This window comes from Colius striatus, chromosome 11 (assembly GCF_028858725.1).
Source record: "Colius striatus isolate bColStr4 chromosome 11, bColStr4.1.hap1, whole genome shotgun sequence".
In the NCBI taxonomy this organism is placed as follows: Eukaryota; Metazoa; Chordata; class Aves; order Coliiformes; family Coliidae; genus Colius; species Colius striatus.
Window position 1 is genome coordinate 20,597,724 of NC_084769.1, and position 126,013 is coordinate 20,723,736.

Sequence of the window (126,013 nt, forward strand, 5' to 3'; positions counted from 1 at the left end):
TTATAATAGTAAGCATGCTGGAGGCTGGGGAACGTGACCAAACAGTTTTTCAGCCTTAGAGGTACTTAGTGTTTATTTCTACATGTAAATTTTCCATCTTAACCTTTTTATAGAAGTGTAACACTTCAACATTAAAAAAAAGTGTGAGCTGTTTCTGAGAGACACCAACAAAAAAACAGTGGGCATATAAATGCATTGGTGATGACTGAGGGTAAAGAAGGGAGAATCCACAGCTAAATATCCTGTCAGCTTTTACCTTTATAATGTGTCCTAATAATTTAGAAATAACACAATCATGGTGCAAAATAATTTTTTTCTTGAGTATTAAAAGGCCATCGGAAGAAATGGCTTTCTAACCTTTTTGTGTGCCATGTAATGTAGTCTAGTGGTGTCAGAAGTTTAATTGTCTGAGTCCTAGAGAGGTTGGTGGTTGCTTTCTCTGCTTCTTAGACCACTAGTGATATATTTTTATTCTGCCAATCCTGTATCTAAGCTTGTCCTCGATTTCTCCATATCATTGAATCATAGACTTATAGTTGGAAGAGACCTTTAGAGATCATCTACTCCAACCCCCCTGCCAAAGCAAGTCCAGCTAGATCAGCTAGATCAGGTCACACAGGAACGCATCCAGGCAGGTTTTGAAGACCTCCAGAGAAGGAGATTCCACACCCTCCCTGGGCAGCCTGTGCCAGGGCTCCCTCACCCTCATAGTAGAATAGTTTTTCCTTATGTTTAAATGGAACTTTTTGTGTTCCATCTTCTTTCCATTACCCCTTATATCCTGTAGGGCTTGTAAGGTTCCAGTCCTAGGAAGATTTATTTGTGTGGTACTATATATAAAGTAAGTTATTTTTGTGTTGTCCAGTTGAGCAGCCTTGAGATGAACTTGCTTAAAATTTATGGATCTGACAGACATCATTAAAATTTATAATATATCCCTTTTTTATAGCTAGATAGAACTCTTGGATCTGACTTTTAGACTCCTGAAGTTACTGAAGTCTGTTGTTTGCTTTAAAATGTGTAATTTCTTTTGTAAATTCTGCATTTAAAATTCTTTAGCTTATAGAATTTAACTGCTTGTCACTTAAGTTTAAAAGATTAAGGACATAGGCATCCTGGGATGCATCAAGGACAGTGTGGCCAATAGGTCAAGGGAGGTTCTTCTCCCTCTCTACTCTGCCCTGGTGAGGACTCATCTAGAGTACTGTGTCTAGTTCTGAGCTCCTTAGCTCAAGAGGGACAGGGAAGTGCTGGAGAGAGTCCAGCACAGGGCCACCAAGATGATCAGGGGACTGGAACATCTTTCATATGAGGAAAGGCTGCAGGAACTGGGGCTGTTTAGTCTGGAGAAGAGGAGATTGAGGGGAGATCTTATTAACATTTATAAATATCTAAATGGTGAGTGTCAGGAGGTTGGGACATCCTTTTTTCTATAGTAGATAGTAACAGGACAAGGAGTAATGGGATGAAGCTGGAACACAAAAAGTTCCATTTAAATATTAGAAAAAACTATTTCACTGTGAGGGTGAGGGAGCCCTGGCACAGGCTGCCCAGGAAGGGTGTGGAGTCTCCTGCCTTGGAGGTCTTCAAGACCCACCTGGACATGTTCCTATGTGACCTGATCTAGGTGGATCTGCTTCTGCAGGGGAGTTGGACTAGATGATCTCTAAAGGTCCCTTCCAGCCCTACCATTCTATGATTCTACGTCTGATTTATTTTTTTTATGGAGTAAGATCTGTTTGTAAGTGTTTTTTCAATGTCTTAAGAATATTTGTAAAAATGAAATTTGCATGTGAAGTTAATACACATTATATAACTTATGGTGCCTTTTTTCCTTAGGGCCTTCTAATTTATTGTCAAAGTGAATTTTGCAATGTAGATTTTTAATACTCATGCTTAACTTTTATACTCTGAAACTGAAACTACTAGCAAAGTTGACTCTACGTGTTGTCTCCAGACTGTAGCAGAAAGTGAGTGTTCACCTGCTAAAATTATGGGCTCTAATGTAAGGAGAATAGGGAGAAAATAAAAGGATCATGTTGACAGTCTGTCAGCTAACCCAGTAAACAGGGATATAAATGTCAGCAGCTTATCTGCCAGGAGGGATGAATCACTTGTCTCCCTGTCTGAGGAGAATCAAGATGGAACAAACTGGCTTGCCAGACCATGTGCCTAGAGGTGCTATCCTAGAAGGGAAGCAGTCTGCTGGCTAATGGGTTCTAGGATGTTAAACTGTAATCTTTTCTCAGATGGTACAGTAAGCAAATTATTTACTTAACAAAATGAGGAAATGGTAGAAGAAGAAATCCAAACTAAGTTTCACTAAGGCAGAATTCTTCAATAACAAGATATATATTATTTAAAGAAATGTATTCTAAGATATGAATCTGTAATAATGATGAAAAGGATACTGGAATTTTAATTCCAGTGTATATAATCTCAGTGTGTATGTTAACACTGTTAACACAGTGAATCTGAGGTCAAGTTTTTATGACTTTGATTGGTTGGTTGATTTTATAAACTTCTATTTCTTGTTATTTTTGTGTTTCTTTAGGAGGTTTTGAAATGGAAATGCTTCTGTATATTAGTAGCATCTCATGCTTACCTTTAGATATCTTTAATTTATCTAGATATAATTGATTTCAGACCCTATGCAGGTTGGTTTTTTACAGTATTGTTTTGTGTTTTTTTGTCTTGGAATGACATGTAAGCCTATTAAAAGGCTTCTGCAAGACATTTGATGACAACACAGTTACTTTGATCAAATAAACCTGTATTCAAAAAAAGGTGATGTTTGGCAAGATTTAGTTCTCCTAAAGCTGTTCAAGTGCTCATCAGTTGTTCTAGCATCTCTATTTCTAAAGTCATTGCAGTCTTTATTTTCCATTCTGTGATTTTACCCAGCATCTGTGTCAAAGTAACCAGCATATGTTTACATAGTTGTTCTCTTGCATCCTTTGAAAGTACTTTATATTAGCAAGAGAAAAAGGTCAAAGGTTGTAATTAAAAATAAAGAAATCAGATCAATTTGAGTAGTGAATTTAAGAGAAATACAATAAACGGAAAGAATATAACTGTGCAGTGAGAAAATACTAATACTGAAATTTCTGCAGTAATGACAACCTTAGCCTCTAGTCTTCTATGTTCCTTTAATACACCTGAGATCAGATATTTATATAATCAGATAGTTAATCTGTATTTTGAATAATATTTTAGCTTTTAAATGCAAGTTCATAAAGAATAGCAATGTATACCTAATTTTAGAGGAGATTTAATTTCCTGTGACTATTTTCCATCCATCTTTAATTTATCGTTATTTCTTTTGCAAATACCATATTTTGTGGAAGCAGAAATCTTGTTTACTGTATCTTGTTTTGTCATCAAAATAGTTTCTATGCCTTACATCAGGAAGTTTAATGACAAAAGTCTAGAACATTTGTTTATATAGATGTTAAAGTGCATTTGGCATGACATTTGGCATCTTAATGGAGAACGAAGTAAAAAAAATATGTAACAGTCTTAGCCAAAGGTATGAAGTTGTATGGAGAAGCTGATAACAGAATATAGGGTTTTTTACTTCAGCATTTGTGCTTTAACTAAAAAACAGTGGACAGGGATGGAGCTCTATTTGCTCAGAATAGTTCATTAGTGTAATATACAATAAATTCTGAAATGTTTGTCTTCCAGAACGTTTTTCAGGACACCGAGAGTTATAAATTATTTGTGTTCTTCAGCTTCCTTGAAAAATGTGTCCTGTAATGCCCATTGGTCCTTTGATAGTTTTTCCTGTATCCCGTTGTTTCCTTGGTTTACAAAGTCATTGAAACAGAAATTGTTTTGGTTTGTGTATCACTTTTCAGCTTGTAATAAGTGACATATTCAATTAAAAGCAGTAAATCCATCCTAAAATGTGTAAGTAAATAATAAAATACACAAATTCAATGAAAAAAATACAAATAGGAGAAAACAGAAATAAGTTTGCCTACGTAAATACTTACTGACATTTAAAAGTCACCTTTCATGTGAAGTGTTTGTGTGTCGCAAATTGAGTGCCTGGATTTTTAATTAATTCCATACTAAAATATACAGGTCCCTTTTTTCATCAGCTCAGAGCTTATTTCTTACCTGAAGAATGTTCTGTGGAATTACACTTCCTTTACATGGTTTATCATTTAAGAGGAGTTACCCAGTCAAGTCTCCTGAAGTATTTAACACTACTGTTCTTGTATATTTCTGCATACTTTTTAGTATCTGTCTGTGATTTGTTTTACTCTCAAAGAATACGACTGTCAATAATTTTTATTTTGAATTCTGATGTGGCTATGTATTGAATATTAGTTAATGCATAACTGTTTTTTTTCCCATAAATTCAAGGAAAATAAGGGTTTGTTCTTTCACACTTGTTTAAATTTTAATTGCCTTCTCAAGTAACAAACAAGCTTCAAGCTAAGACTTGCAGATGTTGAAAACTAGGTCATCTTGTTTATGCACAAACTCTACTTGCTCTGCTGCAGAGTGATGGTCTATAAAAACAAATCCAAAGTCAGTAAGAATATTAAAAGTATCCTTATTGCATTTTCCTTTGAACTACCGTTATCTTTCTAGTTATTCATCCATTAAACTTCTATTTTTTACTTGGATTCACTTTAATGATCATACTCTGGATGAGTAATTTTTAAGGAAACTCTTCACCAAAAATTTAACCCTTGGAATCAAAATAAGACTGGTATTTAACCAGGATTGATCCAGTGCTGTCCATAATTTGTTCTCCTTCGTAGGGTAACTTGCCACAGGAGTGTGACCATGAAGAGAACAAGATTGTGCCAGATTACATAGTCATATCACCTTTTTAACCATGAGATTAATTTGAAATGTGGTGACATAAAACTGTTTCCTTCCTTCCCTTCATGTTAGTCATACTATATCCCCAGTAAGCTATTCAGTTTGTTGAAGTGATGCACAAACAGGCTAATAGTTCTTGACTTCACTGCAAAACCTTACTATTTAACCATTAGTCAGGAGAATGAGGCTAAGTGGTAAAATGCTGACATCGTAAGTGTTTATGTGGAGATCACGCATGAAAATGTTTTGTGTCATGGTGACAGTTTATACTTGTATGATTTTTTGGATTTGAACTGTCATTTGTTGAGAGAGAGTAAAACTTTCAGGATCACATGTGGTGACCTAGGGTAAACACTCAAAAGGCATATTTGAAAATTTTACTCTGTCATATCTATGCTACTTATTCACAGCCAGTATTGTCAGTGTGCTGATCCTAGTGAGTTACAATGCAACCTGGCTTCATAGTAAAGACTTACTTGTAATTCCAGTTTATTTCCTTTTTCTGAATCTCTTGCCCCTTTATGGAAGTAATATTAAGAAAATTTTATGAAATTTCAGCGCTTTTTATGTCACCTTGGTAAATAGCACAAGAACAGTGCTTCATTTACCCCTGCTAGTTTCCAGTCATGTTCAAAACAAAAATGCAAAGTTTCATGAGAACCGGCAAAAAATTGTTAATGTTTTATTAGTCCCTATGATTTATTTCAGCCTCTGTAAATGAGTAGAATGCTCATGCTAAAGTCCATATTAATGCCAGCCTAAAACTGAGAGTTTGTCTGACATACCTTTCTTTTACATTAGTCACCTTTTATTACTCACAGAAATAGTATAGAAATAGATATATTAGAATCTTACTGCAATGCTTAGTAAATTGAGTGAATTTACTAAGAAAAAACTCATTATATCTTTCCATTTCCCTGACTCTTCTTTTTCTGTCTGCTATCTTCCCACCTGCTTCTATTTTAGAAACATGAGTATATGTAAATACATGATCTTGTACAAAATGTACTTTAATTATTGATTCCTTCACTTTCTAATAGCGTGTGAGGTTTACTCAAAACATTAGCACTTAAAGCTCAGAGGGGTGATAGGGCAGAAATGGAAGAAGAGGTTTTTTTTATTTAGAACATTGCTTCACTTGGAAGATTTATTATTTAAGATTAAATTTTAAAAAATGACTAGACTAGATTGATAGTGTTCTGTTTTTCTCTTGATGACTGGGATTTTAACAAAACCCTTTCTTTGTTGTAAACGTCTAACTCCTTCAGAACTGAGTAACAACTGAAAGAGGTCCTGTTTTCATCTGAAATTTTCAATGTATCAATGTGAGTAAAACTGTAGTAAGTAAATAGTTAAAATTTTTCATGTCACTGCTTTCACTTTTCTTGGTACACTGTGTTCTTTAACTTGGCCACGTGATCCACTATGCATATTGAATCTTACTTTCTCTTCTTTCTCCCACTTCACTATGAGGGAAGAAACAACATTTTCCAGTTGTTTTCTTCATTGCTTCTTTACAGATCGAGATGTATTATAAAGGAAAGCTTAAGGCTTGTGGCAAAGAGCACATTCAATAGCAGCCCTATGACTCAACTGTCCAAGGATTAAAACAGAATTTAACCCTTTCTAGCATTTTATTGAAGTTTTAACTTTTGTCTTTTATTTATTTATGCACGAATGTCAGTTGCATTACTTGAGTAACTATACAATGCAGTCTGTACACATGCCATAAAACAACTGGATATGATGTGTAAAGTGGGGTAGTGATGTCTTTATCTCACTGTCTCATTCTGAATTATTAAAACAACTATACAGAAGTTGTTGATGATATTGATTGCACGTGCCTTATCCACCAGATGTGAGACTGGAATTCTAAGTACAGGTGAAGTGATTTCTTGGAACAATTAGTACAGTTGGACAGTGGCATTTGGGCACAGAAGCTGATATTTTGGATCTGAAATAGAAACAATGAACTTCAAAATTAAATACTGTTGGGAATAATCAGTTTCAGATTATATGGAAAAGGAAATAGCTGATTCGTATGGAGTGAACTGGGAAGGGAGGGAAGAGAAGTGCTAAGGTGACCATTTACTTGGGGAAAGTGATAGCTAAATTACAGGCTGTGGAACATCTTTCAATCAGATACAGTAAAGAAGCGAGAAATAACTTAGCTTAACCTTCAAATTCAGTTTCTATAATTTGGATTTGGAAGGGAAGGGAAACAAGCTGACCAACACAACTTAGTGAATAATTTACTTCACTTTACTTGATTTGCAAGTAAATGTAATATAAGTCAGAAGCACTGATGCAACAACACTATTTTTGTGCAATTTTAAAGGCATTTTCTTCAGAGGAGGTTTGCAGTTGTTCAAGTTGATCTGAAACATCTTTTCATGTATTGTGTTAATTTTTTTGCAATTAAAATACAAGAGTATTGAATAGGCTAGGCTGTTGTGCTGACATTTTTTTTTCCCTTTTTAGTATCCTATCCTCTTATAATACAGTTTCCTTGCTTTAGAGACTGTATATCTTGAGTATGAGTATTACACACAGACCCCCTAAAGTCCTTTGAAATCAAAGTACTTAATATTTAATGACAGTGTGTTATGCATTGTACTGTAATTCTTACTGCTGCTTGCAGAATATTTGGGTTTTGGGCTAAAACTAACTAACTGTATGAACACTCTTGGTTTTCCTTTCCAGCTGTTGTGGTATTATGTATTTCAGATATTCATGATGTATTTTAAAAGGTGTTAAATTAGAAAGTACTTTATCGTGTTCTGTTTTGATACCGCTCTTCAAATTTTACTAGTGTTGTTCTACTGTCTTGTTCATGGATAATTCACTTTCACTTTTTTTTTTGACTCAGTTTCATACCTTTTTTAAAAAACAAAAAAAAGAAAAAAAAAGTGACTTCTCTAGATAATTTTCAGATTCGGTGTGCTGGATGTGGTCAAGCAAATTGTCTCTAGAATATACCTACAATATTTAAGAGAAGTATTTGTGAGAGTGATCTAGTATTTTTGTGGCTCATTGGTATTAAAACTTACTGAACCTACAGTATCTGTTGTTCAAAATGCACCTGTGAGGTACATGGTGTAACTTGCTGATTTGTATAGCACTGGATTAATAATACTTGTGGAAAGAAAAACCACAGTGTACGGAAGATAGTGCCTAGCTATTTTGGAGATTATTTCTTTTCTATTGATTCATACAAAACTAAACTCACTACCTGTTTGCCATGGCAACTATCTCTTGACAAACCTGTTGCCTAGTCTGTATGAGTCATTCTTGACAGGTGTTATCTGACTTGTCCTAAATGGTGCAGAGACATCCTTACTGTCTGTGATAGGTAGGCAGGAGGCATACTCACAAGTAGGTGGCAAGGAGAACAGAATCCATACCTCCAGTTTACAGATTCAGAGGTAATATCTCTTTTGATCATGGGAAGACGTATATATCCATATAATCTCTAGTGTACATAAATGAGACCTAGTTGTCACCTTTGTGTAATACCGCTGAATCCTTTCAAATGAAGTTCTCGGAACTGCATTTTGTATATACATGTATACATAATGTATATATGTATGTAAACTTAATAAGGAAAGACAAAGTTACAGATAACTGAAGAAATTTACTTGATTTGATACTCGGTGTCCCTCTGTGAAGCATTTTTAGAATATATTTATATTCAGATATCACACTGAAATCAGTGTAGGATGCCAGAGATATGGTAAGAATTTTTATTCAAATCCATGTCCCATATCTAGAAGGTGGATTTGCAAATAATGCTTAATTTGGAAGTGAATGGAACCAAAGTCTTGGCAATAATTCCTCTGAAAGATTAGTAGCTCAAAAATCCATGTCTTAGTTTTGTGGTAGACTCCCATTTCTGATGATATTTAACTGAAATTAATGCCTCATGATGTAACTGATACAACCCTCAGAAGTTGTAGCAGAAGCAATCCAGGGGGACTGTACAAATAAATTCCAATTTTTTTTGTCTATATCAGTGTCAGGCCTGAATTTGTATATCTGATAAAGTGCTTTCTTTTTAACAGTGGAAAAAGACATTCTTTGACCTGATGACTGTAAGTTTTCATATAGGTAAGGTAGGATTTTGACTCAACAGGCTATCAAGGTAGTCTGCCATGAAAATATTTAATGTCATCATTAAATCAAGCTTATTATATTCACCTGTCCCACCACTCCTCTGAATCAACAACACCAGAGATGAGAAGTGACAAAAACCAGCTCTTGGACTGATCTTATTTTCCTTTGGTGTTATACCCAGCCAGATTCTTTCAAGGACTTAAAACCAGCAGCATATCTACTATATTGTTTTGTCTATCTACAGCTAGGGTTGTTGTCTTTGAGTACACAGCCAAAACCTCTGTAGACTTTTTCTCAGTCTGAAAACATATCCCAAATGTTCATTACAATATTTTTTTTTTCTTTTTCTTTGGAGGGACATAGTAAACTACCAAGCCATCCTTTTTCTCACTTTCTTGAGTGAAGATGGCCATTTTACTTTAGCCAGCCCATAAGAATTCCCAGTTTTGAGCCCAAGAATGAAGCTAATTCCTCAACCCTTCTCAAGAAAAATGTTAATCTCTTCCACAATATTTAAACAAGTGACACACATCATGGCTCTAACAATGATGGTTTAAACACTATTTGCCAATACTTTAAATCCTTTTTGTTGTATTTATTAAGGCACTATATAACCATAGTTTAATTTCTAATTGTTCAAAAAGTTAAATGTATTAGTCATGTGACATCTCCATACTAAAGTATTGCTATCCTTCATTAAGACACTTTTCCTCTGATCAATATTTGCAAAGCTCTAAGTCTGTAGTGCTTTCATAGAAGTATTTCTGTCACATAGGAGTGATATTCTAATTTATCTGTAATAAACTGCATAGTAGATATTAAAAAGCAGTGCATTGTGGTGTATACCCACAAGATGGCAGATTAACTTTAGCATATGTGACCTTCAGCATTTGTTGAATTTTGATTTTAGGCATGAAGACTTCATGTTTTATTGATGCCAGAAAGTCTCTGCCTGCCTCTTAAATGAGTATATGTTGGAAAGAGAGTGACTATAGGCAGAGTGCATAAGCACCACCCCTTGCTGCAGTGGTAAGGATTAGTCAAAACTGAACCAATAACGTATCTGAGAGCACTGAACCACTCTTCATTTTTCCCGACTTTATCAAAACTCTGTCTACTCTGCTGACCATTTGAAAGCTAAAATATTTACTGTTTACAAATGATATAGTAAAGGATGGAAAGCTATATAACCTGGTCTCCTTCTATGACAAGGTGACACTCTTAGTGGATGAGGGGAAGACTGTGGATGTCATCTATCTAGAGTTTAGTAAAGCCTTCAACACTATTTCCCACAGCATCCTCCTGGAGAAACTGTCTGCCCATGACTTGGACAGACCTACTCAGTGATGGGTGAAAAACTGTCTGGATGGCCAGTCCCAGAGAGGTGGGGAATGGAATTAAATCCAGTTGATGGCTGATGACCAGTGGTGTTCCCAAGGACTCAGTGGTTGGGTCTGTTCTATTTAACATCTTTATCAATTATCTTGATCAAGTGCACCCTCAGTAAGTTTGCTGACAACACCAAGCTGGGTGGGTGTGTAGACCTGCTTGAGGACAGGAAGGCTCTTCAGAGGGATCAAGACAGGTAGGATAGATGGGCCAATGACAATTGTATCAGGTTCAACAAGGCCAAGTGCTGAGTCCTAAATGGGTCATAATAACCCCATGCAATGCTACAGGCGTGAGGCAGAGTGGCTGGAAAGCTGCCTGGAGAAAAAGGACTTGTGGGTGTTGGCTGATAACATGAGCCAACAGTGTGGCCAGGCAGGCCGATGGCATCCTGGTTTGTATAAGAAATAATGTGGTCAGTGGGACCAGAGAAGGAATTGTCCCCCTGTACTCAGCACTGGTGAGGCTGCACCTCTACTGTGTTCTGTGTTCAGTTTTGGACCCCTAACTACAAGAAAGACTTGGAAGTGCTGGAGTGTGTCCCAAGCTGGGCAACAAAGTTGGTGAAGAGTCTGGAGAATAAGTCTGATGAGGACTGGCTGAGAGAGCTGGGGGTGTTTAGCCTGGAAAAGAGGAGGCTGAGGAGAGACATGATCACCCTCTACAAGTACCCAAAAGGAGGTTTTAGCAAGGTGGAGGTTAGTCTCTTCTCCCAAGTAACAAGTGATAGGAGAAGTGAAAACTGCCTCAGGTTTCATCAGGGTAGATCTAGATTGGATATTAAGAAAAATGTATTCACTGAAAGGGTTGTCAGACATTGGAACAGGCTGTCCAGGGAAGTGGTTGTGTCATCATCTCTGGAAGTATTTAAAGATCTGTAGATGTGGTGCTTAGGGACATGATTTAGCGATGGACTTAGCAATGTTAGCTTAACTGTTGGGATGACGTTAAAAGTACTTTCCAACCTAAATAATTCTATGATCTTCTACACTGAAAGAAGTCATCTGCATCTGTAGTGGGAAAGCAAGGCCATGTGGATGGATCCATAGGAGGTTTATTCAGCATTGCAGCCTCTGGAAAATCTACATATGGTCTCTGCTGCTAAAAGTAGTCCAAAAGATGAACAATTCTGCAGCCTTCCTTCACTCACTTATTTCAGGGACCTTGTTGAACACTGAAAATCAGCACCAGCTTATGTTTCTTTGCTGTGAAAACCCAGCGTGCTGAGAAGAAAAAAAGAGATGGTGTGTCTTGCCCAGAGTAAGGTCAAGCTAAGGTAGGGGCATGCACTTACATCTCAGAGCTGTGAAGCGCTGCCTGTTCCACAGTGTATACATAGCCTGAGTGATGGACTAAATATATGCGATGAGAAGGAAGAGCTCCTCTGCTCCCATTTTGTTTAGGCTGTCTCCTTTCTGTTTCGGAATGCATTTTGCCTGCTTATTTCATTATTTATACTATTTACTTCTTCCCTTCACAGAGTAGTACCATGATAGTAGTTTAGCCAGCTTCTTTGTGAGTTTTTCTGTCAGCTGATGTTTAGAATCTCATAAACTGTCAAAATGCTTCAAGCTGGACACCATTAACTGCAGGCAAGCAATAATAAACTGTGTGCATTTCCCCTGGAAAAAAAGCAAAGTGTAGTAACAATTGCAGTTTTTGTAATGCCTGGCTTTGCAATGCCTGCATTTTAGATTTTTTGGATGTAAAGCATCCCTTTTGTGATTTTATGCTCAAAATTGCAGTATGAAGAAACAACATCCATTCATGGAAATTTTTGAGCCACTGTTTGTTTTATTGGTTCATTTTCATAAACCTGTATTAATAAATCTGGAAGGTTTTTTTCAAATTTTGTACTTTGAGAGCTATTTTTGTTTTCTTTGGTTTCTGTTAGGATCAGGTTATTTGGACACGTGCTGTCTGCATTCAGCGGCAGCAAAACAAAGCTTTGTATTCTGGCTCATCGCCTCCATTGCAGGGGCAGACAGGTGGTGATGTCCTGTAACCATGACTACATACAGCCCTTAGGGAGGGCTCTTGTAAGATGATAGTAATTCTTGAATGGGGGGCAGGGCAAGATATACTCCTTCTAGCTATGGGTTCTTTTGTATGGATTGCACTTGATTACATGCCTACTCTGTTGCATGCTTATGTGCTTCTTGAAATGCAGCAATCAGAATACGTCACTGCAGCCAGTGTGACAGAGACTGCTGACATTCATCATTTAAAGCCTTTACATGGAGTAGAAAGGCAAAAGGATGATTACAGTCAAACTGCCTGAGTTTCTGCATCATTTTGACCATAGGTTTTACCAGAGTTAGGCACTTAAGGAAAGGCATTCCTGTGCTGAAGTGAAAGCAGGTTAATGTGATGCCAGGTTTAGGGTATTGATCTTAATGGGAAGGAAGGGCACTGTGGCTGTGACCACATCTACTGACAGAAAGTGGACATGCTGGGGTGGGAAGTGTTAATGAGAGGAAGTGGGAAAAGTCCTTTAGCTCTATCTTCCATTAATATCTCCCAGCAATTTAGCTAAGTAGAATTAAGAAACTGGACTGCACCTGGCACACACAGACCACCAGCTTTTCCTTGTCAAAGAGGTCTAATAGCTTTTTCAGTGATTAAATGTGGTTTGACCTTGTTGATGTCATAGCTGAAAAATGGGATTGCAACGTCTTTGGCTTCAGGTTAGAGTGACTCAAAAAGTGCTACCTAGTGAACTGTCAGTATTTTCCCTTTACATGCTTTTTGGTGGACTGACCTGTCATGGCCTTCTGGGATCTGCCAAGACCTCAGCTGGAGCTGGTGTTGCTGCAGGATACTTGTCGTTTTAAATTCCATTCAATACCTTTGCAGCAGCAGCACAGGTAAACATCTTTGCAACTGGAGCAGTTAATATGTTTCAGTAAGGAGACAGAAACTTAAGAGGGATGTGCATCAGTTAAATAAAGTGGTAAAGGACTATCCGACTTGAAGGGGCAGAACAAGCTAAATGAAAGCTTGCCTTGCGATTGAGAGGAGAATTTTTTTGTTTATATGACCAAAATTTTACTTTAAGGATCGTGCAGCTTTCACTCTGTATTTCTGCATGCAAGACCTGGTGAAGACGAATTGTGGAAAAGAGTTTGGAAAAGAGTTTGGAATCTGTGATGTTGCTACTATAACTCAATGCTGGAATTTTCAGCCTAAAGTTCAGCCAGGAATGCTGTACAGATAACAGGAAGGTCTCACTGTTTCCAGCTTAATGTGGAATGACAGGAAGGAGAGTGTAGTACATGAGGAGAGTAAAGATGGGAAGAAACTCTTCCTTTTAGAAGCAGGATTACTTTGAGAGAATTGGCTAAATGGAAGAAAAGACTCCAGCTAGTACTTCCTTGAAGTGTGTTAGTCCCCATGGTGGGTGAATGAGAGTTACCACGTGTATCTTAGTTTCCCAAGGGAAGAGATTGTGTATGTTTTCAGTACTGTGGGGGAGTGCAGGAGCAGTGGTGAGCAGCAATGAATGATTGGTCTCCTTTTACTCCATTTTCAGATGCAGCAGTTCCTTCAGTTTGCTCCTTGCTTCTAATGATACAGGAATAGAGAGAAGCAGTGACCTAGAAAATATAGAGATATTTTACTGTAAAATATTTACAGTCTCTAGCTTCAGCTAGACAAATTCCGCAGAATGATGAATTTGGAGCAGCCATGCTAGTAAACTGCATTGTCTTCCAAAATTCTCATTAACATATTGTAATCTGAAGTACAAGGAGCATTCACATATATACATCCAATATGTAAAACAGAAGTAGAATGGTTAGAACAAAAAATACAGGGTTGCAAAATTGCTTTGAAAATTTACTAGCCCAGCCATCAAATCACCCTGCCTGCTCCATTGACAATTAAATGACATAAAATGCCTTGCTCAAAACCATTTTGAGCAAATATTCTGAGATTAATAAAACAGTGGGGGGGATTGTATTTGTATTTTAGTTACCTACTAGATTTTAGGACTTATTCTTGCATGTTGATCGTGAAGACATACAAAGTGTCAGCATAAGAGTTATAACAAACTCAGATCAACAATTTCCCTATAGGGTTGTCTACTGGAGGCCAAGTGCCCCTGCAGGCTCTTTGCAGTTGGTATACATTTCCATGTATATGGCCAGCAACTGTGATGTTGTTTCATGTTCCTGTTTAGAACATTTGAAGTTCTTCTGTGTATCAGAAACCCAGAGAGCATTGGCAGAGGATGCAGGTAATTTAAATAGCACTGTTGCCTTTCTGCATTTCCTATTGCACAACTTGGATGAACCAAATAATTTGTTCTCATTCTTTGGAAGGAAGGAAATTTTAAAAAGAAAAAAAAAAAGTGCACTAGATGGGGCAGTAACATTTTTATGTCAAAAACATATAATTGAATATACACATGTAAATTTAGCATTTAAAAACACAGACTCTGTGTTAAAAGGCTGCATTATTAAATGAAGATGACTGTAAAATAAAAATCATTGCTTGTCCTCATTTCTGCACAAACTCTGCAACACATAAATTAAAGATGTGCGTGGTGCAGATGGGAGATGTTAGTAACATCCTTTCTACACAGTGCACATTCATGGAAGTAGCATATGCTCTGCCAGTTTTGTCCCTTGTCACTTTCAGAGTTTGAAAAGGATGTGCTGTTCCTTGGTTGCATTAGCAAAATCCTGTCCAAAGAATAAATGATACTTATGTGTCCCACATATTAGGATCTGACTATGCCAATTGAAGCTACTATCCTTTTTTTTCCTTTCTGTATTCCTTTGTGCTTACGTATCTCATTTAATGTTTCTTAGGTGAGACAGAAAATTTATACAGTTTTCGTGTTGCATACTTTCACATGCTTCTCAGATCTTTGCTTATTTGCATGAAGAGGTAGTGTTAGGCCTTTGCTATTCAGCAGAGACAAAAAGCTGCTATTTTTTCTGGGTCAATCAATTTCCTTCCTTAGATCAGGACTGGGATCTCTGAAGTGTATACCAAAACTGAGCTTCCTGCAGAGTTGTAAAATTAGACCCATCACTGTAATAGCAACAAGAGAAAAAACGAGTGTAAATTTTTGTGGCTGTTGAACTCAGCCAATCAGTTCTAGTTCTCTGGGAAAGAAACTCAGAATACGACCAGTTACAGTGTTTGTATGGCATAATTAAAAATTGTCATATGCGTTATCTTTTATACATATTTATCTTTTATATGTATTTATCTTTTATATTGCTGCTATTATATGGCATGTTGTTAAACCACATCTTTTGGTTTGCTAGATTTGATACCACTGCATTAGACTGAGGGAAAAGCTGGCCTGACCCACTTTGATTTAGGATGGCCAATTTCACTCATTAAGACTGTACTTTGCTTGTACTTTCCTTTAAGCACATACCTGGGGCTATGCCATCTGAAGGCAAACCCATCATATCTACATTAGGAGACTGGTGGGGCACTGTTTGTGATCCATGTACAGGCTATAAGGGACTTAGGATAAACAGTAAGTAGCCCTCTGTTACTGAAATTCTCATGAGAGGCTTATAGTTTTTATAAAGAAACCAGGAATGGCATGTAAGGTCTGGTAAATGCTTTTTGTATTTTTGTTCCCTGTAAGAATGAAGAATTTAGGGCTGAGAACATTTCCCCCCTTATTGCTTAATGTAGGTTATGAGAAAAAAACCCCCATAAAATAGCTTTTACTCTACGGGAAATGTACTTGAAGTGTAGAACGCTTAGGAACGGATGCCTGCTTTACAGTTATAAATTGTTCATGATATGTCTTCTCTTATATGCATCAAACGTAGCACTCGCTGTGGAGATGCATGTGATTTGTCTTCTCTCCTGAGAGATGGAAATTGGCTTCAGTTTACTTAGGCTACTACAGTACAATTTATTTTCTTAGCTTAGCTGAGGCTCATGTTGCAGCATGTTTTCTTCTGTGAGGGTGACGTATTTAATTTGTAAAGTGGTGGAGAGTATGTGTTGCATTACAAAGACAAAGCATATCCCTCCTCTGGTGTTTAGCGGAAATAGGTTACAGGACTCCACCATCCCCCTTTACCTTATGCTGTCTTGTTGTTCAATTTTACATGAACTGATCATGATATTTTAGAAAACATATATTGTAAGTAGCTCAGTAATTTGAACACATGACTAATGAACTGTGGTTCCTATTTGTTTTGTCTTTTTTACAATGAATTGTTTCTGTGGCTTCCAGCTTTAGTTACATGGTGTTATTCCTCTTAGTTCTGAGTCATATCTCTGGATAAACAAGCATTTTTTTCCAACAGACAACAAACAGAAAATAGTGAAAGCTTAAAATTTTAAGTATAAGGTTTTGTTGTTAGTTCAGTGATCTTTTTTTCCTGCTCAGATTTCTTTATGGTTTTTCAAATTCATCTATCTAGATGAAGAACTAAAGAAGTGAACATAAAAATCACAACAAACAGCACTTCAAGAGCGTTAGCCTCTTCAGTGTAAAAATATTCACACAATTTTAACAACTTGTGTAGCAGTAATAATGATGTAATATGTAAGTCATATACTGGAGACAAACTCCCTGGTTTCTTGATTTTATTAATTATCATTATAATGTTACTGTCTAAATGACTTTTTTTTCCAATAAAGTACAGTATGGAATTCATAATAAACATCTCACAATTTGTTTAATGAATTAATGAATTCTACAGTAAAGAAATTTGACTACTAGGGATATTAACTTGCCATAGTGGTAGTCCTGCTTATCACTATTGTGGCCAGTCTGCTCCTTCATGGATGAAATAGGGGGCAGGGGGATGATTGTCACTACGCACTGAGCTTTCCTCCTTTGGTAATATTACTTCAGTGCTGAAATAGCTTCAGTTAATTCTGCAAGCTCATTACTCTTTAATGACTGTGCACATGTTAGTAGTGCTGCATTAGCTCATGTGAGGCTCTGGGATTTCTGGGAACATTTGCTTGGGAACAGCATTTAAGCTGTGCTGCCCTATGAATTAACTTGCAATGTACTGAGTAAGGATATGCCTCCTTTCTGGGCATCCATGTACATTTTTTTTTCATCTAAAAACTCATTTACTAAAAGCAGCAAGTAATTAACTTGTGCTATGAGAGTGACCTAACTCTATTGTCAGCATTACTACTGCTCTAGTTTTGGCAGTTATGTGATGGGTAAAGAGGTTTAATACACAGTGGAAGGCGTTTTGTCTGTGACAAGGTGAAAATTCACCTATTTATGGGCATGAATCAGTACAGCCACAGAACAAGGATTTTAGTAGTCAATAAGGGATCCTCTGCTGACTGGAAAATGTGGAGAGGGACTACAAGTACAATGTGGTAGGAATATAAAACTGCACTTGACTGGGGTTAACTATAACTACTGGCTTGCCTTGTAGCACACAGAGAGTTCTTTCAAGTGGTATTTCTGTTAAAATGTTCTGGAAGCATAAGGAGAGGAGTGTATAATGTGAGATCTAAATTATACAAACTCTATTATTTCTGTGGAAAAGAAATAATTATAAGGGAAGAGGAAGTTCACAGAAGCAGCAAAGGGTAATTAGAAGGACATATATATCCTCAAAGCAGTAAGCCATTTGCAGTCCAAGTTAAATCAAGACCCTCAGCCTTTCCTGCTGGCCCATGCTGAAAGCATTGTCAATGTTTTCCCACATACAGTGCTTGGTAATGATGCTGGGACAGTAATCTCAGTTTTACAGTTTTCTGTAAGAGACTCCAGGTTCCTGAAAATGATTGATCAACTGTCATTCCTCATCATAACACTTGACAGCCTGCTCACAGAGCATTTCTGCAGATTTTAGGTGCTTTTTGGAACAGATAATAAGAACAGGTCTGAGTAAAACGCAATTGTTAGATGTGAAGTCAGGGACTAAAGAAGCAGAAAAGCTCTGAAAGTCTCGGGAAGTAAACGGAATAACTTATGAGGTTAGATAAGGTAATCAGAGGAGTGGTGGAATAAACAACAAACTTTGACTTCAAGGATTTGCATATTGACATGAACACAATATGAAATGAAGATTCTTTAATTTGATGCGTGTAACAATGTCCAGACAACTGTGGAAGGACATATCTTGAGCTTTAACCCTGTATTCTAAGAGAGTCAGGGACAAGCTCCAGTGTAACATCCAGACAGAATGACTATGAATGGTACTTGTCTAGATGTTTCTTGTGACATCAAGTGAAATGGTATTTATTCCTTTTGAGAATTACTGGAATAAAAAGAATCACTGTACAACTAAAACAGTTTTATCTATGAACCCTTTGGCTAAACGTTATACAGGACCAAACAGATGAACTTTGTTGGAGAGTTTGTTTGCATATTTAAGACTCATAAAGTGTGGGTAGCTTTGGTAACAGCAGTGTGAAAAACTAAAATAATACTTTAGATATTGAGCAGTGCCTTTATGGTTTAAAGGACACTTGAGGGTTGTCAGGCTATTTGGGCAGAATGTGTAGATATCTTATGTTATCCCCAAAGAGGTAGAAATCAATGGGTTATGATCATAGTTCTCAGATTTGTATAAAATCACTTTATGTTAAAAAAGTTACAATGTGAAGAATAAGATATTTAGCTCTAATGTTAAAGAAAGCATTCTTTATTTGTACCAAAGCCAGTTTTTATCTTGCTTTAACAAGTAGAAGGACAAAGGAAAAAATACAATAAAAAAAGAAATCTTTATTTTTTGGCTCATTGTAATATTGTTTACATTGTTTATGATAATAACAATTTCTTGCATGCATTTCACCAACACATTACAAGTTAAAAGCATTTGTAAAAGAAAGATTCTACATTTAATGTTATCTTGTGTATGAAACACAAAATATTCTGACGTCCTTGATTATACAAGTGTGTCATTTTGATCTGGAGAAATAGTGGGGATGCTATTTGTACAAGTTTAGTGCAGCGTGATTCCAAAAGAATAAGAATAGGCTATGTAAATAGACACTGCAACATAGCAAGGATTTAATGAACAATGAGACTATCTTAGAACTTCTGATGCAAACAGCGCTAGAAATTTGCACATTCCCCTAATATTTTCCTTGCTATGTCCTGTAACCAGATAGAACTATTTGGAAACAAGCTGGGTTCCAGATTTACACAATTTACTTCACATTGAAATATAGGCAAATATAATATTAAAACAAGGTAGTCTACAAATACTCACTTTTTTTTTTTCTCATGGTGTGATGATGTCAGTTTGAGATTACTGTGGTTAGAAAGCAAGCCAAGTGAATGAGGAAAGAAACATAAGAAACAGTGATCTAAACTTCAAGACATTTTTCTTATATACAGAACTGTTGCCAAATGGTATTTCTTTACATTATTTATATATGCTAACCACATTTCCAACATGTTAAACAGTTTGCAATATAGCCTGTACGATCTGATTCTACACCATGTAGTAGCCACTTCGAATTTAAAATGTAAAACTAAATAAGCTCATAAATAGCTGCAAACTATTGCTTAATGATTTGAAAGAATGAGATCTGGTTGGACAATGTGATTCACTTCACCATTGACACACGGCTTCCTCTAGTGGAGACTGTTGACAGTGGAAGGAGCAAGATACAGCAGCAGAAGCACTGACATGCATCAGTGATAACTCTCCAAACTATCTATAATGACACAGAATACATGTCCTGTTAAGCTCTTGCAAATTAGCCATACTGTGTTACATATCTGATGCAATTCAATGTGGCAAAGCCATTTAATTCTGTGCTCAAATATGCATGACAGTATACTAATAGTAGTTACATGGAAAATGATATTTTATTGATTCATTGTATGTTGGCCATAATAAGAGAAGATGGTAACTAAAGAAGAGTCTAGGAAAAAACCTGAGCTGTTTGAAAAAAAAACCCAACAAAAGAATCCCCAAGTTTTTCCTGTGCAGAAACAACATGATACTTTTAAACAAAAATAAGAACGTGTTCATGTTTAATGATTTGCATAAAAATAAGTCATTGCAGCTTCCTGTAAATTAGAGGAGACTTCCCAGGCACATTAATCTGGATGCACATAATCTGGATGCAGCGATACAAGCAGTTGGAACGCCTCAAATTAAGAGCAACCCTAAAACGTGGAAATTCTTAAAATTTTTACCTTTGTGCAATGTCATATTTTTATTTATGCAAAATTGAAAACTGCAGCAAGCCTATGCAACTATGTTATAGAGAATCTGAGAGTAGAACACCTGTTCCTTATACCTCTTTCCCCAACATAAAACCTATTACAAAAATAATCACATGTAATAGTAAACAACTTGTGCATTAAAAAATAATACACTAATACTAATTTTGTAAAAATATGACAAACGTAGCAATTGCATTACAAACAGTGAAGAGAATTACTGTTCTATGTATTTTGCAGTATGTGAAACAAAAAAGTATCATTTTGCACTCATTTCATGCCCCATGTTCTCTGTGGAGCCTCTTTCCCTCATTCTTAGCAGTGTCAGCTGTAGTGAAAACAGTAAACTCTTGTCAAGTTTGTCACCCTGATTCACAGAGTCACAGTTTGATGATGAAGGTTCACTGTTTTGTTATAGGCACTGACCTTAAGTATATATATAATGTATATATATGCACACACACACACGCGCGCGCACACACACACACACATATATATGTGTAAAAACTGACAGTTTGGCATAAAGCTCCTGAAGGAGTCCAGTTGATGCTTCATTCTCACAGACTGTAAACAAGTTGTCCCACAAGCAGAATTCTTAAATCTTTATTTTTTATTTTCCCTGACATCTTTACCTTTGTAGTTCTTTTCTGCTTTATCTTTCTCATATTTTTCTTTGTCTGGCTTTGTTACACTGTCATATGAAGGTGGAGACGTTGTAGACGAACTCTCATCTGTTTTTTCTGGGGTGGAGTTCCCATTTAGTTTATCAATAATTATCTCTTTTATAACTGGTCCATCTCCTTCTTTGTTTTTATTTCTATTATATATACTAGACACCTTTTTAACTTTTTGCCTTAAAAGGTGACGTCTGTAAGCACGCTGAATGATGACAGCAGATACTTCTTCCTGTTTTCGTTTTAATGTGGTTGTAATTGGTTCATAGGAGACTTTGGAAGGATTGGCTGCCATAAACCGATCTTCCATCTGTATTCTGAGGGCGTCCATCTCCCCACTTTCCCCCAAAACACGCTTTGTGAAAGCAAACAAGATGTCAAGGCAGTGAATTCTGTCACCGCTTACCATGGGCAGATCCATTGCAATAAGCTGGACTTTGTTTGGTTTGGCTATAAGAAGAGGAGGATCTAACGAAGCTGCAAAATCTGATAGTTTACTGTATTCTATGAATTGTGTTGCGTCGGGATCAAACTTCTCCCAGACTTCATAGAACATCTCAAAGTCATCCTCACTCAAGGGTTCAGCACTTTCTTCAGTAGCAACACTGAAGTTCTCCAAAATCACAGCAATGTACATGTTCACCACCACCAGGAATGATATGATAATGTAGCTGACAAAGAAGAAAATCCCAACGGAAGGGTTGCCACAGTCACCTTTCACAGAGCTCCCTGGATGATCTTTATGGGGGTCACAGTCTGGCTCCCCACTGTTAAGAATTGGGGCGAGCAAACCATCCCAGCCAGCAGACGTGGTAATTTGAAATAGGCAGATCATGCTGTTGCCAAACGTTTCAAAATTGAACATGTCATCAATCCCAACTTCCCTCTTCACATAGGCAAAGTTGGACATGCCAAATATCGCATAGATAAACATGACCAGGAAGAGCAGCAGGCCAATGTTGAACAAAGCAGGAAGAGACATCATCAGAGCAAAAAGCAGAGTGCGGATTCCCTTAGCGCCTTTAATGAGACGCAGGATTCGACCAATTCTGGCCAGTCGAATGACTCTGAATAGTGTGGGGGACACAAAATATTTCTCAATCATCTCAGCTAAGAACATACCTAGAGAAATAAAAGGGGAATGTTTAAAATACAATTTAAAATTTATTCTTTCACTACCTATAGAGATTTATTTTTTGCTGGCTCAAAAAAAATTAGTATAGGGGATCTATGTTATAGCTAAATATCATACTTCTAATTGATTTATTTATTGATTTTATTTCTTTTTATCATTACTTTTTATTGAAAGCTGTTACTAAAATGAAAGCATCTTTCATGTATTGAGAAGCTACCTGGAAGCAGGGAAATAAAGAAGTGAGCTGCTTAAGGCAAGGCAGCTTTCAGTTACTCCTAAAGCAGCTTGGAAAGTGACATTTCTGTTTTAGATATAATTAGTTCTTGAAGCTGAGCCTATTACCATTGTCTTTTACAAAGGACTGTATTGACTTAATTTCTGTGAATTAGTGTTTTGGAGTTTTTTTAACATAAGGATCTACAGTGTATCAGCACAGCTTCTCTCAGGTGTATCATTCTTTAAGACTTAAGTTTTGTCACACAACTAATTTGCACCTTGGAGAGTCATTAGCTTGTAGTTGACAGAAAACTATTCACCAAGACTTTACTTAGCAAAAGCAATTAAAAATCTCACCCTCTTGACATACTTTTCAGTTTTAATACTGAAAGTAATCTGTGATTAGTTTGCATATGCCACTAAACATTCCTTTTTCTGTTGGTACATGTTAATCTAATGTGCCAAATAGTTTATTTATGTCTTTTGATGTGGAAGATGACAGTGAATCTAACGGGAGAGGTAAAAATCTTATATGCAACATTTCATCTATTGTGTGCTATAAAGTATGAAGATCTGAATCAATACGAAAGTCATATAGGAAACACAAAATGTTACGTTCAGTATCATAAGATTCTTGAAACACATGTTCCCTGTTCCTTCCCCTGGTTCTTTCTTGGAAGGGTATTGCTCTTACCTACTATGGAAAGAATCACAACCACGAAATCAAAAATATTCCAGCCTATAGTGAAATAATAATGGCGAAGTGAAACCAATTTCAGGACACATTCTCCAGTGAAAAGAATAATGAACACAAGGTTAATCCGGGATAAAATTGTTTCCATTTCTTTACTCTGGTCATCTGTTTCTACCATCATTGTGACCATGTTAAGGCAGATGAGTATCATAATGCTGATGTCAAATACTTGTTTGGTTACAAAATCAAAGACCATGCCTTGGAATTTGTTCTGCAAAAACAAAGACAAAATACATTTGAATACTCTGTATTTTTCTTATACTCTGAAAATATTTATCTTTACGAATGCCAAATGAGAAAGCAAGTTCCCATGGTAGTTAATGTCTCATCCTGTTAGAGTGAATCGAGAAGCACACCACTGTTAGCTGAAGGGACAGGAAGGCAAACAATATAGTCATAACAGTAATAACATTGACAATTGATGTAAAAAAAGTTGTATAAGTTGATACTCAGCAAGAGTACCAGCCAAATAGAAATGAATTTTCTTATCTTTATTCTTAGCTAGCTTTAGAATACCAAACCCCCAGAGGTGTCTCTCTTTTCCTTAAACTAATTGCAGTTGGTGAGATCACTGGACTGCTGAAGTTGCATGTCTCAAACACACCATGACTGCAATATCCTAGTTTTCCTTTTGTACTTATATGGAAATGCTTGTTTCCATATGTCTCTCCTAAGAAAGCCTATTTTTAACCACCCAGAGCATAAGGTACAAGTATTTTATTTTTTCTAAACACTGTAGGAGTTCTGTAAATAACAGAGTAGCATCTTATCTTAGAGATAAATTTATCCTAGTTTATGCTTTACTCCCTACGGCATTCTTTTATTCTGTAAGATTGTCTGCATGTCTTTCACATTAGGTGACCACTGCCCCCTTCTGTCTTCAGCAGCAAGGGCCAGTGCATCCCCATTTCCTACAAATTATCTGGGAGGAGAAAAAACAGAAAATGAAATTTATCTGTGGCTAACAAGAATCACTAAATGATCCAATCGGCTGTGCTTTTCTAGGACTTAGTGTGGTAGTTTGACCCTGGCTGATGCCAGGTGCCCACCACACCGCTCTATCACCCACCTCCTCAGCAAGCCAGGGACGAGGAGAAAATAAGATGAGAGTCTCATGGGTTGAGATAAAAGCAGTTTAATAAAGAAGCAGCAAAGCCGCGTGCGTGGGAAGCAAAACAAAAGCAGATGAAGCTGTTACTCTCTACTTCCCATCAGCAGCGATGTCTGACCACCTCCCGAGAAGCAGGGCTCAGGGCTTCAACACGCTTAACGGTTGCTTTTGGAATGCCAAAAATGAATCTGGCCTCCCTTTCCTGCTCCTCTCCCCCAGTTTATATTACTGAGCTGACATCATATGGTATGGAATATCTCCTTGGTCAGCCTCGGTCAGCTGTTCTGGCCGTGGTCCCTCCCAAGATGGTGCCCACCCACAGCTATTGGTGAAGGTGGGGGAAGGAATGCTGGAGGGACAGCCCTGATGCTGTGAGAGCAGTAGTCATAATATTGATACCAACAGTAAGCACAGCACTGCAGGAGCTGCTGTGGAAAATCACTGCCATCCCAGACCCACTACACTCAGGCATGGAATTATGAAACTTGTCACATTAACCTTATTCAGCCCTAAGTTCACACTGCAGAGTGTATGTTGTTAAATGAAACATGAAATCACGGTCTCAAGGGAGTATTTAATATTAGTGGTATTAACATGAAATCACTCTTACCACTGGCCTCGGTATAGGTTTCTGTGGCTTTTTGGATCCCAATTTTTTCATTGCGTTGTAATATTTCTTCTGTTCTTCTGTCATAAATATGTCCTGACCTCCGAAGTACAGAAATAGCATCAAAACTATTAACTGTCATATCCACACATAGAATGCTTAATTACAGTGTGTCTCTCCTAATATAATATTACATTTATATTTGATTTATATAACAAAAGTGATTTTTTTCAGGTATTTATAGTGTAGATGCTCATATGCATTCCTAACACACAAAAAACCCTTATTGGTGCCTTCTCAGGCTGACAGTTGAGTTTTACCAGAGTTTTCATGCTCATTTCTTCTGATAGGGCTAAAATGGTTCTTACTATACTGATACTGTTAAATAACTTGCTGATAGGATACATTCAGTGCATAGCAGTCTGACTGGTGCCTTACATGTCCTAAATTCTAGAGAGACTTTTGGGATTACAGCTAGCCAGGTGTAAAACTGGAGTAACTTCAAAGAATGAGTTGTGTCAAGGAAGAGTATTTGAGTCTAAGCTGAGAATTTTAATGACAGCAAAAAAAATCACCTTTGATATAAACTAATCCAAATCATGCCATAGCAATTTATTAATTAAAACACTTCTGGAACCTTGATTAACTCAAATTAGCCTTTGTTTGCAGATGCAGATGCTGCTAGTCAGATGTGTAAGTGACTGACTGAAATTCAGTATAAATTGTGCTTATTGATAAGTCTAAACTAAGTTAGATGGAAAGACAGTGTCAAAGTCACTGTCTGCTAAACTGGATACAAAAGCCCAAATCATAGCATTATTGACAGAAACTGAGCAAGTAGACCCAAACATGTTTATGGATCTTTAAATTTTTATTCAAGGGCTTGAAATAACTTTTGATTTTTGTAAGATTTATATATGGAAACATTTTCAATACTTATCTTCTTTTTTTGTTGGTTGAAGTTGTCTATAATGACACCAATGAAAAGGTTCAATGTAAAGAATGATCCAAATATGATAAAGATGACAAAATAAAGATACATATACAAGTTGTCCTCATACTTAGGTTGATCTTTTACCTAGAAAATATTACAAATTTTACTACCAGTGAGAATACTAAATGTAAAAAACAATTTACATTTATGGATAGATATTTACTATCTCAGCTAGATAAGCTATAAACTGCACTCAGTTATTAAAAAGACCCAATATGCCCATTCCAATCAATAACTGGAAGCTGACACAATGATTACTCACTTGGAATTTTGAACTAAATGCACACAGAGATATGTTTATGTAGGTACAGATACAAAAAGGACCTCATATAGAAGGAAGAAGCAATGTGGGACTGAGAGCAATCATTAGTACTTAGAATTTTAACAGCACAAATCTAAATATTTTACATTGTGTTCAATATATTTTCATACAACATAATCAATTTCGCTATTGCCTAAATCTCCTTGGAACTCTTTTGGTTTTATACCAAGTGTACTTACATCCAGCTGAGAACAGATGCTTTCAATAGGTTTCTAATGACTGTAAGTTTTGTGAAATCCATTAAATTGAGGCAAATTTCTTACTAGAATTTTATTATTATCTCAATTCTTCTGGATCTCACATCTCAACACCTGCACCTCTACTGCACAACATGCTAGAGTTTAGATACGCTGAAATTAATGAAATAGGATATATTGGGAGACATAGATATCACTGTGTGATAACAGATATCACTAATGTGATGATAACCTAGGTTGTATGGATGTAGTTCAGATATCTATGTTGCACTTTTTTGTACAAGTTAAACATAAGTTTTAGTAGCCAAACTAAAATTGTAATCCCTAGAAAACTTAGTACATTATCTTCAACCTTAAAATCTAATTGCACTTAAACAGTTAGGTAACATGATCCTCGACCTGAAGTATCAATGAAATGCACAGTTACAAATTATAAAACAAGATTAATATATTCAATAGCTAATACTTACATTATATACATTTAAATGAATTCATACTGGTGTTTGCCAAAGGAAGTGGTTAAAAAACCTCTTCCCTGTTTTCTTCATTAACATTAGGTTTTCCAAAAGTCCAGTTAACTTAACTTACTTGGTTAAATAGAAAGAAGTGGGATTAATTCTTTCCACTACAAATTCTAAGATTCATGAAGTTAGACAGAAGCTCCTTTCTAGACTAAATGTATCTGGAAAAAATATGTATTGATGCTGATTATAATTCTTAATGTTACTGCGTGTGTAGCTGTTTAAATTCTATACTCTATCTCAGAATATAACCAATAGATGAGCTTTGAAAGTCTTACACTTACATCACGTGAATCAACAGCAGCATACATTATATCCATCCATCCTTTGAAAGTAGCCTAGAAATAAAATTCAGTTGTTTATCTTTCCTATAAAAATTAATAATATGGAAAATAACCAGGTCATAGCGTTTGGACCTTAACTTTTAATAAAATAATATCTACACTTATAAACCACATTTAATAAGACAAGCATAATAAAATATTTTTCATACTGATACTAGGGTTGTTTAGACATTATTTTTAAGGTATTCCAAAAATATTAAAAATCAGGCTCTGAAGGTCTCAGCAAGGGCACAGTGTCTTTGGAGCTGCAGATGCTTACCTTATAGATCAAGAATGGTAGAATCATTAAGGCTAGAGAAGTTCAGGTTGAATCTACTGGAGTCACTCGTGGTAATGTCCATTTTATCAAGTTTACAGCACGAATAGATTGAGTCAGAAATACAACTTCTGGACAGATACCAACATACATCTGAATGTTTTTGCTATGACTAAACAGCCACGGTATTTTCAGAAATGTTTTAATCTCATGTAACTGAAAGGAAATGACTTTGTTCATAAACAAAATATACATTAGTTCTTGAGGGATAAGATGTACAGGAGACCAAGAAGTGAATTGTGATAAAGCTGCAATTAACTTTTATAAAGTGAGTTCCTAGAGAGACATTGTCTAGGTAGAATAAATAGTGAAAAATATCTGCCATCATTGCTCAGAGGAACACCAAAGGGTTGGTGTAACATGCCAGTTGAAGGTGTGAGTGCCTGCTCATTAGCCAGATTTTCCAAGTTTATTCGCAATAAAGGGGCGGGGGGGAAAGAGCTAAAAAGCCTGTGAAATGAACAGATAAAGAGCATCTGCCTGAGAAGATTCATCAGAGGGTCCATCCCAAGGAGGATATTTGCATCTGTGCTTGCCAGAAGTGAACTCGGGTACTTTGGTACACCTGCTAGTTTTCACAGCAGAAGTGTTCATATCCTCGTGGATCTTCTGTGTAATACAAATTTACTAAGATATGCTTAGTACCAGGGGTCACATATTTTTCTGGTTCAATTGACAGCTATTTGGTGCACTTTGTATAGCACCATTAAAAAAGCAGAGTTTGATAAGAGCAATAAATACAGAAGAGTAAAGGGAGAGTATTAATGGAGATGATCAACTGAAGAGGTGACACGATATATGCTCAATCATAGAATCATTTTGGTTGGAAAAGACCTTTCAGATCATTATGTCCAGCAACTAACCTCACACAACCAAGCCCATCACTAACTCATTTCCCTAAACACCTCATCTACATTTCTTTTAAATATCTCCAGGGATGGTGATTCTACCACCTCCCTGGGCAGCCCATTCCAGCATTTAACAATCCTCTCAGTGAAAAAGCTCTTCCTAATCTCTAATCTAAACCTACCCTTGTGCAACTTCAGGCTGCTTCCTCTTCTCCTATCATTCATTAATGGGGAGAAGAGATCAACCCCCACTTGCTACAACCTCCTTTCTGGTAGTTGTAGAGAATAATAGGCTCTCTCCTCAGCCTCCTCTTCTCTAGGCTAAACATCTCCAGCTCCCTCAGCTGTTCCTCATTAGAGTTGTGCTCCAGACCCTTCATCAGCTTAATTTCTTGTCTCTGGACATGCTGCAACACATCAGCACCTTTCTTTATAGTGAGGTGCCCAGAACTGAACACAGTATTCAAGGTGCAGCCTCAGCAGTGCTGAGCACAGAGGCACAATCTCTTCCCTGGTCCTTTTTGTCACACTATTTCTGATATAAACCAGGATGCCATTGTCATTCTTGGCCTTCTGGGCACACTGCTGGCTCATATTCAGCCAGCTCTCAATCAACACCACCAGGTCTTTTCCTGCTGGACAGCTTTCCAGCCACACATCTCCAGGACTGTAGCATTACATGGAGTTGTTGTGGCCCAAGTGCAGGAGCCGGCATACAACTGCAGTACCTCATACAGCTGGCCTTGGCCCATTGCTCCAGTCTGTCCACATCCCTCTGAAGAGCCTTCCTACCCTCAAACAGGGTACATACCCACCCAGCTCAGTGTTGTCAGCAAACTTATTGAGAGTGCATTCGATCCCCTCATCCAGGTCATTAATAAAGATGTTAAATAAACAGGCCCAAACACAGAGCCCCAGGGAACACCACTGGTCACTGGCTGCCAACTGGCATTCACCACCACGCTCTGGGCCCAACCATGCAAACAGATTTCCACTCATCTCAGATTAGGTCCATCCAAGCCATGGGCTGCCAGTTTCTTCAGGAGGATGCTGGAGAAACTTTTCCTATTGTCTTTTACAGCAGTGGCCATCTTAAGTTCTAGTTATGCTTTGGCCCTTCTAATTTTCTCTCTGCATAATCTTACAACATCCTTGTAGTCCTCCTGAGCTGCTTGACCCTCCTTCCAAAGATGATAAATTCTTTTTCCTCCTGAGCTCCATCAAAGGTCTCTGTTCAGCCAGGATGGTCTTTTGCCCTGCTAGTTCATATTCTTGCACATGGGAACAGCTTGATCCTGAGCCTTTAAGATTTCCTTTTAGAGGAATGTCCAACTTTCCTGGGCTCCCTTGCCTTTCAGGACTGCCTCCAAAACGTGTCAAAGCCTGTGCTCCAGAAATCTAAGGTAGCAACTCTGCTGACCCCCCTCCTTGCTTCTCTGAGGATCAAGAATTCAATCATTTCATGATGGCTACACCCAAGATGGTTTCCAATCATCACATCTCCCACAAGACCTTCTCTGTCCAGCAAGGCATCTTCCTTCGTTGGCTGTCTCACCAGCTGTGAGGAAGTTATGTTGCACACACTCCAGGAACCTTCTGGACTGTTTCTGCTGTGTTGTGTTCCCAGCAGACATCCAGTAAGTTGACGTCCCCCATGAGAACGAGGGCCAGTGATCTCAAGATTTTTCCCAGCTGCCTAAAGAACATTGTGTCTATCTCCTCATCCTGGTTGGGTGGTCTATAACGGACTTCTACCATGGCATCAGCCTCAAGGATCCCTTAATCTGTGCAGGAAGAGTAAACGATGGAAGGGAATATTTGAAAATAAAATAATGAAAGATCAGAACAAAAATAGGTAAAGAAGAGGAATAAATGTCCACAGTAGTAATTAAAGATCAACATTGTCTGGATGTGTGACACAGGTGACATTCAGACATAGCTTCAAGATACTAGAGGTTTTTCTTATACATCTTTAGAGGCAACTTTAGTCTCTAGAAAAAAAGGATAGCAATGAGATCTGAAGTCAGAGAATCAGAATCATCATTCAGTACTACTTTGCAGCACATGAGAGTCATATTGCCTTTACTGACAAAACATTTAAAACCAGGTAGTTAATTTGGTAATCACGGTCAGCTGGAGATACTGACCTGCTCCAGGATAGAAAGGACGAACATATAATTGTTAGGTAACTGGGTGATACAAAAGCAGTAACAATCCCACGACATTTATGATATTTTTTCATACAGTGAAGCTGTATGTCAGTAATTCTACAGAGCTCAGTCATCTAAGTGTATCAGCTATCAAAGTCCATTCTAAGCCAAGAACCCTGGAGTTAAGTTCTTTATTCCTCTGGCATAAATAAAAAGACATGCTTAGTACTTAAAACAAAGAGGTTACTGTATGACATTACACAGTAGAATGAATATGCTATGCAATGCACAGACATCTGATACTTCACAAATATAATGCAGTAAGTAACACTACATTTATTTAGTGTATTATAATGATTCCTTAAGAAGCATCAATGGAATATGATAGTTATAAATCATGAGTATTGTTTTGTGATTAAAGTATTTTACATTTTTAAATTTTACCCAGTTTACTGTCTTTGTAGTTTCATGTACATCTTAGTGAAATATATTTATTTTAGTAGCAAGTGCTGTTTATCTGCAGACATCAAGAGAAAGTGTTAGATGACTAATCAGACCTAATACTCAACTAGAATGTGTCTATCAGTAACTATCCATATTCTTCCCATGGGCAGCTCCTACTTTTCTCAGAGGATTTCAGAGCTCTTACATAAATATTATGATAATAAAGAATTAGTTCCATCCTACATGAAACATTGGTTGCCCAAATCTCAGACCTTGCATTAGTTTTGATTATTCTCCCTATACACACTTCCAGGACTAGCAAATCACAGTCACAGAATGGTAGGGATTGGAAGGGTACTCTTGAGATCATCCAGTCCAACCTCCCTGCTAAAGCAGGTTCACCTAGATCAGGTTGCACAGGGACATGTCCAGGCGGCTTCTGAAAATCTCCAGAGAAGGAGACTCCACAGCCTTTTTCAGCAGCCTATTCCACATCACATTGATATATTTTTCTTTCTACCATCTAACTTAGAAACCGGTTCCTTAAATGAATATCAAAAATCCACTCTACCTTGACTAGGTTGTTGACAAAAGAAAAAATATTTCACAGTGCTAAAAGTGCCTAAATTAATGAATACTGACTGTGAAAGATGTTGCTGTGAATGCATAATGATACCTAAGAACAGATTATGTGGGAAGCATTGGCAGTAGTTGCTCACTTCAGACTAGACAGTCAGATAGGATGTCTGCCCTCTTTTATGCTGCTATATGCCCGCCTGTCTTACTGAGCTCATAAAGGAGAAGACCTTTTTAATAATTTGAGGGACCTTTAGGCCTTGTCCACCATGGCAAGACACATGAAATGCATTCCTGAAGTCTTTACTATGCACCACTCAAAAGATCCTGGTGCCCTTTTCACCTATTATTTTCATATTATTATCATGATCGTGAGGCTGTATTCCCTAGCTTTAGAACAGAAACTTACTCTACTATCATTAATACAAAAAGTACAGGTAACCATGTAATAGAGTTGTGTAAGCTGTGAAGTAATTATTCCACTACTTAACAGTCTTAACTTCCTCATTTTTCCTAGACTTCTTCACAAAGAGCATAAAGAAAATATATAAATTTACTTACTACTTGAAGCAGAGCAAGATATCCAGCTCCTACATTATCAAAGTTTACTTTCACGTTTTTCCATCGGGCACTTTGATTGTTTTTTATGAGTTCCTCACACTGAGTATAATTGTTGACATCACTGACATCAAACATCTCACCAGTTGTGGTATTGACACAGTGATAGAATTTTCCAGCAAACAGATTTACTCCCATGATGCTGAAGATGAGCCAGAATATAAGACAAACCAGCAATACATTCATGATAGATGGAATTGCTCCTACAAGGGCATTTACAACCACCTAATGTACAAATTAGACAAAATAGTCAATTAGTTTATGACTAGAAAAAGAAACGTACTTTTAAAATATTTAAACTGTATTAATATGGAATGGACAGTTAAAATATTACATACAAAATTAAGGGGGGAAATATTATTTAAGATTCAATAAAAACACAAATGTAATTGCAAAAAGCAAGAAATAAAATTACATGGAAACCAACACAATGCAAAACTCTGAAAAAAACCCTCAAAACGCAAAAGAAAACCTGTTAGTAGCAAGATGCATTCTTACAATTTGTGCACTCTGGAGAAAAAGAGAGAAAGAAATGTTAAATTCCAACAATACAAATAAAAATCTATAAATAGAAAATAAACCAGAAAAAGATAGAAAAATGATGACGTGGAAGACAATAAAAATGTCTGTATATGAGACTACCATTACTAATGATTTTCAGATCATAAAATTTATGTATATATTGGCACTAATGTATTTTGGCGTCAACATAAAACATAACATAATTAAGCACATCTTACATAGTTTTTATTAACAGCATCCACTCTAAGTCTTAGTGTTAAATTGCCTGGCTCACTATGACTGCTCTTACCCTTATCTGTTAGGATTTTGTATTGTTTTTTGATTGGCTGCATCCAATAGAGTTGATCATACTATGTGGGCAAGTGGCTGTAAAATATCAGAAGCAATCTCCTAACACAAATTTTCTTTTACTTACTTACTGTGATTAAACTAAGAGAAAGCTGCAGATACCCAGACAATAATTTTCTAATTGTATGTTTGGTTTTGAAAATAGTATTTTTCACATCACTAATTTTACTGAAAGTACTCTAAGATCAGTAGAGGTTTTGCCCATTTATTAGGTAGAGAGTACTTGTTGTTTGCAACGCAAATCACATAAAACATAGTGGTGACAGTGTTGTGGCACCAGACACACTCCCCTACGCTGGCTACAGTGGCCACCTCTAGAGTATCAGCAGCCTCAACCCAGACAGGAACCACACTATTTATTTAGAAACATAAGACTTATGACCAGACTATAAACATATATGGCAACATTGGGGTATTTTGAGGTGAAAGACTAAAAGAAGATTTCTCAGTAATGTTACATTGTTAATTTTTTAATGCATCAGTTTGTCCAGGAAGTAGCACAGTCTGCCTTTCCAGCAGACAGCTTGTAATAGATTGGGTTAGGTGTTTTTGTCATATTGGTAGAAAATGAAAATAGCATTTAGGTAAGAGGGCAGCAGATGCATTCAAATGAAGTAAAGGACACTAGCTGAGAAAATGATTTCTCATCTCTTCCCTTCTACACCTATTTCAGGTATCTGTTCAGAGAACTTCTCCCTAATACTACTGCATTTATTGTGGGATTTTTTTTCCCCAGGGAGGTAGAGAGCCACAGGGAGGCTTTAGTTTCTGGTGTATCACTGCTGTCAGTTCTTCACCTATGGAAATTTTAACAGCCAGATCTGTGATAACTATGTAGCAGTGAGCAGGAAAATTTGAGTTCAAGGTCTCATCTCCAAATATAAGCTGTACATATCTTCTATATAAGGACACGTTAGAAGGCCTTTTTTCACACACTTTTTCATGCATTTCCATTCTGGAGTTCCTTGCAAAAGGCACAAGTGTCACAATTCTACAATATTTTTTGCATACACACATTCATTTAGACTCATTCCTTTTATCTCACCCTCATTCCTTCAAATCGTGACAAGGCTCTTAAAGGTCTTAAAGCTCTTAATGTCCGAAGCGATTTAATGGCACCAAGTTCAGAATAGCCCAAAGCATTGGCTATTAAACTAACCAATGAGACCTATTAAAATACAGAAAAAATATTTAAAAAAATGTTCTACACGGTTTAATTTAAAAGACAAGAGATTTGGTCAACAGAAATATCAACAGTGACAGATGGAACAAAAGCATTCTTGCTTATACTGATTTTGGAGGCCAAATCCCGCAATTGTCCTCCTTACTGGAAAGGCAAGAGGTCATATGAAGGCAGGTCAGACAGAAGCACACTGTTGATGAAGGATAACATTTTCATAAATATTTAAACATAAAATAGCAGTGCTTTCACTATCCTTCATACAGTTCACCCTTCCAAGCAATTAAAATTATGAACACATTACAATAGTTCTTAAGTTATGACAATTTTATTAATACCTCTAATACCTAGTAGTAAGTTGAATAACATAGCAGTTAATTATCTTGTGTTATAAATACTACTTCTAACTCAAATACTCAGCAATAGCCAGAGTACCTATGAAATATATATTGGCAGAGGTAGTACTTTCTCACTTTCCTGACACTTCTCAGTAATTTTTTCTCTCCTAAGTATAGGAAAATAATATAAGATAGATCTTAACAGATGCTATAACAGTAAGTATTACTACAACAGCAGTAAGCTTCTGATTCATGTTGCCAGGATTTTATTATAAGCCAATCCACTTCAGGAAGGATCAACTAATTTGCTTCTCAAATGGAACTGTTCACATGAAATTATTTACTTTACTTTACTTACTTTAAGGAGTTTTGGAGACAGGAGTGGGGAAATATCATACCTGATTCTTATTTTCTTCAGTTTTACCACCAAAAGCATAGAAGACACATAAATGAACACACAAATATTTCTGTCCTTGAAAAAATCCCTCAAATATTAATTTCTGTACCTCAATCTGGAGAGCTGTTCAAATAACTGGCTCTATGGTGGCAAAACTTTGCCCTTTATATTAAAAGGTGGGTTTCTATGTTACTTGTATCCATAAAGGACAATTAGATGGATTACAAACACAAGAGTTATAAGATCATGTCTCAAAAGGACAGTGACAGCAGATAGTAATCAATTATTCATTACTATGTTGCTGTGTAAATTCATCTAACAGAAAATAGTATTTTAGTGAGTTCATATCACTGTACCTTTCAAATGGACTACATGGCAGGATGTAACTCTTTTTATCAAAAAGAAAGGCTTGTTTTATTACAGTACTGGAGAAGTTTGTAAAGGAACTTGCTATGATTTATAAACGTATTAAGAAGAAAATCTTACTGCTTTTCTGTGGTTTGTAACTGAAGTCTATTCACTTACAAGAGATAACATTGTTTTTGTCATTTCATCAATTATAGTCATTGTTATTGATAATTATCATTAATATAATGTATTTGTCTTGTGATTCTACAGTGAGAGAGTTCTTTTTTTATCCTTAGCCACTCTTGATATATTGCAAGAATAACCAGACATGGAATTGTCTATCTTTTTAATAGAATATTCATTGTCTCACATCAACAAGATACCCAGACAGGACAAATAACTTTAGTGTAAAGAGAGCACATTTTATAGTTTCAAAATAAACTATAAAAGATACATATCTGAAAATATGTCTCTCACTAGGTGAGCAAGATATCTCTTTTAAAATTACACATTAATTGCTCCTTCATTTTATTCATTTCTCCCCAAACTAGCGTTGTGCCTTGGCTTATCATTTGCATCTCTTAAAACTGGAGGGTTGTGTGTCCACATTGTTGTGTACAGACCCTCTATTGTAGACTATATGTTGCAACAAAAGTTTTGAAACTTAACAGTCCCAATTAAAACACTCAAGTTCTTCAGCCAGGGTTCTCAGCTGAACCAGATCATCGGTCACAAATCTCCATATTGACTTTATTTCTATTTAGGCCTAAATTTTTAATCTGTATGAATTCTGTGTTATTACTGAAGTGGCTAATTTATGTGACTTGATTCCAGGTCCTCAGTGACATATGGCCCTCCTCACTTACAACACTGCTTATCCTTGGTTTCATGTAGTTTAAGTGTTTAGGTATTACATTTAAGTAGGAAAAAAAAATTGAGTAAAAAATAATGATGTTTTTATTCTCTTGAGAAGTTAATAATTGTTTAAATTTTTAAAAGACATATACTATGTTATCAGTCTTTCAGGCAGGCATTTTTTATACTCTTGGAGACAGGACATTGGACCACTGTAGCCCTTCTTATGTTATGGTCCTATGCTAAGATATTATCAGTTTTCTGTATGTACTTGGTGAATAATTCTTAATTTATGGTATTTTACTGGCAAGTACTCAAAATTCAATTTTTTAGATGCACAATTTTAAGTTATGATTATGTTCCCTAACTTGATGAACAAGAGCTTTAGGTTTCCTGCATATATCATCTGAATATTCCTTACAATTCATTATTATTTTCATTAATTTCAATATTATCCAATGCTATCACAGTGTACCATGTTAGGGTACACTATAAGACTATATAGGAAGACAAGGTCATATCTCTTCCTGTATCTGGTTTCCCAGTACATCAAGATGCTCATCTGCTTATTTCTTCTTTGTATTATGAAGCTGTCAGGGCAGCAGTTGCCTCTTACTCTCTGCATATGGCATTTACTATATTAGTATACTATGACCTTGATCTTTTTCAGAATGTTGCTGCTGAAACAATTGTTCTGAAATGCTAATAGAAGGTTGAGATTACTTTAACTGTTTTAACACACAAGCATAAAACATTTTTAGCTATACTAAGAAATAGCCATCAATATGACCAACTTCTAATGTGCTATACAAAAAGCTCAATTGGAGGGTTGCTTTGCTATATAACTGCTCAAAAACTGTATCCATTGGAATTTTATCAGGCATGAGCAACTTCAGGAAGATCAAAAATTTCATTCAACTTACAGATTCATTACTGTCCCAAAGTACTTGGAAAATACATTATTTGTTTTGAATGTGATGTATTTCCATTTCTTTCTTGTTAAATTTAGTAACACAATAATACAGAAATAAAGTGTCTATAAAGAATTACAGGTCTACCTTATCAACTTTAAAGATAAACAACATAAGACAGTATATGCTTAAGATTACTCAAGATTCTATATCATAGCAGAAAACTGTACAAACAACTTTGCTAACTGAGAAACTCATTGGGTATTCCCAGATTCCCTTTCTCCTTTTCTGATATTTTACCTCATACTTCATATATGGCAAAGTGAACTTAAGAGTCATTACAGATGTAGCTCAAAACCTAGACATTACAAACTCATGACAGATGGCTTCTGGAAAAAGAAGTGCAAAATCTAAGCTACAGGGTGACATGCTCTATAGCATCGAATTGTATTGGGTTGTTACCATCCCATTGGATACTTGTGCCAGGATTAGTCTCCCCCCAAAAAAGCTAATATGTCCTTGCTTCTCAGTTGCCTGCATCCAAAATTCTCTTGGCTTAAACAATTGATAAATGTGTTTGAACTAATGTACCAGATCTTGATTTTGGGTATATAAGGCAATCCACCCAAATACCTGCTCCTTGCTGCAGATAGTGTTGCATCCAGCAAAGAACAGGGGAGAGAGATGGCACAGTAAGTTCTTAAACTGAGGTAGTCAGATGTACCAAGAGTCATCTTGTCATGGCTGTAAACTGAAAGAGCTGAAAATTGCCATTTCTTTCTGTAATTATTAAAATCTAATTTGTCCACAGTCCCTGAGAGCGACTAAGGCTATTTCTCACAGTGAGAGACTCAGGTATGTAAGACATTAAAGGTCAAAGCCCTAAGGGACTATCAATATTTACTCTTCAATAATTTTAGAGGATGGAATTAAACAATTTGATTAACTTTAGTCACTTCTAATGAAAAAAGGGCTCACTGGTGTTCTCACTGTGAGAATGCGGCTGAATCACATCTGTTTAATCTGCCTGTTAAAGAAGTGTAGAGTTTCTGGTTTTCTTTAAGAAGATAACATGAGTTTATATATTTCTTTCAAGTCTATCTAGTGGTGCTAAAGGAACTGCTGAATTAGCCTTAGGCACAGTAAGACGTTTTTTACCACTTTCCGGAACACTGAATATAGTTATTCAAAAGTAGAAGGTTCCAATCTCATTTAGTTATGCTTTTGTTTATAAAATTAAAAATCATGGGTAAAAAATTGGCAAAATAAGCTACTTTATTTATGATGATGCTCTTTATAATTCTGAGAGCCTGCTTAGATAAACAGCATCTCTGAGACTAAATTATCATTGGGAATCCATGGAGTATGACTTAGAAAAACTAGTTTAGATTTATGTTACAAAATAATAATTAAAACACTAGTTGTAGTTTATCTAAAAAAAAAAAAATCCATTCTTATCATAATCCTGGTAGGACACATCTGTCTTCTGCATTAACATCCTCTTAAGAAAACCATTCACACTGCTCCAGTCTAGTATGGATATTTAGGAAAGAGCTAGGGATTAAGAGTGTAACAAAACTAACTTGGTCAGGTTAAAAAACACCCAAGTGGTCTTCAATTTTTGAGTTATAGGCTTATCTGGCTAGTTTTTTCTCCCTCTGGGAGTTACAAACCTGACACATTCCCATTACATATTCATATGTAGTAACTATTTGTGGAACCAGGATGGATATAGACTTCTCGATAAATATAGTAGCTTGGGCAGAAATTACTATAAATGCACATTTGCCCTGAGATGCCAACTTTCAGTTCCACACTGAGGACATAATGTGTGACAGCAAGACACCAAAACATTCTGGGAATAAAACCAGCTTTTTATCCCTTCTGACAATGTAAGCAAGCCCTTTGCACAGAAGTATATCACAGCTGGGAAGGCAGCCAAGAAACCTTGTATTCTTTTCTATCATAAACCCAGTCATAGCTGATTTAACTATTGCAGATTGTCAGCCCATTAAAATTAATTAATTTTTGGATAAAATAGCTGCTATCTTTCTGTTTTACTAAAGATAACAACAGGATAGTTTTGGGGAATGAAGATCTGAGAATGTGGATGACATCTGGACCAAATGTGTTGTTTCACTTGCAAAGTTTCAATGTTTGTACAAGAAACTTGGACTATGTAGTGTACCATTTACTAAGGAATAAATTAGTATGGTGAGAGTCCATTAAAAACAGCATGTTTCTAGACCAGGTTTTTTCTCATAAAAATCTCAAGTTTGATGCATCCTGGCACTGAAATGTTTAGCCATGAAGAATGAACAAAGTGATGGCTAGCCATCCCTTTCCACCTCTACTTAAAATAACACATTCAGATCACTGCAGTATGTTCTTAATGCAATGTAACTATACAATGTGAATTATTTTTGCATGTTTATAAGAAGATTATTTACTAGCAAGGGGTTTTACAATATAATGGACGTTATTGTAGTGAATTTTACAATATTAAAGACTGTGTACTTACATCAACAATCAGGAAGTCCAGCCAGCACCAGGCATTAGTAAAATATATTTGAAAGCCATATGCTACCCATTTCAAAAGCATTTCCAAAATGAAAATATATGTAAAAACTTTGTCAGCATATTCCAGCATGGTCTTGATAGTTTTGCGCTGCTCAATATATATGTCTTCAAAAGCCTATGAAAAAGAATATATTCAGGTATTACTAATGTTTCACAGAATATATGTGATAAGGGAAAATTAAATTTTTTAGAATAAGTCAGAACTAATCTTTTCCCTTGTTCTTCTGCATCTTCTTATTTTACATATTTCCCATCTTTAACCATACTACAAATCTGAGCAACTTTATGTATTCTGCCCTGTCTGGGGTTGACTACATATATATTTCCTAATGAATGAAAAAATGAACTCAGTGCATGAATTTTCATACACTGTAGCATTAAGAAACTTTCAGATATACACACACCAAAAAAACTCCTTATATTAAATCTGTTCAATATATATTCCACTCTAGAAAGCAGTTAGGGAGATTACATTTCTACGGTCCATCAATGAAACTTAAGACCTAAATGTCACATTAAACAGCAATGTTCTTGCTAGAATGTACACAGTGCACATTGATACTGTAGCAAATGTTCAACTTGAGTAAAGCTGAAAAGATGGGTAATGTAATCTTGTTGGAAGGTGGTTGTTAGGTTTCATTTGCTGTCACCCTCTTCCTTATCTCCTGCCCTCCAAAAAAAAGAAAGAATGCAGTAATTATTCAATTTTTTTTATGGTCTTTTGTAAGCAGAATCCAAGAAGTGGCTGAGCCCACAAGGAATTAACGCCTCAAAATCATACATTTAACTATATATTCCCAGTCCTTTGCACTCACAACTCTTTATGAACATGCTGAAACCTGGAAGGCAATTTAAATCTTCTGTAGATATGGTGACTTAAAAAAAATGCACCTGCTTTACAGGGGTAAACCAAAAGTGCTGCTAAAAAAGTGCATGTGATATTTAGTTTTTCAAGTTTGGGCCATCAAGTTTCCCACCATCCTGAAATGATGGAATGCAGGTCATTTTATACAGCTTCAAGCAAAACAAGCTTTTCTGAAGCAAATTTGTGGCTTCTAAGGAGATACATAAGTATTTCAGCATCTGCAATTTTTTTTCCTACTTACTAGTGCTCCACTGCTGAGGAGAATCATGAAGACAATGAAAGTCTCAAACCAGTTGTGCTCAACTATGCTGTAACAGGTTTTTCTAAGGTTCCACCAAATTTTTCCTTTGCCATCCTCTATACTTACTTGACAGCATGGAAATTTCTGCACACAACCTGCATTAGATTAAGAGGTATTAGGATACAAAAATAAATTATGTCAAAGTCAGTATTTACTGTAGTATCAACATTGTTAGAAGCTTTAACAAATTTTATATGATTAGAATTTAAATGCTGGAATCCTCTTTGATAGGATGATGAATATCTAAGTTCAGATAAGTAATTTGGAGAGAAATCCAGAAATATTAGATGTAATTATGAGTAAACTTGAGCCAAAAAACATTGATATTTTTGATGTGTAACAGTTCCATTTGTTGATGGAGTCTCACAAAAGTTAATCTGCTCCAAATTTCAAGGGGCCTTTCAAATAAATGAAAAGCATTTTAATAATAGAAAAATTAATGCAGCTTCTTAGTTAAAAGATGCATGCAGTGGCCAGGTAACTAGTTACTCAAAGCCTAGAGAAACTTAATTTTTGCATCTGATTTCTGGCATTCTAGATTAAGAGTATTTTCTTTTGATTTTTGAGATTATGAAGGGCTACCAGATTTGAAAGTCTCAAGAACTTAAATACATCTAGTAACAATAACATTTTACTAATACATCTCTTAAGTCAACAGTTATTCTACAACCTTCCGTAAAACAGGCTTCTGGTTCAAGAGCTTCTTCACTTTCAATTTCTGCTTGCTCGCCCTCTCCTGGAGGAGCAATATCAACTGTGCTGCCTTCTGATGAACTGGATGCATTTAGTTTCTGCAAGCAAATTTCCACAGAACAATTTTTTTTCATTAGATATGTATTCAGTAAAAAATGACACTGAATTAAATCATGCCAGCCTCCGCTTTTTGGAAAACACTAAATTTATACTGATAAATATGTATCACCATAAGTAAAAACATAGGAATGACATGTACATTTTATAGTTCTGTTTCACAGTTTATCTTCTTGTAGGGAATTAAATATAATTTAGCTACTAACCTGATCCATGTATAATATTTCTGAAGTATTCTCAATAATATTAAAACCGGAGAGCTTTCATGTACCACGCTCTCAAGTTATTTCATTTTCATTACACTGAAAATGTGTCTTAGTTTTCCCAGTGAAATGAACTAACAGAAAGTTCCACATATATCTTCAATTCCACTACAGATGGTGTTTTCACAAACATATACCATATCTGGATTAAAAAGTTATAAATTTAATGGCATTTAATGGCAAATTTCTGCACCATTTAATTTTTTGCAGAAAGCACAAATTACTAGATCAGAAATATCTTCTTTGCATTCCACTCTCCTGTGCATACTGAAAAAAACTCTTGAGGTCCTTTCCCTCTTGAATTTTTCTAGCACTCTACTACTTTTGTGGACAGTGAAATAGTATAGTCCTTACTATAGCAAAAGCACTTCTAGATCTGAAAACTGCAAGAACTGACACGAGATAGTAACATAAAGCAACTGAAATTAAGTAACTTTTTACCAAATATATTGAAATTTGGATCAGGTCAAGTTATTTATCAGTCATGCAAGACTGCCCATAATTTTGTCCTTTTAGGAAAGCATATTTTGAAAGGACAAAGCTGCTAAAGGTGCACACATCTGATGCAATTATTGGACATAGCATATGTAATTTGTTTTCATTTGTCAAAACTGTGTCTTTAATTGCTTTCATCCAATATATGTTCTGTTTTACTGTGAAATAAGCCTTGGAATCAGAAAGCAGCATTAAAAAAGGCAAAGTAGTGAAATACTCCTCATTTATATAATATAGCAGTAATACATTGGAACTTCAAGGGGATCTAGAATGCACTTCTGTCTTAAATATAAAATAGTAGAGACACTGATGTTACAAAGGAGTATTTGGTCACAGACTAGATTTGTGGTTTCAGCTAAGCAGATCTGGTCATGCCCTTTGACCTGTATGAAAACCTTTCTATACAAATTTTTTGAGAGAATGCTTTATACCAACCGGTTTTCACATTTAGTTTTTCAAGATAGTGACAATTTTTTAATTTAAAAAAATACTATGCAGATGATTGGAATGATTTTGCAGCAAATAGTAAACAATAACTTTTTTATAATGAGAGGCATTTCCATGTATTCTCTTCTTCTGAGACACTGCTGCAAATTAAAGCTAGTTACTTAACTCTTCAGGTAAAAACCCAGTCCCTTCAGGAAAATGCACTGGGAGCTAAAGGCCTTTCTCTGCCAGAAATAAAGTAAATGACACATACATCGTTATACAGTTTGGTGAGCAATTATTTCCATATATTCAACTCTTATATTAGGTAAATGAAGCTTAAAAATATTCATGGTGGGTAGGTGATGGATAATTTCATGATTAGGTTTCAAGAAACTCCTCTTCACACATTTGTGCAAATGTAGTCAATATAGGGTCCCTCAGACCTCAGACTGCAAGGCTGTTACTGTATCGTGACCAAAAATAAAGGACTGGTGGCATAATAGAAAAGACTTCTGACAAGCACACACAGGTGTGAGTTTGAAAACCACTCTTTCACTTTTCTGTATCATGATCTGTCATACATGGAAAATCAATCTGACAAATGTGAAAAGATTTTGATAAATACATTGAGATTTGTATGCTTTGAATGGTTAATTATTGCTTAGTAAACACGTTCCTTTTTTCAAACTGCACTACCTCTATGATGTACAAAATTTATATATGTAAAATAGTTATAGCCATATTGCCTCTAAATAGAATAATTTTATTACTGGTCATGTAGATCCGTAAACCTGAAATAAAATATTGTGTTCCTTACATAATATCTTAAATTTTGCTTTCTGTATTACATTTAGAGATTAAAATACACATTAATGTACACTCCATTAAGCGTTATTTGAACATCATCTTAATATCCATACATAAGTCTCTCTTTTAAAAAGGATGTAAGACTTGAGATTTAATTCTCTTATTAGATATCATCATTTTAATACAAAGAAATAAGAAGTCTGAAACCTGTCACTAAAATTATAGGCAGTTTCTTCATTAAATAAAACCCCAAATATTGTGAAAATAATAATGTCACATTCAATTTAGGAAAATTAAAAGTAACTCATGGCCTGATCCATCATCATTAATCAATTCATAGTGTCAATTATTAATCTATATGAGTGCCAGTTAAAAGGCAGTCAAATTTTTAGCTGCACCTTCCCATGGAAACTCTGTTGCAGACAGTCTTGTCAGCATAGTTGCTAAAAACCAAGTGACAGAGGTGCAATTTATAATCAGCACAAACAAAACCTATTATAATTCTCTTTATTATTTTTCACATAAAGCATTCTTGTCATTGTTTTTTAAATAACCTCAAGCAATTGCATTTTTTAAAAACAACCTCATTAAGTTAATAAAACTCCTCTTCTTTGCTCCAAGACCCTAAATTAGGAAAGAATCATTGCATTTTAAATAAGGTGACTTTAATGATCCTCTTTTTTTTTTACAATAAAACAGGAAACTCAAGATACATGATTGATTAAGGCCGTCTTCTTTTCACCTCAAAAATGCGATTATCAGACTCTAGAACACGCCATACCCTGTAAATACTTATTTTCATCTTCAGTGATATCACATTTTCATTTGTAAGGATACATTTGAAAGCGATTGCTTATGATGCAGCATTCTCAAGGCCTGAATCAGCAAAACAACATGCTTGGCTAGAGCAGAAGCCTGAGCAATACTGTGGAAATCACACACAAAAATAAAATAAAAAATAGCACTACTTCAATGGGATTATATTTTTCCGAAAATAGTATAAATATTACTGTATAGTATATAACATTAAAAAAACCCAACTTCATCACTAACCCAAATACTTGGGCAATATATGTATAATCAGCCTCCATACTATCGTTTCAGAGCAGTGCATCTCTTTTTAACAGCTTAGATCATTAAAACAAGCTTTGACCAACAGCATGTTAATGTGCCCATTTACAAGAAAATGCATTCATTTAAGACCTGGTCTTGCTCTCATTTGATTTTCTTCTAGACTTCAGTAAGAGCAAGAGCAGGCTACTAAAACTGTAAGCTTAACAAACGGCTTCATGATTCAAGTGACAATAAAATAAAGGGATTCAGCCATTACAAATTGCCTTTAGTAATTCAGACAAGGTTTTATCCTTTGAGTCTTGAAAGCTGCACTGTAATTGACTGACAACATATAAAATAATGGGCATCAATGATTCCAAGTGATTCTCAACTGACTTTAAATCTCAGATCTTATGATATTTGACTTTTATATAATATTAAGAAAGCCACTTTAAAAATATTGTTTCTTATGAGTTTTATTTGATGTTTGAAGCATATCTTGGTTTAACATTTAATCAACAAAATCTGAGAATTTTCAGAGTACACATCAATATTAATTTTTTTTGGCATCTCTGGACAACTTATACTATAATATAAGTATGATCATACTAAACTATAATCAATGGTACAAACCAAACTGGTTTTTTTATCCTATTGAAGCCAGTAAGACTCTTCCTGAAGGTAACAGCTTTAAATCCTGCTCCAGGACTGAAAACTCAGTCTCAAGAAAATTCTGACATATGGTTTTACTAGGATGATTTGACCTCCTTTTTTTCATGCAACTTTGGCTCCTGTGCAATATTTGCTCTCCCCATTCCTGAAGGCTCTGCCAATTATGCATCAATGGAGATCATACTTGCCTATAATGAAAAAAAACACCTAGGCTAAATATATGTGAAATTTTATAAAAAGCATGGCTGACTACTCTGTAGTCTTTCTAATTTCCACTAAGTCAAGTCCCTCAACTCACTCAGACTGATGTCGTAAAATACGTTTCAAAATGATTTATGAAGGAGTTTAAAGTTTAAGAAAAGGATACTCATAAAATGTTTTGTTTTGAGAGTTTTTTACTGGGGGTTATTTACTAAGTATCATTTAGCAACTGTGAAACTGTTTTCTCTGCCTTCAGTTTATGAAACTCAAGATATGCACTGCCCAAATGTAGTTTGTAGCAACTTGGAGATTTGTATTACAGCGCATTGTAGAGTTAAAAGTACAAGAAGTATAAATTTTATGCAAGTAGCTACTGCAATAGCTTAAATGTCATTCATTAAAGAGCTGAAGTTCTGGCAGAAATCATTATATAAATCACTTAACACATTTCATGAAATATTTACATTTATAAGGGCTGAATCAAAAAGGGTTGTTTTTATTTTTTAAAAACTATGCATGCTCCCTTTTTCTTTGGCCTCTTTAATGTATAACATTCCAGTACTTTAATGATCCATACTTCAAAACCTGTAGAGCATGCAGTTATTTCTAAAGACTGTATTAAGATATCCAGAAAAATCATTAGCAGAGTTAAAATATGTATGTCGGGGTTGCCAGTCCCGCCTGACCATGCTGTGATGTGAGTCCCATGACTCAGCAGAGAGCAGCTGTGCATGTTTCTACTGTCTTGCAATGGACAGGGAAGGTACATAGCTGAATAGCATGCAGGCCAGTCAAAATCCATTAAAAAGTGATTATATATATATATACATATATATGTATAACTTGCTTAGGTAACCTGTGTGAAAGTGGTGACACGTTGCTCTACCTGGTTAAAAAGCACCAGAGCTGCATTCTTGATTGCTCCAGCTTGGTTTTACCCCTGTGAGAAGTAAGAATGGTAGGTAGTGAAGTTCAAGACACAGGATCTCTAGTTTTCCTCTTTTTGGAGTCTCTAATTCAAACATGGTTTTAACACAATTAAAACATAATTATGAAATATTTTATGATCAGTTGGCAAAAAAAAGGGAAATATATACCACCTGAAATGTTCAAGAAACTTTTCTACAGAACTCATTAAGTTTATTTTAGAGAAAAAAGAAATGCAGAAGCTAGACCTAATAATCTGTGCTCTGAAATTCTGCTTCATAAATAAAAAGAAAATTAAATAAATTAATAAATATATAGTTAGGATATTTGGAACGTATTCCAGCTTATATATAGTACTTCATGCACATTAGTGGAAATTTATTTAAGAGTTTTTTGTTTTAATGTTCTAGTCTTCATTTAACTATGTGATTATCTCTTTTGCTAAAAAATACATACAGTGAGCAAAACACTTAAAAAATGCTTCTTCTCATTCCTCCTTCATCATCTAATAACGGTGGTAGAATTTATAGATCTCAATGAACATAAACCTTAATCTTTGTTCAAATTAAATGTGATGCAGTATCATGTTGTGTAAGTTTTTAGTTTTAATTTGGTATGCTCTATACTTCTGATTATAGTTGCTCTCCAAAAGAGAATTAGATTGGCATCTGTACAGTGGCTTGTGAGTATATACACAGATATGGTTTCATTCATTGGTTATCCACAGCTAGTTCATCACATAAAAGAAACTGTGACTTCTAAAGATATTGTCTCAGAACTGGTGAGTCTCAGAAAAGAGGAATTTAGATTGTTGGAAATTTTAAAAGAAATGTGATTTAAAAAAATCATCCAACAACTTGATCAAATGATGACTGGGTATGTTTTTGCTAAGAAATGTACTGAAGCCCAATGGCATTAACTGTGTTCCTGTCTTTTTACTTCACCTAGCCACACAGGCAATGGTGAAGCCAATCAGAAAAGTGAACTTGTTCCTTGTTTTGAAAATTCAGTGGATTAGATAATGAAGGATACTTTAAATTTTATCAAAACCTTCTCTTATTATTTCAGAAGTTAATTGAGCAGCTTTACTTCCCCAACCTGAATTTGTACTTACTTTACATACACTGTAGATCAAAAGGCTTTTGGAATTCTGAATGATAGAGGCCTGTAGGTATATTTATTTCTTTAGTTGTGAAATAAAATTTCAATAACTGAAGATACTTTTCAAATTACTTTTCCATGTTGAAATCCAAAACTTTATTCATAAAGTTGTTATTCAGCTATAATGAGCAGTTTTAAAGTGATACCAAGAAATACAATAGTTAGGAGTCTTATATTTGGTAAGATTAACACAGTCCATTCCTTTCACTGATTAGCAGGCATATTTTATAACCAAAACAGCATTCACAAGGTTAACTTTAAAAAAGACATCATCCTCTTTAATTACTTATAATCTTCCTATTAACTTCAAAGTAAATTCTCTCAAGTGTCTTATTTTCAGAGCAGAAATCTGTTATTTTTATGGTTATTTCACTGGGTATGACACCTAATTTTTCTGATAGCAGATATTAAAAAAATCCTCCTTCAAAGTATCAATGAAATGTTCACTTTCATGTACATTCAGTCAACCATTACTCTAAATTTCTAGTGATACGTATTAGAAAGACCTTGTTTATGTCTGCAACTTGCAAACAGGTTTCAGAATAGATTCTGGCAGATTTGAGACTCTACTAGAGTAGCAAATTTATTCTAAAGTGTTTTTATGAAAGAAAAGAAGAAAGAAGAAAAAGAAAAAAAAGGAACTAGCCTTCCAAAAGAGAACTTGGCAGCTAGAGTTACTGAGAGTTACTTTGCACCATAGTATATCTGATAACAAAAATAGGAAAAAGTACAATTACTGACAGTTACAATTTCTACAGTAATTACCTGCTCTTATCATATTACTCAGGGACAACAGTCTTGCATGACCTGTTATTGCTCTCAGACTCTAAACAATCATTCTGCTCTTAATGTCAGTAAGACACCAGGAAAAAATGGTTCATTCTACAGTTCCTGTGCAGATCTAGATTCCCACAACTCTGTTAAGAGTTATTAAAGGGGATACCTCCTGAGGATATTTTAAGTGCTAAGTATTGCCAGAGTTCAGGCAGGGGAAGTTTTGTCCCATCTCTTACCCCTCCTTTTGCAGACCAGGCCTTCTCCTAGCTGGAATGTTGTCTCAGTTGTACTGTTGTTGAACAGATGTACTGTTCTAGAGGTGTGACTTAAGTGCTGCACAAGTATACTCATTTCTCTTCCTCAAAAGACAATCAGAAGGCATCAAAAGATTCATCAGTACTGTTGACTTGGTAGGAGAAAATTTGGAGTCTTCACAGATTTCCATCACACATCAGAACTTCTGTTCATATATTACCAAAGCAGGTGGATTTTTATACACACAATAAAAAAATATACTTTTTCCTTTTCCTAAAAACCATCCAGAAGGAATGGAATAAGGAATCCAGAACAGAAACTGCCATCAATATAGAAGTCACAATTTTCAAGGCACTGGTAAGAAATTTCTGTCTTGATACTGTTCACAGTATGCACACTTGCACTGTATGAATATGCGTCAGTTAAATGCTAAACAGTTGTGTGTGAGCAGAACTCAAAGGAAGCACTGTTGCTCCAGCTTCACAATGGTAATGATTATTACATTCCATGGAAACCTTGAGGCTCTACAGAAGGCCTAAACTTCTCCTGTCCCCATAAATTTCTCCACAAATTCCCAATATAAACACTGTCCATCATTTACTGGCAGATTTCCCACTGTCACATGAAATTTTCATTTTCAAATTGCTTATACTTTTGGATTTGTTTTCTCTTCCTAAAGATATATAGATACTCCTGAAGTCCATAAAAAAAAGGAAAAATCCCTTCTGATTTCTTATAGTCTTGAAACTTCAGGATGGCCTTATGAGAAAAAAAAACCATGTGAACCAAGTAAAGATGGGAATGAACAGAGCAATTGACTTGTGAAAGTCACCTTGAAATTGGTACCAACCAGAACCTCTTAGCACAGCAAGGGCTTTTACTCCATTTTCTTGGGTCATGGTGTACTTACATCGTACATTCATTTAGAAAGCAGAGGAGTTTCTGCCTTTGCATTGCATTTTGCTTTGGCCTCAGCTGGTCTGATAGAATATATGTTAGTACACTGTAAAACTGAACCCTTTGATCTATCTCAAAGAAATAAACAAATAATACCTAATGAGATGATGCTATTTAACTTATGTCCCGTCAGTGACATGCCTTATAGTATGGACCCACCAAGCACTGTAGCAGAGAAAGTGGTAAAGACTGCCAGGGGTTCAGGAACCAGCTGTGTATGGGGACTTGCCAAGCCAGCTCTGCTGCTGAGGCTAACATGTCATGTAACCACACATTAAGCATCCACACAGCTTATAGGTTCCCAATTTCCTAGCACAAACTTTTAAAAATTGCAAGATATTCAGGAAATGTTTAGGCATGGTAATTCATAAAATAAAGTTACTAAGAAGGCACTCATCATTATTTATCAAAACTAACCACAAGGAAAGCAGAAAATTTATAGTAAAATGTCATTTTAAAGAACATTAGAATTTATGAAAATATTTAGAAGACTTTGCTAAAGGTTCATTGAAAAATGCAATTAACTTTTATCAGATAAGCTTAGGTGAAAAACACTGAACTTTCACATCCAGAGTCACTCTTTAAGTGTTTCTTTCATACTAGTTGATCTCACAAATGATATTACCTTATACTTTCTATATCTCTTATTTTCTTAACTTGTCTAGGATAAGCACTACTGCCATATTGTCTTATATATCTGCATTGAAAATGTTTATCTCATAACTGAGCAACTCAGATGATAGAACATCTTGCTCGTAATCTTACAATTGTTATGCAGAGTAACCTTTGCAGTTACAAATAAACACACAATCTATGTTCCTTTATATTCTTTAGCAAAAATCCTTGACTCTAACTGGATCATGGCTAGCCATTAATGTTATGTGGTATAGTTTGTTATTCCTCAGACATACAATGTTATTTGCAAATACGGCAGTGATACAGCTATGATACTGTCCTGAATGTGGGGCTTCCTTAGATAAGAGCTCTCTTTACAGTAAAGAAACCCTTTGATATTAATAAATTATCACACAACGTCATAGTTAATCTAATTGAAAACTTATTTAATCCATGGTTCCTGATCCCTTAAACCTAACAGTTCTTACATTTCTAGTGGCATTGGATAGAATTATATTCTGCTATATTTATTAGCTTGTTATTGATCATTACTTCATACAAAGTTTTCTTTGAATATCATTATCACCTGTTCATGATCACTTCTGCTATTTGAGCCACTTCTATTTTGAATCACGTGGCTTCTATTTTTTAGGCCAACTTCTGTATCTTTTCACAATAATAACAGCATCAAGCTTTCAAGTAAACTGTTTCCAAATGCATCTATATTACAAGATTATTCTACTCTCCACGACAGTCTGAGGTATCGCTTTACCATTACATTGATTGGCACCTGGACTGCTTCAATTCAGTAAGCCATAGTCACTAAACCCCAAATCTGTAGGAATTTTACCCACAAAACTTTTTTTGTAATCTAGAATACATCACTGATTTATGATGTCTCAGGTTTCATGTTCAGAACCACTCTAAATATAGAAAAAACCATTTTTTCTCCACCTGTATTTTTGAGGTATGCAAAGCTGTATACTCTTGATAGTGCCTTAGCCTTCTACAATGCTCTTATTCCATAAATCCTAATCACATTATAGGTACAGAAAGAATGCTTTATGAAATGTGCACAAGTCCTAAAACCTCATAAAATTCAGGAAGAAATAATCCTATTTAAAATGATACATCTCCTAAACACTAAAAATACAAACTCTAAAGATCTCTAGTGTACTGTAATTTTTCTTGAATTACAATTACATAGACTATAAAATGTAAAGTTTATTCACATGGGATAAGACAGTTTTTTAAACAATTCTAAATACATAATTGAGAAATATGTAAATACATGATTACAATTTAATTGTTAAGAAACGAAAAATCCTACCTGTTTGCTTTCTTCCATATCAGATTCACTGCTAAATTCTTCTGTGTTTAAATTTTCAAAATCTGATTCTCCAACTGCAATTGGCACTGTCACAGTGAGGCCTGGGTTGTTTATGAACGACATATAATCATTTTCATCAATAACATATTTTTCCACACTGCTACCCGTGCCTACACCACTGGTCGTTCCATTCCCGTCTTTAAGACAATTCAGATCTTTGCTTATTTCAACAGCAGTATGATTGGAAATGCAGCTGTCTTTCTTGTTATTTAGCTCTTCAAGTGCTTTGATTTCCTCTAAAGCTTTTTGCTTTCTAACAAAGGCTTTTTGGATGAATTCCCGTATCTTTTTTTTAACATAATCTATTCCCTTCTGTATCCTTGCCACAGCAATTTGTAGATTGTTCATTTCATTATCATCATCTGTAGCAGCAAGGTTGTCTGAACTAAATGAGCTCAGCAGCAAGGCCAGAAATAGGTTCAATACCTAGAAGATGAGAAAATACAGCTGTATAGTAAATACATACATATAAGAAATTAGTATTTCTTAGGATACATTCAATTGTTTTCAAAGCCAATGTTCACTAATTTTAGGCAACCATACAGTACTTTAAATTACAAAAGATCTCCTTACTTGTTTTGATCCGTATTCTCTGAGAAAGTAAAAACAGACAAGCTCATAGTTAAGTATTTTAAACTTTTGATCTTTGTTTGAATCAGATTGGTTGCTCAGACTCCATTTTTTTTTAAATTCACAAAAAAATCTAGCTATACGTATTCACCAAAAGTTTGAAAGGTTTCTGTCTAAATCTCTTTATCTACTTGGAATTTAAGTAGAATTAAATAAACATGATTGGTAAAACTAGATGGGTTTCTGTGATGCAGGTACCTTAGAAACTTCTATCAGTTAATGCTATAATAACCTACTTATACTTTCTAACTTGTATTTGTAAGATGACACTGATTTTCTTTTAATTCTGGGCTCACCTCATATTCTATAAAGCTTGCCATAAAATGAATATTTTAAAAATTAATTTTACATTTGAATCTCTATTATTTATATACTATTATCTTATTTGTAATTACTTTTTTTTCCTTTTTCACTTGGTAAAAAATGAAACGTTTGTTTGCTCTTACATAGAAATTTAAAATAAAATTAACATCCTTCATCAGAAGGTATGGCCTGAGAGCTGTCATAAATTGTCTCAATATTCAAACATCATAATCTCCTATAAACTGTAGATTCCACTAAAGCTAATAAACAATTAACAATTTCATACTTTCAGTCTGATATACCACCCGGCATCATGTTGTAAATATGGCAAAATGTTGTAAACAAACATCCCCATTCTTAAATGCGTTAGGGTTCTCATTTGTGCTCTCTATGAAATTTAATTCTGCAAATTTTCATCACGTACCACTAGGTTTCCAATCACCATGACCAGCATGAATACAATAAGGCACATGGTTTGGCCTGCAACCTCCATGCAGTCCCACATCGTTTCTATCCATTCTCCACACAGCACTCGGAATACAATCAGGAAAGAGTGAAAAAAGTCGTGCATGTGCCAGCGTGGAAGCACACAGTCACTGGAGATCTTGCAGACACATTCCTTGTAGCTCTTCCCAAACAGCTGCATCCCAACCACAGCAAAAATGAACACAATGATGGCCAGCACCAGAGTCAGATTCCCCAGAGCCCCCACGGAATTGCCAATAATCTTAATCAGCATATTTAGAGTTGGCCAAGATTTTGCTAACTTAAAAACTCGGAGCTGAAAAACAAAAATGCAAATGAATCAGAAGTGTTAGTTATAACATAGAAGCTAGTTCCAAGTTGGTTAGCATAGTATATCAGCTTCTGTAGATTCATTTGTTCTTCACTAAGAACATCCAATTCAATAGGAAGCAGGGAGCATGGAGAATTTGTCTAAACTGTGTTTTTTCATCTTAGTGGAAAAAAAGTGTTTGTACCACATTTGATATTTAAATATTTTAATGCTAAATATTCTTAAACATACACTTACAAAATTACGCTTTTCATCACCTTCATTAAACCCTCTTTGCTGGTTGGTTCAAAAGTTCCCTCAGCACCACATTAGGTCCTCCAGAGTTAGTCAGAGAACAATTTTTGAAGCAACAATTTGAAGATCATAATGTGATGTCCATTCAAATCATAAAAACTATGTGGTATGTGAAGTTAAGTACCATTACAACTAGTGCTAATAAACTAAGTTACTACTTCCTGTTCTGTGTGTTAGGAAATAACCATGATTTTCAAATATTGTGATAACTACTAGTAATATAGATTTTTAAATCCTAAATCTTGTGTCTCCAGGAAACATAACTATAAATTAGTTTGGGTACAATCATGTATGACAATATAAATTGCTATAAAAAGACATTTCTAATAGAAGCTTAATAATATTTCAATTTAAGTATTATCCTCAAGTCAGAGTGTTATGACTCTTTGTTACATGTAATAAATTTGCAAAATATTTGTTCTCAGTGCCCATTAAAATAAATGCTGTGAACAGAAGATCTATGTAGGGGTTTTATGAGTAACACAATGTTTACAATTCTTTATGCTGAGGGCAGTATGTATGTTTTTACAGATATTCAGCTTTGATAAATCTTAATGATATCTTTATAATGAAGATTTATAAATTTCTCAAAAGGTGGCAGTTAGTCTTATGATGGCAAAGGATATTAATAGGATAGTACCTCAATAGGATAATGTGATAGCAAGAGATATCGGAGGATATGATCTGCAAACATCTTAAACTTGTATTTATCAAATATGGCTTACAAACTAGTCATATATGAAAAACAGTGTGAGCCATTGAAGTATATCTTTTGAGATGATTACATGCAAATATTTAATTATCAAGGTACTTACCAATCGGAATGACCGAAGAACAGATAATCCTTCAACATTTGCAAGACCAAGCTCCATTAAGCTAAGGCTAACTATAATGCCATCAAAAATATTCCAGCCTTCTTGGAAATAATAATAAGGGTCCATGGCAATTATCTTTAGTACCATTTCTGCTGTAAATATCCCTGTGAATACCTAAAACAAAATATAATTAATTTGTTGTTATGTAAAATTTATACACCTGAGTGAATTTTTCTAATCCAACTTGAGTTTTCATACCTGTTACTTGTACCTGTTACTATAAAAACCAGCCAATTGCTCTCTCCAAATGGCATCTAAGTATTTCTAAACACTGAAGGTGGGTAATTAATAATAAATTACTAAATCAGGACAAATACAGAAGGTCAGAGGTTTGACAAACCTAGAGAAAGCCATTCACTAGTCAGCAGCTCATCTCTAGTTTGTATTTGACTGATTTATGCTGGTCTGTCCATCCTGCAGATGTTGCATTTTCAATCCTGTTTCTTAGGTTAGTCCAAATAAAGCAAAAGAAGACTTGTCAGGAATCTTTTTCCTTGCTCGCAGTCTAAACAGAAGTGTTAGCAGAAAGACTGTAAGGTCAGACTCTCTAAGGACCTCTCTAAGGTCTGTCTATTGCATCAGAGTTAAGATACGGCTGGAAAAGATGGGAAGTTGGAGTTTCTTGCACTGGGCTTTTGGTAAGGATACAGAGGTTTCAAGCACAGCTACTATTGTGTTTGATAGCTATTTCCTTTCAGGGAGAACTTTGCGGTGATAATGTTCTTTGAAATATCCAGAAGTGCCAAATGGGAAATTATGAGCACTCTTTTGTGTTTTAAAGTCCAGAATTTAACTCAACACTTTCTTGTAAAGAATAGTGATCAGTGCAGATTTGTGCAGCATAATAAAGTTTTGGAGTATAATGTAAGCCACTAAAAACATAAAACATATGAATGTTCTGCACAATGCTCATCCTAGATGATCCAAAAGTCTCCTAAAGCACACCAATATACTCTGCCACTGCCTTACGATAGTTCTTTACACAACTTCTTCTAAGTCCTCCTACAGTAAGTTTTATGGAAGCCAAGTTGACTTTTTACAATGCTATAAAACTATTAGTTATGATTACCTTTTAATACAAGAAGATAAGGAGATGGATATAAAGCTGTGGAAACAGTCACTGTTGTTGAACTGTAAATATTAATATTTGGAAAAGTACACATTTTTGAGAAACTAGAAATACAGCAAGACGCTACATTATTAAATTGATATATGAGAGATGTTACCATATAATCAGAAGAATGTAACAAATATTGCTATGTGTAGTGTAGAGAATGCAACAAAGGACATTATTCTTGACAAAATTGTTAAATGTGTAAAAATAATTGGGAAAAACGTAATTAAAAACATTCAATTTGAAAATATTTCCTTCACAAAATAACCTGTTCCATCCAAAAACTACTTTTTCTTGAGAATAACTGCATCCTCCAAAACACAAAAATATATTTTAACAGAAATAAACTCATAGTTTTTCATAATTTTCTCATAATTACTTAGGATTTCTGAATCCTGAATAAATTTTAGCATTATGAAAGTGAATTCTTCTATGAGAGTACAACAGGCTGACTAGATGAGGGGAGAGCAGTGGATGTCATCTACCTTGACTTCAGCAAGGCTTTTGACACTGGCTCCCATAACAGCCACATCAGAAAGCTCAGGCAGTGTGGATTGAATGAGTGGACAGTGAGGTGGATCAAGAGCTGGCTGAATGACAGAACCCAGAGGGTGGTGATCAATGAAGCTGAGTCAAGTTGGAGGCCTGTGGCCAGTGAGGTTGATTCTGGGGTCATTCTTACTCAAAGTCTTCAGATGTTGACAGTGTACCCTCAGCAAGTTGGCTGATGACACCAAATTGGGAGGACTGTCTGATTCCCCAGAAGGCTGTGCTGCCATTCAGCGGGATCTCAACCAGCTTGAGAGTTGTGCAGAGAGGAACGTCATGAGGTTCAACAAGGGCAAATGCAAAGTCCTGCATCTGGGAAGGAACAACCCCATGCACCAGCACAGTCTGGGGATGACCTGCTAGAGAGCAGCTCTGCAGAGAGAGACCTGGGAGTCCTGGTTGATAATAAACTAAACATGAGCCAGCAATGTGCCCTTGTGGCCAAGAAGGCCAATGGCATCCTGGCATGCATCAAGAAGAGTGCGACCAGCAGGTCGAGGGAAGTTCTGCTCCCCCTTTACTCTGCCCTGATGAGGTCTTATCTGGAGTCCTGTGTCCAGTTCTTGGCTCCCCAGCTCCAGAGGGATAGAGACCTTCTGGAGAGAGTCCAGGGCAGGGCCACCAAGATGATTAGGGGACTGGAGCATCTTTCTTATGAGGAAAGGCTGTGGTAACTGGGACTGTTCAAGTTGAAGAAGAGACTAAGAGGACACCTCATTGATACTTATAAGTATTTGTAAGGTGTATGTCAAGAGGATTAGGCAATACTTTTTTCTGTAACGTCCAGTGATAGCACAAGGGGTAATGGATTAAATGCTGGAACACAAAAAGTTCTATTTAAATATAAGGAAAGACTTCTTTACTGTGAGGGTGATGGAGCCCTGGCACAGGCTGCCCAGATAGGGTATGGAATCTCCTTCTCTGGAGATTATAAAAACCCACCTGGACACATTCCTCTGTGACCTGATCTAGGTGAACCTGCTTTAGCAGTGGTGCTGGACTAGATTTCTAGAGATCCCTTCCAAATCCCACCATTCTGTGATTCTGTGATTTTAGAACTATTCTTCTCATTAAAATGCCTCAGAAAAGGCAGAGTCATATTTGTTATATTTAATTTCTCCTCAGACTGTGATATCACAAGCAAAGAGTAAATTAACATATTTCAAATTGAAATCACAAAATTAAGGTTAATAGATTAATACAGTGAGGAACAGGGAATTTAATTGAAACCAGCAGGAATAACATTCACTGCATGTACATAGTCCTAATTAAGGGTACTGGATTGTTAGAAAAGTAGTTAAAAATATGATCGTTGCTGCCTTAGACTAAAATAAAAAGAAAGTAAATATGAGATGAGAAAAGGCGGAAGACCTTTTACGTATAAATGGTTAGGGAAAATAATTCTAACAATATGACAAATCAACATTTTAAAATACAATATTCTGCAATCTGCAATGAATATAAAACCATGCCAGCAATTAGATTTTTGTCCAGAAGAAAGGTAACTGTAATGCGCAGAGGAACACAAAGATAATAAGTTCAATTGTAGTTCTATTTTTCAAAAAAGCCATAGAAAGATGTACTACCGGTACATATAAGGAAAATGTTCAGACTAAAACATACTCTGAGAAATCTATTACTGCTCCATTTAAATATTACCAGACTTTTCAAAACTAATCTTTTTGAGTGATTAGTTCAGAACACCTGGTTGGTTTTGATTTTCAGGACTGTATGCTATGTGACTCCAGAATCCAGACCTGTGGATTCTGTGTAACCTATTGGTGTAACTACCAATAGGCAGTTATGTGAGCTGGGAAAAAATTTAAAAAGTGTTAATCTTCTTCTGAAAAAAACACTTGCAAGGTTCAGTCTTCTGCCTCCTGAGCATTAGAAGCAAATGGAAATAAACAGACAAGAACATTTCTGTGTTTGCCAAATTTAGGTATCCACTCAGAACAAGAATTAGTAGTAATCCTGTATCTGTGCATCAGATTAAAATTGGGAAAGGCATCATTAATAAACTTAGATACAAGGTGCATTTTATTAGACAATAAATAATAATCTTCTAGTTTATTAAGTATTTTCTAGTTGCCTAAAGTGTCAAGGGCTTACTGCTAACAATAAATATGCCTTTCTTGTAAACACACTTCTGCTACAGTATAACTGAAAAAATTCAAAGAGAAATTTTCATATCAGAATATTTCATCAATTTTATAGAAGAAAAATATTTTCTGTACTGGAATATCAGTACCATGTTAAAAACCAGATAATTTACCTTCATATTTTGCAGAAAAATTACAAGGTATACATTAAGAAATCCAACAGTCCAGTGAAGACTCCACTTCCACACATACTCTTATTTCATTATAATAATTACAAAAAAGATTCATGATAGTTAAAAGCTCTGGCAAAAATCACTTTATCTATGAAAATCAGTTTCTAAACCAACTATAAAAACTAACCTGGATTAAATTTAATGCCAATGCAATGCATTTATACATCTGTTCTTGTAGAAAAGAATACTTTTACACAAAGTAGTGCATAACTAACCACTTACCAGGTTCCCCACAGAAAGGACACTGCTAAACTGTTCTGTCATTGGGTAATGTTCCATGGCCATAAACAAGGTGTTTAAAACAATGCAAATTGTTATAGCAAGATCAACAAATGGATCCATCACAACTAAATTGACAATGTGTTTTACTTTTAACCACGGACTCCAGCAATCCCAGATCAAGAAAGTATTTGCAAATCTGTACCAGCACGGTGGGCACTTCTGCCTGGATTCTTCAAGCTCTAAAAAAAAAAAAAAAACAGAAAAAAATTCCAGTTATGTCCTCTGGAAGTTGTTTAAAATATGTAAAGAAATCATTCAAATAATCAGCTCATACTAGCATGAGATTTCTCTCACCTGTGTTTTGCCATCTTACACGGCAAAATTTCTTTGCCATCTCTCTCATGAGGAAAGGCTGAAAGACCTCGGGCTATTTAGCCTAGAGAAGACTGAGAAGGGACTTAATCACTGCTTACAAGTACCTAAAGCACAGGTGTCAAAGAGGATGGGGCCAGCCTTTGTTCTGTACTGCCAAGTGACAGGACAAGGAGTAACAGGCACAAGCTGGAACACAGAAGTTCCACTTCTCTGGAGATTTTCGAACCCATATGGATGTGCAACCTGATCCGAGTTAACCTGCTTTAGCAGGGGGTTGGACTAGATGATCTCTAGAGGTCTCTTCCAACCCTGACCATTTTGTGATTCTGCAGATCTGTGATTTTGAAGTAAAGTATCAAATTTATTTCAGCTCCTCTACAACTAGAGGTCAGTGAAATTATAAGAGTGAATTATCTCAAACATCTGTCTAAGGAGAGAAAAGTATCCAACTCTTTCCTATTACAGTAAGGAGAGCATAGACATTTAGTTTAGCTTAGTTGACTTGCTTACAGCAGATTTCTTAATTTTTTATATTAAAAGCTATGTGGTTCCATCATCAGTGGGGTGAGGTATCATTTTTACAGCTTCAGAAGATAGAAAGTTTCTGTATTAAGCACATAACAAGAGTTTGGGCTCTGACAATCCCCTAGATATGACTACATTGTCTGTTAGTCCACTCGAGTAAAATTTTGGTACGTGTCATGAAAAATAAATGACTAAGCATTGAGAATGTGTAAATGAATTTAGGAATACTCAAAAGCCTTTTGTATCTCATGTTCAGAGATTTCACATGTCCTGTTTTACATTTATATAGGAGCTTATGTAAATAATTGCTCTGTACAGGTAGGTAGCTGAAGTTCACTGAACTGCCAGGTAAAACGTATCAAATACCTTCCATTGTATTTGTAAGTATGCTGGCTATACTCATTGCTCTTTGTCTTGCAGCAGAATCTTCCAGCATTTCCATGGAAATTTGATAAGAACTCAGTCTTCTTTTTCTTATTTCTGTTTCCGTAGTGGTGCCCTGTAAATGAAATACTGATGAATTAAACCATTATTTTCAACAGCCAATTAACAATATTTACTGTGTAAGTATTATAGTGATATTCAAGATAAGCTTTGTGCGGCATACTCGACTTTTCTTACACACTGAGGGTTTCTGTTCCTGCAGGAATTTCTCCATTCTTTATTGAGGAACTCAGTGGGAATTTCATACATAATAAATCCAGGGATACAATGTCAAGACAATATAGGACCAAAGGTTGTTCTCATTTCAATGACCGAGTGAACACACTTTTTGCTAGGCATCTTTTTGCTAGTGATTATTATTATTCTTTCAAGAAAAAAATGATCAATGTTGAAACCTGTCACCTTAATTTCCAGCAGCTAGTCAAGCTAAAGTGCAAGTACAAAAAGAAGTGAATTATTCTTTAAGAAAGTAACTTTGATACAAGAAACATGAGTATAATTCCATTAATTAATTATCTCTCTAATACTATGTACTGCATTCTTAACCTGCTAAGTGTGGTTGGAAAATTTTATCTGAGAAAAAAAATTATATCTTATTTAATATTTCTTCTACCTAATTCTCACCCACTGAAATGCTCATACAGGGTTTGTGATATAATCTTGAATATGCAAGTCCTCTCTGTTTTTTTATGGTTTCTAATTATCTTTTTGAAGCAATAATGCCCAGTTCTGATTTAAATATTCCTAACGTTTCACTAGCCTATAGCATGTAGGTGTCCTTCCAGTTGCTTTGATTTTCTTCTGGAGCGTGACCTAGGAATCTAAACAGAGGAGTGAGATTAAAAAGTTTCTGCTATACCACTGATACTGTGATTCATGGAAAGCACTCACTCTTTTTCTCATTATTCTGTCCCTACCTAGAAAAAGAATAAAAAAGCCTGCAGAATTCATAAAGGATTTCAAGGCTATCTTAGTGTGAAGATGAAAAGCCATTTTTGAGCATTCACTAGTGCTATTTTTTTAGAGAAGACTCTTGAGTTAAATGGCTATATCTTGTTTCAAGTGAATGTGAAATTGAACCATACATTCATAACCTCTGAGGTAATCTGATTGAATTTCTGGTATGAAGACCTATATCATGATAGGAGACAAAATAAAAACGTGTAATAGTAGTAATAAAATTTCAAGACTTATTTATAATGAAAATATTTTTTAGGTTACATACAGTGCTATTACAGCAGCAAAAATATCATACTCGTATTAAAATACTATGTAAGAAAACTTGCTTTTCTGAAAGTCTAAATAACAGCTCACCTTAGAAGTCTGAAATTGAGACTGACATGTAATATAATTGCAAATGTACAGAAGAATTGGTTGTATTTTTCTCATGAAAGTTTTGAGAAAAATTTCTTCAGGATAAAGACAGTATGGAGTGTTTCTTCTAGCTATCATAGGACTAGTAACTGCATTCTGCTTAATGTTTCAGATGTTTTCCTATATGTATTTCCAAATTTTATTGTTATTAATATATCAAATGTCTCTCAAAAGGTGAAACTATATACAAATTGTCAAATTGAGTTTATGTTTTTATCTATGTGCAAATCCATAAATATCTTAATTATATGGATATTATAATATCCATATGGATATTATATGGATATATCAATATTATATGGATATTATAATATCCAAAATATATAATATTAATATATAATATCAATATTATATATATTAATATATTAATATATAATATTATAATATCCATATAGTATCATATAATATTATATTACATTATATTACTTTACTGAGGTTCAGACATAGGAGGTTGAGGACTTCTTTTCTGTTATTTAGAAACTATTGACAGTTATTTCTCACGTGTCTAAGAAATGCTAAGAAAAACAGAGGTGTGAGCAGTAAAAACAATTCCATGTCTGAACCAAATTATATCAAAGACTGGTTTACTTATAGTTACCTCTGGTATAAGCTGGCCAGTAGGTGAAGTTAGAGTTGAAGGTCCTCCAACCAAGGAAACTACACCATTACAATCCACAGTGCTGTGCATCTTGCCATTTACTGGAAGAGCTGGTATCATTCTAGATGACACACTTGCCTGACTAATGTTACTGTTGCGTCGTTCCCCGTGTCGATTTGGAACAAAAAGAGAATCTCTTCTGCTCTCATTGTCTTCAAGAGTGCTGTGCTCATCATCAGCAAAGTCATTTTCAGATCCTACATCCTTTGCTCTACCTCTGAAACTAAAAATGCTTGTTTTGCTGTTGCGCCTTGGTGAGAACAGGGAACCACGAATGCTCAGTAAAGACTGTAAAAGATTTAAAACAAACAAACAAAAACCCCAGAATTAGAACCGAATTTACAATTTCTTCACTTTTCAAAGAATAGTTACAGTGCTAGAGGAAGGATAGTCACTTTTTCGCTTCAATAGCATCAGTGTGTCTTTTAGGAGAGTAGGCTCATTAGGGGATCTGAAGTAGAAGGGCAAAATTCTTTTAAAGTTAATGTAGCAGGATGGAGGGAAAGTTGTGCAGAAGATGTAAGTAAGGCTGATGGTTTTAAGCAAAGAACACAGGCTGAATAGATATGGACCCATGACTGTGCTGGAGACAGTTCTCAACATCAGTATCAAGGTTTTGCACATATTGCACGTATTTGTCTTTTATTCTTTCTTCTACTAGAGGACAGGAGGTAAAAATGTTTTACTTTTCTCCCTTTCTTCACCCTCAGGATTCCTAGGGATAACAACTGATAATGCTCACCAATTGTTGTTTTCTATTCTATTTGCCAGAGCTAAAAGTATTCTTAAGTTTGGGATAAAATTTAGTTTAAGTTGATGTAAAGAAGTTGTCTGCCTTCTTCACAATAGGCTCGATAATGTGAGAACAACATACACAGTACTCTAAAGCTAGAGGACAGAGGCAACAGCTCAGAGTAACTCTGGAGGTACAGTGCGAATATGACTAATAGCACTCTTGGGTATAGCACTCTGGAGGCTATAGCACACTGCACACCTAAAAGAAGGTACCACCTGGCCATCAGGCAGCTCAAAGCAAGCATTCACCAAGGACACAGTTACCTAAAGATATCCTCTTACAAATGAGAAATATAAATCAGTGGCCTTTGGTAATTCATCTTTTAATTACAGTAGAAGCTGGTTAACGGAGTGTTCTTCTCCCTTGCTACATATTTTATTAACAGCATTCATGAATAAATAAAATGAGTACTAATTGTGGAAAAAAGAAACCTTGCATTAAGCTTTCTGCAATTCTGCATTAGTATAAATCTTTGCATCTTTGCACATTTTGTTTGGGATGATTCTCAGTTTTTCACTAGTCTTGCAGGTAGAAAGCACTCACAGGTAATAGGAGGGGTTTTTAACCCAGACTAGTTAAAGTGAAAGTTAAAACTGTGCTATAATACACAAGCCTATATTAAATCTGTGAAAATAAAATACTTTATACATATATCAATCTATATGTATATATCTGTATATATCTGTATATACATATCAACCCATATATATATATATCTGTATATACATATTCAGATTTATACATACACACACATAATACATGTGCTAAACTGGTACAATTGCCTGTTACAAAGGCTGGCAGGTGTTTACCATTATGAGATTTATTTTTCATGCTCTTACAGCTATACCAAATTTTAATAATTTGGGCTGAAATTTTCTATGCTGTCTGTCAGCCTCAGGCTGAGTTACTTGAACAGTATCCACCAAATGGTTTTCCTAACCCACTTATGTAAACTTGACTGGAGAAAAAGTGCTGTTTTGCTTATGCTGAAAGATAATTTTATCCAAAAAAAACCCCTCTAACTGCTATGAAGCATGACACTGAATTCTGACAAAGTGGTAAAATAATTACTGAATCCCTTGTGTGTTTCTTTGCAAATATATTGGGTAAACCTACAGTCCTTGAAAAAAATCTCTTGCTCACTAGACTCCATCTGAGTACTACTGCTACCCTTGTGTTTTTTTAAAGGTTTCCATGGCTGCTATGTTTTGTTTGTAATCCCATCTTTCCAGTATATGTTATCATGCTTTGAGCACAACTAAATAGATCAGTCCCCTCAGGGATTTGGGAGGAGTAATGCCTTCTCTGCAAATCCCTGCTGGACGGAAACAAAAAGATATTAGCCAAAATCTCTTCAATTCTAACACATGTAGAGGCAGAAGTGTATGTGCCTACATGCTTCTCGAATCTAAGGTCTGAAAGGAAAACTTTGCTTTTTTCGCAGGCTGCATCATTCAATTGCACATGGAATACTGTGTCAAAGGACAAAAACTCTATGGGCAGATTATCTCCCCTTACCATTCTACTGTGTTGTTTTATGCCCTAACACCTCGTTTCTCCAGAGAGCTAACAGAATGGATGAGAAGACAAAACAATTCTTCCTTTACCAGTTCTACTGCCCAGAATTCTTCCACTCTTGTGGCAGTTCAGTTTTATTTCGTTTATATACAGACCATGTATGCCCTAAAGCATTTTTACAACTGCAAAAACAATTACCAAGTCAGTCTTTAATTAATAAATTATCCTCAGGTAGCTTGGTGCAAGTCTCTCTGTATTTTAAAACTTGAAACTATTAGAAAAATTATTTCAGGTGATCACTTATTTCCTTCCTGCTGTGTAATCCACAACATCTCAAGATGAACTGTCTATTGTCTATTGCACCCTTTCTTTCCTTTCTTTCAAATTTAAGACATGTACATTATTTTTTCCCTTGATTTTAATGAATTTTAATTATTTATTCTGAAATATGAATTCACAGTTAATTTTAATATTATCAAAAGTAATTTTAAATGTCTTTCTTTTCCTAAGTTTCTTACGTTTCTTCGGAAATTTTGCAGTTCTTCATGATGACTGACAAAATGAAAGCTTTTTGAGTTTCAGAGAATTAACAAATTCCTGCAACAACGTTTTACTGTATGTTACTAGAGCTACAGAAAGTTTATTATCAATGGAATCCCTTTGTCTTGAGTGCTCCCTCCCTTAGTATAGGTGCTATAGATGTATTAAGTTTTCTTTCCCTACAACAACAACAATAAAATTAAAAATTAACACAATACGTTCCTTAATCAGTCTCTTCAACCACAAAACAATATAAAACACCATCACGGAATTTAGACCACATGGTGGAGAGGCTTATCATCAAGTAGTTAAAGCATGGGACTAGCAGTCAGAAATTCTTTTCTGCTCAGACTTTGTCAGTGACTCTTCCCTATTGGGCTCATGACATCTATGACGTACAGACATTGATCTTTATCTAAGTGAGGTAAGACTGTGCAGTCTAAGATGACATCTTGGACTGTAGCTCCTTTGTATCAGCCTAATTCAAAGCCCACTCAATTAATGAAAGATTTTTTGGAACAGTTTTGGCCCAAAAGTTACAGTACATTTTATTAGATGTTAAATACACTTTTATAATATTACTCAGAGGAGTTGAATAGATTTTTTAAATTATTTTTCTTACATTTTACTTATTTCTTATCCAGAAAACAACCTGGCCATTCTTCTTAATTATAATAAACATTACTTCACTTCCTTAAAAATACAATTGTGTATTTTTTCAGATCAGGCATCATCCCATATGCTTGAATAATTACTGAGGCTTTGTCCAAAACTAAGCATTCCTCGCTTCAGCAAATGTAGTACAGTGTGAAGTGTTTCTGCCACTATTTTCTTCTATGATTACAATGATTCTCCATCTTGCATAATGAATTTCTAATGAAAAAGAATAGAATGAATAAACTCTTATAAGCCCAAAAGATCCATGTATCGTTTGTCTTTACTGTGGACCACTGAAGCTATTTTCTCATTATCTACCATTTAAAGAAGCTAATTAAGGAAAACAATAGAAACTAATAGTAGCATGGAATTGCCTATGTGGAGTTTTTTTGACGATGTGGTCTGCTATATATCCCCTCATATTTTATAGTTTTTAAATGGATGTGGAACAGAAAATCTGTGGCTGATTAATGCAAATATATGAATACTATTCAAAGAGTTTGATTCTTTCTCTAATCTACCAGATACATCTTGAGAAATAATTTTTCAGAACTGTTTTAATTAAGTTTACAATTATTCTTGGTATGTACTTTTATCCTATTGCTAACAGAACGGCTGAATCTGTAATGCTGTTAACAGTATCACCACTATTTTTTCCTTCACTTTCCTTTTACATAACTTCCAATATGTCAGCTGCTGTGAAGTCAGTTAAAACCAATTTTTAGTAGACATACATGATTTAATAAAAAAGAATGCTGTACCTGGTGTGGAGATGTGAATCTTTTTTCATATGTCAGTTGACTTCCTTCTGCGGAGAAGCGGAAACTTTTCCTTCTGATACTGTCTTCTGACTCAGACTTGGGGAACTTATCAATATCTCCTTTGTCCTCTGCCTCAGACATTTCTTTCTGTCTTCTTTTCTTCCTTCTGTTTCTTCTTTCTTTAGCACTTTTTGAGCTCAACTTTGATGCTTCTGAAGAACTTTCCAAGAGTTCTCCTAATCCCCCAACACCACTGAAATCTCTTGATGCAACTGACGCGGCTGCTACTGCTGCTGTTGCCTGTCAAGTTAAAAAGCAAGGTGTTCTTAGTAGGCCAAAAATGAACAATTTTATAGGCTTTTATCAACTGTTTCTATTACCACTCCAATAGTACTTCTGGTTGTACACCCTTGAGTATAGAAATATACACAAACAATTTCAATTTAAGATAAACTATTGAGTTGTATAGCTTCTCATTGCTTAGAAGGTATGAGCTACATGAAGCATCAACTTCAGCAGAACAATAGTGTCACTATTCCTTGAAGACTTGCCGTAAAAGACACAGATCTAAAACTAAGCTAGTCAGAAAAGTATGAACATGGTGCTTATTCATATATTTCCAACCTGTTTCCCCATTTTCCCTCAAGAAAAGTCTCCCATGATGCTCTAATTCAGTTCATCCCTTCTCAATCCTTACAGAAAAAATTAATCCCTAGCATCGACCATATGAGTTAATGTGTCATAATCCAACTAAAAGTCTGATAACAAGGGCACTCCCCTTACTTTTCTTCTACCTTCATCGGCAACAGGCACACCCTCTAGACATGTCTTCAAGCCCTACCTTCCTCTTCCTATTTCCCCTGCCACATTTCCCACTGTAACAGCACTCTAGATCTTTGTTACAAAGGCACAAGTATTGCCTATTGTTGCTGCAGACAGAAGAAAGAAAAAGTTTAGGTTTCTTCTCTAATGGAAAGGGATGAGATGACTTACTGGAGCAAAGAGCCATCCCAAAACTCAGGACCCATACCTTCAAATACAGTAGTCAGCCTACCTGATTCAGTTCTTTAGGGAAATGAGTTCATTTAGGTATCAAATAAAAGAATAATTGAGAGTGTGTTCAGTACTGTTCCCAGAAAGAACTGTCTGGAAGTTTGCTATCAAATTCTGCAGTAGAACATATGAGCTTATTAAAAAGTGTAGCGAGGCAAGAGACAAGGGTTATATAACAAAGATGACTAGAAATTATCTGGCAAATTGTATTATACTGAATGCCAAGTATTTCAGAAATTATGAGAGATCTCTCTACAGCAGGAAAGGATAGTTTGAAACTTTACAGTATAACTTAATGGCTTTCTGCACCACAATATATAACCCATGCTATAAAGTTGACTTGATACAGACTTCTGCTATTAAAAGAGTATTAAAAGAATTCTGAAGTTTATCAGTTACAAAAGTTGATGCTCAAAATGTTATTGTTCTGGTTTCAGAATATTGTCCTTCAAATGCTCTTAACAAAGGCAGCAGAAACTGTCTGCTTCATAATACTGATGCCAAAGGTCAAACATTGAGCAATCCAAAGAGTGCTGTGATGACTTAGACTGGTGGATGGGTCCCACACTCATTTCCATCTCAGCAACCCATTCAGCAGCTCAGTGATCCACCTTGTAATGCATATTTGCTGCTAATATTTTCACCTATAAAGGGGATCTTGCCTGTAATACTGGATTTTCTTATCATGAATTGAGTGGGCACTCATTTTAGAAAATAACAACATTACAAGGTCTTTATCCAATCTTTCTTGTACTCTGTTTCACACAGATCTATTCTTCTTCCTCGTTCTGGATCGGTTTCATCACTATTGCTGCTCTCAAACACACAGTCATCTAGATGAGCCTCCTGATATCTTTTGATATAATGTGATCCACTGCATTTCATGGATGAAAAGATGAGATTAAAAAAAAAAAAAGATGTATTTTCTGGTATTTAATTTTTTAAATTTGAATTTTGCTGTGTTATGCTTTCTCTTTAGTGTTTTGGAAATTATAGGATATAATGACTAAAATAGAGATATGCTAATTAAATGTCAAGGATCACACATAAAGCTTTCATTTCAAGAAAAAGATGGGGAGTTTCACTTTCTATTGGCACTTCACAGAATCATTCTACCTCAGTGAAAATAGCTGTGAAATACTACCAAAACCAGAGTTTCATAGAAGATTCTAATTTGCTAGCATTTTATAAACATTATCCTGTTGGAAATCGCTACATGCCAGATGAAAAGCAATAGAAAAACAGTTCAGAAATTAGACAGATGTCTGACTCGCAAAGCTGAATTCCTGCATGCATTTCAGTTTCAGATAGGAAAACTTCACATGAGACTATCTATTAAAATATTTTTCTAATAAAACTTGAAATAATTTTCTTCACTTTTCAAAGAAAAAAATAAAGACTTCTTTGAAAGAGTTCTGAAATAATACTTCTGTTACAAATATTGCTACTCTCTTCTAAATACAGACTTCTGATTGACTTCAGCATGCTCCAATTAGGGATATGCTTAAATACCTTGCTGTCACTGATTACAATATTACTCTCTATTTTCTGAATATTGAGGAAGAGCAATTAAGTACAGCAAGCCTGGCATTTCTCACTCATATCATAAATAAAAGTAACATCACTACACTTTTTCCATGCTATTCATAAACGTGTAACAGAAAAGAATCATGAACTATGACTACTTGAAGTCAGATTTCTAGGACACTCATCACATATATTTCACTTGTACAGTCTTTTGGGGAACTTAGTAGCATTCTTTGCTGTACCATTAGCTTGTTCTTTTGCTATTTGGTTAGGTTGTGATTTTAACTGGCTATTTCCACTTTTATAACTTGCGTGGTAAACAAGACTTTTTTCTGTAATTCATTGTACCATTTCTACGTATTCTAATTAAAAAAAAATCTTATCTTTTCCTTAAGAATAAAGATGTTCAGAAAGCACAATTTCCATCATTACCTGAGCTTCTTCTTGTTGCTTCTTCAGTTGTTCTAGCATCTGCTGAAATTCTGCCTCTTTCTGCTCTGCTTCTTCCATGGTTGCTTGATTCTGTTCTTCGTAGGCCATGGCAACCACAGCCAGGATCAAGTTGATAAGGTAGAAAGAGCCAAGAAAAATCACCAGAACAAAAAATATCATATATGTTTTTCCAGCAGCACGTAGTGTCTAGGGATTAGAAAGCACATCTATATATTATTCCAGCACTTTTCTTTGTCACTGCAACAGCATTATGTTTTCAGCTCATGTACAAATAAGCCTATTTATATAATTTTGTGTGCCATCTACAGTTTGCTTCTTATGTCATAAAAATTTCTTACCAACTGATACAGGTTTTCCCAGAAGTCCTGAGTCATTAGACGAAAGAGTGACAAAAAAGCCCAACTGAAGGTGTCAAAACTCGTGTAACCATAGTTGGGATTTCTACCAGCTTTTACACATATATATCCCTCTGGACACTGCCTATATAAAAAAAAAGCAGCAGAAAGTTCTTAGTCATAACTTTTACTCCTTCTAAAATGTGTTTATTATCTTTCAGCACAATATTCATTCTTTTTCCACAGGAAATACATGAATTACAAAGAAGCTCAGAAAAAAAAATTCTATGAAATAAACTAATAAGGGAGTGAATGGAAGATGTCCTTTAATCTATTAACTGTTTGAAATGACCTAAATATCTAATTTCTCCTCAGTCTCATTTTGAAAACAGAATTCCAAATGAATAATTTCCTGACAGATGTTGTTAAGATTATAGACAGATTAAACAATATTATTAGCTAAATCCAATTGTACTGTTAGAGATTTCCCACATAATGCTGAGGTTTTTTTTTTAATAAGCTTCTTCACTGTTGCCAGTTTGACATCAGAGTTCAACTAAAAATTCGAAGCTCATAATTGAGCAAATGTATATGGCAGAATTTGCCAGTAAGGAAAAAGAGTTAGGCTTGGGAAAAAAGACTGTCTTGAACTATGAAATCACTACTGTGGTTTCTTAATATTTTACATACTCTCTGAATTCAACCTTTGCTTTCACAATACCTTCTTCAATCCTTACATCTCCAAAAAGACTTTACAAGAGCTCAGATTATATCATTAACACCAACACTATTATTCAATCAAGCAGGAAGAAAATCTGTTAATCAGTATTTTGTCTACACAGAGAGTAAAATATTTTTATTTCGGTAAGAAATCATTATTTAGCAGCAAAACTCTGCTCTGTAACTGCTAAATATGGAGTTGAAACTGCTACAGATCAGTTTCATGTTATTGCTTTTTCTACAGAATATAACAGAGGATTTTTGAAAAGGTCTTACCCCGCATCAGAGCTATTACCACAAAGTAGGGCATCTCTTTGTCCTTCCAAAATGTAAAAGTGAGCTGTGTAGAAAGCATTAGAAATATACATGAAAAAAATAAAATTAACCTGAAAGTATTACAAAGTAAAATAAAAACAAACTTTACTAAAATTAAAGTAGCTGGCTGCTGCTCACTCTGTAGTTTGTTTAGGAATCCTTCTGGTTATTGTACTTGTTTATTGTATACATTTGATCCCTGTCAGTCAGTGACTGCAAGCAGATATGGCAGAAATATAAAGCATTCAACGTTCTTTGATCACAAATACTATAGCCACAAATAGCTATACTATAGATATATAAACTACAGCTACATACTATAGCCATAAATATATTAAGAAGAGTTATATCAGACATTCTTACTTTCATCCTCAATGTAATCCTTCCAGTTAAATGTGCTCACTGTCATATTAACAAATGTACCATTTTCATCTATTGTGCTGTTAAAGTAGGAAATAACATTTATTTCAAAAGTAGAGTTGTCTGGAGGCCACTGCAGGCATTTATTCCTCAAGTTGCCCATGAACAGCTGCAGCCCTATTAGTGCAAATACACTCAGACAAAACACAGTCAGGATCATTACATCTGAGAGCTTCTTCACAGACTGAATTAGGGCTCCTACAATAGTCTTTAGGCCTGCAAAAAGAAAAGATCCATAGATTTATCGAATAGTATCTTTGCTCTTCCTTTATAATAAAGATGTCATGCAGATACTTAAAAAGAAAGTATTTTTTATTTTTTTAAAAAGTAAAGCTTCATGAGCAGCCTCACAGCTTGTGAAGATGAATGAAAGAAAAAGATTATTTTTTATGAATATGCAATGTACATATATTCCAATAAACTGAATACATGATATTATTCTCAAGCAGGAAATTTTATCAATCATGCTTTCCTGTTATAGATTTTATTTCTTAATTTCTTTTTTTTTTCTGCATTTACTATTCCACCAATAATTCAGTTTCCAGTTAATATTAAAATATGACTTCACAACAGTATGAAGGTAGAATAAGATAGAATTGCAAGTAGTTTTGAGGAAAAAGATCAGTTGCACTAAATTTTCCTCTGCAATATATATCTCTCTTTTGTTTGATTTTTTGTTGCTACTTGGTTGTCTTCAAGACTAATACCAATTTTAAGTGGTAAAATAAAAGTCCAAAAACAAGAAAACCGTAGTGCTAAAGCTTTTTCAATGTAAAAGAGACAATTAGTTGCAATAAAATGCAGAAAACCAAAGCAAAATAACTCATAGGCCTCATATTTTATGTTTCATGCAAGAATCTGTTAAACTCAAAGGCTGATTTTGCAAAATAAAAGAAGCTTATTCTGAAAAGGCAAAGTATCACAATCCAGGCTCATGATCCATGCCTTTTTTTTCTTTTCTTGTTGGCAACACGAGCAGCAAACAGAAAGACTTATGCTCAAAAGAAGTGAATTCAACTTCAATGGAACGAAAGTCAGCCTCGGTGTTTAACCTCGCTCTCACCTGGAATGACTGATATTGTTTTCAAAGCTCGGAGAACTCTGAATGTTCTCAACGCTGAGACATTGCCCAGGTCCACAAACTCTGTCACATATCTGTAATAGGGGAGTTCACACACAAACACAATGACAGCACACAAATAACAGTTGGAGTTACGAGGGACCTAACACCTTACACCAACTACTTCTTACCTGGGATTACAGAAATAGTTTTCAAAGCTCTCAATACTCTGAAAGTTCGAAGAGCTGAAACATTGCCTAGGTTTACAAATTCTGTTACATACCTGTAGGATTAAATCACAGTTATTCAGAATTGAGGCAGAGCTTATAATTATGTGGGTCTTCAAAACCTCTGTGGCAATATTAGCAATCACACTTCAGAATTTACCTCTCTCTTCAGTGCACCTCACTTTTATAATTATTTATTTTCACAAATTTTGCTTAAATTTCATTGAAGTGAAACTCAGGGATTTGTATTTGAACAGCTAATTAAACTGATTAGTTTGTAATAGGACAGTGACATGAAGTCAAAGGGATGGCTTCCATTCTAGTGAGCAGAAAAATGTAGGACATGAAATTAGTGTCCTTCAGCAATAATTACACTAGTGGATGACACTCCGTGCTGGCTGCTGCCGTATTTTACTTTGATTTTAAGTACAATGTGTGATACATTGTCTAAACTTTACAGGCTACAGAAATTAAATACTTTATAATCAATATATTCATTATAAAAATATGTTTCACTAATTTCATGCCCTAAAAGCTTAAAGAGTTATTGAATCACTTACGCCATTAAAATGACACTGAAGTCAAGCCAGTTCCATGGGTCTCGCAGAAAAGTAAAACCTTCTAAGCAGAAGCCCCTTGCAAGAATTTTGATAAGTGATTCAAAGGTGTAAATTCCAGTGAAAGTGTACCTGAAAAGCATCAGAGCAGGAATAACGGATATTTGCACATATATGCTTATAGACAGTGCCATTTTTTATCCAAGACAACTTGCAAGAAAAGGAAAAAAATAAGTGAAAGCAGGAAATCATTAACCTAACTTGTCCCAAACACTTAAGAATGTAATCGTTGTTCAGTAGATTAAATTTGAACCTGACAAATGTATAGTATTCATTTTCTAAACAGTTGATTTAATATGTTTTTGTACTTGCAAATAATTTCAGATTGTAGCATTTATAGGTATATTCCAGACTTTGACATTCATATGCACATTCCCTGTTGCTCAGGTCTGCCTATTTGCTTGCATTCACAAGTCATTAGATATCTACATGTTAGAAAAAATGAAGATTTTTTTTCTTTAATGTCAAAATCAGAGAGTTTTGTGAAAATTTGTTCTAGATAATAAATATACTCATGCTTATAATACAGGTTTATTTCACAAATAATCATAAAATATAAGAAAGCATGATCAGACTGCTATTCTTGAATACGTGGACATGATTACCCATTTACCTGGTGTGGGAACAACCACTCATTTAAAAACAGAATAATCAGTTATAACTAGTGTAATGCGGGGACTTCCCAAGACCCATATGGGTCTGCACAGACCTACAGAATAAAGGAAATCTACCTACAGAGCCTACTAGTCTCTTTTCAGACTCTTAGCAACCCTGGGAAGCCACAGTCACTTTTGAGCATACTGGGAACAGGTGACTAGTGCAGTTTCTAAACATAGCATTCAGAGTAAGATTCTTTAATGCAGTGAAATAAACAAATAGAAATCAATAATGGCTGTTGAAGAGCAGGAGGGCATAAAAGAAACCACAAGTGGTTAGAACCAGGTTTTTCATGAGCAGTAGTATTTCAAAGAAAAATGTTAACATTTCAAAGGAAAATGTGTTTGTATTTTGTTAGAGAAGAAACATGCACCTACAGTCACAAAGAAGAAAGAACAACAGAGATATTTTGTGATTTCCTTACTTCTATCAGCTTTGTTACTCTTTCATAGGTAAATTCCTTTCCATAGTCACTTGAGTTTACTATCATTTGCATGTTGTGTGTGCTTGCTGTGGTTAACACTTGTGAGTTCACATCAATAAGTCATGATCAATGTCCCACTGTGCTAAGATCGTGGACACTCAAGCAATATATGGCTGGCGTCAGCTGTGACTTAGAATCACTTCACATGCACATTTGAAATTCTGGAGCCCCTTTCCCAATTTACACCTCAGAACACCCAATGACTTCACAATATAAGTTCAGCTATTACTCAGACATAATTTTGAAGAACAAGGCAATATTCTTATACCAGTTCAATTATTCAGGAGGAAAACAGAAACATGATGATCTCATGGAATCTGATTATTCATGACTGGAAAATCCCACTCCAACATGCAACTTTCCATAAATGCATCTTGTCTGGAGTCACACAAAAAGAAAGACATGAAAATAAAGATGTAAAAGCATTTAACTTACTCTACATTCTTTGTCCAGTCTGGAGGGTTACTCATGGTCATGAATACACAGTTGGTCAAAATAGTGCACATGATAAGCATGCTGAATAATGTAGACTATAGTCAAGGCATGTAAGTAAAAAATCAGAACAGTTTTATAACAGCAAAATAATTAAAAATATTTAGTATATAAAAAAATGTACAAATTACGTGACATTCCAAACAAAATCTGAAAATACAGCTTTATTTATTCTAAATGGTATGCCATCTGGCATGTTATGGTACACTTACTGTAAAACAATGCATTACTAATATACTTATGGCAGTTACAGGATTTAAATGAAACTTAAACACATGTTTAAGTCTGTAAAAATAGGAAATGAGTACCCAACCACAATTACTCATTGAAGTCGATGGGATCATTCTAAAAGATCTTTAGGCAGAGGTTGGTTGTTTACCAACCCAAGTTCCCAAGTTCCTCTTTGGACATGATTGAAATCTATTTGAAAATATTCTCCTTTACTCTGACCTGGATCTTTTATAGGACACCTACCCCAATGCAGAAAACACAATGCTCAAAAAGTATGCCTGAAAAAGCAGCTATTTACTCATGTTCTTTTGTCCTTGCTAAGTGAGTCTGGTTCATGAATAGTACTACTAGTCTTAGTAAAAGCATGACCTTAGATATGTTCAAGTGCAATGGTTTGTTACTAATCTGGCCTTAGCTGCAGGGCTTAGTATGGGATCAGGTCTCCTTTTGTATATAGAACCCGATATTTAAACTCTAGCAGCTTTACTGCAATTCACACGTGATATTGCTGCTTTTTAAGTGTGATCAGAGTACGTTTAATTATCATAGTACACAAATTGGACATATTTTGTATATTCCTATTAAAAGTATTATTTCAGTAATTAAATAGTTTTAAATTGCAACCCTTGTATCAACATTAAGAAAAAAGGATATGAATGTACCAAAATCTTGATAGCAATTTTTCTGATGGGATTAAAAGGAGTTAAAATGTACAAGGCAGATGTGGCACTGAATCGGAAAATTGCCTTTCCCTTATTCAATACTATGAAAGTCTGCAAAAAAGAAACACAAAATTAAAATACAATGTTAAATACATAAATGTCTTTAACTCCTTCTAAAGGATTCCATTATCCACCTGTGAGGTTCAAGTTTCCAATCTACTGTCTACCTGGGGTAGGAAAATAACTGATTTCTACAAATACAGTGGAATAAGCCTTCTGCAGCCAATTCTCCAATTTGCTACATTTCCCAGCATGCAGACTGAATTCTGATGATATTAAAATTGGAGGTGGAACTTATCAGCATCAATGTCACTTTATCAATAATTACAAAATGCAGCATTTCAGCACTAAAATATTTTCCTTGTTACTTCTAACAAAGTCTTTTATTAAAGTCAGAGTTTCAAATTCATCAAATACATTCTACCTTATGAGCAACCATAAACAAAACCAAACCAGCAAAAGGGCAAATCTAAACACCAGTTTGTATTTGGAACAAATAGTCAACAGAATTATATACACATATATATGGTGACAGGGACAAACATCTGTCACAAAATAATTAAACCTAATTTAAAATGAATTTTGCTTTCATTTTAGATTTTTAAATGCTACCAATATTGATTCTACGTATCTTCTAAAAATGTATCTGTGAAAAAATAAAAGAGATTAATAAACTGATAGCTGACATCATTCTGAGTAGTCTGAAATAAACATACGCCAGAATGTGGCACCCTGTAACAATTTTTTCTTAAAAAACCCTGCTGTTTTCATTTACTGACAATATGCTTTTATTTCTCCTACATGTGAGAACCAAATTTAGGTAATTATCATCTTAAAATTTGACCTGATAAGCCTTCAGTTCAAGTTCATTTCATTCTGTTCCTATTGGCAGTCATCGCCTAAGTGTTTTCATTTTTATTCCCAGTTTATTTATGTGTAAGGTTTACTTGCATCTTTGGTGCTGTTTGAAATTTCTTCAGGACATGACTGTGCTTCATTCCTTTTGCTCTTTGTAGATGATAATGGCCCTGCTTTGTGTTACCATAATAGAGTCTCAGCAGAGCCATATAGTATCACTACTCTCCATGTTGATTTCTATTCTCTGTAAAAACTTGGCTGAGACCAGAAAAATGCTGCCCTCTCTGTGGCCTTTACTGCTTATCTGGTCTATCATCTCTGAGAGAGAAAGCAAACCTCTCTAAAGTGAGAAAGAAAACAGGTAAAGAGGTGTTGCCGGTACCTGTTGATAGAATATCAATTGTAGCATTCAGGATGACAGAGAATGGACTCATGCTCATTGGCATTTCATTCTGCCCTACGGTCCTTTGCCAGCTAGAAATCCAAGAAAGATGTTACCTGTCCCAAGCTGACAGCTTCAGCAGAGCCTGAAGATGGACTACAACTCGTATAATTTTCTCTCCATTGACCAACTCAATGATTAAGAGCAGTTTCTGCTACAGACTGGAGGAGGGATGGCCAATTCTAGTTTATCTTTTAGGACATCCATTTGTTTTCTGTCAAGCACATTAGGCTCATATATAACATAAATTCAGATGTCAACTGTCACAAAAGATTCTGCAGTTTGCTAATTACTCTCATAGACTAACAAGTCCATCAGCAGTCTGAGTTTCAGACTTACTGTTCCAAACAATCTGACTTCTTCTGAGCATGGGAGGTTAGAAAGTCTATTTCAATACTTGTCATGTTTCCTGATACTTCATTTGTTTAAGTCTTGTTTAGAAAACCATTCCTGAACTAATTTATGCATCTTTATTCCTATTTTTTTTTTTCAGCAAGAAAAGGGCTTAGTACAAACAATTACACTATAAGTAAGAATCTGCATGGAGCTGTTGTTATAACTAAAACAACATAAATGAAAATGACCTTTGACAACACTCTGAGCTTTCATTAAATTTCCTAAATAATGTTAATATTTGTACTGCACTGTTTATCTAACTTTGTCAACTTTTAGTTTATGCAATTACATATGGAGTCTGCTTTATTTTCTGTTCCTATTACTAAAGCTGTAATTTTAAAAACAGCTTTGTGAACCAAAGGCAAACACAAATTTAGCCTCAAAACTTATAGTACTATTGGCGTGATTTTTTTTCCTAACAAATAGAGTAAGTCTCTTTACAGTTTAAAATATTTGTCATTTTTTTTATAGTTGCTCAAGGTCAAGTTTCTTATCTCTATAACAGCCTGGAATACTTCAAGCCATAGAGAAACTGTTTCCTTCTCTGTTTCAGAGAGACAGGAAAAGATAATCCCAAGCATTTGTCCATAAAAAACCTGCATTTTCGAATTTAGGGTTATTATTCACAACTTCCACTTCCTTCACTCTCCTTACCCACACTTTGCACTTCTATTAGAATGGGAGAGACCATCTTGATATTGCTAAAAGATCATACAGAAATAAGCAGATAGAGTATACAGAAGAATCTGCTCTTACTGACAGCTGTACCTTTTACTAACTTGTGTAGGATGTAAGATATTTTTATCTACTCCCAGGCTGCACTATTTCAGATCTTGGAGAAGTTTAACACAGTCTAAACTCATCCCAGACTAATCCTACAAAGATATACTTGTTTGTTCCTTGTCTTTCTCCTAAGTCATATAATGCTTGTCTGTTTCCAGATGCATACATCATTGCTTCTAAGACCAAAACCCATGTATTCTACTGGTGATCCTGACTTTTAAAAAGATCAAGGGGCAAGTTTTTTGCTTGAATGATTCTGTTTGAACTAGTGTTGCCATCTCCAAGGCCCTGGCTTACAGATCATGTGAAAAGGACATTATGACAGTGAAAACTGGGAGGGCAAGTAGTTCTCTTTCAGGAGTTCACACTCTTCATGCAGCACAGCTATGTTCCTAATGGTCTCATTGTACTATAGCCTCACACACGTAACTCAGGTACAGTACTTTTCTCTCACAACAAGTGACTCTTCACCGTGCTCTTTTGGTATGAAAATTCTCACTTAGTCTTCAGAACAACAAAAGTCTCTTAATTTTTTCCATTCCTTTCCCAAAAGCCAGCTTTTCTGTGGTCTCTGCCACAGATTTCTAATTGATCACTGGGCAGCAGGCATCTATCATAACAATCCCAAGCATCTCACGTAACAATTTCCATTGTGGTAGTTCCGTATGACCCAAGATTCACACAGAGTCTATGTGCTACAAAGATAGATGTATTTTATACATACATATATAGATGTATATTTACATATATTATATAGTACTAATAGTTCACTAAACTGGTTATCTGTGATTAAAAATTTGCACCAGTGCAAATCCATGCTTGGAACACTGACATATTCTGTCTTACTGCTACATTCACATCAGGAAAACGCGCTCATACTCTGAAAATTGGATAAGCTCAAGGAAGCTCTGTCTTCCTTACAATGAACTAAATAACAAGTAACTCATCAGAAGCTGGAGTCACAATATAGAAGAGTACACACCAGCTCTGTTAAATCAAAGCCTGTTTCTGAGCATTTAGTGGCTTGATGGTTTGAACTATCACATTTTGCAATCAAGCTTTTCTAGTGTAGAAAATTATATTCCATTTTGAGCAAGAGATTATTCACTCACTTTTTTATTGATATAATATGGGTCCAGGTCTTCCAAAGGTTCTGATACCATTCCTGGAGGTATGTCACCATAAATAAATGGCAGTGTCTTTCCTGCCTCCAAGTCACTGTTTGGTTTTGGACCATTTTCATCATCATCATCTGTATGTTCTTGCTTGGGCTTTTTAGCTTTTTCTTCTGCAGAACGCTTTTCAATAGCTGCGAGAGAATCTCTAGTAAAATAGCGGAAGCTTTCAGGTCCTGGTGGTACCAGCAGTGCCTGTGCCATGTTTTCATCCTGCAGATTTAATTACTTTTAGCCTCTTGCATAAGAATGACCTATAAAAGAAAATTAGATAATTTAGGAAAACTAGATTGTATCAACATAAAAAAACCCGCCAAACATTTGCTCAGAAACCCTTTCCAGGCCTGAAATAGAAGCAGCATATTTCAGGGCTGAGTGAAAGTTAAAAGCAACTGCTCTGAGTTTATTTAGATATTTTATAAATTGTTTTCCAGCTTTTTCCTGCTGGTCTAGAAAAAGACACTACTTCTGCCCACAAATAGTGCTCTGCTTATGTCCTTAGACTCTCTCAGTTACAGCAAAACGCCAATACAAGTGGTTTAACAGTATCTATTTTTTAACAGAAATCTTTATACAATTAATGCTATTTAAACTATAGCAACTGAATTAAAGAAAAAACAAGCATAATTCTTTCTAACTGACAATTTACTGTGCTGAAGGTTACTTTTAGATACCAAAGCAGGTTAGATTGCATTTATTGACTGTCTGCGAGCTGTGACTCAAAACCACAGGCCTTTTAAGTAAAGACTATGTGAAAAAAGAACATCGCTCCTTATTTTTTTCAAGGAAGGTAGTATAATATTATTTCTAACAAAAAAACAGATTGAAGTCTAAGACTCTAGTCTCTATGAATGTCTCTGGTTCCTGTGCTGGATGATGTAGTTCCTGCTCCTTTTTCCAGCTCACTGTGATTCAAGTTGTTGGCCTAGGTGCCTTTTCTGTAATGCTCATCTTAAAACGTGAAGCATCCTAGAGTCATCAGTGGATCTGTCTTCTCTTTACACTTCAATGAATTTGGTTAAGCTGCTGCTCATTCATTAGCAGTTATGATAGTGAATGCTATAACAAAATGCAGTTTTCTTACTAGAAATATATGTACTGGTATTGCTAGAAGTCCACAAAGGGGCCAATGAATGACTGATAGATGTAGTATTAGCAGAGTTGGGGTTTTACTGTATTTATCAGACAGTCAAAAAACATGTTATAAAAGTGTTTCCTTGACAAATTGGAAAAATTATTTGAGTCTTGCCTCCACTACTGTCTAATGCAGTTCTATCATTCCTGCTGTTACACAAGGTTTTTCCTATACTAAATGTGCCTCAAGTGTTTTCATCCGGACTACAGAGCTTAATAGAACAACACACAAACATGTATTTGATTACTGTTGCTATACATTCAGTAGTTTAATACAACAATGAAACAAAAGTAAATTTGTTCTCTGCATTGAACTCTGAACAAGCTCTTAGCAATCCTTGAACAATGAACCACTTGCTTTTTAGTGATAGCTTCCCTCTTCTTCCTTCATTGGATTTAAAATCGTTTGTTATCCATGAACAAAACTGGCAGGACAGGAATGATACTGATCAGAATTCAGACAATGAATTCTCTACATCTAATCTTTTCAGAATAGCTTTCATTAAAAAAAAAATCTTTAAAGCAAGACTTTCCAAAAAATGTGTGGCCCAGGCCGCTCAGTACCCAATACTGCTCAGCAGAAAGAATGACAGGCATTTGAAATACAATTTGGGCTTAGACACCATATGTACAATGGTCTACAATTCAACAGATTTAATTAGAAAAAATAAGCTCCAATTCATTATAGACGTGCTTTTGCCAAATATATTCCTTTAGCTGTGTTTGAGCATTGCATTCCATAAATCCTTCTCCAGTTTTCAGTCCCTTACTTTAAATAATAAGATTCCTCAATAAACAATATCCATAAGTTCTTAATTTTATGCACACTTAAGTTAATATCCATGGATAACTCATTAATTTTTTTTAAAAAATATAATTATCTTCTCATCATTTTCACTTTGAAAAAATGAGTACTGAGATTTTCATTCTATTCAAACTGAAACACTTGCACACAAGCATAGATTTTATTAGGGATGAAGTAAGTGCAAGGATAGCAAATGGAATCTGTAAAATGACAAAATATAATAATTTCCCTACGATAATATTTTATTTGAGAGGCTGTAACATGCAATTCCTCAGAATTTGCCTCTTGTTTAAACTATAATCTACCAATTTAAACTACAATAATTTGTGTTTACAGGTCCTAATTTTCTAATATGTAGGAATGTTTTCCTTTTTTTTCCATTCCTCTTAACATTTAGTATTCATTGATTGTGTCATTTTTCTTAGACTCTAATTTATCTGTAGCAATGATTATAACTTTTGTCTGGTTTTGTACAGTTGGCCTCAGTAGCCTATAGGCATTAATGTTACATAACTGTTCAAAATAAAACTAATGACATTACCACCAGGTATTTATTAACAAAATTAATAAAACACAATTGTGAGAACATGAAATCAACTAAAAAAGGTAGGTAACAGAAATAATATTTCCTTAACAAAATGTTACTCTGAAAAGATTTAGAATGAGGTAGTGATAAGTGGCTGAATATGAACTGGTAGTTCACATTGATTGATACCTGACTGAAGAACAAGAAATACAAGAAATACTAACAAATTAATACTAATGTAGTGCTTTAGGGATGTTATATGCAATTTCATTTAATGTCTTCTGTAATGACCTGCAATAAGGCTTGAAAGCATATTAACAATACCTGAACCCCAACCCCACAAAAGGCAGGACAGAGTTTAGAAATCTGGGTAAAATACATGAGGTCCAATCTAGTGACTGAAAAGACAGTGCAAAGGGGAAAACACTCCAATTAGGTAAGATTAGAGGCTGGAAAGCCGTTTCAGACCTGTCTGAAAGATCCAGAACCTGCTTCTTGGGGGAATATCTTTGGACACCACTTTGTCACCAAGACATTGATATAGATAGTTTCTTCTCACTTATTTGTCCGTTGGTGCCCACTGCTGTTCCACACTCATCTCTTTCTTTCTATCTCACTGCACCACTGGCTTTTGAACTAATTTGTTCCTATTTCTTCTCTCACTTGCCTAGAACTGGAAATAGTGGATCCATATTCTTACATACGTTACACGCATTCTATACAATAAGATTCTTGCCATACCTAATAAACTGATCAAAAATAGATGTTATGTAAGGAAATGAACCTGTATTCCTCAGATACAGACCTGCACATTGTAAAATCCCCTAAATAAATCGTTTGAACTGTTTAATTGTAAAGACTAACAAAAATCCCTAGGAATTGTTTAAATGCAGTCCTTCCTTATATCTTCTTCATAAGTTGCCTTTGAGTAGGTGTTAAAGGAGACCAAGTGTGAATATTTGAAACATTTGAGAAAATTGAAAAAGACTAAGTTAAAACTGTCTGCAATTTAACACAGAAAGGTCTCTTTCATAGCCTATCAATCTAGTTGCAAAATATGAAGCACTGTATTAGAAATATCTTCCACTGTTAAAATCCTTGCATTCCAATGGAAAAGAGCTACATTATATGTAACACAAATTTCTTCAGCTAGATCTCATTAAAAATGTTTGTTTCATTTTCCCACTGATATTTTGGTGAATGTATATAGCACTATATCAAGTGGCCATTTTATGAAGTTAAACATTATTTCTGTATGAGAAGAAAAGATAGTCTTACCTTTATTTTTCTAAGAAATGCCAATCTCAGAATTTAGCCACTTGATCTTTTGCTACCACAAAAACAAGGCTGCATTTCTAGCAGAAAATGGAATTGGTAAAAAAAGTTTCTCCTTGGGAGTTGAAGCTTCTTTAAGACTGTTGTTTCTTCAAGACTTTCTCATTCTTTGTCCCCGTGTCCAAAGCTTCTTAAAATTAACTGCAGTAGACAAAGATAAATCTACATATTCACATAGACACATTTTTCCAACCTAAGAACAAAGAGAAGTAGGAAAAACAGGATGGAACATGGATTAGTCCACAAAATCTAACACAGACTGAAACTACATTTAAGAATATTAAGTGAAATGAGTTTCAAAAATTTTATTTATTCTTTTACATGTACATTTGCATGTTTTAACTAAAAGGGAAAAATGGGTCTCGTTGAGATTACTGCATGACTAGTTCAGTCTTTAGTAGCCATGGGAAAACTGTGCCCAGGCTAACAGGTGTGTTCTCATTTGTCCCTAAGGGAACTGCACAGCGTGTCATTACTCCCCACTGGATTTACTGTCTTTAACCAGGAACAGAAGTTAATTAAGTCTGTTGATATAAATATTTTTATTTGTGTAACAGGTTTGGGGTTTTTTTTTTTCCTTTTCAAGCAATTTTATAGCAGAAAAAATAGCAGAAAAAGACTTCTCCAGGTTCTTCAGTTTAAAGACTGCATCACTTCAAGAGTTGACCAAAGGTTGGCTATACCTTTCTCAGTCTTTAAAGCTTTAATAATCTGAGTACGTAGTTCATTAATCTACTTACAGTTTGCAAACTTTACTCTTCAGCCATTAAAATGACATGTGTTTGAGACATTTATTCTCATTTGAACTAGATATGTTTCAGACTCTTTTCATACTGTAAAAAATGTTCTTTTGTATTTACTTCGATAGTAGAAAAGAAAAAAAAAAGACATCCCTCTCTTTTAGGTCTCTGCTTCTGCCAAAAAAGCTCTTAATAATACTTCTTCAAACATAGTGAGAATAAACAGCCAGTGTAAAAACTCTGTACATAAAATAAAGAAAATCTATGTAGACAAAGATTGGGTCAAAGAGAACACAGAAAGTGGGAAAACAGAAAGTGAAAGCCTTCCACTAGACTACTGCTTTTCTTATTTTTAAAGAAAGAAGATCTCCAAGTATTCCAACAGAACATGTATTTTAAAAACTAACCTAGAATTTTCCCAGCACCATTTACTATTAATCTAGAATTATATTTTTCTCAGATATACAATAAGTTGTATCACAATTAGAGCTTCTGTCTGTTTAATAAGGTAACATAAAAACATTCCAACAAATGCTAACAGCAAACTCTTTCAACGTCCTGGTCATTTTAAGTAAGGCACTGATTCAGCACATCTTTACTCTGGTGAGTCACTACTGGAGAGGCTCCACTGAAAATATTTGAAAGCTGTGTCTCTAGTGCTAACCTCAGGGGATCATGACTTTCATACTGCTACCAATGATACTTATCCACCAATGCATATTTTCCACTGAATGCATCTTTTCCTGGGGGTAGGCAGAGGGTTTCCCCATCCCTTTGCCTATTGGGTCAGTCTGGATTCTGCCTCTGAAGTACCATTGTGGCTGAAATCTGATCTTATGGTCGGCTACAGTTCAAATAAGCACAGTTGCAGAGTTCTGTTGCTTGCAAGTTTTTAAATTATATGAAAGGGATACTGTAGCTTCCTAATAAAAGAGTAATCATTAATACTAAGCATCTGTATGACTTTTGTTTTCAAGGGAGAGGGTATTACTTCTATCCAGCTGTTAAAATATTTGCCAGTTTGTAAAACCTAAAGGGATTCATCATTATGTGAAAATTGTTAACAATAGCAGTGCAGGTAATTTCATTAAGTCTGTATTTTGGATTAAGAGTACCCAGCAGAGAACCTTTTTTCACGTGTAACACTGTCACCTTTTCATCTCCCTATTTATCATACCCTATGTATGTTTGTACTGTCTGTATCTCCAATGGATAAGAGATGCAGCTTTGTACCTACTAATGTTATTCGTCTTGATGGTATAGTATCAATGGCAGTCACAGCAGAAATGGAAGGAAGGAGGTTGGCAGAATTATGATCTCTTTGTCCTGAATCCATAATAGGCCTAGGCTATGTCAGAGTAATTTCATTACAGAATTTCAGTTACTAACTCATGTCACAAAGATTTTAGCATTTTTTCCCTGCATCATGCATATTTGCATTAAGAAATATTAAAAAAAAAAAAAAGTTTTCTTTTTTAATTTAAGGTCTTTGAGTCTCACCACAAGACTAGAAATTTTTGTAGGCTGGCCCAGATTACATAAAGTAGCTGAAAGTGATGAATTATTTTGTTTGATACCATGTTGACCAAAATAATTTTTATTTGGGACAGATTATCCTCATTCAGCTTCCAAGACTGAATCACAGGTAAAATCTCAGAGGAAGTCAGAGGTGAGTCCTGATGGACAGACTATATATATTCTTTCCTATGGGACTCTTTCATGAACTCTTCTGCCTACATGGCATCAGCATTTACTTTAAGACTGCTTAGAATGGGTTTCAAATTCTGACTTGATATTGCCTCCAAAAAAGTTTCAAACGATATCCTCACGCACTTGTAAGGTAACGATGACCTGTAAAAGACAGTTGCATAGTATTGTCACATTGTCCCATGCCAAAATGTGTAATTCCATCTGAGATATGGTTTAGAAAAGAAATAGGGTTATTAAAAAGATACCCTTATAAAGACCATTGCAGGACAATATACCAGTGATTATTTCAATTAAACAAAATCTCATATTAGAGACAAATGCCCAGACAATCACTGGAAATTGTAGGCAACCATAAGGATATGTGAAGAATTAAATTATTATAAAAACGGTAACCAGGTTTTAGATTAGCAAGAAATATAGTTATCCACAAAATTAATTGTCCAGATTCAGAATTATTTGGAGCATGTTCCCCATAATCTAGATTCCAATAATTCCTAATATTTTTTGTACTCAAAATTTAAATGTGCTGACAAGTGAAACACCGGAACATACACCAGTATCATTGTGGAAGTGTTTAAAAAGTCGCAATAAAACATCATTTAGCAATATCTAAAGACATTGCAGTATCAACTTGCTTTATTTAAAAAAAAAATAGAAAGCTCTGTTTGTAAAGTGATAATGCTTTTCTAAAATTTTCCAGGGAAACTCATGAAAATCCATTTGTAACAGAAAATATTGTTTAGGAACCAAAAAAGGAATAAGAAACTAAACTCAGAAAATGTACTGAATCGTTAAGAACCATGAAGCTGGAACACTTACTTTCCTAGTCTTACTAGGCCTCAGAAACTAATCAATACAAAATATGAGAAAATAAACTTTGTATAGCACAAGATTAATGGATTGCATTTAGACTTAGACAGTTGTCTAGGAAACTGAAAGGAAAAAAAAATGAACTTCTGGCTGAGAGGCATACACACAATTCTTGGCTGAATGTGATTGTTACTAACACAAGAAGGAAAATGCACATAAAGTCAACATGAAAAGAGTGTCTTAAACCTGTGGTTTAACACAGCATATGAAAAACGTACATGGATTTCATCTAAATGTTAATTCTGATATCAAGGAAGTGCCTAACAAAACTTAACCAAGCCCTGAGTTTGGAACGTTTCCCAAATGGATCTTGGAAGTATGATTTTGATCTAGTCACTAACAGTAAATATTAAATCCAAACGATCAAAGCCTGTAAGTTGCAAGTTCTACTATCTTTTTAAAAGGTGCCTTTTGTAATGTAGAAATTAAGTATATTAACAAAACAATGTGCTAATTAGAGGTCTATAGCCTTAAGTAATATACAGGACAGAATTATGGTGTTATAGCAGCTAGTAGTATTCTTCATGTTGTAGTGCAAACTAAAACAAATCAGTATGTATGAAATACACGGCAAGTAACTTAAACTCAGGTTAGTAGGGACCTTTCAGGAAGACACCTTTAATACTCAGTTACAGCTTCACTCCATACAATGAAATTCCTTTCTAAAACAGGTTGAATTTTTTTATACTGCGTTTGTTCAGAACTTCTGTTGCGGGTTAGACCTCTTCATATGAAAATTTGGCCTAAAAATATTATTGACATTTCATCTGAATGAAAGCAAACATTATGATTGCCCTCTTTCAGATAATTTGAGGTCATTTGATATTAACTACTTATTTCTGTCATTTATTCCACTCAGAACTAAAATAATACTATAAACAGATTGCCTTTCTTAATATAAACCCTAGCATTTTTGCTTTCGTTTCTTGTACACAAGTATTGCAGATGATTGGCCCTGAAGTTAAAATAAACAGAATTTTAAAAGAAAATTCAAAGCTGTTTGTGATGAATTAAGTTTGTTTTGCTCCTTTATCGGATGCAAGAGTGCAAGTTGGGTGTATGTCTTAACCCATCATTTAAAAGTGCTCTCTTTCTTCGTAACATAAAAGTTATCACTGGAAATTTGTATTCTTGGACACAGTTTAGATCCAGGGAATGCTCCCTCTCTAAAGAGTGCATTTAATGAAAACACACTTAAATATCAGTTGAAAGAAGAACAATCTATCTGTGGTGAAAAGTGGCTCACTTTGTCACTGCGGTTAACTTTTCTACAATGTACCGAGCTTTTTCACTTCTATGACTATATCCTAATTTTGTACTCTACCAGCTTTATCTTTATTACTTAACCACTGTACAGTCACATACATATTCAAAAGTAAATGCTCTTAACCATAGTACCTGCAGACAAATTTCAGTGCTCGAAGAAATCAAGCTGGTATGCTGTATGCATTTAAGGAAAAAAAATTCCCGTGCTTTTAGGTGGGACAGAGGCAAATTCACCTCCAGGTTTCCAAGACAGCTCTGTATATATTTCAAATATGAAGAAAAATGAATAAATATTCTTGTATCAAAGTACTGTTATGCAGTTATACTCTGTGACTGGCTTTTGAGAAGGCAGTGAGAGTTGTCTGCTAACATCTGAAAACTTCTTAGTTGGACAAATTTAAATTTAGACCAAGAACTTTGGTTTTCCGAGAGCTCCTTTTTAACCAACGTAACTTTGAAATTCCTCAGTGTATCCAAATATTAAAAAAACAGTAATAAAGCACATAAGAAAGGGCAGACTTTTCAGGATACTCAAAGAAATATAGGCATGAATAGGGGATATGTGGTCACAAATCCAGCCTAAAGGGGCTCAGGAAATTTCCATTTCTGTCCTAGACATTAAAAGGACATGATTTATGAGAAACGACTGCAGGTTTTTTCTCAATGATTACCATAGCCAGGCCACATTCTGCTGTGTTGCCCTATATAAAAGGAACTATTTTTTCCCATGAACATTTTCCTTTTATTCCTTGATAGTTTTAATTCTTCATCTGCATTTCTGTATTGTCTTATAAACCTATATATAATAATATGTAGTCGTATTTTATGATTAAGCAGTAGCATGCAACAACTTGTGCTAGCCTTAAATTTCACAAACAAATAAAGTTTCTCATTTCACATTGTTCTTAAAATAAATCATGCTGAAAGACCAGAAACCCTGCTTCCCTCTCATATCAAAAGGGAGAGCCTAATATTAAATATGCAATGTCTAATATAAGCATAAATAATCTATAAATGGAAATTGCCTGCTGTGTATGTCTAACCCAAGATCTTCCTGTTAAGTGGTTATATTGAGGCACAGTAAAGGGGATCACAGAACCAATAGTACTGATACTCCTCTCAGCTATCTTCCACATTAGTGCCTGTGATCTTTGTTCAGATTTACTAGTGTCCCTCATACTATCATTCAGGAAATCCTGCAAGGAAATATGAGGATGTGTCTGATGCAGTGCAGGTACAGAGTGTCAGCTGCATGTGATGTTCAGATGACGTATGAGGTGCCTTCCACACAAGTGAAACACCAGCTTTGCTGAACAGGTAGCTCAACAGTACAGCATGTATGCAGTATATCTGGGATGTGTCAGGCACATTGCACATGGACTGAAGTCAATATATAGATACTTCAAAACATGATTGTTTGATAAGGATATATGACATCCAGCAAGTTGACAGATCAAGTCAGGAATCCAGAGAAGCAGCAGGAAAACTAGCTCTGGATTGAAAAAGTAACCTGTGCACATTGTAACTCTAAGATGATATTTATCTAATTAAAACTACTCAGAAGAGATCAATAAAGAATCAATAAGTAGACAAATTATTAATCTGAGCATAAACCTTTTCCTTAAGGTTTTTATATATGAAAGAGCCTCATGAAAGTTTATGCTCTTTTATTGACTTTTAACTTTTATCATAAAAAATGCAAATAAAACCACATTCCATAATACACATTCCACATCTGTCTTAATTGGTAATTTTTTGTTGGAAGATTTTACCAAGACTTGGGACCACTTCAAAGATTAACAACAATTTGAAATGAAAGTTTTGGAGTAGGTTGGCTGATGCTTTTTGTTAGACTAGCTCTCTTTGTAATGGGAAGAAATCATTTTAGGATGGATAATGAACAAATGAGAGACCAGATGCTTTTGTGACATAGAATTTAACTCGCTTACTCCTGTTTTGGATTACAATGCTAGTACACATGCACTAGGGTTACTCAAGAGCATATGGTGCTCTATATTTATATTTTTAAGTAATACAGTCCTTTGCCTGATCTGCTCTTATTCCTAGTCCCTCACGATAAGACAAGGAAAATCAAGCACTAAGAATATCACAGTAATATACCAGGGATTCCAGTCGTTCACAGAGAAAATTTTGATGAACGCAGATGAACCGATTTTAAGATACCAGCTCCAATATCAGTGTCCCATGGGAGAGCAATCGATACCAAACTTTAAAAAAGGTGCCACTGGCAATGTGCTTCAGAGCTTTTAATCAGGCGTAACAGTTGTAATGTGCAACAGCAGCTTTCCAATGTAGAGGATGCAGTTTCCTATAGATGGATTTTATGTTGCTTGGCACTTGATTTGATGGACTCACTGAAGGCGCAGCTCAGTGTGTATGTGTTCTCCAAGCAGTTTGATCTATTGGGCATAAATTTTGGCATTTTATTTATTCAAGGGAAAATGAAAAGACAATATTCCCTCTAAATTGCAACAGTATATATTACTGACTTTAAGCTGTAAGGTAAGGCTTTTACCTTATATAGCTATATGGCAAAAAAGTATAGAGTTACACTTAGTGGCAAATAAGCTAACTAAACTTTGGAAAGTTAAGTTTCTAACTTCTAACTAGAATTTTCTGATAAAGAACACAATAAATGTAATTTTCTGAAACTTACTTTCAACAGTCATCTTTTAGAGTCCAAGAAATAGATCATCATAGCAAATAAAGTACCAAATATCAGAAACTGGCATTTATTTTCCCTTAGGTTTAATGGAAGCAGAGTTCAAGCTTTTTTTTTTTTGTTTGTCACCTTATGGCAAGAACAGCATATGGGTAAAAAATGTCAATGATTTGTTCTTTAGAGAACAAGGTCACAACCTTTTTAACTTGTACAAAGAACTATCTTAGTATCTGCTGTTCTCTGATCGATCAAAAGTTGTGGAACTTCAGCAATGTCATGAACACATGGCACACACATAACAAATTGTATGAGGCTGAGAATGTGAACAGCTGAAGGAAATTGATGCCATCAGTCAGAAAGTTCATTTTACATCCTTTTTGCTTTTGAAATACTCAGACTTCTGAGGGCAAATAAATTTATCTCCATGCCTCATCTTCATAAGGTACAAGTTAACTCATCTAATGCTATCTGATGAAGAAAGAGGTGAAAAGACATAATGTGTTATCAGCATGTTGATTAAAAACCATATACTTTCTATACTCTTCTTTCTCTTGATCCCCACTCCAGGTTACCTGATAATAAAGAAAAATGACCAAAGTACTACTCTTAACAGAATCTCAGAGAGCACAGGTGAATTGTTTCATATTCTCCACTGAAAATGTTCAAGTCTCTACCTCTGCTAGCGTCTGATATTCTCTAAATAGAACTTTACAATACTGAGCTTAATTGGCAAGGCTAAGAAAATCAGTATGGGCTCAGAACGTCTGTTTGTTAGAGGTAAAAATCATAAGCTAACAACACAAGCATAATTTCTATAAATATCAAGGCCTAATAAAGACCTTTTTAACAGGTGCTATGAAGCTTCAAATTACTGCAGCAGCTCACATTCTAGTCTTTAACAATCTTTCCTCCCAAAATGGAGATGTGCAAGAGAGCAAAAATTAAACTGTTGGAGGTAAAAAGTCTTCTTCTCAAATTTTTTTCTTGCAAAATCATTTATGAGAGCAGAAGCAAGATACATTTTTTGAAACAAACACATCATTAGCATCACTGTTACTTATTTATTTTGAAGTTAAACAAGGACGCCACAGGCACATTGATTTGGCACCACAAAAAATACAAATTTCATATCACTACTTCAGGTGCAGGCCTACTACTCTGAGTACCACTTAAGGCCCAATCCTGCTTTCTTTTTCTTGTATGGATGCGGAGGGTGATTTGTAAACAGTGAGCTCCTTATTCTGTTGTACGGATTTTCGTCATTTTTAAAATTGCACTGTTTTCTCTTAGAAATAATATCCAAATTCATACTACAGCAACATATATGGTTTCAATGTGAACATATATCTGTAGAACCATAAAAAAAAGTCACGTATCAAAGAGACCTTCAATAGATAGTTTTCCTTTTACCTTTATTAACGGATGCCTTTAATTATTACTCATGAGTGAGACAATAGAGAAATGGACAATAACATGAAGCAATAGAATCATTCTTGTGCTGATTTCTTCAAGTAGTTCTATTAAGAAGCATATCCTAAGCTAGACAGTAATATTACAGACAAAATGTGAACCGTATCGTCAGTGTGGACCTCTGGTTAATTAACAGTTGGTGTGCCCATTCTCTCTCACACACAAACAGACACACAACCGTGCAAAAAAATGGCACAGAAAGAATATCTTTCACTACACATCCTTACAAAATCTAGCTAATAAAGGAATTTCTTCAAATACCACAGGTATATTGAAAATAGCAGTAACAAGCCACATACATAGATTTTATTCCTGGATCATCAGAATCTGAGATGTCCAGAATCTTACGAGACATGCTGTTCCTGAGCTTCAGTATCACCCGATTTTTCTTCCTAGGAAACAAGGTCACTTCTATAAAATGCTAGGAATTAATTTAGTATACCTTGATTACAAAATGATCTGATTTTGCAAGTAAGACTCCTGCATCACAACATCACATTAGGAGTAAGAGGCCAGATACCACATTTAACAAGATTAAAATGAAAAAAAAATCCCATCATCATCACAACCAGTCAGTACAAAATGGCTTTGAATTCCCCATTCCATCTTTGGTTCTGCCGTAACAGCAAACCAGAGGGTACCATCTGATTCCGAAATGTGGAGAAGATCATATTGCTGAGATTTATTATGGGCACAATTAAATGCTTTGCCGGCTTACCTGATTGAAGGAGAATGACAAATCACTGCAAAGCCTAGCATCCAAAAATAATGTGATAATGTATGTCTCCTCCTGAAATAGTCCAGATTTCCATCCACAAAGCTTTACTAATTAATTCTAATTTCTGTATTCTCAGTGGAAAACACAGAGACCTTTCCAGAATCCTCTCTGATTCTGCCTCCGCTTCCTGTTCTCAGTCTCACTCTATGGTACCCAACATATATCAGAAAACAGCTTATTAGGAGCGGGGGGGAGCGGGCGGGGGGCGGGGGGCGGGGGGGGCAGAGCCGGCGAGCGGCCTCGGCACCTGACGTGGCAGCGCCACCTACCGGCCCGCGGCACGCTCACAGGCAGAGCCGCGGCGCCCACGGGGCCCGATCCCGGCTCACCCCGGCCTGCTCTGCAAACCGCTCTCTGCCGTGGCACAACAGGCCAGCAAGACACGCTGACTGGTAAATAACACTTTTAAAGACCTTTTTCTTTCAATAATTAGATTTTTAAGCAGTCTCCCACATGCATTGGGCAGAGCATTTACTTTTAAAGGTACTGTTTCCTTTAAAAAGCCATGGGAAGCGCGGGAAGTGTTAAGAGAGTGCATGTGCTGATTATCTTGATACTGTATTATTCATTAAATACCACCATGCTGTCCTGGTTTGGGCTAGGAGAGAGTTCACTTTCTTCCCAGTAGCTGCTACAGGGCTGTATTTTGGGTTTATGCTGAGGAGAATTTCGATCACCCAGGGATGTGTTGGTTATTGCTGAACAGTGCTTACAAGCGTCAAGGCCCGTTTCTGCTTCTCACTCTGCCCTGCCAGTGAGTAGACTGGGGACTGGGGAAGATGTGGAGGGCAAATACGACCTGAACTAGTCCAAGGGTTATTCCATACCATAGGAGGTCATGCCCAGGACGTAAACTGGGCAAGTTGCCCGGAAGGGGCAGATAGCTGCTTGAACATCAGTGGACAGTGAGCAATTGCATTGGGCAGCATTTGTCTTTTTCTTGGGTTTTCTCTTTATTACTATGATTATATTTTATTCTTCTTACTGTTAACAAATTTTAGTTTAGTTTAGTTATTTGCTTGTTCTTATCTTAACGCAGGGGTTTTGATTTTCCTTTCCAATTTATCTCCCCATCCTACAGGAGGAATGAGTGAGTGGTAACGTGGTGCTTTTTTGCTGGTTGCACTTGAACCACAATGTGGGCAGTTTTGGCATTATGTTAATTTACGTTATGAGCATAAACTGTACTATGCTTACATACAAACCATAGCTCAAATTCTTTCCCTTAGACAGGATTCTCAGGCGTATGCAGATTGACATCTGACTACTCAGGATTCCTCTTGAGAGCCTAGGAAGAATTATCAAAGCAGCAGCTCCTACATCACCTAGTCCATGAGCAACAGTGTTGAGTGAATAACATGCTTCAGGCAATGTATTGTTTTGTCCTGCATGTCAGTTTGAGGAGTATTGTGTCTGTGGACAGCAAAATGTAGAAATGCTGAGCAATGTCAGCAAGTGTGTGTAATATATTGACGCATAGCCTTGGGTTAGAGACCACTACAATTCACAACTAATTTAAAATCAAGCTACCAGCTTTGTTCAGTCATGTGGGATTTAATGAACAAACGTTATTCCACAAAACAAGAAAAAAAGTGTAACAGACAATGAATGTTTTACTGTGCAATAGCTCCTGTATTTTCAAGTAACTCTTCAGCAGTGGCTAGGAATACCCCCATTTTCTGTCTCCTTGGTTGTATACTTTGTTTTGGAAGTGAGGACAGCACATATCCAGCCTGATGGCCTCTACTAAATCATAACTATACAAAGCAGTAGTAGTGGCGACAACTGCCCACAACTGGTGTCCCTTATGTCCAATGTCATACACGTATCACTACTTACCGTAATTCTTAAGTATTCGTGTCAATTTGTGAGTAGTCCTGGTGATTTCACTGAAGCTTGCTTGACAGATATAAACACCAAGTTCCTGAATTTGACTAATAACAGCAAACAGAAATACATTTTCAGTGGGTGTAGATATTCTGTACTTACAGAATAATCTCTGTGTATTAAAGTGAGTTGTTCCCCCAGCTTGCAAATGCAGCTGTTCTACTTTCCTTGTTTGTTTTTGTAAAACTGTGGCACATGGGAATGCTCCTGATCACACTGTGCAAGCAAATCCCCTCTTTAATTTCAGAGACTTTGAGGGTGTGAACATATATCACAGTTTTCTAAGAAAAAAAAAATTCTCCTTTTGATCTGGAATATTGTGTCCAGTTCTGGGCCCCTGGGTTCAGGACAGGGAGCTGCTGCAGAGAGTTCAGTGCAGGGCTGCCGCGAAGTTTTCGGCTCTTGGCCTGAAAAACCAGACTCGAAGTCTGCAAACCAGACTCTAAGCCTGAAAAACCCAGGCTCAAAGCCTGAAACCAGGCTCGAAGCCTGAAACCAGACTCTAAGTCTGAAACCAGACTCTAAGTCTGAAACACCCAGGCTCGAAGCCTGAAAAACCCAGGCTCGAAGCCTGAACAACCAGCTCCAAGCCTACTTCATGCGGCGATCAGCCCAGGGTCCGATTCTCAGCTGGGTGGGAAGAAATCAGTCCTACTCAATGTGAGTGATGGCAGAAATCTTCTTCTTTATTGAGAGCAGGCTCTAACTTACATACCCAGCAGCTTCAAAGCTAGCTCAGCAACAGCAGCTAATAGATTACATTCTCATGTTCATCCTACTTGCGGTTTCTGCGATAAGCAAGCTCCCTCACATTTTCCCATCTTGTTTTTCTCCGAAGTTGTTTTCCACCTTGAGCTGTTAGCTCGTTAGCTGAAAACAGCCTGACCTTGAAGGAGCAGAAAGCGGCCTGCTGTCTACGCTGGCTACGTGACAGCAACTGCTTTAACCATGGCTCTGACTCTGGTCTTGATTGTGCATTAAATTCATATAACTAGAACTCAGATTGCCTTGCCCCAACAGGCCTAACATTATACCCCGGGATCCATGTCCATTCTCCCTTAACCACTCCTCCACACAGGGCCACCAAGGTGATGAAGAGCGTGGAGCATCGCTCTTATGGTGAAAAGCTGAGGGAGCTGGAGCTCTTTAGCTTGGAGAAGAGGAGACTGAGAGGTGACCTCATTAATGTTTACAAATATGTAAACGGTTGGTGTCAGGAGGATGGAGCCAGGTTCTTCTCAGTGATGTCCAATGATAGGACAAGGGGCAACTGGTATAAGCTGGAATGTAAGACGTTCCAAAGAAACACAAGGAAAAATTTCTTCACTGTGAGAGTGATGGAGCATTGGAACAGGCTGCCCGGATGCGTTGTGGAGTCTCCTCTGGAGATATTCAAAACCCACCTGGACAAGTTCCTGGCTCTAGGAGGTCCTGCTCTGGCAGTGGGATTGGACTAGATGATCTTATGAGGTCCCTTCCAACCCTTAAGATTCTGTGATTTTCTGTGATTTTCAGAAGAAGGAATGTATTTTTAATAAAAGAGTTCATCGTCTCTACAGCAGTGATTTCGTTCTCGTATGATTACGTTTCTTTAGCAAATCCATGAATAAACAGAAGCTGGTGTCTTGATTTTAAACTGCTTGGGAATATTGTTTTGCAACTGTATTGTGTTTTGAAAGTCAAACTAGTACTTGAATTAGACTTTCATTTTCTTACACACTGTATTTCTTTTATTTGTTATTTTTAATCTTAACATTTTTTCTTAGTGGTCTTTGGAAACTTTCTATAAAAAGTCTTTATGTCATAATCTAAATGCAATCATCATCCAGCAGTATCTTAATTAAGGGTCAGTTATACATATTGAATCTCATGGAAAAATAAAGAAATTGTAGCCTACATAACAAATGATTTCAACCTCATTAAAAAATAGGAAACATAATCCTTAATACCAACATTGTAAAACTCTAGGAGAAAAGGATGTATAAAAAGCAGGTTTGAACTTCAACTGATTTAGAGATTTGATTCTCTGGTAAGTTTTATAACAGCATATTCTTAGAACAGCTGATTTGTGCAAGCCAATGTTCTAAAAAATGGATAGGTTAATGTTCTATTACTAGAGAACCCCAAGTCCTTCTTTTATTGTGGTAGTGTCCTTATATTGGTTGCAGTCTTCTGTGATGCACCGGTTGGCACAATGACTGTATATAATGTATTAATGTATACCAAGACAGCTTTCTCCTAGGTATAGGCCTGATATTGGAGAAACATTGTGTTACCGATTTAAATAGTTAAATTCTCAATCCTCAGACTAGAAAAAGAAAAACAACAGAAAAATTTTGTTTGTAGAAATGATCATGCCAAACAAAGTAATAGCAAATATTCGTTTATTAATATGGCACATATAGATCATATTCTTCTCAAATGCATGTCCAGGATTTCCAGTGCAGTGATTCAGATTAACTGAAACCAGTCAGAGTCTCTGATTTAGTGAAACAGAATTAGAATAATGACTTTTAAGACTTTCTTAGCACTTTTTTTAATCAGTGGAGCAAGAGAACAGAAGAAAATAACTATACATTATTCATAATTATACATTTATACTACAGATACCTCAAACCATCTATATGAAGCAACCACACACACCTGAATTTTTAAACATGAAATTTTCATTTAAAAAATGATCTTTCACTGCAAATCTACATAAAATGTATACATATGATATCTACTATGTCTATAAAATGTAGACATATTATGTATACAAAATCTCCTTCTCTCTTTCCTCTGCCTCACTCAATTCCACTGAACAGTTGACTTCCAAATCTGAAAAACTGGTCATCTAAAAGAACAACAAATAGACTGCTCTAACAAAAGTAATTTATAACAATGCCAGCCTAGCACTTGTTTCAATTTAAATTATTAGTAAAACTTTTAATGAGTCATCACTGAAGGTTCATTTCAGAAATTACATTTAAAAATGTAACTTGAAAAGCCCTGACATTTCTAAATAATCTGTTTGTCTGGGAATCCTGCCCCAGGTGCAGTTATGCTCTCAGTAATGAGTGAGTAAATGCAAAGCTTTTCAGTCACTTTTAACTAAACATCGGAAACAGAAATGTTGAAGTATCTTAGTTGCAAAGAGAAAAATAATGTGGAAGTGTTAAGTATGAATGAATACATCCATCATATGAGTCTGATGTAAGGGCAAACTCTGTACATAGCTCACATGTAACTTGTCAGCAATACAGTCATCAGCTTGTTTTAACATAAACTATTTTCATTGATTAAAATCATTATTTTGGGACAATAATTCTCTTTAGTAACTCTCAGGCACTTTTATGAACACTGTACGTTATACTACTCATAATTTTTAAAATTAACAGCTACTTAAAGGCACCAAAACGTAAGACATACTATCACATCTACTTTTTCAAGTTCTTACCTGTATTAGCCTTTGACTGTGACCTCAACTGCAGTATTTAGCTAAGTGTGATAGATCTGACTTTAATTCAAGACTGGCTGATAGAAGTACGAAAGTATTCTTCCACGTTTGTTTTCTTTCTTTTCTCCTCCTTTTTCTCTCTAAAGTGATGAATTGAAGAACCTGCTTTTAATACATTTTGTACCACTCACTAAACCATATTTACAATCTATCGACCTGCCGTAGTGGCTTTGCAGTTAATAATCTCCACTTTTATTTGAGAATCAAGTATTTTTATTTGACTCATGCTTAGAGGGGTAAGAAAAATTTTAGGAAGGCAATGCGTTCAATTGCAGTGGAAGAACCTGCTCCAATGTTTAAGGAAGATCATTGGTAGGCTCACAAAAGAGTTTCTACAGTTTCTTTAGATTAAAAAAACTTGTAGGTTGTAGATGTGGAATTTCAAAACTGGGAAGAAAATACAAAATGTGGCAAGGAGTCAAATGTTATGGAACAAAACTACAGAACTTCCTGGAGTAAAGAGAAGCCTCAGTCAACTGCACTTGGACTTCATAGTTACTTAAGCCTTTGGCTGCTAAAATATGCTAACAGACCATAGAGCATACTATCGGAAAAATTACCTGCTGTTAAGTTATTCATGATAATACTATCATAAAGATGTATAATCAGCAATCTGTATTTTAATAATTGTAGTTTTCAATAATAGTACAAAATTATTTTAGCATTATTATAAATAATAGTTAGATACCTTTTATTCTTGTACAAAAATATAAAGACCATACACAAATGGTCTTAGACAACATAGTCCAAATATATCCAGCACTTTAGTAAAAATGTATTGAAAGTAAGTCTCAAAGCATAGACTACTCTGAATACATTCCGTAAGATTCATCTCATTCATATGAACTGCAATCACAGCTATAAAATTATTGGTCTGACAAAATGTACACAAGAATCACAGCTTAAAAATGTCTTAAAATATTCCCCTTATATATACAGTATATATGTATATGCGTACACTTTGTGTGTATCTATACATATATAAGGAGTAGATACTTGTGTATCTACATGTTGAATAAATCAGATCGTCATGTGAGACTGTTATCTGTGTAGTCCAGTGGTGTAACAGTAGCTAGGATCACAGGCTTCTATGTTCAAGATAATTACCAGCAGACAATAGCAAAATAACTGGTCAATAAAAAGATTTTTTTCATATGATAGTGATCTAATTTTGTTAGCATGATAAAACTATGTTTTGGCATAGGACAAGAGAGTTATAGAAGGCACCTAATTCATAAGGAAACACTCTTTTGCATGACATAGATCATAGCTTAAGAACTTGCAGCTATACAGGCGAACAGCTTAAAGAGAGTTCTAAAAAACACTGGATATTTATGTGAGTAATAAGTTAGAACATGGAGTGGGCGCTGACTCAGATAATAAGGATTCAGTATCTAAGGCTTGCAAGCTTCTTGTGTAACTTCCAGAACATAATGTATATACCTCAGTTCCTCATCTGTGGAATGAGGATAACAATTCCTACTTCAGAATGGGTGATAGGATAAATTAATTTTGTTAGCATTCTGTTATCTAGAGAACAAGACTGAAGAAGTATTTTAATATTAACTGTAATGTCCAAAGAGGCCAGACAGGACTAGGAAGCTATTATTTTAGGTACTCTATATTAACAGGACACAGACCATGTTCAAATGAATCTTTTATATATATATGACAAGACAAACAAACAAAGACGAAATGCAAGCAGGCAGTTTCAGAGTGAATGAATGCAATTTCAGATAGACAGGTTTTAAGAGGTGGACAAATGAATTAAATGATACCTCAGCAACAAGTGGAGTAGTGCTCTCAGAGCTAGTAACAAAATCTAATAATGATCTCCCAGGACACCTATAAACAGAGAGATTGCATTCATATGTTTTCATTCCATTTATTGCTACTGAGTCATGTGGTTTAATTGGTCAGATGAAAGGTAATCATCACTTGGAAAGAGAGGAGGTTTTGTTAAGAAAACCTCAAGTTATGATTTATTAATTTGTTAGTCTTTTACAGCTGCAACGCCTGGAAGAATTTCTTTATTTAATAACATAAGCTTGCCAAGCTGATTTTGCCTTAGAAAGTTTGTCTGTATGCCTAGCAGTTTTCTACATGGAAAATAGTACTTTTATAACGAAACTGTGAAAATATAGTACACTTAGGGAGATTATACAAAATTTCAAATAATTGACTCTAACATGCTAAAGAAAAATAACTTTACCTTATCTGCTTTCGGCCAAGAATGATAAAGATACAGAACATGTAAACTGGTGCACTGAATCGTGAAGTAAGCACACATTAATGCCTTAATGGTTCTGACTATAGGCGTAGTAACATCTCAGAGAGCAAAGATGGGAGTGATATGTACTTTGAAAAACCATTGTACATATTCCTTTTAAAATCTATCTTCACCATTGGCCATTAAAATTTACTCCAGTGTTAGCCCCAGGCAGCCCAGAAATGGCTAGCTTTACATTCTGAAAATATTATGAATGTGATTTAAAATATTCCCTTCTTCAAGTAATTGTCAAAATCAAAGTTTTCATCACATAGAAAAACGTTCAGAAATCTTTTAAATTTCAAAGCTATCTTTCTTCCTCAGTTGAGGTAAAAAACTGCAAATCTTCACTAATACATCTCAGATGCAAAGATTTTAGATATGAAGGAAATATAAGAAAATTAAAAGATTGCTGATGTTTAGTTGTCATCAGGGTAATTTCAGTTAAAGTAACTCTGGAACAGGGAAAAAAAACTATGCTTCATATTTAGAATAATTTTCAAGTACAGTTTCACTTCAATGGGTAATTTACAAAAGTGACTCTCAGACTTTAAATGTAAGAATGATAGGTTTTATGATTTTATCAGAACTAAATAACAAAGCCTGATAACTTTTGATTGAGGTAATTTATGTCTTTTAATACGATGACACAATAAGGAACCATGAACCTGTTCACTTTGCAGACCTGTCTTTTGCCTTAGCAATTTACAAATTCAGGTCTAAAGTTTTTTAGTTTAAGAGATTTATGGATAAAAAGTATAAAAAGTAAGGTTTTGAGTTATGTGAGATAACTGTTTCCTTTAGGCATGTAAAGGACAGGCGTAGATAAGTGTCTGTTGGCCAGAATAACTACTGGCATTGCTCCTTAAGCTTAACATTCCATGTGCTGTGGAAACTGGAGTTTGACCTTTTGCTCCATCTCTTCTGGGTAAATGTTTTTGCATGATTTAATAGAATGGTTATTTTTTATGCAGATGACTGCTAGCCATGCTCTAAGAGGCAAAGAGAAATTTCTGGTAGAAACAAGCTCTGTCAGCATGGTTGAATAAGCAGAAAGATTTTTCTAGCTATCCTAGTTTCAAGATACTTAAAAAAAAATCACAAAATGAGACCTTTTCAATGGATATTTGGTTTAATTCCTAAATAATTACTATTAATGTGATCAATAAACCATTATATAAACATTATAAGCTATATATATGTATATAAACATTGCATATATAACATGTGTTTAACATATATTTACAACAGATACATAAACCATGTTTGTACATGTTTTTGGAGAGCTTTACTAGATTTAGAATTACCTCTGCGAGATTTGATGGAAACTGTTGAGTCTCACAGTGCATTTCTGATTTTTTAATTTAAGTATTGATGTACTTGTAACTGGGCACGTTTGTGCCACTGACAAATGCTTGACACAGAATCAAGGCCTTCTGTATTTCTCACCCCACCCCATCAGCAAGCAGGCTGGAGTGGCACAAGAAGTTAGGAGGGGACACAACCAGGACAGCTGACCCCAAGGCAAATACACACCATGTGACATAATGCTCAGCATATAAAGCTGTGAGGAGAAGGAAAGTGATGGTGTTTGTAATGAGAATGTATTTGATAGTATGGTGGTGGGTAATAAAAATGTATCAGATAGTGTGAGATGTGAACATGATAATAATATGAAAATAAATAATACGAAAATAAATGGTTATGGAATAAGAGTTGGAGAAAGTGCTGCTTTTGGCTGAGAGTTAATTTTCTTCATTATAGCTGGTATGGGGCTATGTTTTGGATTTGTGCAGAAAAGTGTTTATAACACAGGGATGTTTTAGTTATTGCTGAGCAGGGCTTGCACAATGTCAAGGTCTTTTCTACTTCTCAGTGCACCCCACCAGTGAGTGGGATGGGAGTGCACAAGAAGTTGAGAGGGGACGCTTGGGCATGCCTGATCCTAACTGATCAAAGGGATAAACCAGACCAGAGAGCATCATGCTCAGTATATAAAGCTGGGGGGAGAAGGAGAAAGAAGGGGGATGTTCAGAGTGATGGCATTTGCCTAGCCAAGTACTTGTAATATGTGATGGAGCCCTGCTTTCCTGGAGGTGGTTGAACACCTGCCTGCCCATGGGAAGCGGTGAATGAATTCCTTATTTTGCCTTACTGACATATGCAGCTTTTGCTTTACCTATTGAATTGTCTTTATCTCAATCCATAAGTTTTCTCACTTTTCTGATTCTGTCCCCCATCCCATCAGGGACGAGTGAGTGAATGGATTCCAGGGGCTTAATTCTGTCTGCGGTTAAACCGCGAGATATATCTATACAAAGTTGTAAAAGTATATTCAAAAGTATTTAACGTTAGTGCGCTTCTGGCTTCTCCTTCGGAAGGGCAAGGCCTGCCGGGAACGCCAGGATGCGCTTCAGCACCATGGACGGTCCCGTCCCGTTCCCCACCCCCGCTTCCGTCCCGCCCCATTGTAAGCGCAGTTCGGTACCAATTGTCTCTGCTTTCCAGTCAGATCCTTTTTCAATGGATACATATTTTTAGTGTAAAATAACATTTTTGAGCCAAGTTTCCTTAAAACAAGATCAAAATAGAGTGCAATTTTTGTGACACTATAACTTTTAAAATGCTCAGGCAATGCTCACAAAAGAAATATTTTGACCTGTTATCATTACTCGAACTATTTTATTACTTTCACATCCTGTCATGGTCCAGGATCCCATTGTAGGGATTGAACAAGCATAGACATTGATCTTTTTTCCTGAAGAACTGGTACTCTAAGGGTTTGTGATAACCATGATCAATGGTTTAAGCTGATACAAATATGAGTGGCTACTGAAAGGGATAGTCTCTTCAGGACCTTCTCAGTGTTAATGTTAGTGATTTTTGTGATGAGTCAGATCATGGATTCTAATTAAAAATTCCATTATTTTCATCTATATCCATTCCCAGTTAACTCTTGCACCTTTTTTCCTCCCTCAAACCATGTTTTAGTTTGATGAAATTTTCCTCCACAGCCAATAATTGTTGCCAGTCCTGCCTGCAGATGGCTTCTGGCTGCTTAATGTGACAGACTGGTGCAAAAGATAGAAAACTTTAAAAGAAATAGATAAAAGCAGACACACTAAGCTATATAGCATTCCAGTGTGAAACATGCTTTAGTAACAGTAAATCCAAGATTGCTATTATGGGGATGGTGACAAGAGGCAACTAAGGTGAGGCAGTCGACTTACCTATTAGTCTTTTATAATTAACAGTATCCTGAATACCAAAGACCAGTTTAAAGATGCTACAAAGTACAGAAAAGAGCCTTGGAGGAAAATAAGTAAACCAGATCACTATAATGTCTTTATTGAGAAACATTGCACCTGTCCTGGCTAAATCCAAGCATCTGTTCTTTTCATCTTACATACTCATTTTTTTTTCCCCTTTGAATTTCAATTAAGAAATAAATGTAATTTGTATTTTTGTATGTAAATTGTTCAGAATTAATAATCAGAGGGGGAAAATACAGGCCTTTTTATTTTCTACTATCTTGTAGTGGTGGATTCTGAATAAAGAATGGCTTCTTTATTTTTAAACATAACATGCACTAGTACATAGTAAAATAAAGACACCTGGCAGAACCTTGATTTTTCTGCAATTATTTCTATAGAGCTGTATCCATATACTTCAGTATTTAAAACAAAAATAGTTGTGCAGGTTAAACCACAAAACAACTTGAAGCATACATTAGTCCTAATCTACGTAGTTTACTTTAAAACTTTGTTTTCTAAACCAGGCGATTTTGAACCCGAGCTGGAGCTGTTGTGGGGCGGGAGGGATCCGTCTGAGCGCCTTTCCCGCCGGTAGGTGGCGCCAGCGAGCAGCGCGCCACCGCCCGCCCTCCCCCCGCTCTCCCCCGCCTCCTCCTTTTTCTCCCACAACCAATTTTCTGATCGATGCTGGGATTCAAAGAGTGAATCTCAGAACAGGAAGCAGGCGAAGAGACTACAGAATACTGCAGAGGTTCCTTTGTTGCTTTAGTGGGGAGGTTCTTTCTTCATTTCTTTCCTTTTTCATTTCAGTGACATTAAGAGTTTACAAGCTTCTTTGCCCAGGAACCTGAACCTGCAGTAGAAGGAGCCTTATCATCTACAAGTGGATGGATATTTCTTATGCCATGCTTTGCAATTCTCTTTTAGTCAGGTAAGACGACATGTTATTTAATGAAAATGCTTAGGCAACAACTTTCAGCTGTTTTGTATCAACGCTCTTCTCTTGTGGTGCCACACCTTGTTTTCAATTAATATTAACAGTACAAGGGGAGAGGAAATAATAGCCATATTTGCCATTTTTTTCATAGTATTTAATGAGGTCTTAGCACAATAATAGAAAATGTTGGATTTTGGAGTTCTTTGGTCCTTTTTTTTTAAGATTGTATGTTTAAAATTAGAATTATTGTTTTGCCTTTTTCATCCTAACTGTAATTTGTTGCTGTTATTTTGAGGTGGCCATCCACAAGTGTTTTCTTTTTCTACTGGAGGTTATACTGGTGCTGTATCCAGAATGCAAACTGGAGTGTGTTTTAAGGCACAGAATTATATCCCTGGGATTGCCCAGTTTTAATGCAGAAATGTGCTGTTGCTTCTTTATACCATCTTCAGTCACAGTCTTTCTTTACTTCCTAAATTCAACATTTTGTTTCTGTGAGGTACAGGAGGTTTACAGGATTCTCCCCTCCCTCATCTCCCAAAACAGCCTCTGATGGAAGACAGAATGGAGGACCTGTCTGTGACTAAACATGGTTTTGCACTGCTGCACATATCATATGAAACACATATGCTTTGTGAATCATTTTATATGTATAAAAGAACGAGTTTTTATACTAAAAACTTCATTTGGAATTGCATGAAAAAGGAAAAGAATAGCCATTATTTTTTTTAGATGCATGATACACCAGGGAGAGACAGCAGAATGACTCAGGAGGTGGGAAGCTCATGCAGCACCCTCTGACTCTTCTTTCAAACCTTCTGGGGTTTTTTCCTTACCTTCTCTTAAGTGCAGCAATAATCAATTTAGTCAGGAAAAACAACATTTAAAATGCATTGACTTACTTACACAGTCACAAATGAGAGAAAGGGCTCAGTAGCCAGTATGTGAGGGGGAAAAAAGAGAATGTGTGGTTCATTTAAATGCCTCTTACTTTCTATTACAAGCTGGTAAATAGAAAGCGCTTAATCAAAATTTTCACACACCTGTGTGAAGAGAAACTTTTTTTTTTTAATGGTGAATAGTGAAGCAACAGCAAATTGCCTGTTGGGACTTGAATCCTAGATGCTGCCGTGGCTTTAGATGATTCCTTAGATACATGTGAACTGCTAAGAAGGTTGACACGCATTCTGGCCATCTATGCATGTTGCCTGCTTAGCCATATTTTTCTGATCAATGTTTACAATCTGTATATATGAATATGGCTCAGGCATTGTAGTGTCTGAATATACCTTCACTAGATGGTAAAGCACTGTCCATTCTTGATCAGATCTGGAGAACAGATGAATAATCGTATCCAAATGATGTGCAATTTCCTTCAGTGACAAATGCATTAAATAAAGTATGCTCTCATGTCTATAGGCCCCAATTCAACAACAAATGGGCATGTCAATGGGATGACTCACATTCTTAATATTAGGCAAGTGGATAAGCATCTGCCTCTGTGCTCTTGATTTTTAGACTGCACCAATGTTCAGGGAGAGAATAACTTTTATTAATCTCAGAAATTTTGCTGTGTTCATAAAATGCAGTTAGTAGGCCAAATGAGCATAGAGCTTCAAAGGCAAGCTACAGATTTACATGTAAAAAATAAAATCCAGTGAGTTGCTGCAAGCCTTCAAGGAAAATACTGAAGCTGAATCATTACAGATTCTGAGTATGTTAATTGTGTACATTAGTCTTGGGGAAATAGAAACATGTAAATGGCCATATCATATCAAAGCATGATCCAGTCACCTTTTAGTAGCAATGAAGTCAAATGTTTCTGGAGGAGTTCAAGCAAAAGTTCACCCTAAGGGAAAGCTGACCCTCTCTACCTTTTGTGAAATGTGATCTGGGGGGATATTTAAGCTTTCTTGTCATTTTTGTTCATCTGAATTAGTCTAATTAAAGTGTACACATCTAAGCATCAGATCTCTGCAGCAGAGACCAGGAGACCCACTCTGCAGCCAGAGCAAGAGCCCAGCAGCAGTCATACTGCCAGTGCTGCTTGCTCAATTTTTTCATCACAGATCTTGCTGAATGGATTTGGTGGGTTACTACTTGCAGACCTGCTCTGCCCCTGAGTAGCCCCTAAACTCTCCTGCCAAGGGGACAGAGAGGACATCGAAATCAAATACGGTCTATCTGCTTGAATCTTACTAGGCACCAGTGAATGCAACCGTATTACCTTCTTATGGATGCAGCACTCGGCCGGTGCACAAAAATCACAAAGAAGCTTTTTACTGTGTTGCTTCCATTATTTTAAGGCCACACACACACTCACCCGGAGTTCTCCAGGTGACAGTATGGATTCTTTGCAGCAAAGGTCATGTACTCTCCTAGAGCAAGGACAGCTTCTTATCCATTGAAGCCTCCCATTTCTCTGTCTTTGCCCTCAGCCTCAGCTTGCTGAACAGGCGTTGGGGATCCCAGAGGCCTCCTTTCTAGAGGCTTCTTGAAGCCACTCGAAAGAATCCATTTCTTGTGCCTCCTCTCACTGACACATACTAGTCTCAGAAATTATGAGTTAAATGATATTACTGCCAATGGTGGCCTGTTCTTCTGTTACTGTCCTTGAAAGATAAGTAATGTACCTGATTTCAAAGAGGTGTTCCTGAAGGGAGACAAATGAAGTTGTGGATCACTAAATACCATAAGGACAGGGATCTTTAAAAAAAAAAGGTATGGAGTAAATCAATAACTTTGTAATCACAGCATGTTTGGGAAGAAACACAGTAAAGAAAGTTCGGGATCAAAATACTGAAAGACTATTTAAAGAAACTGAATAACTATAATCATGGTGTTCAGTTAAATTACTTATTGTTCCCAAGCTTGTAACTTTACCTCTCTTATTTCTGCTCCTGACCCTACTATTGTTTCTTTTTCTACCCTTACTTCAGATTTCAGTTAGGTTGCTTCCTCTTTCTGTCTCTGACTGGTTTGGGACCAGTTTCCTGGTTTCAGCATTTTATTCCTCTGCAGCTATTGCTAACAATTGCACTGAAGGGGCTGTTAATGCTAGTCAGAAACACAGTCAACATGTGGCAGCTCTGTAAGTATTTACTTCAAGTGGCTAAGAAGCTTCTTCTGAGCATATTTAGAAATTACTTCAGAGAAGTGCTGAATGGCCAGATTTCAATAAATTTCAACAGGAGCAACAAAGTGCAAACCCTTACATTGCCTAAGCAGCCTACTTAAGAAATCTTAGAGTAAAGAGATTGTAGCAAAAGTTCTCCAAAAAAAGAAAGGCTGGAAATGTATTTTAATGCTGCAGTAGTACCAACATACTCGTTAAATAATCACAAAAATAGCTTTTACTCTTCCTATTAAAAAAGCCCACAACATAGATCCATTCTTCAAGCAATTTGGTTTATAAAACTGTAGATTAATAAAATAATATTTTTTTTTCCAGTAAGAAGACTATAAATATACTTTTTCCAATAAATGGTGATCTTTTTGTTGTAATATGATGCAAGATGAAAGGAATAAGAAGTATCATGAGGACACAAGAATTCATATTGTCAAGTTAAGCTTTTCTTTCTGTCTGTATTGGAAAAAGTATCTCACCATTTATAGTGTCGTTAAAGAAAGAAATCAGAATGAAGCCAGTAGTAGAAACAAACTCGGTCTCAAAAATTAATGTTTGGCAAAGCTAAAGGCATTGGAAAGAGATTCTTGTGATAGAAACTATTAAGCAAATAAAACTATGTCAGCTCTGTTCATACAGTATAGAAAGAAATTTAGAAATTATAAAAAATCAGTGATAATTTTATTTTTTAAGGTCTCTGAAGTTCAGTGGTTGATTCTATATGAAGTTTTCATAGATTTCGTGAAATTGCAATCACAGTTGCTTCTTGATTCTTGGCTCAGCTTCCCTTAAAGGTGGTCAGAACCTGATTATGGCCAGATGAATTGTTCTTGAACTGCTAATGCTAGCTAGTTCTCACTGGTCTTTCTGAAGATCCTCACAGGTACATCCCATTATGTTGTGAAAATGCAGGCTTCCCCCATGAAGAAAGAGAATTATGTTCAACACAATAATGATTGCTCTGTGCAGTGTGTAGTTACATTACTTGAACAAACTGATAATGTGTAACATTAGCGGATATGCATTTTAAGATGATGGATGTCCAAGTTTTGAACATAGAGCAACTGATCTTCTCATGGTCTAACGTGGAACTGGCAAATGACAGGAGATGCCTGATTTTTATGCCATATGGTGCTGCTTGTCTGGTCTTAAACGGAGTTGCAATGTACAGCTTTTGAGCACATTTAGATTATGTCAAATGATACACTCTAGCCAAAAAAATTGGGTACCGTTCAACCCTGCAGTAAAAAGCATGACTGCAGTAGGTTTAGTTAGCTCAACTTAGTACTTTGGTTTCAAAGGCAGTGTATGTACTTTATGGAACTACACAAACGCACCTGACTATTCTGTGTGCTCATTTGGCCTGCTAGTCTGTCAGTTCTTGGTTGATGATACTGAGCTAACCAAATGAAAGCTATGATATTTTCCCGTCTACTGCTGTCATTCCTCTGACAGCAATGCAAAGATTTTGGTTAAATTATCACGAGCAGGCTTTCACAGTGGGACAAAAACAGTCTTCCTATTTGAATGGGTGTTATTTATACTTTTTTTCTATACCATCCTCATCATGTCTCACCCTCCTCAATGTAACCACAAAATCCTCAACAGTCTTTGACCCCAATGTACTTTTGTTTGATGATAAATGTAAATGACTCACTCCGAAATTAGCAGTCTGACTCAAGTTCTCTAAAGCAACACACTGTGTTCTGGCCTCACCCGTTTGCCTCAGTAGGACTGCAGGTATATTATGAGCCAGATTTCATGTATATATACAAAATGGAGTCAGAAGAATTTGACGGTTTGTCATCTCAAGAAGCATAATATTTAATGCATTGCAAACTGCATACAGATAGAGCAAGGTCAGAAAGAAGTGTCCTTTCCCTAGACACAGTAGTCTGAATGTGCTGTTTAAAAATGATTTCCATAAAGAAGTGCCAACAAAAATAAGGCTGAAGTAGCACCCAGGTATCCAAATAGACCATGTGCTTATTAGGAAGTGTATGGGAAACTTCTATATAACCGCAACTACTATGAAATAAGAACTCTGCCCAGGATATTTGAAACTTGACAACCTGTCTCTAAGTATAAGCATTGTGTTTTGTTTATTTGTAAATATTTGTACCAAATGCAAGCCACTGAAAAATCCCACCTCTGTGGCTGCAAGGCAATGTTTGTTAGATCTGTTTTCCCCACTAGAAGTCTCCGATACAGTTATTCTAACTGGGACTGTGGCATACAAGGTCACATCATAAGAGTATAACAGGTGTATTTGTAGAGTGTGTGAGCTTTGTATGCTTTCCCTTTACTGAGAGTCAATAATGAAACCATGGAAACTAAAAGATAAGTACTGATACCAAGCAGAAGGAAAAAATCTTCCATCTGTAGTTGCTTTAACCTGAAAGCAGACATGGCGCGAATGCTGCATGATTGTTTCTAAATTGAGACTTCAGTGATGACTGCACAAACACCCTGATAGCAAATGCATTCACACAGGTTGGATTTTTCAATGCAGGGGTAGGTTTCCATTTTGTAGAATGGGAAGTCCCATAAAAGGGCTGATGGTAGACAGCCTTCTTGGTACCACGATAACACTAGGAAAAAATTCTCCTCCTGAACAACCAGCATATGCTTTGAAAATGCTGAGGTGTAGGATGAGCTAATGGTTTATTTTAATTTAGTTTATGGCAAATACTAATAGAAAAAATGGAAAGTACACAATTTTATTGTCTGTAGCATGACATGCTAGGGAGACGGTGTAGTAGTGGGCTTTGCAGCGTTAGGTTAGTGCTTGGACTTGATCTTAAAGATCTTTTCCAACTGACACCATTCTGTACTGGAAAGACACAAATCTTTCAAGTTGTCAAGGAAATCAATTTGCTTGGGAAGAAATACAGTGTTACACATTTTTGAGAGTCACTTTTCAATACACTAATATTTTACATCTTGCAAACAGGTTGCTTTTGTAGTTTTGTTGGCTAAACACATGCAACAGTCAGAACATTTTCAAGAGTTATTGTTTCAAGTTATTTTTTAACAGTATTTTCAGACAGAATTAACATTTAAAGTAGTCCACAGCCTTCACAACATTTGTGACTACAAAAAGATATTTGTGCTTTTGCCAGCTGTAGTTTTTATGAAGTACATGATCTTTGATCTGAAGCAAAGCTTTGTCCTTCTAAGCCAAGCTGAAGGCAGGCTAGTCTTTGCACAGAGAAATCTATTGCTCTACTCCACCGGTATCCATCAGGAGAAAAAACCAAAACTCAAACCAACCTAAATTTGAATGTAAGCCTCCGAGTATAAAGATGGTGACCTTTACTATTATATAGGACACTTGGGTGCTATCACTCATGCTAATATCTTGCTCTGTTGAGCAGCAGAGGCTGGGCAGCCAGAAGCATTCTCCATTGCAGGGAAGAGAATTATGTAGCTTTGCTCAGTATTGACCTCACTTCCAAATTAGTTTAAGGATTCACACATTCTCAAAATAATCTGACCTTAGTGGGAAAGATGATGAGTATGATGCAGAGATGAGCAAAGAGCTCTGAAACTGACATGGAAAGGAAATATCTCCTGGGGATCTAGAGAAGAGTAATTGAAGGGAGGAAAGTAATCGAATGTGCAGGGAAAGTAATCGAATGTAGGGGGGAAAAGGTATTTTTCAATTCAGTTCATACAAGGAAAAAAGGCATCTATTGTAAGGCAAACATTGAAATGTGTATTTGTGTTCCTGTATGGAGGTGAGCAGTGTGGCGTGGCTCCAGCAGGAAGATCTGCTTGCAGTGGTACAGCTCCAGGTCGCAGGTGATACTGTGAGCAAGGAATGCTTGTGAGAACTCTTTGGGGAGCTCTTGTATTCCCTCTAACAGGAACCTGTTTTGCTGGCTCAGACGTAGTGGGAAAGGAAAAACTCTCATGAGGAGGCTTTCAACATCTGCTCTCTTGCTATTTTCACATTCACCAACAAATGCAAATGGAATATACTTAAAGAAAATTCACAGTTACAAAATAATTCCAAACTGAAGATAATTAGCAAACCCCACTGACTCCACTGACCAAGTCTCGGTTCCAGATCACTCAGGTGTAATGAGCTGCAGTTTGATTTTAGCCAACACTTTTGTAAATCACCCAGAGCAACCCTTCTTTTTCCCAGAGTTATAAAATGAACATGATAATGAACAAGACTCTTCTCCTCTCCCTTCCTATATGTTTTTTTTTTAGTTGCCTTGACACTGAATCTGTTTTTTTAAAGACCATGACTGAACTTTACAGCTGTTAGTTCTCTGAGATTTGTTTCATGAGATTTTTCGCTCTTAGGAAAAAATTAGGAGCTAAAATAGATTAGCTTAAATGTTTAGCTTTCCATTTCAGGCACATTCCCATACTGAAAAGAAGTGGCATAGAAGTTTTCCTCACCATCCAGGAAAGTGATGTCTACGTATAAAATGAGGCACCTGTTCTATTGCAATAATACTTTGCCATCGGGTAACTTACTAAGGGAATCTCATGAATTTGGTGTGTTGCAGCTGAGGCTCACATTAAATCAGGAGACTGTTATGAGCCATACTGTGCAGAATGTCAGGATAAACACTCATAATGATCTCCTCTGATCCTACACTTGTGAATCTGTGTTGCTCCCTCAGGCTTTTCAAGTTTCTTGATGGAATAGTGATATTACCTTTCTCCTCTTACTTAACTGCATGTGTCTGCCATATGCACTTTGTCTCCCAGGATAACTTGATCTGTACAGATGTTTTTATAGTGTTCAGCGGGACACTATAAAAGGCAAGCAGAAACTGTGCCTGGCAAGCTGTTTCAGGGTTTTTTTTAATGGCATTTTTATTTAATTGTGGGCCAATTAACTACTCAGTTTCCTTTCAGATAAAAAAATATCTTCTAAATTTAATAGACAGTTGTTTAATGCTTCCTAATGTTGTATATCTGACTGAGCTTTTCATTACCCAGAGAAACAAACATGCTGGTCAGGTCACCAGGGAGTAGTGGTGCTGTTTGCTGCCTCACTTTGCATGAGAGGCGGGGAAGGATGAAGCTGTAGCTTTCGTAATGGTTCCTGTGTGATGTTCTGGGAAACAGTATATAGCGAGTCAGCTGTTTTCTGCACAAGTCACCAACCATATTATTCATCATGGGATCTAATTTCATGCTGTTTGGCTTAATATTTCCTTTTTTGTTTCCAAATTTTGAATGTATATCCAGCCTTAAGTGCCTCACACTGGTGACATCTTCATTTAAAAGACATACTTACTCAACTGTAGAGATGCCTGTAGTGTGATGTTTTGGGCAGTTGGCAGAACTGTAATAAATCAAAGCTATTAAAACTGTAGCAATTAAGACATCTATTAAGCACTACAACAGGAGTATTCAGTTCTCTCTTTGCCTCTGTTAATGTGTATGAGTATGCAAACCACTTATATTTTCACATGTCAATCTGTTGCCAAAACCACATGTGGTTCTGTTTCTCAAACGTAATGTGAGAGTAATGTTAACATGTACTAAGTAAGTGGCTGATCATAGAGTCATAGAATGGTAGGGGTTGGAAGAGACCTTTAGAGATCATCTAGTCCAACCGCCCTTGAAGAAGCAGGTTCACCCAGATGAGGTTGCATAGGAACATGTCCAAGTGGGTCTTGAAGACCTCCAAGGAAGGAGACTCCACACCCTCCCTGGGCAGCCTGTGCCAGGGCTCCATCACCTGAACAGTGAAATAGTTTTTTCTTATATTTCAATGGAACTTTTTGTGTTCCAGCTTCATCCCATTACCCCTTGTCCTGTTGCTAGCTACTATAGAAAAAAGAGATATCCCAACCTCCTGACACCCACCATTTAGATATTTATAAATGTTAATAAGATCTCCCCTCAATCTCCTCCAGACTAAACAGCCCCAGTTCCCACAGCCTTTCCTCATAAGGAAGATGTTCCATTCCCCTGATCATCTTGGTGGCCCTGTGCTGGTCTCTCTCCAGAAGTTCCCTGTCCCTCTTGAGCTGAGGAGCCCAGAACTGGACACAGGACTCCAGATGAGGCCTCACCAGGGAAGAGTAGAGGAGGAGCAGAACCTCCCTTGACCTGCTGGTCACATTCTTCTTGATGCATCCCAGGATGCCATTGGCCTTCTTGATGTTTAATGAAGAGATGTGGAAGGACAAGGTTCCACTAAATATTTCACATATATAAAATTGCATTAAAAGTATTTTAGTAAGTGGCAGTTGAGCAGTCAGTTATGGGGCACTGAATTAAGGCTGTCTTTACATTCTGAAAATCTGATATATGGTTTGTAGCCACCTGTGAAAAGAGCAATTTGAGTGAATCACCTGCCACCCTGCTGGAGTACTGAGTAGGAATCTCTCTCCCTCTATAGCCAGCAGAGAGTAACAGGCACTTCTAAGGCACAACTTGCCTCATTTTAAGGTAGATATCTAAAATAGGTCAGAAGAATTGGCTTTTGAAGGTCCTGTTTTATCCCAGTGAATAGGACAGGTCAGATTGTCTTAGATGCAGATGCCTACAGATATGGACATCTGACGCCAGGGAAGGTGAATCCTACTCTTGACACAGGTAGAGGTGACATCCAGTTCTCGAAGACAGCATACAGACTGTACATAGAGGACAGTATTTTTTGCCCATGCAGTTTACTGTCCCCTTCTGCTATTCATTTCTGACAATTGGCGTGCAGTACCAGGGAATTGAGAAAGTCCCCTCTGAAACAAGTCTTGCTGCTTTATAAAGCTGGTCCATATCGTGTATAGAAGACAGTGAACATTTTGTTATTGTATCTACTGACAAATAGGCCAAAAAGGAGGCAGATTTTAATTCTAGGATACGCTTCCATTTGAGTTCTTTTTCCTGCAGTTACAGGTGTGTTTTATTGAAGTGTTTGTACACAATTTTAGGGAGACTATATTGATACCCATATGAATGATCAGGAGTTACTGAATGTTTTACACATATTTTGCAGACCTCTTAATTTGTTTTCTTCGTAGTTCTCTATAAACTCATTTTCAGATCTTATTGCCCATCTTCATAATTAATTTCAGTCCAGTTATCTCAACTTTTTATTCTCTCTCTTGCCCATTCAGTCCAAACTCTTTTGCTTTGTCCTATCTCAGCTTGTCCCATGATACTGGTTTCCCTCTACCCCTCTTTCCTTTTCCTTCACTTTTTTCCAGTCTGATCTCCTGTGAGGTCAAACTGATCAACCTAGATGATTTTCTTGGTCATAAAAATCTACAAGTCCTTGAGTTTTTTGTGTCTCTCCAACTGGCCTCCAGGACTACAACAGCTAATTTCAAGACAATCTCTTTATCCAGACAGACAGTTCTTCTACATATCATTTCCCTGGAGGTTTTTTCTGCTGCCAGCTTTTAATCCTAGTTATGTCATCCTTTCTTCCTACCTCCCCCCTTTTCCTTCTGTATTTCCTGATGGGATTTGTTTGGGGTTTTTTAAAAACTTACACATAGGATCATGAAGAACACAAAGACGAAAGCATTGCCAGTCTTAGGTCAGCACAGTCCACAAAGACACAGGCTTCAGCTGCAGGAAAATCCCCTCAGCTGGACACTGGAACATTAACAGCAAAGGTATTTTCTCTGGAATTCCCACTTTCAAACCTCTGGGGTGTTCTTCCAAATCTATGCAAACTAGTTTTGAAAAATGTTTCAGCTCTGGGCAAGTATTCTAGATATCACTCAATTAAAAAAAAAAGGCCAAAATTCAGAATGCTGTTCTGCAAAAGGTCCTTCAGGATTTAACATTCATGACTTGAAAATTGGCAGCAATAAAATTTTGAAGAGAAATATATATCCATAGCATTTTTCTTGGAAATAGTTGCATCGAGTTGAAACTTCCCTCCAAAAATCACCCTGCAGCAAAAATAGAAAATTTTAGTCCCAATGCTTCAAGTTTGGCTAATCAAGCAAGGAAAAGGTGGAAGGGAGGGGAGAAAGAAAAGGAAAACAGGACAGGTCAAGCATCTCAGTAATAAACAGTACTGCCAGCCCCATCTGTAATTCTCATGAAACATGACAACCCGTAACTAGTAGCTGGCTTGGACCCATCTGCACTCTATCCCTAAGGATATAGTAACAACTGCTAACACATAAACCATCACAAGACTAAAAGAATATTTAAAAGTAAATATAAGACTTCATCTATGACTTAATTTCCAGCATCGCTGAAACCACTTTGCTTCTGGCTTATTTGAAGTGGCACTCCCTGAAACAAAGCCAGTTCTTCCATTCCAGTGGCAAAGGGGATCTGGTAGAAACCACACAGGGGGAAGGGAGTTGCGCTTTTTAATTGTGCTTTTTGCTGTTTCTGTCTGCTTCAGGGACTTTGCTGCTTCCAGGTGCAGCTACAGAGTAGGACATGCAGGTGAGGGGCACGAGTAATGCTGATGAGGAAATGGTCTGTGGCATCCTGCCCTTGGAGGCTGATGGATATCCAGGGAGTTAATGCTTCTTTCAGCTATATTAACTCCTGCAGGATCCCCTTAGCAGCTGGTGCTGTGCAGCTGCAAGGAGCCTGTCAGTGGCAGCACAGTTCCCAGGGGTTGAAATTCTCATATGTTATCCATGGAGATGTTTGTTTTCCCCCATGTGGGATGGTCCTCACATTCTGTGTGTCTACTGTGTTTTTGTTTTAGAAATAAGTTCCTTGAGAGCTACTAATAAACTACCTTTGCAGGCCCATTTAGAGAAAATTTCATTTAGGTTCAGATTCTCTATCTTTATTTTGCAACAGTACAAATTAGGTACACACCTCCTGATGCTCTCTCACATACACTGAACCTAAGCTTAGGGTTATCTGGCATGTGGTGGAGGACATGGTAAAAACATACCAGCAGCTTGAAATAAGGACATCTTTTAAAAGCGGAGGTGATGTAAAAACTGTCCTAGCACCCCAGTTTCTGTGTCCGTTTCTATGGTTTTACAGTCACCACTTCCTAGTTAAAAAAAACCCAAAACCCAAAACAACGAAATAACAAACACTCCCACACAATAAAGGGGAATTGTCTGACTGCAGACAGCGAGCAGCATGGCTGACTATCTGTATTCAATACAGATGGTAAACAAACAGAAAGAGGGATGATGATGCCCTGGTTCCTTCCCACCTTGGTGGCAATGGCTGGATTCGGCACCATCCTTGCTCAGCTGTGCGACACAGTGAGCCTCGCTGGCAGGGCTCCTGCCTCTGCCCAGGCCGGGACTGGCCCAGGGCCTCAGCAGTTCCTTGCCGGTGTCTCCGAAGGGCGGATTCCCCTCATCTCCACAGCAACACTGCCCCCCTCCCATTTCTGCCGTTCTGGAGGCTACAGGGTAGCTGTTACCTATCCTACGCTAAATGCCTGCTCCTTTCCGCCTCCTCTGCTTCTCCCGTTTGATTAGATCCTGCTGAAGCAGGCAGGGGAAGCTTTCCTTGTGGAAAAAAAGTAATCTGCCTGGAGCCGGTTTTGACGGGAGCCTCCGCAGCCCGCGGGCGGCGGCGCTCCCCCTGCGCTGCGCTACGCTGCGCTGTCTGCCGGGCCGCAGCGCGGGTGCCGCAGCCGCCGGGCCGGTTGCTAGGCAACGTCCCGCCAGCTCCCCTCGGCGCCGTTCCGCGCCGGCGCTCCCTGCCGCCATTGCAGAGCCGCGTCACTTCATAACACAACAGCTCCCCGCCTGTCTCCCCAGTGGGCTTTTCACTCCCCGTTGTCGTTTCGAGCGATATCGGGCTGCCCATCTTCACTTCTTGTAAAGTGTAGTGTGGCACCGGGAGACGAGGAGGCCCGAGGCGGCGGAGGTGCGGCTGCCGGCCGCGAGGCGCCCAGCAGCGGGGGCGGGCAGGGGAGGCGGCCGCCTGGCTGTGCGCAGCACTGCGGGACGCGAGCAGCGCTCCGCCCGGCCTGCCCGCTTTTTTTTTCTTCCGCAGTGCTCCTGTTGCCGGTGTGTTGGCTCTGCGAGCTTAAAAGGAGCTGGTGGGAAATAGTTTTCAGTGGAAGGCGGTTGCAGGAGTTTCGGGAGGTGGAGGAGTCCACGGTTCTTTCTCCTTGACTTGAGGGAGTTTGGCCCGGCTTTGCAGTGAGAGCTTACAAAAGCTATGACTTGAGAAGTGCAGTTTTGTTCATAGATTCGGTTTGCAGTAGAAGAGAGTAAGAGGCTGTAAAAGTAGAAACACACAGTCTTCCACAGTCACTTGTCAGTTGGTTAAGAATCATCATTCACATTCATCCAAAATTGCAAGATAGTTGTTAGGTGGATATTAAAATCTATCTACCTGGTGTCTTTTATCCAAAAGGATGTAAGTTATGTATAGTTGAGTTTTCTGTAGCCATTCTGTAGTTACGACTAATGGAGATTTCCTTCTAAACATCTTTGCATAATGCCCATACTGGGAATGTTAAACTCAATGTTCTGATTCAGGAAAGGAATCACAGCATGTTTTATTGACAGCATAAGTAGTCAGCATGTTTTCTTATTCAGGCATCTGGAAATATCTAGCTTATCCCATGCATATGGCACTTCTGTTATCATCACATCTTTGAATTGTATAGTCACTCTCCCTACACAAACACACTAAAAATGGATATATCTCGAGCTTGATACTTATACAAGAATGTACTTGTGGGGGATACATTTCTTATAATGGATATTAGGGCAAAGATTGACTTGATGAAAAGCCTTCCTCAGTTAGATGGTTGAGCATCATTAGTGATCTGGTGAATGCTCTTCTTGCATTACTTCGTTTCCCACATTGCTATTTGCTTTGGTGTTCCTATATTTCTCCTTTTGTAAAGGGAAACTGGAATTTTTTTTTTTTTTGAATATTTCTCACATGTAAATTACCTTTGTATTTTCTGCTGGTCGTGGAGCACCAGAGGACCTCATGTGAGTTTGGCAGAAAGTTAAGCTTAAGAATATTAGTGGTATTTTCATCAGGTGAAAAAAACCAATTTGTATAATGCTAGAAAGAAGGACTTCAGAACCTCTTAGCTGGAAAAACAAATAGCTTTTTGTTCTCTCCCTGACATTTGATTGTAAATCAGCAGTTGTTCAGAGACCATATCTGACAAAAGGGGAAAATGGAGTATGTATGTATAACCAAACTCAAGTCATTGCTTGAATTAGTTACTGACTATCAGTAAGTAATGATGATATTCGACTGATTTTTAACAGTGTATTTTTCATACTTCCTTGAAGAAGACCTTGCCATAGCCCTATGGGCAGTACCCTGAAATAAGTTTTAAAGGGAGTGACAAGGAAGGAAAGAACCCCCAAACTTTACCAGTAGAAGTCTCTCTATACCTATTTTCACATGATGGTCCTTGCTGCATGTTTCATATAAAATGCTGTTCTGATGTCATGATGTCCATGTTGAAAGGGAGAGGACGATCCTAGTTACCTCCTGATCTTGGAAGAGCAATCCTGAGACAGCTGTAACTGATGCTAGTCCAGTTTGATCCCTAGGTTTACTAGTATTTGGGCATTTTAATAAACTTTTTTTGGTTTTTTTATCCTACCTGCATGGGGTTCTACACCAGGTACAGGATCTGTGCTAATATTTGGTGACAATTGCTAGAGCTCTCTTAATTTCCAACATTCAAGTACTCAAGATCTGTTTATTCATACTCTGGTGCCTTAAGCCCTTTTGAGCTTTATACTTAGGAGAAGCACTAAAATTTGGAAGACAATATAGGTAGTCAGCAAGTCCTTAAAAGGACTCGCTTTAAAAGCCAGGGGAAGCATAAAGCCTCTTAATTTCTGTTCTGTAGTGTGATGGATCAGCTCTTTGATTTGTCTGAAATCTAGCCACTGATTTGTAGTCTTCAGCCAGACCACAGAGTTGATCTGGCTGAAATGCAGAGGTGCAGAATTGCTCAAACCAGCATAGTGGGAAATGACCAGGGTGAGAGTGGGTGGAGAACAGAGCTGTCCCTTCCAACAGCACCATCTCATATTGGCTTGAGATTTTCAGAAACCTAATTTTCAAAGGTGCCTTGCTAGTTACACATCCATTGTCCACATATGGACAATGTATAGGAAGCTGTATTTTTATATAGCTCTTCTAAGAGCCATTTGGAAAAAAAAATTGTATAGAAACACCTACTGGTCTAATATTATGATTCAGCAGATAGACACTGTATGAAGAGACCTCTGTCAGAGCTCTAACTACTGAACATACAATGCAGTATAGTATGAAACACACATATGTCAAGCACAGGATAACTGATTTTTATTTGCTGTCTAGTAACTTACAGAAATGGAATAGTGAGACCATAAATCTTCACAGAGATATGACCACCTGTAAACCTTCCACCTTCAGCCAGGACAGTCATGTGTTATACAGTCTTGCATACAGTGTTGTGGGGCGCTAACAGACCCAGAAGGGCTATAGCCCTTTGAGACAGAACACGTTTTGTCCAGCATTTATTTTACCCATGTATACAGATAGCTGTGATTCAAGGGGCAAGTAATATAATGGACTATGAAATAGGTTTTCTAATCTTTCTGTCAGACTAGGAGAAAAGGAGAATACTGGAAGGAGAGAGAGGTGAGTAAAGAGAAACTAGGGGCAGAGCTCTCTGATTCCACAGCAATGTTTCCTTCTGTAAACAATTCCTTGGGATTCTACTGCATGTGATGTCCTTTTTTCTATCCTGCACCCCACTGACTCGAGAACTTTCACAGTCAACAGTGACTGAAATCAAAATGCCTTTCTTGTATGCATCCCTGGTATATAAACAATAAGCTCTTGCTCCCTTGAGGCCTGGGATAAAACATAACAGATGGAGCAGCACAAAACAATGAGAAAAGTATGCATATTAATATGCTAAAAGAGTGAGGGCCTATTACAAGTTTCTTGATTCTCATCCTGGTCAGTTTTGCTACAAATCTCTCATTGATCACTGATCTTTCTTTTTACAAGGCCTAGCCTTTCCTAAAGCCCCTGGATGATTGTGGTGTGTCTACTCTGCTCATGCTGTCTTCACTGGGAAAGGGTTATCCTAACAAATCCCATTTGCTGCAGTTTAACCCCACAAACTGTTTGCCTATATGCCATATAATAACAAATCCATCCTCTTCCTTGGAGTAGCTTTCTAAACATGTAAAGACTGTCAATGTGTCTTCAATCAATCTTTTCAATGTAAATTAAGACAGAAAGAACTCAAAACCCAAAATTCTTTGGATGCTTTCTCATAAGTTACATCGTTATTGTTGTGGTCTGAGTTATATTCAGATAGCCCCAATATTTTTAAATGTTGTACCCAATTTGGATGTACTGCTTCAACTAGGAGAGTAGAAGATCATTCACAAGTTCATAAATCTTAAGTACATGGGGTTTTTTTTGGTAAGACTGACAGTTTTCACACATGCTTGGTTTGTGATGCATTTAGTACTCTAGATCTTTTCCTGCAGAGCTATTAGTGGGAATTTGTTCCTGTAATTTTTCAGTTATTTACTCTTGCCTAAATGTAAAAGGTAGGATTTGCATCATTTTGCATCAGACCATTCTGTTATTTGTCAGGGCATTTTAAATGCTAATACTATCCTCCTGCTTACCTGTAGACCCTCTCAGTTTCATGTTATCTGAAAAGCTAGCAAACATGTTTTTCAGTCATCTGGATGACCATAAATAATTTAGTAGTACAGTAAGCGTTTTAAGAAGCATAGGGGAAAAAAGTGACAAGAATTTCTTTACATTCAGTGTATTTGATTAAACGTATACTACTCAAAAGCAGAAAAAGTTATTTTCCCTCTTCTACCCCTTTTGCTCTTCAAATGCAAAAAGTATTATTTCAATGAATTTAATTATAACTTCAGATTTTTTTATTAATATTAAAGTTCTTAGAGTAGTATTAACATATCTTGCAAACTAAAATAAATAGCACAATAACTTACACTTTGGTCAAAGTTTTTCATCATCATTATAATTTTGGAACAGATTTTATTTAAAGTTTGATTAATTGTTTCAGCAAAGAAAGTGGAAATGTGCCAATGTAATTGCTTCTATCACAAAGTTGTGAGGCATTGTCAAAGAATGAGCAAGCTATTATACAGAAAGGACTAGATGAACTTGATGAGTGATGTTACTGGAATGAGATGAAATTCAGAACTGTAAATGAAAAGTCATGCACTTAGGGGCAATTCTAATATAGAACAGGAACACGCAGCTGGAAACTAAAAAGATCACAGAACCACAGAATGTCCGCAGGTTGCCACTTGTGCATTTTAAAGCTCTGCTTTAAGATTGAACAAAGATAGTTAATTTTTACAGATTTTAGAGGTGAAGCTGGTAATCTATTTGCCTTCTGATTTTATCAATCAGAATGGGTTTAGATGAAGGGCTCCTAGTCAGGCAGGAAAAGACTCAGAAGTTTCTCTCAGCTCTGTCCTATCAAAAAACATTCATCTTCATGTAGAGACTCTTTATATGTGACATGGAACACCTCTACTCTATCCTTTATATAGGCCATGAGTGTTTTGACAAATGATTAAAAAACAAAGTCCACTTCAAGCTTACAAATGTGTCATAGTAGTAGGAAGGTGGATACCTCTAGGGATAAAATTATTCACAAAATGTACCCATGGCTGTAGATGGGAAGCTAGACAGTAGTCAGAAGTTACCCATTGCCAGAATTCTGCTTATTCCATATTTCTGTTTTTTAGTTTTTAAATGTAGACTATGTTGTATTGATTTTGATTGATGTTTTGTATTGGTTTTGATTGATATTTACTATTTTATTAGATAATTTTCTCTTCTTGTCTCTACTAGTTTTGTCTATTATATTTACTATAGCTATGTAGTATCTAGTTATTTCAACATCTTTCAGGGATTGTTACTGACTTTGCTAGATATACTACTATGTTGTCCTCTTTGGAAGTGTATATATATATATATCTTCTAGACTGAAAAGATCATATTGTATTCCCTGCCTATTATTTTTCTCTAAAATATTTGTTCTTTTCACCTTACAGCCTAGTAAAATTGTAGATCCAAGCATCTAATGCAATGGGATACAATGTCCCACTGTTCCTTTTTGTCTTTACTTTTTGCTGTCCTTCCAGCACTACGCATGTAAAAGCCCTGGTGAAAATCTGGTAATTTCAGATCCATATGAAAAACAAAGAAACAAGTAATCACACACTTAAACTTAATATACAATTAATAGCAGAATGAATCTCCTTTCCCATATTGTGTGAATTAGTTTTTCAGGTACTTGGTTTAACTGTAACTTCCATAAGTAGCTGCATAAACACATATATTCATATCCACATATATAGTCAACAATACTTTTGTAGTTAGAATCTCCTTTACTCCTGTGAATCTATGCTTCTTATAATCCTCTTGAGACTGCAGAGCAGCTCCAAGTAAATCACAGTCATAATTAGATCTAGGCAGAAGTTTTCATCCAAAGCTTTTAAAATACTCATCCTGAATGTTATCACTGAACATAGAAAGGATAAGATGGTTATCAGGGGGAGTCAGTGTGCCTTCACCAAGGGGAAATCCTGTTTGACCAACCTGATAGCCTTCTATGAGGGCATAACCAGCTGGCTAGATGAGGGGAGAGCAGCAGGTGTCATCTACCTTGACTTCAGCAAGGCTTTTGATACTGTCTCCCATAACATCCTCAAGCTCAAGCAGTGTGGCTTGGATGAGTGGACAGTGAGGTGGATCGAGAGCTGGCTGAATGACAGAGCCCAGAGGGTGGTGATCAATGGCACAGAGTCAAGTTGGAGGCCTGTGGCCAGTGGAGTTCCACAGCGATCGATTCTGGGGCCAGTCTTGTTCAACATCTTCATCAGCCACCTGGATAAGTGGACAGAGTGTACCCTCAGCAGGTTCTCTGATGACACCAAACTGGGAGGACTGGCTGATTCCCCAGAAGGCTGTGCTGCCATTCAGCGGGATCTCTACTGGCTTGAGAGTTGGGCAGAGAGGAACCTCATGAGGTTCAACAAGGACAAATGCAAAGTCCTGCATCTGGGAAGGAACAACCCCATGCACCAGTACAGGCTGGGGGTCGAACTGCTGAAAAGCAGCTCTGCAGAGAGAGACCTGGGAGACCTGATTGATAATAAGCTAAATATGAGCCAGCAATGTGCCCTCGTGGCCAAGAAGGCCAATGGCATTCTGGGATGCATCAAGAAGTGTGGCCAGCAGGTCAAGGGAGGTTCTTCTCCCTCTCTACTCTGCCCTAGTGAGGCCTCATCTGGAGTCCTGTGTCCAGTTCTTGGCTCCTCAGCTCAAGGGGGACAGGGAAGTGCTGGAGAGAGTCCAGCGCAGGGCCACCAAGATGATCAGGTGAATGGAACATCTTTCATATGAGGAAAGGCTGCAGGAACTGGGACTGTTTAGTCTGGAGAAGAGGAGATTGAGGGGTGTTCTTATTAACATTTATAAATATCTAAATGGTGGGTGTCAGGAGGTTGAGACATCCCTTTTTTTTGTAGTAGCTAGCAGCAGGACAAGGGTCAGTGGGATGAAGCTGGAACACAAAAAGTTCCACTTAAACATAAGAAAAAACTATTTCACTGTGAGGGTGACGGAGCAGTGGCACAGGCTGCCCAGAGGGGTTGGGGAGTCTCTTTCCTTGGAGGTCTTCAAGACCCTCCTGGACATGTTCCTATGCAACCTGATCTAGGTGAACTTGCTTCTGCAGGGGGGTTGGACTAGATGATCTCTAAAGGTCCCTTCCAACCCTGCCATTCTATGATTCTCTGATTCTATGAATACTTCTAATGTGGTTAAATTCTTTTTCTCCTTCAACACATCTTTCCTAGCTGCTGAAAATGTCAAACCCACTATTTTGATCCAATCAAACTGTTAATTTTTTCCCCAGCTACCAAAGAACCAAATTATCAATATTTGTCCTTCTCTTTATTGACTTTTTTTTTAATTTTCAGCTAATGTACTCTTTCCTTCTCTGGCCTTTCTCATTTTAGAGTGACCCTTTGCTTTTTATTACTTTCCACAGTTTCTCTAGTCCTCTTCATTGCTTAAGGAGATGGCAGAGGAACAGAAGTAAAGGACTGCCTGAAGGTCTGAATCTATAGATACAGGAATGTGTTGCTTGAGAAGCTCAAAAGAGATTTGAGTATGTGTGAAAGAAGGAAAAGGCAGAAGGTTTTTCAGTGCAGCGAGAGAAAAAGTATGAAAATCAGTAAGCATAGAAAATACAGAAAAAGCAGGAGAGCGAAAGGAAGTAGGATGGCATTTAGGTAGAGTGGTGCCCAAAGGTGATGTCTTACTGATTTGCCACGTGGGAAGGGCTTACAGTGCCGATAATCTACCTTTATTCTCTTAAGCTGTGGGTGATTTCTGTACAGGAATTCACCACTGCAGTGAACACTCAAAGCTGCCATCCTCCCCTCTCATTGCTGTTTTCCCAGATTTAGAAAGAGTATGCATCAAATACATTGTATATGTTTATTTTAGAAAACTGATAGAAGCTATAGATTAAAATAATTCTGACTGTCCATAATCCAGCCTCAGCAACTGCCTTGATTGTACACTGCCTGTACAACCTCCATTTTTCTGTTTCTTTTACTTTGCTATCCCTCCTACTTTCTTTCTGTGTCACCTTCACAGTTTTAACAGCTATGGTCTCATCAGCAGTAGCTGCTATATATTCAAAAGAATTTTTGAGAATCCTGAGACCTGTCTGGTTATATAAAATCGTGTATTTTAGTCTCAGTTTAAGCAAGTGTTCGAGCATGCAGGATTTCATTACCATGTCTAACAGGAATTTATGGATGTAAATGACTACCATCTAGTGGCAGTAAGAGTTACAGCACTTAATAGGCTCACAGGAAATGCCAGATTTCACTTCAATAACCAGGATCCTTCAGCAGGAAGTTAGGTGTGGTCTGTAGAAAGATTTTTTTTAAAAAAAAAAGAAAAAATAAAAAAAGAAAAAAAAATTAAAAGGAGGAAAAAAAAGAGACATGATGGAATTTTAGCTGCAGTCTCCCTTGGTGCCATTCCAAACCCACAAAACTGCAAGATTCTTCACTGGTAATTAATTTTTAATTGTTTCCTACAGTATTAACTCAGGAGTATGTCTTTTTTTTATTTCTTTTTTTATTTTTTTTTTCTATGAAATTAAATGCACCAGGATTCTGCTGCAAGACCACTTTCATTTTCCTAATTAACCCTTGTGCTGCTGCTAGTGAGTGCAGCTTCTAGCAGCAGTGTGCTATAGACGGTCCGTGACA

The 126,013-nt window shown here is 36.3% G+C and overlaps 1 protein-coding gene across 14 annotated transcripts; it reads right to left on the reverse strand.

Moving 5' to 3' along the window:
• Positions 1-21,091: 21,091 nt before the first annotated feature.
• Positions 21,092-79,709, reverse strand: LOC104561577 (sodium channel protein type 2 subunit alpha). 14 transcript variants are annotated; one of them, XM_062004930.1, is made up of 27 exons: positions 79,443-79,709; positions 75,784-75,902; positions 74,842-74,931; positions 73,209-73,337; positions 72,425-72,516; positions 71,305-71,577; positions 70,903-70,966; positions 69,910-70,051; positions 69,551-69,757; positions 69,104-69,107; positions 66,539-66,822; positions 62,207-62,554; positions 60,157-60,289; positions 58,891-59,129; positions 54,611-54,784; positions 53,130-53,486; positions 51,713-52,198; positions 41,631-41,751; positions 40,901-41,055; positions 39,736-39,909; positions 34,231-34,353; positions 32,259-32,540; positions 27,304-27,357; positions 25,926-26,063; positions 24,989-25,093; positions 23,208-23,478; positions 21,092-22,284 (listed from the first exon to the last, which is right to left on the reverse strand). In XM_062004930.1, exons 1-27 carry the CDS (start codon positions 79,707-79,709, stop codon positions 21,092-21,094), a joined length of 6,024 nt encoding a protein of 2,007 aa, XP_061860914.1. The 14 variants fall into 14 exon arrangements, with proteins under 14 accessions (XP_061860914.1, XP_061860917.1, XP_061860913.1 ...); XM_062004933.1 differs by having other exon boundaries at positions 62,258-62,554; positions 66,539-66,831; XM_062004929.1 differs by having other exon boundaries at positions 66,539-66,831.
• Positions 79,710-126,013: the final 46,304 nt, after the last annotated feature.

What these genes read in the sequence shown, in the direction of transcription:
- LOC104561577 (XM_062004924.1), bottom strand. Translation starts at nt 79,709, where the DNA reads ATGGCACAGGCACTGCTGGTACCACCAGGACCTGAAAGCTTCCGCTAT. An exon ending in CTGCTGTTGATTCACGTGAT is followed by an intron (nt 26,064 to 27,303) that starts GTAAGTGTAAGA and finishes AATATTTTCTAG; the next exon opens with GTAAAAGATCAACCTAAGTA. An exon ending in AACCTATACCGAGGCCAGTG is followed by an intron (nt 23,479 to 24,988) that starts GTAAGAGTGATT and finishes TTGTTTTTGCAG; the next exon opens with AACAAATTCCAAGGCATGGT.